We start from the raw sequence: 113,686 nt of genomic DNA, 5'->3' as shown, positions 1-113,686 counted from the left end.
ATTTGAATATTCAACAATCTACTAGATATTTCTACTTGAATGTCTAATACAGGGTTATCTAAAGTATGGCCCCTCAGATCACAGCCAGTCAGGAAATATTTGCTACTAGTCTACTAGTCCAAGAAAAAATTTTACCCATCTGCAAAAAAAGTACAGAAATTAAAAGTACTTAAAAACTTTAGAGCAATTTGATGGAGGAACTACTTATGTTACATACTAACAAAATTGAAGTTTATATTTTAAATGTCTTTATTTCATTTTCTAGCAACTTATGTAGTATGGAAGTATCAGCTTGTGAGAGAAATGGAAACAAAACCAAATTAAGTGGCCTCCCGCAGTCTGAGAAGCACTGAGTAGACATCTCAAACACACGTTCAAAACCAACTCCTGATTCTCCCCACCGATGTGCTGGTCCTGCAGTCGGCTTCACCGCCACTGATGGCAATTCCATCTTTATGGCTGCTCGGGGCAAAAACCTACGAGTCATCCCTGACTCCTTTGCTTTCACCTTTCACTCTTTTGAGACATATTTTGAACACTGCAGCCAGAGGGATACACTTTTAAAACATCAGACAAATCATGCCAGTCTTCTGCTTAAAACCCTCCAATGGCTCCCACTCTACGTGAAAGCCAACGTGCACACAATGGCCTACGATTGTGGTCCAGCATACCCTGGCCCCTGCTACTAGCCTCATTTCCCCCCATTCCTCCCTGCGGCTCCCACAGCTGCAGACACACTGGCCGTCTTGGGGTTGCTCAAACAGACCAGGCACACATCTGCTCTACATGGGCTGTTCCCTCTGCTGGAACACTTAAAGCAGATAGCTTTCAAGTTTTTGCTAAAATGTTAACTTCTCAATGAGGTCTATCTCCACTTTATTTAAAGTGGCATCTTCTCGGGACGCCTGGGTAGCGCAGTCATTAAAGCGTCTGCCTTCGGCTCAGGGCGTGATCCCGGCGTACCAGGATCGAGTCCCACATCGGGCTCCTCCACTATGAGCCTGCTTCTTCCTCTCCCACTCCCCCTGCTGTGTTCCCTCTCTCGCTGGCTGTCTCTCTGTCACATAAATAAATAAAATCTTTAAAAAAAATAAAAATAAAAAAAAATAAAGTGGCATCTTCTCAACAGTCCTCATTCTCCTTTCTCTGATTTGTTCTTGTTTATTTTTAAGATTTTATTTATTTATTTATTTATTTATTTATTTATTTATTTATTTATTTCAGAGAAAGAGTGTGCAAGTGAGGGAAGGGGCAGAGGAAGAGGGAGAGAATCTCAAGCAGACTCCTGCACTGAGCGTGGAGCCCATGGTGGTGGGTAGGGATGCAATATCTCATGACCCTGAGATTAGGACCTGAGCTGAAACCAAGAGCTGGGGGCTTAACGGATTGAGCCACCCAGGTGCTCCTCTCTGAGTTATTTTTAATCCCATAGCATTGACCGCCTTCTAACACAATTTTTTTTTCTATATTTTACTTACTATGGTCATTGACTGTTTTTGTCTGCTAAAAGGTAAACTTCGCAAGGGCAGAAATTTTTGTCTTTTTTACTGCTGCATCCCCAGTGCCCGAATCTCTGCCTGGCATATAGATGATACACCATATCATAGTCAGTAAATGATCTGGAACAACTGCTTTGGAGAGTAATTTGGGAGTACCTATTAAAACTGAAAATGCACATATCCTATAATCTAGCAATTCTACTCCAGGCTAGTTACCTTAGAGGGACTCCTACATGTGTACACGAGGGAACGCTTCATAGACGTTGACTGCGGAATTTCTTTGTAATGGAAAAGATAAAAAAAAACCTGAACGTCCCTCAGTAGGAAAATGGATAGTGTTTTGCTTTAGTCAATAAATTACCATAAAGCTGCCAAAATGAACAAACTTGCATAGATACAGCTCAGAACCAGAATGGTGAGACATTGAAGACGATGTACAGAGCAATGCCGTCGTTGGGAACAAAAGCATGCGCGAGTTATCTCTACTTATTATGGGCACCTGTGTGCGAGAACATACACAGATGAACTACTGTGATGATTTATACCAATTCACGGCAGAAGGTTACTTTTGGGGAGGGGGTAACTTTACAATGTTTTATTTTTTTGTAAAATAAAAAGACGAAATAAATCAAGTGATGTGTAAAATTTGTTGAAGTTGGGGACTGTATTTTTGTGATTTTTTTTTGGTGCTTTTTGGTATTCAAAATTTTCTTAAAATTAAAAAAAATTGCCTTCTAGACTGTAAGATCTTTAAAGGCAGAAGCTATGTTTTATTCATATTTCTATCCATAGGACCTAATATTCTTATTAGAATATAAAAGATTGTTGAATATGTATGTGTTGATAAGTAAACATTTTAAAGATTAATTTATTTATTTTAGAGAAAGCACAAGCCAGAGGGGCAAAGGAAAAGGGCAGAGGGACAAGGAGAGAGAATCCCAAACAGACTCCGCGCTGAGCACAGAGCCCAACACGGGGCTTGATCTCACAACCCTGAGATCATGACCTGAGCTGAAACCAACAGTCAGATGCTCAACCAACTGAGCCACCCAGGCACCCCATAAGTAAACATTTTAATTTAAAAAAGAGAGAAGGAATTAAGGGGGGAAAAAGATGAGTGGTATAGATAGAAAGGTAAAAAATTTGGGGGGTTGACATATGTGTGACTTAGCACTCATGCTACCTGAGACTTTCAACTCTGGCTACGTCACTCTGAAACAGGATTTTTAAGAGACTAAAAAGATGAAGATGTGAAAAAGCTCTCTATTATCCTTCAGATACAAAGAATGCTATGGGGATTCATTGGTTATTGTGGTTATGTTTCCCAATTCCCAACAGATATTAACCTTTGCGATTCAGGAACAACAACAAAAAAGAAATTCCTGAAATCATGTTACTTTGTACTTTTTATAACACTTTGTTTATATGTTTTTGAAATATAATGAGTAACCATTATAATGAACAATTAATTATTTTCCTGCACAGGGTTATACTAAAAGTTCCAGAGCTTTTTTTCTGTTTAAAAAAAGATATTAATAAAAGTATGGGTTCTTATCATTATGAACCATTATATTGGACAAGATTATGTATTTCAGTTACATATAACAATGATCACTACTGAATATAGACATTTCATAAAAGAAGTCATTAAAAGAAGGAAGCATTAATACAAAATAAATTCTAAATAAAAATCATTTAAAAAAATAAAAACAATCTAATACTGAAAAAGTTATTCTTCAAGTGATAATTTAAAACACATAAGACATTAATTGTCTTATCCAATGGATTTGGTCTTTGTTTTGTGACACATATTCCAGATAAGGAAAAATTTCTCTCATTCCGTGTTTGATATTGGTTTAGTTGTTAGCGCTTCCAAAGTGTTACCAGATTGGGCATTAGGGCACATATAAGCTCATTTACTTTTTTAGCAATGAAAATATTTTGTCTATTTTACAAAGAACTATATCTTTTAGTAAATAGTCAAACACTGGAAATTGCAGAAACATGATTAGATAATATTCAAATAATGTAACATTTGGATTTTCTAGCAAGATCAACAGTGTTACATAGAAATATGTTGACATTGCCAAGTTAGGGAGTTATTTTTCTTGAAAAACTTGTTATCTTTTGAAATACCATACCATCCATTGGATTAGCACAATGTATTCTATGTATATAAACATATTAATGTTTGTTTTATTTGCAGGAAGTACTCACCAGTAAGGCTAGGTACACACCCTTGTAACATGACAACAATAACAAGCAAGACTGAATAGATCTTAACTGGTGCTCTCTAATGTGCTCCTGTCATGCTTTCCAGAAATATTGACCTTAATCTTTGACTCTGCATGTCAGCATTTCCTGTCTTCCTTTTGACTTGATGTTAGTATATTCCTTTGAGCCAATAATATTACTATGTTGATTGTTAAGGTTTAATTTTCTCCCCTACATTGTTTTGGCATCTTTGTCAAAAATCAATTGACTGTACACCAAGATAAAAAAATAAAAGTACAGCATCAGGAAAATAGTCAATATTATTGTAATAACATTGTATGTTGACAGATGGTGACTACACTTATTGTGGTGAGCACTGAATAATGTATAGAATTGTAGAATCATTATGTCGTACACCTGGAACTAATATAACATTGTGTGTCAACTGTACCTCAATAAAAAAGGGAGACATAACCAAATATCAAATTAGTGAAATATTAATTTCATATTAAAAAAGCAAAAAAGAAGAAGAAAAAAAATAAATTGACCATATATATGTGTGGATCTATTTCTGGATTCTCTAGTCTGTTCTATTTTCTATGTATATTTTATAAGTCTCTTTTCATGAATACCAAACTGTCTTCCTTATATACCTTTATAATAAGTCTTGAAATCAGGTAAGGTGAATTCTCCAATTTTGTCCTTATTTTTAAAAATTGCTTTGGGACACTGGGTGGCTCAGTCAGTTAAGCACCTGCCTTAGGCTCTGGTCATAATCTCAGGGTCCTGGGATCCAGCCCCGCATCAGGCTCCCTGCTCAGTGGGTAGTCTGGTTCTCCCTTCCATCTTCCCCAAGCTCCCCACCTGGCTTATGCTCTCTCTTGCTCTCTCTCTCAGTCAAATAAATGAATAAAATCTTAAAAAATTAAATAAAAATTGTTTTGTTTATTCTTGGCTCTTTGCATTTACATATTAATTTTAGAAACAGCTTATTAATTTCTACAAAAGAGCTTTCTGGAATTTTGATTGAGATTGGTTTGAAACTGTAAATGAATTTGGGGAGAATTGATATGTTAACAATATTGAGTCTTGCAATCTATGAACATAGTTGATCTTGTCATTAATTTAAATTAATTTTAACTTAAATAAAAAAATCAGTATTTACAAGCACATAAAATATGCCAGGCACAGTATTGGGTGCTTTACATGTATACTATTAATTAAAATTTGTCATTCCTTTCATTAGACAGATTAAACACAGAAGAAAATAGGGAGGTGGAGAGGCTCAGTAATTCTGCACAGTCAGTAAATGGAATTAAAGGGGATATGGGCCCCATTTGTCAGACTCAATTTTCTATTCTTCAGTTTACTTAACTCGGCTCCAATGAGGGTTAAGTGTGGGCCATCCTTTATGCCTGTGAACCTCTCCAAAGTTTAGATTGTTCCTGAACAATCAAGCATTTCAAACTCCCACTGTTGTGAGAACTTCACTGTTATGGTAAGGAAATAGTGTTAAATCACATGGAGGCATACAGGCATTAGAGATTAAATTATATTTTCCAAATTACACTTGAGAATCAAGTGTGCCAGTTGCATGCTTTTTAATATCTACCATGTTCACAGCACCTGGGATTCAGGTTTACTAACAGCATGAAATTCCTGTACCCCATTGCAAGAAAATATATTTCTATTTATAAATTATCCATGCAAACTGGTTTAGGATTTTTTAAAAGGTTTTATAAAAGATCTGACAGTTCTGATATAACTTGGGAGAATTACCTGTTTGGGATATTCAGTGACCTTTACAAACTTATCTGCAGCCCCCAAAATAATTTAAAAAAATCAATTAAAACAAAGCTGAAGTGGTTGTAATTTAAATTAATCAGAGTTCCTGATCTATTCCTAATAAGAAGTGAGCTTAGGTTTAATATTTTAAAAGAATTCATGAAGATAAAGTTTATAATTGAAGATCTGCTGTTAAGGAAAAAGAGAGTGGATGACACTTGATTAAGATGGTAAGGCAGACTTTATTTAGGACCATCCAGATAGTTATAGGGAGCCCTGCAATGGGATTTTACCGTGGGAGAGAGATGAGGCTCAGCTCGTAACACAGCAAGGGCAAGTGGAAATTGATAGCCCAGGAGCAGGGTAGGGGTCAGTGAATGGAAAATCACTAAGAGAAAACAACAAGATTGTTTTGGCTAAACCCACCGAACAGGATTCTTGCTGAAAACAGCCTTGGGTGACCAGACTTCACGGGGGGGTGGGGGTGGGGGGGTGGATAGGGAACCTAATTACATATTGAGGATGATCAGATATTGAGAGGTGTATGTGGGGGGAGTGTTTTGGTCAAACTGCTTAGCAGGGTTCTTGCTAAAACTGGATTTTACAAGAAAATGCAAAGATGAACCTAGGAGGTTTAGCAGCCTGGCTAATGTTTAGTCAAGCAAAGAATCTTTGTCACTGCCTCAAGTATGTCCAGTCACATTTCTTCTAAGAGCTCTCCAGGGCTTTCTGACCCAGCACCCGGTCTAGAGGAGTCTAGTTGACAGTCTACAAGCAATTCTGCGAAGCCTGGAGGCCTCGAGGAGGTACAACGCTCAGGCTCGAAAAGTCTCACACTTGACGATTTCCCCTGCACGCAGACGTCAGAACCGACGTCTGCTGGAGAGGCCCGCGCGCTCCCCGCAGCCAGGCTCCTTCCACCCATCCTCGTGTCTACCGGGCACAAGCAAGCGAGAGGCAGGGGCCGGGAGCGGTGGCCCCTTTGCGGTCGCAAGCGCACAGCCCACGCACAGCCCACGCGTCGCCGCTGAGCACCGGAGAAAGCCGAGTAGGGCTTTGCGGGTTGTTTATGGGAACAGGAGCGGCGTGAAGGGGCGCCCAGAGACGCGGAAGGCGCCGGGCTCTATCGGAGGCCTCCCCCGCCCCACCTGGCCGCCGAAAGACTACCCAGAAAGGGCGTGGAAAGGAGAGGGAGCAAAGGGGAAGAGGGTCACGAGTCAAAGCGGCCGAAGTGCGGAGGATGCCGCCGGCGGCAACTGGCGGTCGCCGGGTTCTCGCGTCCGACAGAGTTGAGCGGAGTCTCAGAGGCTTCCGGAGCTGCACGCCGAGCTACCGCGCCCCCTGCAGCTGAGAAGACCTGACGCTCACCCCACCCCCACCCGCCCGCCCCGCGGACGCTGCCCGCGAGCCGCAGGTGAGTCGAGCCCGGCGCCGCCCGGAGCATCAGGTGTCGTGGGAGCAGCGCCCGCTGCGTGCAGGGAGGGACCGCGATGGGGCGAGCCGTGGGTGACACAAAGCGGGAGGGTCAGGCCCCCGGCCGTCGGCGCCATGGAAGGGACCTCGGTGGGAGCGGGGTGCGAGCTGCAGCGGTTCGGCACGGCGCCGGCTCCGCCGCCCGCGCAAGGTCAGTGGCGGCTCTTGGCGGCCGGGGGTCGGGCGGGGGCCCCGCACCTTTGCGGCTCAACCCCGTCCGGCCCGTCGCTCACCGGGAAGCCCGATACAGGGACCCCGAGAGCAGGAAGCCACCTGCAGCGGAGTCTCGCCCGGGAAGACCTGGGCGGAGGGCGGGGGGGCGGCCGAGATGGTCCAGAAGTTGCGCAGCCAGCCTCTCTGGACTCGAGTGGCCTTTATTAGAAGCGGGGGGTGGGGGGGCGGATGGAAATGGGGGCCCAAGCCGGTGTCCCTGGACTGGGCGACGGCGGCCTCCAGCCAGGCCCGGCGGTCGAAGTCGCTCGCGGCGCGGAGGCCGGGGAAGGGGCGCGCTGCGGCCCGCGGCGCCCTCGGGAGAGCAGCTGCACCGCCTCCCCGCGCCGGACCGCAGCGCCGGGCAGTCGGTCCCCACGCCGGTGAAAGAGAGGGGGGAAGGAAGGGAGGGAAGGAAAGAAAGGAGTTTCGTGTCTGGTGACGTGAGAAAGCGCTTATGAAGAAATGAGGTGGTGTTACTTTATCAGCTGTGAGGTTTTTCTATGTACACATATTCCCTGGTTTTCTCTAACCTTCCGCAGCTCAGTCCAATTAAGCCCCTAGTCGCCGTGAATAACAAACCTCTGTGTGTCGGTTTGTCGATTCTAAGAGCGCGCCTCCTACCTCGGAGAGACTCCGGACCCGCGTCTCCGCCTCCGTGCGTCCGGCGCCGCGCTCCCGGCGTGTGTGAAGGGTGCTCGGCGCGCCGTCAGTGCCTGGGGGTCTGGACACCGAAGGGCTTCTGAGACTTGGCAACGCTAACGTTTGCCGCAAGTGTAGGGCTCAGTCCTTGTGAATGAAATGCCTTGCTTCTGGGATAATTTGATGCCAAGTGCTGAGTAAATTAATTGTGTTTGGCGCATTTTCTCTTTGTTCCTGTGAGTTACTGTCGCAGGGCGTGTGTCTTGTTTGTTTAAAGTTTACTTTTCCCTTTACTGGAATAGAAAGGGCTTAATGGGTCCTCAAATCTGTAATTCACCAACATGCTCTATTATTACCAGCTTCATTACTATTGTTGGTATTCATGTGCGAGTTTTGATTAACATAAAATCATCTTCCTTTTACATCCCATAGGTCATGTCTCTTCAGATGCTGGTTTTTGAAGAAGGAAATAAAATGTTCTTGAATGAAAATCCTAAGGGACTAATAGCTTTTCCCCCTCCCTTATGTCTTTATCTAAGAGTTTCTGTACTCATACTTTGACAGGCATTTTAAGACGTAAGAACCATACTTGAATGAGTTCCATCATAATTATTTCTTTTTGAAGATACTGCACATGCTATTTTTATTCCATTGTAAATATGTTTCATGCTTTACTGACTCAGCACTATCCTTGTTAATATTTTCATTAATCAATATTGTAAAAGCTTTTCCCATAGCTAGTTTTTATAGCCAATTTCTATTACTTGGAGATGCTGGGTTTGCTAAGAATGTTTGAACCAGAACCAAATGTGGGATCCTATACATGGAAAGCGGGGTGATACCTAAACAGTGACTTGTTAAATGTTCTATTACTATAGTTTGATTCCCTCCTACCCCCACCTTGACTTCTGAGTAGAAGTCACTGTAAAGATATCGCAGAGAACCAGCCTTTCTATTCTACATGGAAGAACTCTACTCTCCCAGCTGGTCTGGGGTATTTTATTTTGAACAGGTTTCCATAATATTAATTAATCTGAGTGAAAATCCAAGATAAGTCCCCACTTCAGGAGCGACATCTTTGTCATTTTGGAAAAGCTGACTACAAAGACAATAAAACTAGCCCCATCCTTTTCAAAGAGACAAAAGAAATAATAGATATGATATACTTTGAAAAGCAAAATGTGCTACATAAATATAAGGACTCCAATAAAAATCAAATACAAGTGATGTGGCTGATTGGGGTTTGGACTTAAATTGAGCTTCTGCGTTCCCCTTTGTAGAACAGTTAAGTTTCCTGAACCTCCACTGCCGCTTAAGAATCTTGTCACCTGTTAAGGAAGCTGCCCTGCTGTTGGGGCTGTAGGGAGTGAGGCTGCTTGCTCAGTGTTGGACCCTATGCAGGGGCTTTATTTGCATCTTTAATCAGAATCATTTGAAGATACGTATTGTTATTACCATTTTGTAGATGAAAAAACTGAGGCTGAGAGGCTGAGTGACTTGCCTAGGGTTGCAGAGGTGTCACGTTGTAGAACCAGGATTAGACACCTAACCCGGCCTTACTTCTCTACGCTACATCTTGCTACCTTTAACTCAGAGGTTTTAAACTTATTTCAATAATCTGATGAAACTTTAAGTATTACCACAGGGAACAATGCCCATATCTTCATATATACAAAATTTTCCATAGAATTTTGAGGTCCACCTACCTTGTAAAACCCTTCCATAAGCTTTCAGGTCACCCTGCTCTCACTCTGTTATTGAATGAGGTGGAGAGTGTATACAGTACTGTATCCACAGACATGTAATCCTTTACTAATAGAAACAGCCCATGAATTCAGTATCCTTCAACTGGGTGAAAACTTATTTAGTAGCTGAAACAAAAAGAAACATGACATGTTACATTCTAATTGATTCTGTAAACATCTAAAGCGCAGTTTAGAACAATGGTGTTTATTTGAAACCAGATCTTGTATTTGGGCTTCCTCAACTATCCTGCTATAACAAAGAATATAGAGATTTGTGCCTTTAGTTATGGAATGGAAACCGTCTTTTTTTCCCTCTCCCCAGAGATGGCAAACCCTGTGGTTGTTATAAGCAGCTGCAGCTCTCACGAAGAAGAAAATAGCTGCACATTTAACCAGCATACATCGCCCTCTGAGGAGCTCCTGTTAGAAGACCAGATGAGGCGAAAACTCAAATTTTTTTTCATGAATCCTTGTGAGAAGTTCTGGGCTCGAGGCAGAAAACCATGGAAGCTCGCCATACAAATTCTAAAAATTGCAATGGTGACGATACAGGTAAGCATCTCAAATCATGAGTTTGATGAAGGCCTCTTTTAGTAACAGGAGTAAGGACAGTGGTTTTTTCTAACTTTGAACTGTATGTGTAATGGAGAACAATAAATAAGGAAACATACAATCTTAAACCCCTCTCTCTTCAATATTTGTTTCCCTTCCTTTTTTTCCTTCTCATCTTTTATTAAATTACAGTTTTAGTCACATAATGGAATCAGTTTTTAGGAGAAGAAAACTTTAATATTTGGTTTGTAATAGAGAAGCTGAAGGTTTCTAAATCAGCCGTGAAAACTGGGTATTGCCCAACCAGAGGCTTCTTTTTCTTCCTAGTTTCCTGGGAATATCTCTTTCTTCAGAAACTTCCAAGGTTTTCTGTTAAGGCAAGTGCTTGGATTCTCACAGCCCTGCAGTGGAAAAATGTGGGGTTAACTAAAAAGGAGTGGCATAGGTAGTGAAATATGAGACTTCATTTTAGGAGAGTTTGAATCTCATTTCCTTGACTTCTGTTGACATTTTTTGGGGAAACCGTATTTTGCAATTCTTTATATATACTGATTGTGATTTACTCCTGTGAAAATATATTTTCCTACTGATGAGAGTAATTATCCCCATTTCACAGATGAGAATATTGGGGCTTAGTGAGGCAAAATAATCTGTCATAGTCAAGAAACTAGAAGAGTGGGAGCTGAGATTTAACTCAGATTGTATTCTAAGACCTGTGTTCTTAATTACTTCTAAATTTTTTAGAGGGCTTGTTTAACCATCCTCTGTTTCCTAAGGTGGTCAAGAGGCAAAGTGACCAATGGTTTAAGATGTTAAGCCTGTTAGAGGGGCGCCTGGGTGGCACAGCGATTGGGCGTCTGCCTTCGGCTCAGGGCGTGATCCCGGCGTTCTGGGATCGAGCCCCACATCAGGCTCCTCCGCTATGAGCCTGCTTCTTCCTCTCCCACTCCCCCTGCTTGTGTTCCCTCTCTCGCTGGCTGTCTCTATCTCTGTCAAATAAATAAATAAAATCTTAAAAAAAAAAGATGTTAAGCCTGTTAGTAATAAGCATATAAAAGGCATTTAGGTACATTCTTAAAAGGAACTGAAGGTTTTTCTTTTTCTTTTTTAAGATTTTATTTTTAAGTAATCTTTACACCCAACATGGGACTTGAACTTACAACCTTGAGATCAAGAGTCGTATGTTCTCTGACTGAACCAGCCAGGTACCCCATCTGAGGACTTTTCTTTTCTCCTCCTCCTTCTCCTCCCCCTCCGCCGCCGCCTCCTCCTCCTCCTTTCTTCCTTCCTCATCTTTTTTGTTTTTAGATTTATTTATTAGAGAGAGAGAGAAAGAGAGAGAGTGTGTGGGGAGAGGGGCAGAGACAGAGACAGAATCTCAAGTAGACTCACCGCCAAGCATGGAGTCTGATAGACCGCTCGATCCCACAACCTTGAGATCATGACATGAGGTGAAATTAAGTCTGTCACTCAACCGAATGAACCACTCAGGTGCCCCGGAGGGTTTTTCTTAATTGTGATGTTTTCTTAATCTGTATTAGAGCAACCAAGCAAATATTACATAAAGACTTTATAACTGAGCAAAAAAGGGTGACTGGGTGACAGACTCATTCTTCTCAGGGGAAAGAGGGTGGACTTTCTGTTCATTTGGAGATTTTTGTATCTGTAGCAGCAAAAAAAAAGAAAAAAAGATGTCTATGATGATAGGCACCCTACCAAATGTTGCCTTTCTCCACGGCCTGGCACAGTCTCTGAGTTACAGGGGTTTTCTCTCTGCCATGGGTACACCCTTAAGGGCAGGGACCGTTGTTTCTGCATTGCATCCTTGGAACCCAGCTCAGTGCTGGCATGTGGGGTGTACTCATTGGGAATTGGTCTTTAGGAATTCTCTGGAAGCTTTTCAGTCATCAGCTTCATTAGATGTAAAATTCCTGGAATATCAAGCTGTCATTTTCTTGGGTTTTAAAGAGGACACTTGGCTTACTCTTGGCTTAGAGAAGCTCTTCAGAAATAGAAGTCCAGTTAGATGGAGAGCACTGGTGTGTGTGGGGTGCAGGGCATACATCACAAGGAGAGGTGAGAAGAGATTTGTGTGCTCTATTTTTTCCCAATCAGACCCTGGACTACTTTGTGTAGCATAATAGGGTGGCTAGAACTTGGATTTAGTCTGTTAGACTTGGGTTCAGATTTTGACCATACACTTGAGTGATGTGACTTGAAAAAATTATTTAACTTCTCTGGGCCTTTATGTGCCCATCTATAAAATGGGTATGTTAAGAACTGTACTGTGGGATTAGTATGAAGGAAGTTCCTAGTATGGCACATAGGTGCTCAGTGCTATTTCCCTTTTCTATATAAAATACACCATGCTTCAGTCTGAGATCCAAGTCAGAGTGTACGTTCTAAACTTACAGCATGCGTGCGCACGTGTGTGTGTATGAGAGAGAGTGAGAGGAAGAGAGAGTGTGTGCCTGTGAGAGAGAGGGAGGGAGCAAGAGATTGAGATGGTTTCAGAGGGAAGAGAAGGTGGAAGGCACACTTGGAGTAAAGTTTCAGGTATGATTGAAAGATCTTATGTTAATATGACAGCAGTGCAGTTAAATAACTTTTTTGTGCATGAATAACTAGTTTCAAGTAAAACTCTGGGGTCACTCCTGCATGAATATAAGGATATATTATGTTAATATTTTTTAATTTAGAGATCTGTTGGAAGGATGTTTTTATTTTTGGTCTTACTGTCGCAGTTTTGGTAATTAAACTGACGTTAACTAGAGTGGTTTGATCGGAGGCTTAGACTTATTTGAGGCACTTCTTATATTGCGTTGTGCACCTTCTTGGTGTCTTGCACAATTCATTTATAAATCTTCTACTTGCCGTTTAAGCCCCTGCACCATCTGCCTCCAGTTTTTCTGCTGACTTTTTTTGCTTGCTGCTCCTTCAACTGGATTGTGCTGGGATCCTCAGCGTCCCCACAAAGTGCTAAGTTCCACTCTACCTTCTTAGCCTTTTTCCTGTGCTCCTCAAATGTCCCCACCCAAGTTATGCACATGCTTCAGGGGTCTTCTATCATTATGTCTTTCTTAAGGAAACCTTCCCATTTCTTTAGCCAGAGTGACCTTGCTTCTCTAAACTCCTAAAGGAGGACTTCTCTGAGCTAAAGTTTTTGGTGGTGGGGGCAACAACATAAGATCATACGTGGAAATGTGCAAAGCCACTTTCTTTCATTTTAAAGCTAGAAGCCCACTTTATCTTTAAGGACAAATTAATTTACAGCTACCAAAAGTTTAATTTCTATTGAATGTATTCAGGAATAATTAGACTTGAATAGATAAATTGATCGTTATATGGAGACCTTTTATTTCATTGCTTTTTCAATCCTTTTCCTTTTTTTCTTTTAAGCTGGTCTTTTTTGGGCTAAGTAACCAGATGGTTGTAGCTTTCAAGGAAGAGAACACTATAGCATTCAAACACCTCTTCTTAAAAGGATATATGGACCGAATGGATGATACGTACGCAGTGTATACACAAAGGGATGTGTACAATCAGATCGTCTTTGCAGTGAACCAGGTAAACCAAGTATGTGTGTTCTTAATGGGGAGAAGGAACAGACTGAGAAATTGTTAGCAATGTACATGATAGAAATTGACATTCCACTGTAGAAAGGTGAACATTGCTGTGATGATATGTATAAAACCATTTTAAAATTATTTTTTAAAAAACATCACCATCAAACTTCCATGAAACTAGAAATCGAGAAAAGCTTTTGTTTAATAACAGAGAGACAGAAACTTTAAAGACTTCATTAAAAGAATCAGAGCTAGGGGTTGGCATGAGTGCCTCAAAGATTTAAAATTATTAACCGTGGCCCTGGTTATAAGTAGTCATTAAGTCTTCAGAGTTTGTACATTCAGGGGCCCTTAACAAATAATGAGAATATTAACTTTGCAGAGCATAGACAGCAACTAAGACCTGAAAGTTCATTTAAAAAATAAATAAGGCCTTTGTGTCATACACGACAATGCTTTTATTGTAACATTGACTAACTGCCCCCAAAAAGTAAAAAGTATTATAGTGCAGTTACGGTTCTTCATTATCTGGAGACAGCCTGTGCACAGTGAGATCGTAGACTGCTAGGATGACATAGGTATCTACGGTGCCAAGACTTTCTGCTAAAACTTGGATTGTGTACATTGGTCAGAAATCTACGGTGATGGAAGTAAGCTGCGTAAGTTACTAGACAGAATTATGGATCTTTGTGGAAAATTCCTCTGTCAAGGCATGTCTTCACAGGTTACCTGCTGCCCTGAGCCTTGGGTCTTCTATGTTTCAAGATCTTACAAAGTTCAAGACACACAAGTTTCTGTGACCAGGAGGCTCAGATCCTTAGGTAATCCCTGGAGGACTGCTTCACAAATAGTGGGCCCTCAGAAGGGCTACAGGACCCCATACTTGTATGACTCTATGTCATGATCCCTGCCTGTTTTTCCAGCTTTACTTCCCATCACACACCATTGCAGGCATACTAGTCTACTTGGGACTTCACCACACTCAAGATCTTTTACCTTCTTTTTCATTTAATGGACTGTTTACCTCTTGCACCCTCCCACCTCCAATATAAAACTACCAGTTTGGCTCACAGTAGCTTTAGTGGGGCTTAATACTCTTATTTCCTTGAATAGAGAACAAAACCTTAAAACGGAGTATCTCCACTCTTATACTATTTGTCCCCTACACGTAGGACATAATGCTACTTAACTTATGCAGCTTCCTTTTATTACCGTAGATTTCTGGCCTCCTTCCCCAATCCCAGTGCTAAGAGAGAGAACTTAGTCCTGTAATTACATTTCCTGTCCTAGCAGTTTGCCATCTCACGTGAATAGATTAACTCTAGTAATGAAGAGCAACTACTGCCTTTTGATAATTTTTTTACCTTATCATAAATTTGACCAATATTTTATTACCTACTCTATGCCTACTACTGTTTTAAGTGCTGGGGTTAGAGCAGTGGCCTTGATAAATTCCTTGCCCAGTGGAGTTTACATTCTAATTGGAGGAGATGGATTTTAACAAGTTTAACCAAAATCATTTGGTTTCAGATAGTGATGAGTGCTACGAAGTAAAATTAAGTAGCATAAGGGCATTAACAGTTGCCTCAGCGTGGTCAGGAAAGGCCTCTCTGAGGACTTGAGGTCTAGGGAACAATATCCCAGGCTGAAGGAGTAGCAAAGGCTCTCAAAGCCAGAAAACATTTCATGTGTTTGAGGAAGTACGAAGGAGGTGAATATGGCTGGGCTAGGTCTGGTCTCTCAGGCCTCTCTAGACCCTGGAAAGAAGCTTTGAAATTTATTCTGAGAGAGACTGGAAGCCATGGAAGGGCTTTCAGTAGGGGAGAGACTGTAATACACAGAAGCAAAGCCTAATATTTATTCCCTCAAATAGTTAGCATCTGTTGTGTATCTGAAACTGTTTTTAAAAAATATTTATTTATTTGAGAGAGAGAAGGAGAGAAAGTGTGAGTGGGGGGAGGGGCAGAGGGAGAGGGAGACAAGCAGACTCCACACTGAGCAGGGAGCCCAACGACGCAGGGCTCAATCCCAAGACCCCTAGATCATGACCTGAGCCGAAATTAAGAGTCAGATACTCAACCAACTGAGTCACACAGGTGCCCCTCAGATATTGTTTTCGGTGCATGCATACTATAGTGAACAAATGGACTAAGTCAAGGAAGTCATGTTCTAAATGGGAGAGATAAACAATAAAGATATCATGTTAGTTGGTTATAAGTATACATAAGTATACAAAGTACACACACACACACACACACACACACACGCACACACAAAGAAGCAACAAGCAAAGTGAATGAATGGAATGAATGGAGGTGGTCAGGAGAGGCCTCTCTGATAAATGGCAGGTGGGCAGGGCAGACCAGAGTGTGGGGAGGCAGCCTGTGGCCGTCTCAGCGAGGAGCCCTCCATGGAGAAAGGATAGCATGAACAGAGCATAGAACACATTTGTGTTTTGGGTATTGCTGTCCTAAGGACATTACATGCATTAATTCACTTATTCCTGTAACAGTCCCGTGAGTTCTACATGGAGACTGGACTGTGGTGAGAGGCAGATGGCCAGCAGGAAGACCACTGAAGAGATTCAGTTTGTCGGGAGGGAGATGAGGTGGTGTGTACAAGGGTGAGAGCAGTGAAGGCGATGAGAGGCAGTCAGATTTGGGATATAATTTGAAAGTAATGCATGACTTTCTGATGGAATGGAAGCGGAGTATGAGAGAAAGAGGCTAAAGGATCATTTCCAAGTTATGGCCTGCAAAGCTGAGTGGCTTATAGAGTCAGTGATTGAGAAGGGCATTTTCATGGAAGGAGTTGGTTTTTCTGTTTGCACAGTTATGTTTGAGATACCTCTTTGACACCAGAGGTGTCATGCGGGCAGATTGTGACCTATGTATAGAATTCGGTGGAAAGGTCAGGAGATGTAAATTTGGAAGTCCTCAGCATGCATATAGAGTTTCAGCCTGGGACTGGTTGAGATCACTTACAGGGAGAATGAGGCTGAAGAAGTCGAGGACTGAATCCAAGGGTACTCTGAGACGTAGAGGTTGGCAAGAGCAGGATCCGGCAAAGGAGACTGAGGTGGAGAGCCTGTGTGTCAGAAGTCAAGTGAAGAAGGTATCTTGTGAAAGGGAAAGCACTCGGCTGCGTCAAACACCATGGGCAGGCTACGTTAAATGAGAGCTGAGAACCATGCATCAGATCTGGTAAAATGCTGCTCTTCGTAGCCTGGATGAGGCCCAGCTCAGCGTCCATCCCATAGGCTCACATTATAAATGATTTATTTCATTTAATTTAGCATGTTTCATATGCATTGTTTAGAATTATTTATCTCTCTGTCCATCCCACTAAATTGTTAATTCCAATTGATGGATACCGTATCACTATCTTTTATTGCTACTTGTGCCAAACAGCATTGTTCAGAGTAAGCTCTGAAGCACTTTTTTTTTCCTTCTACAGAAATCCATTCAGAGTTTAAGTTGATGATTATTCCAAAGTACCATAAGATCCTCATTTGTAAGATTACATTTTATTTTATTTATAGGACTCCCTAGGATGAGGGAATATTGCTGTGAAAGTGACTAACTGCATTCTTACAACAATAAAGATGAAACAGTTTTTTTTTTAAAGTTTTGCAAGTTAGCTTGGAGCAATTGTATCCTCCTTCCTATATCACAGCAGCAAAGCAGAACTCTGACCTTATAAGAAATGGTTCAGAGATAAAGTTAGTATTTACACTGAATGCAAAAGTCCATTCCTGAACATAGCTCTTTAAAGAAGGAAAGATCACAGAGTTGATGTGGTGTAAGCCTTTCATTTTTTAGACAAGGAACCAGAAGCTCAGAAAATTTGTGTCTTGCCCACGCTCACAGAAATGAGACTGGGGCCCAGAACCCTAATTTGGGAGTGCTTCCTGTGGGCTGCTGTCCTGGCGCACAGTACCGTGTCCTGTGCTCTGCGTATCAACGTGAATGTGAATGTCTCCACCCAGAAAGCAGGTTGGAACCTGCCCATTTCATAGGCAGGGTGGGTAGGCAATCATGGCTTCATTTCTGTCTGGCTGGTGTTCCCATTTTCTGTTTCTCTTTTTGGTTGAAGTACTTGCAGCTACGCAATACCTCGGTTGGGAACCATGCTTACGAGAACAAGGGTGTGGAGCAGTCTGCTATGGCAATCTGTCAGCACTTCTACAGGCAAGGAAACATCTGTCCTGGAAATGATACCTTTGACATTGATCCAGAAATTGAAACTGGTGAGGTTCTTTAAAAAACTAGAGCCTCCATTTTTTTTTAACTCCTTGATTTATCCTTAAAATCAGTAATTTCATCTCTGAAAACGTTCATCGCCTGTGCTATTAGGTCGTAGTGAAAAACAATGTAGGAGTTATCATGTGTCAGGTACTGTCCCAAGCCCTTTACTGTAACTCATGATTTTTAAAAACAACAAGAACAAACCAATAAGGCAAGATATCTTATTATCCTCAATCTAGAGAAGACTGAAGTGTGGCTCAGAGAGTCAAGTGATATGGTCCAGGTGGAGCTGGTAAGAGGCAGTGCTGAAATTTCACCCAGACTGTCTGTGCTCTGAGCCACCACATTCTTAGCCTCTACATTCCAATTCCTCTTGCACTGGATAAGCCCGTTAAACAAACTTACAGTGTCCTTACAAAATGTTGTATTTGCAAATTCATCATGTATATAAAATTCCCTCCCCTCAACTGCACTTTTCTACTTAGTATCTTTGATGGTCAGTTAGGGAGGAACCAGAACCAGGACTCAGAATAGAATGGCTTATTATTATTATTTTTTTTAAGTAGGCTCCGTGCCCAGAGTGGAGCCCAATGCAGGGCTTGAACTCACAACCCTGAGATCAAGATCTGAGCCGAAGTCAAGAGTCGGTCACTTAACCAACTAAACCACCCAGCTGCCCTTGAGTGGCTTATTCTTATTAGCAAAGTTCTATTTACCGTGTGTACGTAAAACATTAACTTAAGTCTTTGAGTTAAAAATTAAATATCCAGATGCTTTTAGCAATAGTCACTGAAATGTTTTTTGGAGAGGGATAGTAAAGGATTATAGTACAGATTAGTGAAATCTTCTAAAATGCTGTCTTCCTTTTTTTAAATTATTATTTTAAAATAAAAAAGTATTTTTAAAAATCCTTTAAATTTAGAAAATTTTATCTTAGGTATGGCAAGTGCTTCACACGTATGCTTAGGAAACAAAAAAGGGAGAAGGGACTCAAAGTTTAGGCTCACAAAGGCAGGAAGGAAGATTGCATTCTATAGAAGACTAATGAGACAGAGTTCAGGTCTCCTACCCTTCACCCATTCCAGAAATGTAGCCACTTGGGTCTTAAAAACAAATGGACATTTAGCTTTTAAATCTTAATTCAGAAGAACAGTAGAATCTGAATATCTATTCTTAAATGTATTATTCTTTCAAGATGCAATTCACTTATTTATTTTAGGCAATATGCATTATGTTTTGTTCCTTTCTATGGCAGAATGTTTCTTTGTAGAGCCAGACGAACCTTTTCGCATTGGAACACTGGAAGAAAATAAACTCAACCTGACGCTGGACTTTCATAGGTGAGGCAAGCAGATGGGAGTGTAAGCTGTGTCTGTGCGTGTGTGTTTTCACTGCACTAAAGCCTCCTCTGTTTCCTAGGCTCCTAACAGTGGAGCTGCAGTTTAAACTGAAGGCCATTAATCTGCAGACCATTCGTCATCACGAGCTCCCTGACTGTTATGACTTTACTCTGACTGTAAGTGTGGGCTGGGCTGAATCGGGTCCTGGGCTGAGGAAGAACGGTTTGATTTAGTTACATGTTCCATCTCCCCGTATTAAAGCACGATCAGGTGTATAGGATGTTTCCACTTGAATGTGCCTGGGGGAAGCATTGCATGGCTGGCTCTATTTGGTTATGGTAACTTGTTCACTTGTTAATTCTCTCTCCTCTGTACAATAGTGTAAGGTCTGTGAGGGCAGGGACCATGCCTTGTTCAGAACAGTGCCTGGCACAGGGGAGGTGTTCAGTATGGAAGTAGCAGAGGCTCGTAGGTCCTGTATGGTTGGCTCTCACCAGGCTGCGGCTCTCTGCCTACGGTCATTGCCAAGGGTTCTTGCTTTCTGAGGCCCCTCACCGTAGATGTGTGCAGCCTTTGGGTTATTGCACCTAGGGCCTTCCTTGGGCTGCCTCTGGATGTGCTGGTTCCTCCCCCTTCAGCCCAGCCTGCCACATTCCTGTTCTCTGTATTCCAGTTGCAAACAGAGCGCATAGAGCTCTCTAGAGAGCCTGCGGTGCCTCCCATGTGCACTCATCACCCCATGAGGCTCGGGCTCTGGAGTCCAGTGCATGGGGGGCGTATGTGGAACGGCATTGGCTGCAACTTGCCTTCGTACAGTCCGCGTTGCTGTTACTTCAGCAGTAGTTTGTACCGGAGCTGTGCCCAGGATATACAACTAATTGCCTATGAGCAATCAAGTTTTCAGAAATTGAGGTTAAAAATATTTTTCAGAATATAGCATAATTAATAATTATGTATATTATTTAACAGGAAAAAGCAATAATACTATTAAGACTATTTTGTATTGGGCTACAAATTGTGATCCTAATATTAATTGGGAGGTTATTACTTGATTTTTTAAAAATTGAGCTATTATCCACAGTCTTGTCTCTTCTCCTTTCTCTCCCTTACCACTCACTGCGCCGCTGTCAAACTGAGAAATGGCACTGTTCACAAGTTTTATAGTCCTCAAGGCTCAGCTCAACTGACGCCTTCTTCCTGGACCCTCTTCATGATGCATCGGTTAGGAACACATTCTGTGCTCTGAACTCCAGGGTTTTATTTTTGGTTTTGTTTTCTTATTTTGTATGGGCTCACCCTCCTTCTCTTTTAAGGTTTTCTAGGCTTTTATCATCAACTCTGTTCGATTGAGAGCTCCTCGAAGGCAGGGATCATTTTATTAATTGTTGCATCCCTCAAAGAACATAGTAGGTGACTCAAATATTTGTGAATGAACAAATAAATGAAACATTTGTAAAATGTAGACCCTTTCCCAGGACTCAGTACAGTGGTGAGAGCAACCTGGCCTGTTGGCCACACGTGGATATTCTGTTTCTCCTGTTGTTTTTTTTTTTTTTTGGTTTTTTTTTTTTTTTGTGAAAAATATGTTCTTATTTTTTTTTTATAATGATTTTTTATTATATTATGTTAGTCACCATACAATACATCCCCGGTTTCCGATTGTTTCTCCTGTTGTTGCAGATTCGACCCAAGCTATGCCTGTGCCTTGTGGATTTCACGGTGTGTCTCACAGAACTTCAGTGGAACTGAGGCCCTATAGGGTAGTCTAATAGTAAACGCAATTAGTGCAACTAATGGTTATAAGTAAACATGAACTGGGGCCGTATATGCCTGATTTAAAAGGCAGGGGTTTTGGAATCAGGCAAGCCTAGATTTTAATTCCAGCTCACCAGTTAGTAGCTTGTAACTTTAGGTAAATTACTTAATTGGTTTGAATTCCAGTTTTCTCATTTGTAAAACAGAATTAATGCCCACCTACCTAACAAAGTTGCTGTCAAGACATCTGTCTCTCTCTCTCTCTGTCATACTTCATATATATGAGATATATAAAGGATCTCCCTAAGTATCTTGTATATAGCAAATATTTGATTAATGCAACAGTTGTTTATGAAACCTTCCTGTGTGTGTCTATCATATGGGTTTATAATGTAAAAGTAGTTCATTAACATTCATTCATAGCAGTTTAATATATTCTTGCATCCTGTATTTTGAAGCTCTTTACTAGGTGTACAAACATCTAGGATTCTTGTGTTCACTTGAGGAACTGACTCTTACATCATTATGAAATGGTACTTTTTACCCCAATAATATTCTTTGCTCTAAAATCTACTTGGTTTGACATTAACATAACCATTCCCGCTTTCTTTTAATTAGTGTTAGTATGGTATATCTTTTTCCATCCTTTTGATAGTAACCTATTTGTATCTCATGTTTAAAGTGGGTTTCTTATTAGGCAGCATGGAGTTAAGTCTTGCTTTTTTACCCAACCTCATAATCTGTACCTTTTAATTGGGGTGCTTAGACCATTTAAATGACATGTGATTATTAATACAGTTTCTCTCTTTTTCTGCCTGGATTGAGTAATTTTTAGATACAATTTTAGCTCATTTGTTAGCTTATTAGCTATCACTTCTTGTATTATTTTAGGGTTTACAGTACACATATTTAAATTATTATCCTCTCCTTTTTTTTTTTTTTTTAAAGATTTTATGTATTTATTTGACAGAGATAGAGACAGCCAGCGAGAGAGGGAACACAAGCAGGGGGAGTGGGAGAGGAAGAAGCAGGCTCATAGTGGAGGAGCCTGATGTGGGGCTCGATCCCACAACGCCGGGATCACGCCCTGAGCCGAAGGCAGACGCTTAACCGCTGTGCCACCCAGGCGCCCCTATCCTCTGCCTTTAAGTGGTATTATACCACTGCATGTCGAGCACAGGAATCTTATAACAATCTATTTCTGTGTCTCCTGTCTTGGCTTTTATGTCGTCGTTGTCACACAGTTTACTTCCAGATATGTTACAAGCTATACAATGCACTGTTAGTAGTTTTTATTTAAACAATTATCTTTTAAAGCAGTTTAAATAAGAAAAAAAGTATATTGGCCCATGAAGTAACCATTTCCAGCGCACTTCATTCTTTCCTGTAGCTCCAGGCTTCTATCTGGGATCATCTTCCCTCTGAAGGGCTTCCTTTGACATGTTTTGCAGTGCAGGTCTGCTGAAAGACTTTCATATGCCTAAAAAAGTATTTATTCCATCTTCATTTTTATTTTTTTTTTAAAGATTTTATATATTCATTTGAGAGAGAGAGCACAAGCAAGGGGAGCAGCAGGCAGAGGGAGAGGGAGAAGCAGGCTCCCTGCCGAGCAAGGAGCCTGGTGCAGGGCTCGTTCCCAGGATCCTGGGATCAGGACCTGAGCCGAAGGCAGATGCCCAACCTACTGAGCCACCCAGGTGCCCCTCCATCTTCATTTTTAAAGATGGTTTCAGTTCAAAATGGTATAGCATTCTTGGCTGACTGTTCCCCCCGGTGCTTCAAAGATGGTGTTGCTCTTCTAGCCTGCATTGCTCTGATGAGACACGCGCCGTGGTCTTCATCTCCGTTCCTCTGCTGGGGATGTGTTCCCTCCTCCCCCTTGCTGCTTTTCAATTGTTCTCTTTCTCTCTTTGATTGTGATGTGCCTTAGTGTGTTTGAGGTTTATTAAGCGTTGGTTCTGTGGGTTTATAGTTTCCATTATATTTGACGTTTATTAAACATCACTTGTTCAAATACTTTTTGTCTCTTCTCCTTCCTCCTCCTTCAGAGAATCTAATTCCATGTCTATTTGGTCACTTGAAGTTGTCTCACAGCTCAGTAATGTTTTGTGTTTTTGTTTTAGTTTCCAATCTTTTTTCTCTGCGTTTCATTTTGGAAGTTTCTATTGCTCTACCTTCAAATTCACTAATCTTTTTTCTGTGCTATCGAATCTGTTCTTTATCCTATCCATTGTTTTTTCTTCTTTGTTTAAAGAATTCAACTTCTTCGGAGCCGGACTGAGATGTGATTGACATTGAGCCAAAGTATATTTACTCAGCAGATATTTAGTGAGAACCTACTACTTATAATGCCCAGAGACTGTCTGTGTGGGAAAAGCATGGTTTCTCCTCAGCAAAGATTTCTGACTCATTCAAATAATGTGAAGCATCTTTCCTCTGTGAGGCCATGGGCTGGGTCCTCCAGTGGATGCGGAGATGTGCAGACACTGACAACACTTTTAGTTGCTTGTCAAGGAAAGAAGCTTATGGTCCAACCTGAGAAACAGAGTGATCAGACTCACTAAACTTATTTGAAATCTTGTATCTTCAGGGATGTCTGGTTACCCCACATGAAGAAGCTTCAATAAAACTCATTTAAATAGCAGACTTTTTCTTAGAGAGAGAGAGCAAGCACAAGCAGGGGGAGCAGCTGAGGGAGAGGGAGAAACAGGATCCCTGCTGCTGACCAGGGAGCCAGATGCAGAGCTTGATCCCAGGACCCTGAGCTGAAAGCAGGTGCTTAACTGACAGAGCCACCCAGGCACCCCTAAATAGCAGACTTTTGCAAGAATTTTTTTTTTTTTAAGGACTTGAGAGAGGAGACACTAAAAACAAACAAAACCACAACTGATTTCCTTGCTTTCCCTGTCCCTGCATGGAGGAAGTGGGGAGAGCAAGAAGGGAAAGACAGTAGGACTATGAAAGGTGTTCTGGGGTGGCTTTGTCCTGCTCGGTGCCTGCTGTCCTGAATGGTGATCCTTGAACCAAAACATGGCTGTCGACTCCCTGTCACCACATCCTTTTTTATACATATGGTACTAGAGTCACTAAGAAATCTAGGCCCAGGATGAAAATCAGAAAAGCTCCACCTGCAATGTTTCAAGCCTGAGATAATGAACCTCTGTTTTAGTAAGAATTGCAGCAACACTAACAAACTGTCCCCAGGTGAGTCCTGGGGGGGGGTGGACAGTTGTACCAGCTCTTGCTCATATCAGGAGGGCATCTAGGGACACTTAGAGTGGGAAGGGGGAGCTCTCCTGTTTTATGAGTTGTCCAGGGCTGTAATACTGTCCTAGAAATATAGGGTTCTAGAGACTAAAAGGTCTTGACAGACGATCTTATTCAACTTTCTCATTTCACAGAGAAATAAAGGGCACTTCCCAAAGTTGAACAGTTAGCCTCAACTCGGGGATGAGAGTCTGGGATGAGAATCTGGGTGGATATCCTGTTACCTTGAAAGATTTGTTTCCTAATTAATGCATAGAGACATCTTGGCTTCAAGAGCTGTAGGTATGTTTTTGACCCTTTTCCTGTTCTTCACAGATAACATTTGACAATAAGGCCCATAGTGGAAGAATTAAGATAAGTTTAGATAATGACATTTCCATCAGAGAATGCAAAGACTGGCATGTATCCGGATCAAGTAAGTGGTAAATTTTACTAGTTTTCATAATGGTTATTAAATTAAATAAAATAAAAAGGTTATTGAATTACTGGGGTATGTGCAGCATCGAATAAAAGAACTGGAGCATTCCCAAGTTCCTGACTCTCCATAAATAGATCAACTCACTGTGGGCGTCCGGCGCTCCAGGCAATGCAGAAGTTATTAGTAATTGGAATGACTTTTGCTGACTTTTATGTGTACTCTCACTGGCCCAGTTCCTACCAAAAAATGCACATGACCCCCCAGGAAAAAAATCACATTTGCCCAAACTCATATTTATTGAGTGTTTACTGCATAAGGACTTCCACCTAAATTTTAATAGTTTTAAAATATCCTTGAGATAGGCAACACCCCTAGTTACACAAATGAAGAAACTAAGGCTTAGAAGTGAATCTCGGTGCCTGTGGTCATACAGCCAGGGAGAGGTCGGGTAGAATTGGACCCTGAAGCATCCCACACATTACATGTATATTTAGGAATGAGGAAGGGGTACGTTCTTGAAAATACGGACATAAATTCAGGTAGAGACTAAGTACCATTGAGAATTTGGGGGCTGAACAAGAGAAAATCGACTGGAAGAGAATTGATCTGTCTCATTTTTTAGCCCCTTTGGTATGTTGTGCTGGATTAGGTCAGGGGTTCTTGGAGTCCAGCGAGCAGAGGACTCTCCCCAGGTCCCTGCTTAGATACACGTCCCCAGGTTCCTGCAAGGCAGTCCATCGGTCCGGGGCGGGGCCTAGAAAGGTCCAGGCCACCCTTAGTCATGCCATACTTGGAAATTCATTGCTTTAGGGCTTCCTACTGGTTGATCCACACAGTTCAGAAGTGGTAATAAGATATTAACGGTAAATGAAATTAAATTTTTTTTTAGTATTCTTTTCATTATGAGGTAACTTCACATATATGAGGCTCGTGAATCACAAATTTTATTTCAACTACAAAATTGTTTATTTGAAACACATGCCTGTTTTGTCATCTATAAACATTGCAATACTTCTCCACAAACTTTGGAATAGAGAAAATGAGAGCATATGAGAGCATATGAAAGTACCTGGCATGCAGGCTTTCTCTCAAATGTTTCTTAGTTTTAAAATTTTTCTAAAGTAGATGCAGCTATTTTGATAACAATTAGATGCCCCTTGGCCAATATTACTAGAATGCTTCATTATAGAATTTTGAACTATCGTCTTCAGTGCTTGTCTTTTTATCAGGAGGGAGCAGTCTACCTTGTCAAATGAAACAGGCTCCGTAGCGCAGCGTATGACAGCTGAGACCTCTGCTCACCTCTCTTCACCTGGCCCCCCTCATGCTGGCCTTGACTTAGTGCTTGCAGTTTTCCAGCATCTCTGCGTAGGCAGCTCTGTCCTATCGCTGGTCTCACCTGAGACCTGCTGCCCCTTACTGTGCCATATAAACGAGCCTCTTCTCCCCACTCCTCTCATTTAGAGTAGTGGTTCTCGAAACACAGTGTCATCTGAGAAAGCTTGTGAAAATTCAGTGTCTGATTCAGTGGGTCTAGGGTAGGGCTAGAAAGTGTGCATTTCTAACAGTTCCCGAGGGATGCCAAGAACCACTAATACAGAGTGACAGATGCTGGAGACAGACTGCAAAGGTTTGAATCCTGACTCTGCCATGTACTGGCTACGTAACCTTGGGCAAGCTTCTGTGACCTCTTCGTGCTTCATTTTCTCACCTGCCCAAGTGGGGACAATCACTCCCCCCTGTTTGGGGTTGCTGTGAGGATCCAATGAGTTATAATACATATAAAGTGCTTAGGACTGTGTGTGGCATAGCAATACCTGTTAGCTGTTATGCTTTATTTTCTTCATAATCACTCACTCCTATCTGAAAGCATTCTGTTCATTTACGTTTTACTTCCCTGCATGTCACACTGCAGTAGAATAGAAATTCCACAAGTTGGGGGCCCATCTTGATCACCACTCGTATCTAGAAAAACACCTGGCACATAGCGGGTTCTTAATAAGTGTTTTACACCCAGATAGTATATTTTATTAGGATGTACAGGAAGGCTAACTGTATTAAGAACAAAAGACCACAGACTGATAATTAAAGATCTGTTATTGTTGGTTGTAGTAATTTTTAAAAGAAAGATTTTTAACGTTCTTTAAATGGTCATGTGGAGAACACTTACCAGGGACTTTTCTCTCTGTCGTCTTTGCAGAAAGAATGTCTGAATACTCTAAATTATTCTAAAAGGCAGTGTAAAGGGTTCAGATAAAACTTGAAAATGCTTCTGAAGGATGCAGAAAGACCTGAGTCAGAAGAAAGGCACATCATATTTTTTAGACAAGAGAATCTACATTATGTATGTGGCAATTCTCCCTAAATTAATATATAAATTTAACATGATTCCCCCCAAAATTACCAGTAGGATTTTTATTGGAATTTAACAGTCTGATTCTACAGAATATATGGAAAAAACAACAAGCAAGAATAGCCAACAGAAATTCCAGAAAAGAGTAAAGAGAGGCGTTTGTCTTAGGCATTAAAACACACAAAAACATCAGAAGGGTCAGAGATGGTACTTGTATATATACAGTAATTCGACAGCTAATAAAGATGGTGTTTCAAATCACTGGGAATAAGATTTGCTCTTTTAATTGGCAAAGATGAAAGATTTTTAATTTCCAATGGTGGAGAAGATGTGGAGGTGTGTGTAGGTATGTAAACTGGTGTGAGCTTTTTGGAGGGCTATTTCTTAGGATTTCTTTTTAGAACTATGTGCATGACTTACCCCAACAATTCCATCTCTAGATAGTCATTCGCCTAAAGAATCACTTGCACTTGTGCACAGAGAGGACAGATTACAGTTGGAGTGTCCTTATAAATCTTATACATCTATCCCGTGGTATGCAATGCAGCAGTTAAAGTAAATGAGGCTAAAAATGAAATGAAAAAAGAAAGTAGAGGTCACCATACTAACATCCGACTGCATAAACAAGTAATGCTCTTCCTTCCAGTTCAGAAGAACACTCACTACATGATGATCTTTGATGCCTTTGTTATTCTGACATGCTTGGCCTCCCTAGTCCTGTGCCTTCGATCTGTGATTAGAGGACTTCAGCTTCAGCAGGTAGGGCTTGCTGCTTTCCAGAAATGCTACGGACACTGTGATTGACAGAGAAATTCACGGTGCCTCCCCTCTTTTCCCTACAGGAATTTGTCAATTTTTTCCTCCTCCATTATAAGAAGGAAGTTTCTGTGTCTGATCAAATGGAATTCGTCAACGGATGGTACATTATGATTATTATTAGTGACATATTGACAATTACTGGATCAATTCTGAAAATGGAAATTCAAGCTAAGGTAAATTTTTTTCCTATTTATGCCATCATTAGTATCAGATTTGTACTAATATTTTTCCAGAATGTGAACATTTGCAGAGTAAATGATTTCTTTCAAACATCGTATGGAGGAAACTTAAAATCGGTAGCAATAAGTTTCTTACATCTCGAAAGGATATCTCCTAGGCAGAGCTCTCCAAAGCTGATACACAAGTGTCTGTGTCAGAATCACCTGGGGACCTCATCTTGACCTAACAGCAGATTTTAGCACTGTGAGCACCCGCTCTTGTTGGAGCACTTCTTCACTGCGCCATCACTTGCCTGGTTTCCATCCTAAATCACAGGCTGGTCTTCTGACTTTCTTTGCTGGATCCTTCTCCTCTCTCTTACCGACTGATGTGACAGTGCCTGAATGGGCAGTGCTCGGACATACGCTCTTTTCTGCCACTGTCTTGGTGATCTCATCCTGTCCCGTGGCTTTAAATAGTAGCTCTCCACCAATGATTTCCAAATCTCTATCTCCAGCTTGGAATTCTTCTCTGAACTCTAGTTTCAAATATCCAAACTGTCGATTTCCCATTTTCATTTGGATGTCTACTTGGCCTCTCAAATGTAACATACCTAAAACTGAACTCCCTAAATCTCCACCTCCACGGTCCAAACCTGCTTCTCCTTTCTGACTTCAGTCGAAGGCAACTCTTCTCAGTTGCTCAAGACCAAAGCCATAGATGCATCCTTGACTCTTCTCTTTCACTAATCCCCTCTCCCCTCCATCTAATCCAAGAGGAAATCCTATCCATCTGCCTTCAAAAACCACCTCATCGCCTCCACCGTGACCAGCCTGGTCCCAGCCCCCATCAGCTCTCACCCATAATTATTGCACTAGACTTCTCACTCTTCTGACAATCTGCTCTTAACCACAGCAGCCCAAATGGGATCATATCACTCCTGTTCAGACCTTTCAAATCTCCCCAGCCTTTCAGACTAAAATGCAAAGCTGTTAAATTACTCAGAAGGCCCTAAACTACCTACCCCCTTACCTCTATGATTCCGTACTCTCCCCCATTGCTCACTCCGCCTGACTCCTATCTTGCCAGGCACCCTCCTGCTGTGGGGGCATTTGCACGTGCTAGTCTCTGTGCCTGGAACACTCCTCTCCTAGATTTTTGCTTGGTTTGCTCCCTCACTGCCTTGAGGTCTTTGTTCAAATGCCACCTTTTTAGTGAGGACTTCCTGATCACCCCATTTAAAATGCAACCCGGATGGCCCTTCTTTCTCCCCTGCCCCGAATTTTCTCCTCATCACTTACCCTCAGCTAATGTACTGAGAGTTTTGTTCATTTATTTCTGTTATCTCTCCCCGCCACACACTAGAATGCAAGCTTCATGAGGGAAGGAAATTTTGTCTCTCTGTTCACTTCTTTGTTCTTAGCACCTAGAACAGTGCCTGATTCCTATCAACGCCAAAAATATTTTTTTGCCCAAATGAATTTCTGCTAAATAATCTGTTCCCCCCCCCCATGCTGTTTTAGAGTCTAACAAGTTATGATGTCTGTAGCATACTACTTGGGACTTCCACCATGCTCGTGTGGCTTGGATTCATTCGATACCTCGGCTTCTTTCAGAAGTACAATGTAAGGATTCCACGGGTCTCCATGCTGCTGGTATTTCTATCTCCCTGTGGAAGTGCATGGCTTTGGCTGAGGGGCAAGTGGATTCTAATGGCCTCTCTTCCTTTCCCAGCTCCTTATTCTCACCCTGCAGGCAGCGCTGCCCAATGTCATCAGGTTCTGTTGCTGTGCCGCTATGATTTACTTAGGCTATTGCTTCTGTGGATGGATTGTGCTGGGGCCGTACCACGATAAGGTACCAACAAACAACCTCTTCCTGTTACTATTAAGCTCCTAAAATAGTGCCAGTGGCTCGTTATCCTTTTAAAATGTGTTCCTTCCATTTTGTGACTCAGCCTGAAAATGCTGAAGGTAGAGCACATCTAGCGCCGCGTTTATAAACTGGTACGGTGTGACCGACCTGAGAGAATACTGGATTCGCTCAGCGACTTCGCCTCCTTTTGTGGCATATATCAGATAATTATGTCTTTTTTTTTTTTTGACCACCTATGAGGTCAAGATTTGTCCATTTGATTCATCAGTATATATTAGAGAAGGCTATTTAGGCAAGACTTTTGGAAGTGTGACTATTAAAAAGGTAGTGTAGGGAAAAACTTGAAGACATAATTTGAAAATTTTGTTACCAGAGTTATAGTCTCGATTATAATGCCATGACCCTAAATGGAATGACCCTAAATGGAATGAGCTTGAAAATGAGAAGTAGGAGTACGCATGGTTAGCACTTGGGTATCTCTACAGAAGTGTTTCTAGGATCTCTTTCTATGTAGGTAAAGGGGACAGTAAGACTCGACTCAGAAAAGCACTGAGAGTGCAGACCAGCCCCTTCTGCTTCAGTCCAGGGTGTCCCATTAAGGGGAGCATCCAGAAGGAGCTGCTTGTTCCCGGAAAAATAGTAGGTGTTATACAGGTTGTGTATATCACACAGCAAATGCCTGTAGTTTCGTCAGATTAACTATATAGTTTGCAGGGGTAACTTGGGATATCTGGTCCCATTATTTTTAATATGATGTCATGAACAAAAGTTCCACTGGGAAGGAACATGGAATAAAGTGGAATTTTCTCTTTTCTTTTTCCAGTTCCGTTCTCTGAACATGGTCTCTGAGTGCCTTTTCTCTCTGATAAATGGAGATGATATGTTTGCCACGTTTGCAAAAATGCAACAAAAAAGTTACTTGGTCTGGCTGTTTAGCAGAATTTACCTCTACTCATTCATCAGCCTCTTTATATATATGATTTTAAGTCTTTTCATTGCACTGATCACTGATACATATGAAACAATTAAGGTAGGTTCATCAAGAGCCATAAGTAGCAACATTTTTCTAGAACTTGTAGAATGGCAGTAAAATATGGTACCTAAGAGGGAGGAAAACTGATAGAATGTCAATTTTTTTCAGGGTAGAAAAGAAAGACTTCAATTTTAGATACTGAGACACAGAATTGAAGAACTAGAATTTTTAGAAGGTTGAAAGTTTTGTCTCTAAGTAAGCTTTTTCAAACAAGCTTTCTAAACTTTTATTAGAATTATAAAGATCAGGGGTGCCTGGCTGACTCAGAAAGCATGTGACTCTTGATCTCAAGGTCATGAGTTCAAGCCCACATTGGGTACAGAGATTACTTAAATAAAAAAATAAATAAATAAAAACCTTGGGGAAAAAAGACTTCTAAAAATCAGTAGGCTTTAAGTGAGCAAAAAATATGGCATTTCAAAATTTTATGGGGAAATTTTAAAATCCAATTTTCCTAAAGAAGAAAGGACCTCTTAGTTTGGAGTGTGCTGTGACTGAACCCATACTCTTTGCAAGGCCCTGCCTGGGACCATCCCAGAGGCCTGGTCTCCAGAAGAATGAAGGGATTGATACATCAAGTACTAACCATGTATGTTTTATACATGTCAGACATATGATTTGAAAAACTGTTATTTATATTGTCACTCACACGGGGTATTTTAAAAGTCAGTTTGAGTCCTTTGAAATATGGAAAGGCAGGGTAAATATCCATATATATTTAAATTTCTAACAACTTTATACTATTAGGTATACCATTGGGGACTTTCTGGGTATGAGAGGGATAATGAACCATGATGTCACACAAATGGTCCCAGGGATAAAGCAAAGATTAGCAGGAGTTGATGGGTTATGAGCTGGTAATTATAAATACCTTGCTAATGAAGCCAGGGCCATGACTTCATTTTTACTGAACCAGATTTCAAGACCTGACTGTCCTCAATACTTGCTTGGCAGGTCTGTGCTTAGGGTCACCAAGGCCACTGGGAAAGAGTCTAGTTGTACCTGCCCAAATCCCTCCCCACTGTGCTCTAAAAATTCACTACCTTTAGCTTTGCATGCAGAGAACTATATGTTATCTAAGGGTGATAACTGAGGTCTCAAAAAGTAGCAATGTGAGTCGACAACTCTTGATGATACAAGTCTGAGACTCACAGTTCAGATGTTTACCTCTTTCCATGAGCTCAGAGCACCCGTCAGGTGCACAAGTGATGGCTGATCCTCTCAGGTCAGGGCATGTTCTAGAGATCTTAGACCCCAAAGTGATGTTAATACAAGGCCCTTAAACAACCCTGTCTGTCTGAAAGGGGGACTCCAAATGGGTGTGCAGGCTAGGTTCTCCCTGGAAAGACAGCTCAGACTCGGATTCAACATGCCCATCTGGGGTTGAACCAGACCCACAAAAGAGCCTACGAGGACACTGTAGAATTCTAGACTGACTTTTCCTTAGCTAGACTTAAGAATGGCTCTAGAGGCTACATCTCCCTCAAAATACTTGGAAGTGACTGAACTGTCCCTCTAGAAAGATCCCCCTCCCTTGCCAAATGATCCATACTGAATTTGGAATAAAGCTGTTTTCAAGGGACTTATTCATGAGAGCTTTTTTTCCCCCTTATTCTTCTGTGTAGCATTACCAACAAGATGGCTTTCCAGAGACTCAACTTCGTACGTTTATATCAGAATGTAAAGATCTACCCAGTTCTGGAAAATACAGATTAGAAGACGACACTCTAGTATCTATATTCTGCTGTTGTAAAAAGTAGCTATCAGGCTAATCTGTGCCCTGGAGGGAAATATAATGTGTAGCTGAGTTGGGAAGCTATATGGATGTTTTAAGATCAAGTGTTATATGTTTAAAGCCTATTACTTTGAGCAAACTGATAGCTATAATTCATCAAGAACTATTTATATTTTTAAAAGCAATATTTAATATCTTTTGCAGCTTTATGTTGGGTTTATTTTTTTAAACTAACTTTGATGAGAGAAGCTATCGAATTCTTGTTGTTTCTTGTTTATTTTGCCATAGCTTTAGAATGTATTCTCCATCCCCCTCTTTAGCTCTTACCCTCTTGCTTCCAGCTCTTCCAGCTTGGTTGATTGTATCATCAGCGGAGAACAATGCTTGGTCTGACTTCACACAACTCACTAACCCAGGTCTTGACCATTCTCTAGGGTTCATCCCTGAGAGAGAGGGCATGTGGTTGTTGTATATCAGTAATCATTGCATTTTAAAATCTTCTCTTAAAGGGCAGAATAAGAAAGAGACAACTGTCACCAGCTAATAGCCTAAAATCTGGCTCTGAAGGACAACTGTTATGTGATGCTTTTTAGTCCTGGAAAAGATCAGGGTTTTTTAAGCATTTATGTATGAGTTATCTCTCCTTCGGTGTTCAGGTATGTAGTTGAAAGAGTATCCTATACGTATAGAAATTAAAGTGCATACCAAGTGCATATTCAGTCCTGCAAGGATTGGTTCAGTGCTTGCATGGCCTTGCGCAAACTCTGTGATGTACTGTGCCCTTCACAGGCACGTTCAGTCTCACAGAAGGAGTGTTTTAGGTTCAGGAACTGCAGTTTCACGGGGAGAGAGGTTCTAAAGCTCACATTAAACATATTTTGAAGAATAATTATGCTCAAAACATAAAAATAACTGGGAAATGTATGCCTTAAAAAGACACAGAAACAAAGTCTCCGCTCCTTGGACACTGCTGATTGGAATTTCAGGGATTTTTACAACATGTATCTTTGTTTTGTGTGCTATTTATTCAAATAGAAATGAATTCAATGATGTGCAATAAAGCTTTTCTTACAGCAACTCTTTTTTGGGGGGGAAGGAAACTGATTTGTTAATTTGTAATTTTGTTTTAAGGGTTAAATGAATATAGCCTTGAGACACTGAAGTCTTACTATTAAACATAATGACAGTCATAATAATGACTCCAGGTGTTGAAATGTGAGGTTTTACAACGACTATAAGCTATTCTTGTAGAACTTATGGCTTTTAAAAAATGGAAAATCTAAGTCTCTGAATCCCCTGGTATTTCATTTGCACGCTGAAATTTGAGAGACTTGGAGTTCCCCATTGCAACTTTTTCTCCCTCTACAGTGTTTGATAAGAATTTACTGTTTATTTTAAAAATAATACCTTCATAAAAATTAAAAACAATGCCTTTATACCTATCAATAATGTATGTATCACCAATTACAGCTATTTATGTACATGTATCTTTTCTCCACTTTGTGAAACTAAGGAAACTTCTCCAGATCAGGAAAGCGATTCAAGGGCAGTAACTGTTAATCATGTCTCTGTGAGTGTAGCCGTGTGGTGAGAATAAAGGCTTTAGAAACTCAAAGACCTGAATAGAAATCTTGGATCTACTACAAATTGTGTGGGTGACCTCAGGGCGGTAACTTAAACCTGTCTGAACTCATTTTCCTCATTTCAAAAGGAGAGGACAGTACACGGAGTGCTGAGTGTTCAATGAGATAACATGAGCAGGCACTCTGGGTTACTCCTGGCCCCTTGAAGCACACAGCCCTTGCAAATGGTAAACGTTCTTAATAAATGCACTGTTCGCAATGAATTTTCTTTTTAACTACCCACTCATAAGTTATTCAGTAGAAATCCTGAAGTTTTAGAAAACACCTATAATGAGTAGTTGGCTGATATAAAAAGAAGTTATCCCAGTTTACAGTCCCCTTCTAAAGGGATTGTTGTCCCTAGTGGAGTCCTAACATTTTGAGGTTAATAGTGTAGTTCTTCATGGGCTTTTCTTTGAATTAAAAAGGCTTGAGAATTCCTTAGCATAAAAACTGTGTGTATACATATACTATATGTGATATATAATATATGTGCACGTATTTGCACAATACATATATATATACACATATATATACATATATATATACACATATACATATATATGTGTATATGTGTGTGTATATATATATACACACACACACACACATAGTATGTCTTACTTTCCATATACTTCCTCTAACATTTTCCAATCAAGCCACAGTCTGTCTTTTTCACGGAGTCCACATCCTCCCCACAAGAACAGCACTGGACAGTTTCCTCTCTTCTAAAAAGGAACCTAACCAAACCACCCTTGTACCCACCTGTGGGGACTGTACTATGCAAACGGGATCTTCCAAGCCTGTCCGCACCCAGTGGGCACCTCTGATGAAAGGGACTCCAAAATAAGGCAATTTTGCCTTCAAGTGACTTTCAAAAGGGCAATTATGTATATATATTTACATCATTCGGTCCAATTACGTCTACCTGCAGACGCATATGAAAATAAGTACCTGGCAGAATATTTTTGCCTAGCTAACCCCAGAAATCTTTAAACACTTGCTGATCCAATCGCCTGGAACTCAGGACTTTCCTGCTGCTGCTGCTGCTGCTGCTGCCGCCGCCACCACCACGGAAAAAGGAATAGGACTCCTTGGAAAAGGGGAGGTCCGCCGGGTCCGAACTACCGAGTAAGCATCACCCGCAGCTGAACAGGACATTTGGGCATGTGCCCGAGACCATGCCTGGTTTCCAGCAGGCGGGTTTCCCTTCCTTAGTGTTCTGGGAGGGAAGAGCAGCGGCGGCAGCAGGCGGGAGCTCGGACTTACCCAGTCCCACCGCTCGGGTCTTGCAAGTCGGCGCGATCCCTCTGTCCCGCCCAGGGCCACGCGGACACGCCCTCCCTGCGTCGGCGGTCCGCTCCAGCTTCCCCACGCGAGCGAAAGGCGATTCGTTTCTCTTTTCCTCGTGCGTCCATAGCTCTTAACATCTCTGAAACATGCCCCTTGTCGCAGAGTTTTGTGATCATACACTTCAGAATACAAACAAGGTCTAATGAAAACTTATCCGAGTGAACTTGCCAGTTATGTGAAGTCCTAGAGGAGAGGACCATCTCTATCTTATCCCGGTGTCCACAGTACCTAGCACTCGGCTTGGCACTGTGTCCCCAACGTATCAAAATAGAAATGACTACAGAAGTGCGCAGAATGGTGTAGAAAACCGGAGCAAAGAAAGGCAGGAGTCTCAGAGGGCAGGGAGTGCGCGCCCCCGCCGCCCGGGGGCAGTGTGGAGGGCGCGCGGGCCGCAGCAGCGCTCCACCGCCGGGTTCCCTTCAGACGGCGCTTCTCCCCAGCCCGGCCTCTCCGCAGACGCTCAGGACGCGGGACCCGCCGGCCACAGCTTCCGGCACCGCCGGAGGCCACAGGGCAGGGGCCTCGGGCGAGCACCTCGTGGCCGAGGCAGGTGTAGCCGTCCCACCCTCGGCCTCCTCCTCTTGACCCGCGGGGGCCGCACCATGCCTCCCGGCGTGGAGGCTCTGGACCTGCCGGCGTGGAACGGAGCCTCAGGCGGGTCCTGGGGGCCCCGCGGCAGGTCAGTACCCCCGAGGCGCTCGGCTCCGCCCCGCTGGGCGCTCCATAGCCTCCCCCCTCCCCCGCATTCCACGGTCCCTCCCCGGGGGCCGCGCCGCAGCCCCCTCCCCGGGCCGCTTTCCTCCTGGGGTCTTCTGGCGGCCGCACCTCCGCTCCACCTCACGCAGCCCCCGCCGGCCTCCGCTTCGCTGCCTCCCGCCCCCGGGGATCGGAGAGGCCCGCCGGCTTACACATGGAAAAAGTCCCCCAGGGCCCGAGTTGAGAAGCTCTCCGCCAGCTCCCCAGTCAGCCCTGCCTGGCGGGAGGCGACGCGGCGGAGGTGGTAGCTCCGGGGCGGGGCGGAAACGCCCGGCCACGCGCCCCTGGACTCCCGGCGCGCACTTCAGCGCTGCGGTCCAGCCGCCACCCCCTGCGCCCCGCCGTCCCCACCCCGGGCCCCGGTCTGCGCGCCCCGGGCGGCTGCAGGAAGGGTAAGAGAAGGGAGCCCGCCTGGAAGGGCTCCGACTTTAGGGGAGGCGTGCCCGGAGGGCAGAGATGCGTGTGCACGGAGCGGTTTTTCGTGCTCGGAATCCCGGACGAAAGCTGTGGAAAGTTTTGAAGGCGGGGGCAGGGCCCCGCTGCCTTATCGGTTTGCCCCGGCCGGGGAAGCCGGAGAGAGGATCAGGTGTTTTCAGGCTAACCGTCGGGTGAGGCGCCTGAGCTGTGTCTTTCGGGATGTCAGATTCTGGAGGAGCTCTCATCAAGTGGATGGCTTTACTGTTCTGGCTAGAGCTTCCTCGCTGCCTTGGGAGAGCTTCTATGAACTGCTTGCAGTTGGTTAAGGAAGGCTGGGCTTTGCCTTCCAGAACAAACAAGACTTTTCCTCAGGTGGGAGGGTGATAGTGTGGTTAAGCCCCACTCCTCTGCCTTTATGAAAAGGCGCACAGTTCAGCCGGATGATGCTGCCAAGGGGCCCCACCTCCGTGGTCAGAGCTGCAGCCGCCCAGCTGCGCAGCCGGGGGGGGGGGGGGGGGGGGTGACAAACAGGCCTGGGCTCCCCCTCTGCCCGAAACAAACATAGGGGTGGGCCGTTAAATTTTCTTAAAATAGTGTAGAGACTCTCCTTTTCCTGCGTGGCATGCTCAGTATTATAAATGGACTTAATGCTAGCAAGGAAAGCCAGAATTCAGGGGGAGAGTTTACTTGATCTCTCGTGGCCAGATAAGTATTTAGCTAGTTCCAAGCAAGCGCGGCATGTACTTTTTTATAGACTTTTGAAAGGACAGTTTTGAATTAGGAGACATAACTTTGGTACAACTTTTTTTGACAACTGTGTGCTTGTGAATGTTACACCAAAGGACCATCTCTGTTAATGCTAGATGTCTATTTTTAATGGGGCAGATGGGCAGAAATTATACAATTCTTCCACCGGCCTTAGCTGTAAAAGCCCTGTCCCCAATCATGGAGAGCAAATGGACTCTGGCTTTATTTATTGTGTTCTGCTTGGACTGATAAACAGGCTTGTGCTTATGATGGGTGTGGCATATAATCTTTCTCTTTTTAAAATCTTTACTCCAGTATTTTTCCTAGCCTATTTCCTTCAGGACTTAACCATTTGTATCCTCTCCAGTGAGCATCTCCAGGGGCTCCCTTTCTTACAGTACGGGACACATCCTCGGCTGTGCACTAATAGCTTTTGAAGGGATTCAGATTTGAAATATATACGCGTGTGTGTCTGGTTGTGCAGTGCCCAGTGGGAAAAAGGATTGTATCGTTGTAAACCGAAAATGGAAGAAGGAGTCATTAAGAGAGATGGGAGAAGTTGTCTAGACATCAGGATAGGAATTCTGATGTTTTCTGTTGAAGGGACCAGCTACCTCATTCTCCGCAGAGGTGGGATGCGGGCTTCATGCTTTCAGGAACTGCTCACCACCTCTGTGATGTGTCATCTTTCTCTTCATACTTTGAGTCAAACTCCCATGACCGTAAACTTGGCCTTCTCCTGTAGCAAACCTTCCCTAAACCAGGTTCTGTGGCCTGGACCCCTCAGAAACACACATGTCCCACTCTTCGCCTGACTGCTGCCATGCAGAGGTCAACCCAACAATGCCAGTTTTATTTAACTTCCTGCACTTCAAAATCAGTAAATCCTGACGAACTGTTTGAAGAGGCCATGTTCTTTTCTCACAAAGAAGAGCGTATCAGGAGCGGTGTTTTTAACAATAGAATAATAAATACAAAATCTCTTAATGAGGCAAGGAGGAAGAGTAGGGAGACAGATTTCAAACAGAATGGCAGAGAATAGCGAACTGAAAGTCAGGAATGAGCCTATTCACAAGCTGGGCCCTTCAGGCTCAGTCTCTAACAGCGAAGTGAAACCCAGGATAAGACCATCCTCAAAACTCAGTGGGAAAGCAGGTGGCTTCTTGTGGCTACAATTTTCAAAGTAAAATCGGTGGCCAAAAGAAACCCTTTTGGCCAGGAAAGTTAGAAGTGGGATCTTCCCTGAAGCTCGGCTGTTCTTAGCAGAGGCCCGGAGTGTGGGTTCGGTGTGTCAGTTCTGAAGAATGAGATCACCCTTCAGGGAGCATTAACATCACGTGTTGTGGGCTTCATAGAGAAAAGAAATTTTATTTCCAGACTTCATTCTTTTTTTACTCAGACTGCAATATTCTTTTCAGGGACAAATGTCTAAAGCCAGGTTTTGGTTGGTTGGTTGGTTGCTTTGCTTTGGCAATCATCTGGGAGGGGGTGCTTCCCCCTTTTTTTAGCCTACCCCTAGCTGAGCTTTCTGCTCTGTTTTGATCTTGGGTCTCTGCTTCCCCCGCCCCCCGTGTGACAAGACAGCATTGGTGAGGAGGGGGGTGCAGTATTCCTGTCCCCTCAGTTGGGAGATGGCTTCCTTTCTTCTCCTTTGAAGGTTGTCTTTTGTGATCTCCCCTCGAATACATCTAGTGTTTCAGCCTAAAATATCTGTCAGGCAATAATTGGTGACTAGTGAAGCTAAAGCTTCCAAAATATTGTCCTTGCTCTAATTCCAGGAGACCCATAATTTAAGCAGTGGGCTTAAAAAAATCATGTTACCTATAGCTACTAGAGGGAATTGTTAGACATAGGGTGAATCTAGGTATTCCCCAACTGACACTGAGATGGGCTTGTCTGAAAATAAGGTAAACTCATTCAATGGTTTGAGGAGAAAATGATCAATTATGGCTTTATGGCTTTTAATTTTACTTTTCTTTAGGGATAGGCATCAGCATGACTGTTAAATTGGGCACTTATTGATATGTTAGAGAAAGCAAAATGTAAGGAATGCCATAATGCCAGTCATCTTCTCAAGCTTTTTTTTTTTTTGAGAGGGAGAGATTGAGAGAGATGATGGGCAGAGCAAGAGGGAGAATCTTAAGCAGGCTCCATGCCCAGTGTGAAGCCTGATGTGGGGCTCGAACTCATAATCCTGAGATCATGACCTGAGCCAAAAATCAAGAGTCAGAGGCTTAACTGACTGAACCACCCAGGTACCCCATCTTCTCCAGCTTTAAGTGCTTTTGGAATCCTGTATTGCTGAGAAATGGAGTTTGGCTTTACTTATCTCTGACCTAGAGAGCTGATTGGTCAGGATGTGCTTTCGAAGGGGTTGTGACTTGTTCAGAAGAAGCACTTTTTTTTTTTTTATAATTTTTATTTTGTTATATTAGTCACCATACAGTACATCCCCAGTTTTTGATGTAGTGTTCCATGATTCATTATTTGTGTATAACACCCAGTGCACCATGCAATACGTGCCCTCCTTAATACCCATCATCGGCCTATCTCAATCCCCCACCCCCCTCCCCTCTAAAGCCCTCAGTTTGTTTCCCAGAGTCCACAGTTTCTCATGGTTCATTCCCCCTTCTGTTTACCCCCTTCATTCTTCCCTTCCTTCTCCTACCGATCTTCCTATTTCTTATGTTCCATAAATGAGTGAAACCATATGATAATTGTCTTTCTCTGCTTGACTTATTTCGCTTAGCATAATCTCCTCCAGTCCCGTCCATGTTGCTGCAAATATTGTGTAATCGTTCTTTCTGATGGCTGAGTAATATTCCATTGTATATATGGACCACAACTTGACCACTCTCTCACACCATAAACAAAGATAAACTCCAAATGGATGAAAGACCTCGATGTCAGACAGGAATCCATCAAAATCCTAGAGGAGAACATAGGCTGCAACCTCTTTGACATCGGCCACAGCAACTTTTTTCATGACACATCTCCAAAGGCAAGAGAAACAAAAGAAAAAATGAACTTGTGGGACTTCATCAAGATAAAAAGCTTCTGCACAGCCAAGGAAACAGTCAAAAAAACTAAGAGGCAGCCCACGGAATGGGAGAAGATATTTGCAAATGACGCTACAGATAAAAGACTAGTATCCAAGATCTACAAAGAACTTCTCAAACTCAGTACATGAGAACAAGCACTTTTAAAATGTGCAGTCCTAGTTCTGCTTTTCTGCAAATCCAGAGGCAGCAAAGTGGTGATGGGAGATGATTTTATAGGAACTTGATGGCAAGGCTGGTCATCTGTAGGGAAATTCCTGAAAGTTGTAGCATGCACATTTTTTATGAGTGGCTCTAGTGGAAAATGAGAAGCTCTACAGTCTTTCTTCCCAGTGCTTCTCAGGATTAGAATGAGCACATGATTTATGTTCTAAGAGCTAGGCTTAGAAGGTAACCAAGGTTTCTCTGACTTTCTTTTCCTTTTTTTTTTCTCCTTGACTTACTTTAATTGGGGCCTAACTACCCCAGAGCCTCAGGTGTCTGAACTTCTCTCTCTCTCTTTCTCTCTCTCTCTCTTCGTCTCTCTCGCTTCCTCTCTCCCTCCCTCCCACCCTCCCCCTCCCTGTCTTCCCCTTTCTCTCTCAGCAATTCAGCAAATCAGTTCATTGTAAGAATTGAAGTAAAAGAAAAAACCCCAGTGTGGTTTGTTGGGAGTGTTCTAAAGTTTTCCATCTGCCAGATTGCCCTGTGACACCCCCCCCCCCCCATAGAAGCACTGAAGTTCAGTCTCTGCATGAATTCCCCACTTTCTCCCTCCTACACAAATGTTGGGCAGGGAAATCCTGGATTACCTGGTATGTATTATTAGATCCTTTTTTTTTTTTTTTAAAGATTTTATTTATTTATTCGACAGAGATAGAGACAGCCAGTGAGAGAGGGAACACAGCAGGGGGAGTGGGAGAGGAAGAAGCAGGCTCATAGCGGAGGAGCCTGATGTGGGGCTGGATCCCACAACACCGGGATCATGCCCTGAGCCGAAGGCAGACGCTTAACCGCTGTGCCACCCAGGCGCCCCTATTAGATCCTTTTTGACATAGCTTATTTTAACTCATATGATAACTCAAGAATCTGTATGTCAGTCACCAAAAATCAAGGAAATGTGGAAAATTTAAAGAAGAAAATTGAGATTACATATAACACGACTTCAAGAGATTACCAAATTTTGGTTTTCTTTTTTCTGGTTTATGCACTTCCAGACCTTTAAGATGTCTACATACAGATATAAATGTCAACATTATTGGAAAGATGGAACCTCAAATTATTTATTTTGTAACTTTAAAAAAAAATTAACAATATGCGTAGACATCTTTAGGCCAATACAAAGTTGCCAGTAGGGTTACAATGAACATTTTTGTAGCCATCCTTCTGACTGGTGCTTGTTCTGAAAAACTCACACCCCCTTTGAAAACACATCTTGAGGTTCACAAAGTTTTAAACATTTGTGGCATAAATCCATAGAAGGTTGATTCCTAGATCACAGTTACTCTCCTAGATACTGAGTCCAAGTGCCCTTGAGAAATTTACATTTCCATCAATAGAGTTTTAGTCTCACTATTGATAAATAAAACTTAAGATAGATTTTCACCAGTCTAGCTGTTAGTACATTTTTTGTTGTTAAATGTTCGCTGTCCTGTTCAGATCCTTGGCCTGTTAATATTCTGGGTTGTCTTTTTCATACTAATAACTCAGAGCTCTCTACAGATAATAGGTGGTAGACTTTTCTAACTATTTAAATATATCACAGACCTTTTCCCCATTCTGTCTTTTAACTTCTCGAATTGTAGATGTTTGTATTAAGATCTGTGTATCTTGTGCATAAGGTCTTTTTCACTGGCTTCTAAATTTCATCATCCTTAGAAAGGCATGTCAAATCGTATTTTAAAAAGTTCTATTTTATGCTTCAACCAATTTTATTTTTTTTTTAGATGTATCTAAATTTTACTTTTGTGTTTGGTTTCAAGGAGGACACTCATTTTCTCTCTCCCCAGTGGATTGTGGAATTTTCATGATAACAATTCATGGAGTCATTCATTCTTTGGAAAGACTTTAGGAATATTAATTAAAACAAAAATAGGGTTTCTATCAGCAAACCAAGCAACTAAATTACCTAAAACTCTCTAATGTATCTTGGCCAAGCAAGCCTTTTCAGTATATTTTTAATTCAAATTTTCCTACCCGTGTTTTAGACTTTGCATTCTTGTTGTTGTATTGTTTTTATTATATTTGTTGCTGTTGCTGGCATCATTATTAGTTCATCTTATCAAGTACCGGCCAAGGAAATGTTCATGTTGTCAGGGTTGTTGTCTCCTTCATTGACCCATTTCTTCCCCCCAAAATATTCACTGAACACCTATTACATGTTAGGAGCTCTGCTGTATGCTGGGGGATGTAGTGATGAGCAAGACCGGGCCTCCATGAAGTTCACTTGTAGGGAAGACCAATAAAGAATGTGATCTCAGTTATAAAGGAAATTAAGTGATGGGAGAGGCGGTGGGGAAAGACGAGTTGGAGCCAGACATGAAGAGAGCTGGGGGCATAGCAGAAGGACAGGTGAAACAGCAAATGCCAATGTCCAGATCAGGGACTGTTCCAGGAAGGAGGCCGGCCATGGGGTAGTGAGGAAGGGGAAGGGTAGGGTATGGGAAGGAGTGGGCAGGAGATTTTTTTTTTTTAAGATTTTATTTATTTATTGAACAGAGATAGAGACAGCCAGCGAGAGAGGGAACACAAGCAGGGGGAGTGGGAGAGGAAGAAGCAGGCTCATAGCAGAGGAGCCTGATGTGGGGCTCGGTCCCATAACGCTGGGATCACGCCCTGAGCAGAAGGCAGACGCTTAATGGCTGTGCCACCCAGGTGCCCCAGGAGATTTTTAAGCAATGTTAGGGGAGTTGGATTTTAGTCTGAGAGCTAGGGAAAGCAACTATGGAATTTTAAGCAGGGAAATGATATCTGACTTGGGCTTTTAACATTACCCCTCTGGCTACCATGTGGGAAAGAGGGAGGCTGTTGAAGTTGTCAAGTGAGAGGTGACAGGGCTTGGACCAGGGAGGCTGCGGCAGTTAGAGGGAGAGATGGGGACCAATCCATGACATGCTTTGAAGGAAGACTTGATCAGTTGGGTGTGAGGATTGAGGAAAAGGCGGAGTCAAAGTAGGGCTCTGGAGCACAAGTTCCTTCACTTTCCTGCCCATTAGAATCACCTGAAAAGCTTATCAAAAATCCTGATGCTCAGCTCATAACTGGGCCCCAATTAAATCAGAATGTGTAGGACTGGAAGCCAGGCACTGAAACCTTTTCAAAGTCCCCAGGTGCTTCTACTGTGTAGCCAAAGGGAGAACCACTGATAGGGGAAGTGATTACAGCTGCAACATCTGGGTAAGCGTGTGCGATCACGGCATTGAGCAGATGGGTGGAGAAAGGGGTGGGGAGTTGGTTGAGAAATCTAGACATGTGGGTAGAGTTTCAAGGAAGAGGTCGGATAAGGGAGTCTGTTCAAGAGAGAGATTCATGTGGGTAGTATTTAAAGCCACGGGACTGGGCAAAGTCTTCTAGAAGGGAGGACGGAGGATGGAAGAGTGCTGGGCTGTGTCGTGAGGCACTCTGGCAGCTGAAATCAGATGGAAGAAGAGCCTGCGAAGGAGACTGGGAAATGCCCAGTGAGGTAGGTGGAAAACCAGGGGAGTGGGGTGTCCTAGAAGCAGAGAACAGAGGCTGTCCCAGGGATGCTGTGGTCAGCTGTAGCAAATGTTGCCAAGCCCCTAAGCCTGAGAAGTGACAGCTGGAATCCGCAGCAGGAGAGGGTTCACCACTGGGGTAGAACAAATGGAAACCAGGGGTTTGCTCTAGAGAATCTGAAGCCCAGAGAGACCCTGAGCAAAGTAAATGTTGAATTTGTTCCATCAGATGGCTTTACTTGTTTTTTCCTTCTCATTTTGATAACATGACCATTTAGAAGTCTCCTGAATTTTGGACTAGGATGCTATTGTCTGCTAAATATCACACATTTCTAAAAAAGAGAAATTATATCTGAAATACTAGTTGATTTGAACATAATGCTTTTTTTTTCTTCATTCCTATCTTACAGACCATGACTCCTTAAGAAATATTTAATTCCGGGAATACTGGAGGGAGTCAGTAAATTGGATTCTTTGGGGGCAGGTTGCAACTTAGGGTCCCTTAGTTGCCTCATTCATAAAATAAGGAGAGGGAACGGGTAATCTCTAAGGTAGAGGATTTCAAACCTGGGGAGCTTTTTGAAAGCCCCGATGCCCAGGCTGCACCCACATCAATTAGGCCAGAATCTCTGTGGGTGGTAGCTGGGCTTCAGTGATTTTCAAGTGCCCCAGGTGACTCTGTGTGCGGCCAAGTTGGCAAACAGTGGCCCTGTGTCTTTGTCTAGCTCTTATATTGAATTATTCTATTCTTGGGTATTAATATATTTCTTATCCTCAACAAAATCAGGTGGAAGGGAGGAATGGATACTGGGTAGGCAGTTAGCAGTGTCTATCAAGGGAGGTCTCAAAATTTACCTTCCAGGCTTCCTTTCTCAGGAAGGGATTGACAGATACTCTCCATAAAAATGAGGGAACAAAGGAAGTCCAGGAAATGGGGAATCCAATTTGGGAAGGAGGTGAAGGGAATTCCTAAATTGATGGCCCTGAATCAGAATTAGGAAGCAAGCCTTGTACATTGGAGCAGGAGGATGAGGGTCTGGGAATAATGAGAAGAAACAAATTGACAAGTTGCCCAACTTGTTTGACTGAATTGAAGGAAGCTGGCAGATTCAGCCAGTTTGGTGGCAGAGTCCTTGTTGGTATGTTGAAAACTAAGCAAATGCAGAAAAAGGCAATTAACCAACACCTGCTTTTTACAAGAAAGAATAAAAAATGGTGGGGAGGGGCACCTGGCTGGCTCAGTGAGTAGAGCATGCAACTCTTATTCTCAGGGTTGTTAGTCCAAACCCCATGCTGGGCATGGAGCCTACTTAGAAACAAACAAGCAATATAAAAATCACAGTGCACTAGGGATTCAACAACGAAAAGTATTTGCACATTCACTTTATAAATTCTAAATATTAATGTATTCAAAAGTTTTATTAAAATTTTATGGGGACAGTGAATGGGGAGGCAAAATATGTATGTTTTCTTGTGGGAAGCAGATATAAGAGCTAAAGTCATCTTTACCATGGGAGGATAAAAATTGATAATATCTGAAAGAGGAACAAATAGTGGGATAACATTATTGAGAGATATTAAAGTAAATAACTGAAGAGAAACATGAGAGAAGTTGTCTCTAAAGAGCAAAAATCCAGGGTGGGTTTGTTACAGTTCCTTTAAAATTATGTACACTATTAAGTTGGGGGAGAAAAGGTGACATTTTTGGGGGGGTAGGTGGGACCAGATGATGCAGAGCTACCCAGATGTGGGTTCCTGGAAGGCTGGTGGTACTCATTGGTCCCTGTGCTAAGGGTACAGGAAGGGTGGATTTGGGACGTGGTTCCCCTGCTGCCGCTGTGTCATCCTCGGGGACTAGCAAGAGAGTTGTGAATTAGGAAACCCGTTCGGTTCTAGCAGCACTGCACCAATACAAGATACCGAAGCAGGGATGTCTGTCAGGAGCTAGGGGCACAAACACCAGTTTCTCCCAAGCTAAGGAGTTTCTAATATCAGCAGGGATAACAAAAGAACCACCACATCCAAGGTGTGGTTGGAGCTCTGAAACACTAGACAAGTGGTCCCAAATATTTTAGATAACTTAGCCCATCAATTAAAAGAACGTCCACTCTCTCTGAATGTATGTTTGTATATTGTATGTAGAATCATATATACTATAAAACAGGTAAAATAAGCATTTTTAAGAGAGGGGAGGGGCAGCGGGAGAGAGAGAATCTTAAGCCCAGGGTGGAGGCTGATGTGGGGCTTGATTTCATAACCCCGAGATCATGACCTGAGCCAAAGGCAGACGCTTAACTGACTGAGACACCCAGGCGCCCTTAAAGAGTTTTCTTGATAAATCTGTTTTGTTTTTGTTTTTTTTACAGCTTCTTTTCAGATCAGATCTGCTTTTCATCTTTTTAAAACTCATGGCAAACAAAGCTTGCACTAAGAGGGTATTCGTGTTTCCATTTTCTTGATGTTAACTTAGGCTCTCATTAGTTTTCCAGTTCAGTCTCGTTTTTTTGCCAGAATCTTTATGTCATTGCCCACCTTGTGAGGGTGGGCTAAACTGGATGGTATACTCCAAACATGCTTAAATGGGCCCACATAAGCCTTTAGTGGTAGACAGTGCTGAAAATCAGGGAGGCCACCACCATCAAGCCCTTACTTTGGGAACTCGCTTTCTTCCCCCAGGATGCATTGCATACCTACGTGAGTCCCACGCATCTGTCCTTCTGACCAAGTGAGGACAGCTTCGGCATGACAGATAATAATCCCTGTATTACACCCTGTAAACCTTCACTTCTGTCTTTGCTAGCTTAGTCCAGTTTAGGAGCCCCAACCCTTTCTTCCCACATACAAGTGAATGGTCTTAATTCCCCCTTGCGCGTATGCACCCCTCTTTGGAGGCCACTATGGTAGAAAACAGTCTTTCCTACCTCTTTTTGAGTAGGGTAAGGGTCATGCAAGCTGAACAGCTAACAGCCTGGGCTGGTTAGCTTATTTGCTGAGCCAGTTGTGCTAATAGGAACAAGGTACCATCATTGAAATTGGTATGTGCATTTTTCTGAGGCAAAGGTCAAAAGCTTTCACCAGTTCTCATAGGGGGTTATGGCCCCATGAGATTAAGAATTGCTGGTAACTCATTTTCTTTTGCATTTTTTAAAACTTCAAGCTTCCATAGACTTTCTTAGTCATTGATATGTTAGAGCTGGAATTGCTCTTGGTCACACGATAGCCTTAAAATTAGCTGACATTACACAGCCCTGATTATCTGAGGAAAGAGTAATAACAGTAGCTTTGATGTGCTTCCTCTCTGACTTCTCCCCATAGTACGAAGGCTCGGGCTTCTTTCTTTCCCAAGTCCTGTTTACTTGGCCATTCTAGCATCACTAGCTTTTATTTAGCCCATCGCGTGGGTGAATTTCCATTCTATTCCAGATCTTGTTTTTGTGCTCACCAGTACTGTGCTTTTTCCCTCTGATACTTTGGTCTTTAACAGTGCTGTTTATTAAGCTTATATAATCCAGATCATGCATTTCCTATAGTTTAGTGAAACATAAATAATTCATGAGTCATGATTGTTCTTATTTATTTCGAGCAATTTCAGTTTCAGGACTCTGCTGCCGTTGATGGGTCTGATTTAGACCGTCGTTGATTTCTCTTCCCTAACTGTTTTTATGGTGCAGTTTCTCTTCCCCCGAATTGTGTTATGAGTTCACCGCTCTCTGTCCTTTTCTGAACCTGTTGGGGATTTTCACCATGGGTAGCAGAACTTGCAGTGCTTCTCCCGCTGTCTTCATTCTTGCGTGTAAAGTTGTGACGGAAGCTTCAAGCCTCCTACACCAAACACCCAGCCTGGTGCTCAGCATGGGAGGGTGTTGGATGCATACGTGTCAAATGCAGCGATGTTTTAGTCATGTTATCACACGACACATGTCTTGCCTCTGGTTTTTTCAGTTTTCCATCTTTTTCACGTTACACCATTTGTTTGTTTTGTACTGTTGTGTTTTTATTATAAGATGTCTAGTTATCGGGGCGCCTGGGTAGCGCAGTCGTTAAGTGTCTGCCTTTGGCTCAGGGCGTGATCCCGGCGTTCCCAGCGTTCTGGGATCGAGTCCCACATCCGGCTCCCCCGCTGGGAGCCTGCTTCTTCCTCTCCCACTCCCCCTGCTGTGTTCCCTCTCTCGCTGGCTGTCTGTCACATAAATAAATAAAATCTTTAAAAAAAAAAAAAGATGTCTAGTTATATGTGAGTGTTTACTACCCTTCACCGACCAGGGAGATAGGGCAGATCTACAAACTGGGAAGAAGAGGGCAAGAAAGAGCCCTCATGAAATAAAGTTTAGAAAACTCAAGCATTTACGTTATCCTTGAGATTCCAGAATTCTTGAACCAAAAATATCATTACCTTTTCTTCCAAACTTTAGATGTTATTTTTTCGGTAAAGATTTATTTATTTATTTTAGGGGGGAGGGGCAGAGGGAGAGTGAGAGAGAGAGAAAATCCCAGGCAGACTCCCCGCTGAACACAGAGCCCAACACGACACAGGGCTCCATCTCACAACCCTGAGATCATGACTGGAGCCGAAATCAAGAGTCGTAACGCTCAACCGACTGAGCCACCCAGGTGCCCCCAGATGTTATTTCCAAACTGAAGCTGGACTTACTAAAAAGAGCCATCTTATCACAAACCTTTATTATTCACATTAATTTTTTCTGTATTTCTACATTTGACTAGTACTACCCTTTATTTCACCAGATGGCTCCTGTATGCTTGAGGGGAGAGTTTTTCGTGCTGGCTTTTCCATTTTTCTGTTTATCCTTCACCATGCTAGAAGTATTACAGCTGCTCTATAAGTGAAAAACTTCTGGGTGGATAGAGTTCTGTAAATAATTTAATGCAATAAGTGACCCTGATGTTTGTTATCTCTTACTTTGTGTGTGTGTGTGTGTGTGTGTGTGTGTGTGTCCGCGCCCGTGCGTGAATTATCTTTTTTTTTTTTTAAGATTTTATTTATTTATTAGAGAGACAGCACAAGCAGGGCGAGCAGCAGGCAGAGGGAGAAGCAGACTTCCCCACGGAGCAAGGAGCCCAATGTGGGACTTGATCCCAGGACCCTGAAATCATGACCTGAGCTGATGGCAGACGCTTAACCAACTAAGCCACCCAGGTGTCCCTGTGAATTATCTTCTTAATAAGGTTTCTTAGAGTAATGTTAACATCAGTTGCCATTTTTTGAACATTTAGTGGTCAAGTAGCCAAAGAAACTAGCACCTGAAAGAATTATTTGAAGCCATCTGAAGCAGCTGGGGCAGTGTCCTCTCTGTTCCTGGGGTGCTCAATGCATATTTCAGTTATAGCGTGGAAAACATTTTATTTTACTCTCATGTGTTCATATCTCTCCTCTCCGCTGCACTGAGCTGGAAGACAGGAAAGTGCCTCTGGCAGAGCTGGGCTCACAAGGTGTTCACTAAGTATTTGGCCTAATGCCCCGTGTTTCACACCACTGTTTTCGAGAACACCCTCTCTTCTTTCTTCATTATGGTGTTTCTCACACTAGAAACCAAGGCAGGAGTTTCCATGCCATGTTCTGAGGGTTCTATCACAACTTTTCAGATGTCTTTTTCCTTTTATTAAAGGGATAAAGTACCGTGAATCATCAGGATGATTCCATTATCAACAGGGATCCGCTAAAGTGATGGTGGTCAACTCTAAATTTAGTACTGCTCAAACATGCCCATGAAGATTTCTTCTGGCATGTTCTCAGGGGTCTGAAGTCTCATGTCGGTGGATGTTGCTCTCAGGCACAGTTAAGACACCACGTTCTTCTGGGAAATGCCTCCCTTGGTGCTCCTTGTCAGGGGCCCTCAGGACACGCACCCCCTGTGTGTTATGATGGGATTTCCCCTCTGTCAGAGGGGCCTGTTTCCACAGTGTTTTTCACACTAGGTCCGGCATTCACGGAGCTAGGTGGTAACATGGGACTGTGCATGCACAAGTCTCTCTCCTACCAGATGCCGAACATCTGCTGTTCAGGGGCGCTCTCCAGCTCAGAGTCCCAAGCGCCCATCTCGGCCTCAGCACAGTGCACGGTACGGCAGTCCAATCCAATCCAGAGCTGACCGGCCTGGATGCAGGCAAACACATTTGAAAGGTCTCCACATTCTTTTGAGATGAGACTCATGTGGTCATTGATTTTTCATTTCTAAAAGTATTTTTTGTTTTTACCAAATTGGTCTTATAGATATTTTTACCTGTTCTTGTCTTTTACTATGCTGACCATGATCGTCTTCCAACCCGTGTCGGATTCTTGTAGACTTGGCCCTGTTTCTGCTCCCTGTTTCTAAGTAGACTGTTCATGTTACTTGGTTTCCTCAGGCGCTTGGTTTTATCTTGAGACCATCTGGTCAATGTGTTTTTCAAGTTATTCGTTAGAGTGGCCAAGTCCATGGATGAACCTCTGGAGAGGTCTGTGTGAGTTTGCTAGAAGACAGGGCAGTCTCAGTCTGGAGCCCCCAGAACCAAGCAAGTTCATGGTCTGATGTTCTCTGGCTCATCCAGGTGCGAGGCTCAAAGGGCTGTGTCATGAGCATTATTTCTAAGGATGAGCCTATTTTTTAAATTGCCTTTTTTCTTTTCTTTGATTTGAAACTACTCTGGGCTTCTCTGTAGTCCTCTAAGTTTGGGGACAGGCTGTTTTGATGCTAGGTACTTTTCTGAGAGGGTGGCTCTTTGGGACCCCCATCTAAATTGAAGAGGATCTCCTGTCAGATCTTGGATGGGCTTTGGGCCTTGAGTCCTGGCCCCCTCATTCCCCTTTCCCAGGGCTGCACACTGAAGCCTAAGTGGGCCTGAATGGCAGTGGGCCCCCACTCCTCCAGGATCCCCCTAAGACTAGGCTGGGAGTTCCTTGCTCTTAAATTTTTAAGTGTTCTTAGAAACATCTTTATTATTTTTTTTAATTGAAATATATTTGATGTATAACATTATACAAATTTAGGGTGTACAATGTGTTGATTTGATACATTTATATATTGTAATGTGATGGCCACTGTAGCAATAGTTAGCTCCTCTGTCACCTCATAGAATTGTCACTTCTTTTTTGCGGGTGGGAATAATTAAGATCTAGTCTCTTAGCAAGCTTGATGTTTATAATATAACATATTGTCTATATTCACTATATTGTGCATTAGATCTCTAGGACTTATTGGTCTGTGTTTAACCCCTCAGTCCTTACAAGTACTTCCTCTACCTGCCCCCAGAAACAAATATGCATTTTATCCAGCATCTGTCTTTTTTCTTTTTCTTTTCCTTTCTTCCCTTTCTTTCTAACCTTCCTCTTCCTCCCCTTTCTCTCCCTTCCTTCCTTCCTTCCTTCCTTCCTTCCTTCCTTCCTTCCTTCCTTCCTTCCTTCCTTCCTTCCACCCAGCAGGAAAATTCTAAATAACCTAGCCTACTAATTCTGGGAATAGGAAATCTAAAAATCAATTTAAAGATAAAAAATTATTAACTGAGTATAAGTCTTAAATAGTCTTAAAATAAGCCTTAAGATGCTCTTTCCCTTTTAGTCTGTCTTTTTCTTTCTTTCTTTCTTTCTTTCTTTCTTTCTTTCTTTCTTTCTTTCTTTCTTTCTTTCTTTCTTTCTTTCTGTCATATGTGTGTATGTATGTATGTACGTATGTATATGGGCTCCACATCCAACATGGGGCTTGAACTCATGACTCTGAGATCAAGTGTCACATGCTCTTCTGAAGAGCCAGCCAGGCACCCCCTCTCTAGTCTTCTTTAAAACTTGTTAGTTGAGGTAGATAATGTAGATCTGAAGTCAATACAAAAATAGGTCATTTCAATATTTCAGGTGAAAAGATGCCCCCAAATGACCCCCAATTATAAAAACTTCCCTAGAAATGGGTACCTTGAATGATTGGCTGAACTTAGTAAAATTTAATCCTTAAATTTACCACTAAGACACTTACTGTTGTAAGAAGCACAAGACTAACTCAAACTAGCATAAGCTCCGAAGAGTTTTATTAGCTTACATTGCAGGTCTTGAGATGAGTGGCTTCAGGCACAGCTGGATCCAGGAAGTGATGGTGGTATTTTCATTAGGCTTAGTGTCTATCTTTTGTTTGTTCTGTGTTAGCTCCCCTCTCTGGCATGCTCTTGTGTGATGGCAAGGTGACTTCTACAAACTCCAGACTCACAGCCTTTGCTTTAAGTCTATGATCTCCAAACTTTGTTGATTATGTATCCAATGATAAAAGCTAAGCACATGTTCTCAATGTGTATATATTTGCTTGTAAATTATATGCGATTATATACCACTGTTATTCTATATGTTATATTAGTTATTAGAAGAGTTCAGGTTTCTTTTGTTTTTAAGATAAAGAATAAAATAGGAGCACCTGGCTGGCTCAGTCAGTAGATAGATCATGTGACCCTTGATCTTGGGGTAGTGAGTTCCAGCCCCCAGTTGGGCATAGAGTTTACTTAAAAAATTAAAGTATAAAATTAATTTCTAAAAAAGATAAAATAGAGGTAGTAATACTTTCTATACTGCCAGTGGATTGTTTTGCACACCCCAATTTTGTGACAGCTTAGTGGACATCTTTCCCATCAGATATAATCACAGTCTTAGAACCACAACTCATTGGTTCTTTTTGGGCTAGCTTGAGTCACAGGCCCGTTCCTGAGTCCAGAGCCGTCAAAATAGTAAAAACAAACTTTACTAATGTAAAGTGACATAAATATCTGACTAGGCATAAATAAATACAATTTTAACTTTTCAAAGGTATTTAAATTTTTGAACCTTATTGTCATTGTTATATTTTCCAAAAAGGGGCATAATCATTCTGTACCACATTATAGAACAAAGATTCTCTATTTTCATAGCAATTTAATTCCATTAGTCCATACTCAATTTCTGTGATTTCATACCTGGTGTATCATGAAAGTATCCCATCTAGTTTTTGTTAATATTCCAGTGACAGGTGAATATTATATGTTAAAATGTAGGAATTGGTGAGTCTTGCAAATAAAATCCTATTCTTAGAAATTTTGACAATGGCCATTTTGAACAGGATGGATAACTGTGTGGAAAGGCAAGTGATAGAGGGTCCTGAATAATTTTCGTTTTTCTAAAGAGAAGAGGAGGTCACTGGTTGAAGGGAGAATTTTGCTTGTAAGAATAGGTAAAGAACGTGAATAGAAAGTATTATTCAGAAACTTTCTTTTTTTAAAAAATATTTTATTTATTTGAGAGAGAGAGAGAGAATGAGCGGGGGTGGGGGGGCGGGCGGGCAGAGGGGCGGAGGGGAGAGAGAGAATCTCAAGCAGACTCCATGCTGAGCATGCAGCCCAACACAGGGCTCAATCTCATGACCCTGAGATCATGACCTGAGCTGAAACCAAGAGTCAGATACTTAGGGATTGAGGTGCCCAGGCGCCCCTCAGAAACTTTCTGATGAACAAGATGTTCTGTTTATTTAAAAATTGGTCTTCTGTGGCAGAAATGCAATGGCTCATCTTGATTCTGAGGTGAAAGAACAATGTCTGAGGGAAGACTTGAAGTTTTACTTCATGAACCCTTGTGAAAAATACCGAGCCAGACACCAGATTCCGTGGAAGCTGGGGTTGCAGATTTTGAAGATCGTCATGGTCACCACACAGGTAATTCGTATTTTCAGGTTTTTTTTTTTCCTTATCCTAAGATGAAACTGTTTTCATGCGTTTCGCCCTTGACTTTTGTTCCGAAAAGTCCACACTCAAGTTCATAAAACTGTAAAATTATGTTGACTCTGGATGGCAGATGGTAGGTTGAAGTTCAGTTTCCATAATGACCTTGCTTTAGTAAGGGATTCTGAGGTCATCTTCCCACAGGTTCTGTAAACAGAGATAAACAGTAGGTCTATATAATAGTATATCAGTATGTGGGGGGTGGGGTGGAGTTCTGCATCTGAATGAAGCAGAGACTGGCCAAAGCTGCTCAATGCAAAGTGAGTGTGTGCTTAAAATTTCTCATCTGCTTTCAAACACACTTTTGAAATTGCAGTTTTGACTGCTCTGACTTGAGACTAGACAGAATTCTGTTTGCCTTCCATCAGGAGCTCAGTCGGTGAGTAAATACTTACCCTTGGGCCTGTCAGGGGCATACAAGGGCTACATTGGGATTTTTGTTGAATTTCGTATTATTGAGACTATCCCCAGGATCACAATAGCCCTCAGAGTTGTCATCTAGTTTTTGAAACTATGGTTTGGAACTCATTTCAGGGAGGCTCGGTAACTACACTTGAAATGCATGCCCTTTTAAAAACACTACCAGTTTGGGGGATTTGGCTCCTTTGGCAAATAATCATCCTGTTATCAATGTAAAGATGTTCGTAAAGAGGTTAATTCTGGTACACAAAATAAAATACCTTTCTAAAAATACCTTCGTATCGTTTTAGGAATGAGAGGAGCGTTCTGTCGTAAATGAAGTTGCATCTCTATTCTGTGATCCTAAAGAGGTCGTTTCATTGTATGACATGCTCTCCACTGTACCAAGTTTTAGGGTAACCAGGCTGCTCTAAAAGAAACAACAAAGTTGAAAAGAACCTGACAAAGCTAAGATACAGGGACCCCGTTAAGTGCGTATGCCTGGCTTTTTCCATTTAAAAATCTTCTCATTTTAATTCTTGGTTTTGAAGTTTTAATTTTGGCATCCTATAAAGTAGGTACGTTATTAGTATTACTTGGAAGGAAGAGAAGTCATGTCCCCCTTTTCATTTGGTTAATTTTCATTGTTTCCCAGTTTCTTCTATGGCCGAAACAGCTTTCAGTTCAGCTTCTTCATCTATTAATGTTACTAAAACTCTGCCTTATCTGGGCATAGAACATCCCGATGTTTGACTTACCTTCTTTGTCCTGATGTCTACTAAATCTCATGGATTCTTCCTTCAAAACCGTGTCTCCTTTGGGGCACCTGGGTGGCCCAGTCACTTAAGCGTCTGCCTTCAGCTCAGGTCGTGATCCCAGGGCCCTGGAATCGAGTCCCACATCAGGCTCCCTGCTCAGTGGGGAGTCTGCTTCTCCCTCTGCCTTCAGCTCCCCCTTGCTTGTTCGTTCTCTCTCGCTCGCTCTCTCTCTCTGACAAATAAATAAATAAAAATCTTAAAAAAAACCCTGTGTCTACTTATGCTTTGCCATACACGCTGTCTCCTCTCTCTGGCACAGACTCTTATCTCCTTAATTTAAAATATATATGAAGCACCTCCTGGGCTGTGTGTCCTGCTGGGAATACTCCCTGCTGACGAGGTGGAACCTAACACATGGCGGAGCTTTCTGCGTGTTCATTCATTTCATCCTTATGGCAACCCTGTGAGGCAGGGTCAGTTATTGCGCCCTTCTTGTGGATGAGGAGATGGGGCCCAAGAGAATAAGTAATGTGCTTATGGCCGTTCAGTTGGTAAGTGGTAGCGTCGGATTCGAGAGTTTGTGTTCTTATTCTCAGATTGGTTTTATTCCAGACATGGGTCCTGTCCTCAGTTTGCGGTCTAAGAATACAGCCAAGTTAACGAGCCTGCTTCCAGACTTTGTCTTCTGCCTACCTTCCGTGTCCACACCCACCCCAGTGCATTAAATGCTAACGTAAAACGAAATTTTTTTAGAATGCCTTCATTGGGTCACTCTCTTGCTCAGAATCTTGTGTGGTACCCATTTTCCCACAGAAGAAAATCTTGACTGTGTAGCTTGAAGTTCAGATTTCCACAATTTCCTTCGATTTGCCTTTCCAATGGGTTTTCATCTGTTTCCTCCCCAACTCCAGCCAGCTGGATGCACGCAGGGATTCTCTTCTTGCCCTGTCCCATCAAGTCCAGAGTGATTCTTTTTCTCTGTCATCTTGCAGGTGCCCTTGGAAGTCCCCCACCAGTCTTGCCTGACCAGTCACCACGTGGTTTTCCTGGAGACACTTATACCTGCTGTTATTTATCTCACTGCTTTTGCTTTTAATAGACTATTTCTGGGAAACGATCATTTACCTTTTGTGTGGGTATACCCTGTCTCCCCTAACAAAGTTGGGGAGAGATTCAACTCTTGTCCTGCTAGAGGACCATTCTAGTTAAATTTTGCTACGTGGGTGATATCTAATTGGAGCAGATTTCTTGAATACCTTTCCTTCCTTCAGATCCCATTTGTCCCTCCTTCTCTTTTTCTGTCTCTTAGCACTCCCTCTTCAAGTCTAATGGGATGGGTGGCATTTTATCAAGGTTGATGAGGAGGAAACTTTAAAAAAAAAAAGACATTCCTACCCTGCGTTCTGCAGTAATTTATAATCTTGAGAGAGGTGTCCACATTCCTTTGCCAGTTCCACTCATTCCTTCCCATAGTCTTTGTCCATTATTAGAGCAGTGTCTTGTTTTTACCTGGTACAGAATATTTTCTCCTACACTGATTTCATAATTAGGTCTTACCTCCACAATCTTTGCCAGGCTGCACTTAGTGTGTAACTATTTTTCTGTCTTATATCATAGTCTTGGCAAATCTTAAGATCTAGTTAGTGGGGCAAGAGTGCATTTTTCCGTCAACCATTTGACCCCCATCATCTTACTCTTGCTCCACAGGGAACGTTTGATTCTGCCATAGCAGGAAGGGGACTTACGATCTCCTCCCGAGGGTTTCTCTTCTCTACTAACAGATGCTTTGAAAATCCCACCCTGACCTGATGCTGGGCCATATAGGTGGATCTTAGCTTGCTCTAGGAATAATGGAACGGAGGAAATTTCTTGTTCCTGACGCCAGATGGGGGTGGTTCCAAGCAGAGATCACACTTTCATGTTCTCTCATTCCCAAAGTTGAGTTGATGAGCTTTGAGTTTCAATAAGGTGCTGGCTTAAAATATCAGCAAATAGTATGCTACTTTCTCTGTCAAGTTATACATTCCCCATTCAGATTTTTTCTTCTTTGGTGTTTTTTTGTTTTGGTTTGTTTTGGTTCTTTTAGCTCAAGTCTGAGTGTGGGAGGGATGGGTTGAATATCCTTGCTTCTAGAGTTAAGTTGCAGCATCTGTTTGAGAGGTAGTGTGGCCAGGTGGTCAAGAGAAGGGATCTGTAAGCCTAACGGACCTCATTTTGACACTTTCTAGCTGTTCCAACCTGAATATGTTCCCTGACTTCAGTTGCACATGTATGAAATGGGATTATATTCATCAGCGGGTTCAGTATTTGACTCCGGCACTGTGCTGGGCACTGTTCCAGTTCCTGAGTAGGGGGGAGAAATCCTGTCCTTGTGGAGCCCAGTGTCATATCCCCCTCATAGGGTGTTGGAGAATTAAATTTTTTAAAAAATTGTAAATTTTAGGCACGGTCCTTGGTACTCTTGCCCACGTCATATCCCAGCTCAGGACAGAATAAGCACTCAGCAGACTTTGATTGAAGAACTTAATTCATGTGCATGTATACCAGTTTTTTTTTTTTTTCATTTGTGTGTCAGTATTTAATAAAACCTTGAAACAATCATGTGTGTATTGGTTCCCTGGTTTACTTTTGGCTTCCAAAAGGCTACATGACCTTTTCTGGCATCTCCTACAGCTACCACTGACAGATGTTATGTGCTTGGAAGAACCTTTAGCTTCCAGTTGCTTGATTTCTAGCACAGGTTGGATGCTGTGGGGTTTCTTATCTGATAAGCTGGGTTTTAACAATTGCTCAATCCTTTGACTTGGTATTTGAGGAATGTGACCTGGTGAGGCACAGATGCTGAAGAGTGTCAGTTTAAGTACGTCCTCAAACAGTAGTTGCAATTCTCAAAAGCTAGCACCTAAATTCTTTTCTATAAGAAGAGTCCCAAAGACAGAGGGAAATTGTATAATACCATAGAGTGACTTTGGAGTTAGACCTGACTTTCATTCTAGTTACGTGATTTACGGCAATTTAATGGGGCTATATCTCAGTTACCACATGTGTAAGTAGGGATTAACCATAGTGACGTCACCTTTGAGTTGTGTTAGTAACGGAGATCGTGCTTATAATGCAGTTCAGTAAGCACCTGGAGTATAATAGTTGCTGAAAAATGGTAGCCATTATTTTTAATTATTCAGCCTTTTCAAGATGTCAGACAAAACTTAAAAGCTAAAAAATATAAATCACTAAAAAATAGTATATACATTTGCATATGCAGATTACCATGTGTTTCATCTGAAAGGTTCATTAGTTGATGTCTGATTCAGTGCTGTGCAGCCTCATATCCAACCGTGGAGTGACAGCACATAGCAGAAATGCCACAGTCATCTAGTCGGACTTGCTGATTTCACACATGAAGAAACAGAGTCCCAAATTGCTTTGGAGACTTAGTGGGATGAAGATTTAGGGCACAATTTTTGGACTTTTACTGTCTTATAAAGCAGATGAGGAGGTGAAGTGGGTAGATGGGGAAGGGTGTGTGGGACAGGGCTCATAAAGGTTTGACTTGCCTTCTGTCATTGCATGTGCATGAGAGAGAGAGAGAGATTGTTGCTGTGTGTATAATTTCCTGGTTTTTTTGGGTACACATTTAGTGCCTGCTAATTTCCCCCACTTATTGGGTTCCAAGATGGGCAGGAAGAATACATTCCCTCCTGGTAAAGAGAGCCCTTAGTGCCTAACCTTGGGCTAGGATACAGTGTAAGGGAGAATAAATAGGAACTTTATCACAAGAAAGGGGGAGCTTGCTGACAGTGGATGGGTTTGAATTCAGAGGGGTAAAGCAAGCCCTGTTATTCTTCCTGGTGCTTTGGTGCTATAGATCTCGGAGCGGGAACTCCTGGGTGTAGATCTTATATAAGAGTTCTTGCGGAGCTGGGATCACTGAATTCCTTTGACAACTCCTACATCTTAGCTGGAGTAAGTATTATGTAGTCCACTTTTCTAAAACATTCTTAAAAGCTATATATAAACATAGCTGTGATTTTTAAAAATAATTACAATTTCTAAATGTTAAATCAACAAAAAATGACATTACTTTATTGAGTACATCAATTTGTAAAACAATTAATTTGAAACCCACGTATACAAAAAATGGATTCTGACTTCACTGATTTGGATTTCTCCTTTTTCTCCTTCATTTAAGACCAGCGAAGTTGGTAGTCACTGGGAGTGGTAATGTCCTGTAATTTTACTGTTTTGACTTGCTGATGTAGTTTGATGAGGGTATTCTTTTTTGATGCTTGTATTTTGACATTAATGTGGTTAGTAAACACTTGCTGACGTTTGGGGGGGGGTTGATGATAATAAGAATGCATTTGCCCGCCCTGGTAAATGGAAAATTCACACCTTCTTATTTGATTTTCTTTTCTAGCTTGTTCGTTTTGGTTTAAGTAACCAGATGGTGGTTGCTTTCAAAGAAGAGAACTCTGTTGCTTTTAAGCACTTGTTTTTAAAAGGCTATCCTGGCACGGATGAAGATGACTATAGTTGCAGTGTCTATACTCAGGAGGATGCCTATGAGAGCATCTTTTTTGCTATCAGTCAGGCAAGTGTTTTGTTGTGAATGACCTACATTTTAAGAATATGTCGATACTTTGTTGTTTTAGCAAAAAAAAAAAAAAATATATATATATATATATGCATGTATTAAACTATTCTAATTTAAATTTTGCACAGTGTGCCAAAAAATGTTCATTGCTCTTTCTCTAGCTACATTTCCACATGAAAGATTTTGCCTATTTAAGTTTTTTTCTTGAAGATTTGTATTTTTTTTTTATTTATCCCTTTACACCTGCTACTTTTGGGATATTACTTTACCCAAATTCAAATAGCCAAGAGTGGATTTATAAATAATCTCAGAAGTTTTGATGAATGAGATACCAAATCTAAGATTCCAGAGTCTCAATTTTGATGTCTTAGCCTGAAAAAGCCTAGCTGAATCTTAAGAATATGGAGTAGGATATGCAGTTGTATCTAAGCAGTTATTGAGAAACCAGATTGATAGGCCTGAAGAAAGCGCTTAGGGGAGAGAAATTGTTATTCTTATTTTTTCTTTTCTCATTCATTCAATAAATATTTGGGTGCCTATGATATACAAGTTACTGTTCTAGACACCGGGAATGCATCATGAATAAAATGGACAAAAGCCCCATTCTTATAGAACTTCACTGTAGAGAAGAGAACCAGACAAATGAAAAGAAGTGAAATATATAGCACTGAATGCTAGCTCCCTGAAAACACCACCAAGAAAACATGTTGATAAGCAAAACTGAGCTTATTGCTTACAGAGGTAAGGGAGATGCTCCCTTGATAATTCTCATTAGTGCCTTGGGTGAAGAGGGCAAAGTCCAAATACAGATTTTCAAGTCTGATGTAGGGTGGGTCTTTCAGTGTGAGGGGAGCTCAGTTAGAATTGGGTAAAGATATGATGTAATAGCTTTGGATTGGTGGACACAAGAAGGTGAGGGTTTGTGGGGAGAGGGGCATGGTTTCAAAGAGTTTTGGATTTATTAGGCTAAATCTTCAAATTATCTGTCTAATTGAGTTGTTCTGGAAGTTCCTGAAATGAACAATAGAGTTATTTGTAACTTACGTTACTGGGCAAAACTTTTCTGGAATAGGAACGCCTGGGTGGCTCAGTTGGTTAAGTGTCCAACCCTTGATTTCTGCTCAGGTCATGATCTCATCTTAGGATCCTGAGATCCAGCCCCAGTTGGGCTCCATGATGGGTCTGATTTCACCAGCCTCCCCACCCTCTCTCTCTGAAAGAAAGAAAGAAAGAAAGAAAGAAAGAAAGAAAGAAAGAAAGAAAGAAAGAAAGAAAGAAAGAAAAGAAAAGTTTTCTGGAATAATAAAGTCATATTCATGAAGGTGGGAGCTAGTGAAGCCCTCTTAACCCTCTTAGTGCAGATAGGCGAACGGTAAAGTCATGTTAATGAGAGCTACTGTAAGTTCATGTAAGCTAAGGCCGGTTATGTTAAAGTGAGATGTGGGGTGTGGATGGCTTGGGTCTTCAGTGGGGTGTCAGAAGGTGAAAGCTGCTGTGACATAAAGCAGGGGAGGAGATTGGCAGTGCCTGCTGGAGCCTGTGTGCTGGGGATGGGTGTTTGCAACTTGCACTGGATGGTAAGGGAAGGTCTCACTAAGTGGTAATATTTGACTCAAGATCTGAAGGAGTGAACCTAGCAGACGGATAACACGGGGTTCCAGGCAGGGGGAACAGCATGGAATGTGCCTGGCAAGCGCCAGGAACTGCCTGGAGGCCAGTGTGGCTTGGGAAGGTGGGGCTTGGAGCAGGGGACAGTAGTCTGCTGTGAGGTCAGAGCACCTCTGCTTTGGCGGTCAGGGAGGTGGGAGTGTCTGTCAGCAGCATGTTTACTTTAGCTCTGAGCTCCGTGAGGCAGTGTGTTTCCTGCCCAACCATGAGAAAATTACCTTGTGGTATTTTACACAGGGGAGTTCTATTGAAGGATCTGATATAAACTATTTAAAATAGCTAAAAGTGTATTCCATATGCTGTAACTTCTGATGAAACTCTTAAAAGCTAATATTATTTTTATTTAACTATGTTTAACAGTATCATCATCTAAAGAACATATCCCTGGGGACCCTCGGTTATGGAGAAAATGAAGACAATAGAATTGGCTTAAAAGTCTGTAAGCAGCATTACAAGAAAGGGACCATGTTTCCTTCTAATGAGACACTGAATATTGACAGCGACATTGAAATAGGTAACGCACTGATAATTTCATTAATAGCCTTTATCATCTTCTGTGGTAAGAACAGACATCCCCTCGTGTGCTGACAACCCAAATGGAGCGAGGTTGCTTTTGTGACAGCTGACTTAGTTGAGGCTTGAATATACCAGGGAACTGAGATAGGACTCACTGCGATAGGACTGGGGAGCATTTGTGGAACTTCTTGGTACAACTCAAGATTGGTGGGGGAGGGGGGTTGAGGTACATGTACAGGTGTTTCCTGTTTGTTGAGGTTTTTCCCTCCATGAGGAGGCATTTAGGCTTTTGAAAAAAAAAAAAAGAGTCTAAATGAAATAATGTATGTTAAAATGCTTGGTGCTCTTGGCAATTATATGTTAACGACATTAATGCTCTTCAAAGACAAATTGTGGTTAGCAACTCATTTTCTCTTTGAGGAGGTTGCTTAGCAAAAAGTTAATATCTAATCAGGTAGAATTATTTTGTGCCACTCTGTTAAGAATTTAAAAACTCGTTATATGTAGGTGCAACGTGGTTGACCTAAGGCTCCCGGAGTTTTGCCATTCATTCAACACATCTCTGGAGTAGAAGCTATCGTGCCCAAAGCACTTCCTGTTTTATGTACTGGGGTCATGTACTACCAAGATTAATCAGTCATGACTCCTCAAGAAGCTAACAGTTCAGGAGTGAGGGGGGGTCCTAGGAGCAGTTTAAAGGTAGAATGGTTTTATTTAGAAGAGAGCATCCCGGAGTTCATTCGACCATACTTCCTATAATCCCATCTTAAGACGCTTTGGTAGAAGAATCAAAGAACACATCTGTAAAACAGAGGTTCTGAGTCTGTTTCCGCAGGCTGCCGTTGAGCATCTCTTCATGAATAAATGTGCCCCATGCTCTTGACTCTGGGAGAAGGAGCCCATAAACCAGCACCACAAGGAGCCCCAGGCTGCTTTCAGAGATCACCCAGCTGGCAGCAGCTTGGTTCTGTGGCCAACAGCCTTGAAATGCCCCTTGTCCTCTTAATTAGATGCATCTTACAACTATTTTCCAGTGATTCTTCTGTTGGTCTCCTCAATTGATTTTTCTTGGAAAATAGTTTAAAGAAATGTGGCCAAAGTCAGCGTCAGTGGCTAGGTAGGATAGGCAATGCCAGAGAACAGGATTTATTAGCTGACTCCTGGGCAGTGGTGTCCTTGTTCGTTTTCCTTCTACCAGAATGTAGAATAGTTTTTACCAAATTGAGAGAAGTTGGTTATTAATTTGACTTTATTTTAAGAGAGACTGTTTTAGCAAGTTAATTGTATTTTTGCCTTATGAAATAGAGTTCGTCAAAGGGAACCTTTTGGCATATCTATTCAAAAGATGTAAAGAATATTCTTAGAATACTTGATACTGGATCTTAGACTTTCTTTTCTCAGGTATGTTGGAGGAAGCCTGCACATGATAGGAATGAGAATTAGTAAGGCATTATAGTTGATGTACGTGAACTAGCAGAAGCTGTTCTAGATTACCTATTTGTGAATTTTGCATCATCTTTATTACTAAGAGAGTCCTCTTTTGGTGTGTTAAATGCAGAGGTCACCCTCCATGCCCACTTCCTCGGTGGGTCTCTGTTTGGTTGCCCGACCGATTGTGTAGTTCAGGCTAAAGGTTTCCCGTGAATCATGCTGTGGGCTCTCCTGCCTCTAGACCTATGTAGCTTTACAGTGTAGCCTCACCGGGGGGACTGTTATAAATACTGTTTTAAAAAATGTTTTTATAACATTTAGATGGCTATCGTTCTCCTACAGTAGTACTTGATTTTCTGTGACAGATTTTGAATTCTGTTCTCCTTTCCACATGTTCTCAGCATGAGACATTACGAGCGTTTCGTGTGTTTTAAGAACATGTGAACTCTACCTTCCTTTTATCTGTAAGAGCTTTGTTATTTCATTTGCTGGAGTATTCTGCCCTATAAATGAGATTCTTTGGGTGACGAGGCTGCTACTCTAATACCAGGTTGTTCTATTTGAGGTTTGGTGTTTTACTTAAGACTCCTGCCATCCTTAAAAAACACCAGAACTCGGTTCTTAGGTTTTATTGCCACTGGGTGTTTGGTGGCCTCATTAGCAATGACTGTAACATAAGGTCGGCCAGACTTCAGAGAGTCCTGAATGTGTATTTAGAGAAAGTGTAACTCCGTACTTACAGTAACAAAACTTGAATAACCAAATAGACTTTTTATAAGGCGGATTTTACATAAAGTATAAAATTAACCAATGCTGTTGTATTTCTCTGAATCTAAGATGCCGTCAATATTGTTTAAAACTCATCTGTTTTAGAGATATTTAAAAGTGAAAAAAAGAAATAGAGAGAGTGAAATACAGGAGAAGGAGACCCAGGACAGTACGTGGCACATAGATTTTGAATATGTGCCCTCTCTTCTCAGAATTTAGCCACTTGTTCAAATCAATTTAAATGTTTTCTTTTACTTTGTCTTCAAATAAGAATGTGGGGGTGGAAGGACCTTAAATATCATCAGTTTGGCTTTTACTTTACAGCTGAGGACACTGGTGTTCAGTCAGGCGAGGTGGCTGAGCCAGGGTCATGTACTGTTTAGTGATGGGAGGTGATTGCTACTCCAGGCCCAGTGGGAGACGGTGCTTAAAGAATCGGGCCCTCAAGTCTGCCAAGATTCTCGAGCACCTCCTGGGCAGTAGGCTCTGCCTTAGCCCTGACTTTTCCATTTCAAAGGCAGCAGGACGGGACAGCCACAGCCTGGGCAAGAGTCAGCCAGGCTGGCTTCCCCCCTGTTCTGTGTCAGGGTTCTGTGACCTTGAGAGGCATTCACCGTTTCTAGACCTCCTTGCTCTCCTGCCAAGGTGTTGAGCTGCACAGTGATGAGACTATTTTCATGTGAGGCTTTTAGAATTATTCTTTTATAGTTTACAGCTCATCATTTGTTTTTACTTGAATAAAACCTACATTTCTTTCTTTTCTCTTTATTTAATTTTTTTTTTGTTTTGAAAGAGCATCAGACTTAACAGAAAAGTTGCAAAATAGCACCAAGATTTCCTTGTGTACCCTTCATCTAGATTTCCAAAAGGCTAACATTTTACCACATTTGTTTTATCGTTCTTCCAATGTATAAATATTTCTCCTGAATGTATGAGAATAAGATGCAGACCCGATGTCTCTTTACCTCTAAATACTTCAATGTGCATTTCCCCCAAATAAGAACATTCTCCTATATAACCACCATACAGTGCTCAAAAGCACAAAGGAACATGGATACAGTACTGTAATCTATAAACCCTATTCACATTTCACCCATTGTCCTGTTCTTTATAGAGAAAGAAAACTGCCTCCCCATACCCCCCCCCCCGGCACCCCCCCCCCCCCCGCCCGGGTCGTGGATCACATAATGCATTTAGTTGTCAGGTCAGTTTAATCTCCTTTAATCTGGAGCAAAATAAAATTCCTTAGCCTTTTTTTTTTTTCCATTGACCTTGACATTTTAAAAGAGTAGAATGTGCCTCATTTGGGTTTTTTGGTTTCTTTATGACTTGATCGAGGTTATACATTTGGGGCAGGAATACCACACAAATGGTACATTATTTCAGGAGGTAAATGACGTCTCTTTTTCCCATTACTGGTGATGTTAGCTGTGATTATGTGGTTAGGGTGATATCTCCAAGTTCTTGCCTGTCAAGTTACAGGTCTTGTTACAATGAATATGGATTTTGTGGGAAGATATTTGGAACTTTCAAGTGTCCTGCTGCTCAGCACACCTTGTCCCACTACTTTTAGCATTTGATTGTTGCCTGAAACAATCCTTCTTGTTGTTTCATTGCCCCAGATTGTGTTCACTTAGACCTCTCCAAGTCCCCTGAGGAGTGGAAGAACTTGTCATTCTTCAGACTGGAATTTTATCGGTAAGTAAGTTTTTAAGTCTCATTTCCCAGGAGACAGGGAGGGGGAAAGCAGAGTAGGATAGTAAGACTATGACAATTTATACCTTGTAATATTTTTTATTCAGGCTCTTACAAGTTGAAATTTCCTTTCACCTCAAAGGCATTGACCTACAGACGATTCATTCCCGAGAGTTACCGGACTGTTACGTCTTTCAGAACACGGCAAGTGTCTTGTCACACTAATGCTGGTTTTTATCATTTTTCCCTACTCCTGTTGCAGAAGCAAGTGTAAAACACACTGGCCTATAGAGATGTGTTAGACGCCGTTGTATTTAAAGCAGCTTAATGACACTTTCTAGCATTGTTGATCCAGAGACCATTACTTCAGAAAATGAAGCAAGCCCTTTACAACTTTTTCAAACCAGATTTCTGGGCTGGAAAGAGGAATTTTCAAAATTGGTTTTGACCTCTTACTCCCCTAATACATTAGGGAAAAAAGTTGATGACAAGTGTTTTAAGTGTCTATGATGTTTTTCCTACTTTCAAAGGAAGGTCTTTGCAACTATTGTAGCAAATGTGTTCAAACCTCCAGGCAGAAACTGCTCCCCCTTGATCCCAGGGCCAGTCAGCAAAGGATTAGTTGTTGCTTCTTTTATTTTGGGAGGATGCATGTGCAGTAGAGGAGAATGTTCACTTCTGAGGGCAGAGTAACTGGCTTTCTTGTTCCGTGGACTTCCACACTTTCCCTCTCGCCCTCCCTCCCTTCCCCATGTTTATGGAGGGGCAAAACCAAATGCTGAGCTGACAGTCGTCTGTGACCGCCTTTTAGTACCTCAGAGGAGTGCTTCATTCAACAGCAGTCAGTCAGCACGTCCTGAGTCCCTCCTACGCACCAGCATGGCCATACTGTCCAGGTACAGTGGCCCTCAGGAAGCTGGCGGCCTAGTGGGAAAGCTCGACCGGAAAACAAGTACACAAAGAAATAAAAGTAATTATAAGTCTTGACACGTGGTGATTCAGAAGAATGTCTCTGGCGCAGAATAGCATGATTAACCTCCCAGGGGTGACCTACATATTACAAAACACATTATGAAATCCCCCCAAATTCACGGGCAAAGAGCTTGCAGAGCGGCATGTGTCGGTGATCTGTAATTAAGTCCACAAGGGCCCGGGCAGCTCCACACACAAGCCACACTCTGGGAGCCAAGACTAGCCCTCTGACCAAACCAGAGGCTGGAGAATTAAACCTCCAGGCCCCGTTTCAGTGCCTCTGAGCTGCGAGGACACCTCTGCGAACCCTGGCACACTCAAGGCCTCTTCTCCCCTAGGAAAGCCCCCAAAATACTTTTCTCAAGCCTTGAGATACTCAGCCTAGTTCACCTATAAACAGCATGACTGAATCCTGATGTGGAAGATTGAGGCTGTTTGGAAATCTTAAATTCAGCCTGCAGCCTGGGAGCAATCTTTGGCACTTCTGAAAGCATTATATGTAGCATTTGAAGCAAACAGAAAAATGAGTTCCAGCCTAGTAGAGACCTAGAATTTCATACGCAAAGGGCTAAGTGGAAGCAAATGCTTTTACGTTCCATTCAGTAAAATACGTGAGATCATGTGTTCTCTTGTCAAAGATCGGTGAATCTTGCTTTTGTTCTTGGGACTGGTGAGTTGTTAGGCTCTAAGATTTCTCAGCACCCGAGTGTGATTCAGTAGAACTTCACGTAGTCACCTTTTGAATCATAGTTTTTCATTCATCATAGAAACCTGTGAAAGAATCATGGGATGAGGCCATTTCCGTCAGTATAATTATTTTTGTGTCAGCCTGCTGTTCGGTGCCAGTGCTGTTCGAGGCCGAGTTGGTCTAGCGTGCCGAACTTCCGGCTGGGCGGTAACCTTCCCATACCTTTGTGTCCCCAGATTACCCTCGACAATAAAGCGCACAGTGGCAAGATCAAGATCTATTTTGACAGTGACGCTAAAATTGAAGAATGTAAAGACTTGAACATATCTGGACCTAGTAAGTATGTGACCTGCTTGCCCGTTAGGGGTTATGGGTGATTTTTAATGCCTTATTTTGGGATTTGGGGTGCTAAAATGGTGATGGGAAGAAAGAGCTCCAGAAAACTGAGTGTTCAGTTCTGTGCAGCACATCCTAGAGCTTTGCCTTTTCGCTCAGTTTCAGCAGGTGTTGATCCCACACTTCCTGGGAGAGCCGGTGTTCCCAGTCCTTGGGAGCACTGTTTCTGGAGCCACTGCCTGGGTTTGGGTCTTGGTTCTGTTCACTGTGCCTGTGATCTTGGACAAATTACTTAACCTCTCTATTTCTCAGTACCTTTCTCTATAAAATGAGGGTGACAATAGCACCTAGTTTCAGGATGTTGAGTATTAAATGAATCAGTGTGTCAAGGATAACTCTGAAAATGAGAGTTGGCACGTAGTAATTGCTAGGCACTACGGAAAAGGAGAGAAAATGCCTCAGTGAGAGGGATTGATGTGCCGTGAAGTCTAAGTGGTGGAGGTGGAAAGGGATGAGGATAAAGAAAGCAAAGGTTAACTCTGGGGCAGAGTGAGAAATAAAATGGTTTGGAGAAGGTATGCTTTGAGCCGAGCCTTTGGCAGTGGACAGAGATCAAGGCCTCGGAGGTCAGAGAGCAGCCTGTACAAACATTAGGTGGTTTACTCAGTTGTTACTCAGAAAACACCTCTTCATCCACAGTTTAAAATGGGCTATGCAGAGCTTCTCACCGAGGGGGTCATGATGGTGTTAATAACGGATTGTCAGTATTTTTTTTAATTAAATCCAATTAATTAAGATATATCATTAGTTTCAGAAGTCAGGTTTTTTTTAAAGATTTATTTATGTATTTGAAAGAGAGGGAGAAAGCATGAGCGAGTGGAGGGAGGGGCAGAGGGGGAGGGAGAGAGAGAGAGTCTCAGGCAGACTCCCCACCGACCACAGAGGAGGGCTCAATCCCATGACCTGAGCAGAAATCAAGAGCCGGACATCTACCTGACAGAGCCAAACAGGCAACTCAGGTTGTCAGTATCTTTAAAATTAAAAACAAAATTTTTTTTTTTTTTAAATCAGAGAGTAAGAGACAGAGACAGTGAGCACAAGCAGGGGGAGTGGCAGGCAGAGGGAGAAGCAGACTCCCCACTGAGCAAGGAGCCCACCCCCAGACTTGATCCCAGGACCTTGGGAACATGACCTGAGCCGAAGGCAGTCACTTAATGGGCTGAGCCACCCAGGTGTCCTTTGTCAGTATTTTTTAATTTATAAGTTTTGTTGAAGTGAATTTGCCTTTGACTGGATTATCAGAACAAAATAAAATATAAAATACCTGTGGTTTTTAACTGTTTTAGATTTGTTTTCATCTAGGTTTGTGTGTGGTCCGTGGCTGTTCAGTTATATAATATATCCTAATAATTCTGAAGGTTTGGTTTCAGTATTTCCATTAACTGACTCAAGGCTCTGATCAGCACAGACAGTTTTAGGTTTTAGTTTCTTTCTGTTTGAAAGTGGTTCCTATTTCCCAGCAGACACACTGCCCCCACAGAAACACACACAGATCGCATGCGTATTTGCCAAGTCCAAGTATAGGTTCAGCTACCTAATGTGAGAAAAGCTAACCTTTGTCGCAGGTGAAATGTGGTTTGGAACAGTCATTCTGACCAAATGAGTTAGTGGGTCAAACGTGTTGCCAGAACCTGGTTTCCTCTCTCCCCACGGGGCTGCTAGGAGGGTGGGGAGTTTTCTTTACCTGTTCTCAGAAGAGAAGAGCTCTGGCTCCCTCCTGTGGCCAGTGAGGAGAAACGCAAACCTCACAGACCGCTGAGTAGAAACACTAACATTTATGTTTTTCCCAGAGCTGTGTCCTAAGAAACCAGATTCTGTTATTAGGGGAATATGAATTTTAAATGATGTGACGTGAAACCCTTAAAAAGCTGACGTTTGGAAAGCAGCTTAGGAAGTGGACAGCTTAGGAAGCTGTGTGGTAGATTGATTGCTCTGGCTTTGGGGGAAGTGGGAAAAAGGCAAGGGTGACATCTGGTGGGATCTTTGTGCTATATCTAGAAAGTTCTGAGGCTCCTTCATGTCTATACACTTACCCTGAGGTTTTTCTCTTCCTCTTGTTACCTCTGTTATCTCAGGAAAAATGATGAGGGATTGTCCATTTTCACATACAAACCTCACATTGCCTTTTATGACTTCTAATACCTTTCCCCAAGTGTGCCACTTATCTTCACTTTAACTGGATTTTATAAACATTGCAAATTGGGCATGAGGGGCTGAAGGAAGTAGGTATTGGTGGGCAAGATTCCCCACCGATGGGTGCTTTTCCAAGTGCCACAGGGAAAGGGGGTTTAGCAAGCAGGAGAAGCCCAGGGTTAGAGTCGGTCAGGTGGGCGGTGGCAGTACATGCAGGACTTCTCAGGACGTTTGGGAAGAGGAGTGGTGTGTAGGACTTCCCTAACCAGGTTGGTAGGGGCATCTCTCTGGATTAGTGTGTTATAACCAAAGTTTAAGAAATGTTCCTGTGGGGGCGCCTGGGTGGCACAGCGGTTGGGCGTCTGCCTTCGGCTCAGGGCGTGATCCTGGCGTTATGGGATCGAGCCCCACATCAGGCTCCTCCACTATGAGCCTGCTTCTTCCTCTACCACTCCCCCTGTTTGTGTTCCCTCTCTCGCTGGCTGTCTCTAACTCTGTCGAATAAATAAATAAAATCTTAAAAAAAAAAAAAAAAAGAAATGTTCCTGTGAGGGTAGTATAGATTCAATGGAGTAAGAAAGCAATTGCAGTGTTCATAAAATACTTTTTGTAGCACACACCAACTAGTCTTCTCAATAGACCAAATTAAAACAGAATATGAGAGCGACAAACCAAGAAACTGACTCTCTCTCTCTCTCTCTTTTTAAGATGTACTTGATTTGAGAGAGAGAGAGCAGGGGGAGGGGGCAGAGCAAGAAGGAGAGAGAGACCTAAGCAGACTCCACGCTGAGCATGGAGCCCAACATGGAGCTGGATCTCACAACCCTAAGATCACAACCTAAGTTGAAACCAAGAATTGGACAAACCAGGAGTCAGACACTTAACTGACGGTGCCACCCAGGCACCCCAAAAACCAGACTCTTAAGTATAGAGAACACACTGATGGTTACCAGAGGGAAGATCATGGGGGATGGGTGAAATAGGTGATGGGGATTAAGGAGTGCCCTTGCTGTGATGAGCACAGAGTGATATATGGAAGCGTTGAATCACTATATTGCACACCTGAAACTAATAGAACACTGTATGTTGACTAACTGGAATTAAGATAAAAAAATAAAATAAAAAGGTGTCAGAAGCTTATATGATGACGACGACAGCAACAAAACCAGAATATGATACTGGTTTCTCTGTTAGGAGAGATGGTCTATCCTTCTAGATTATAGGCCTCCATTTCTCCATTTTTAAAGGGACCCAATACAAGTAGTTATAGAGATTTTGTTCTGGTTGTATGTCAGAAAGGATGTTCTCCTGGATGTTATCCTTGCATTTCACAAGGTTTCATAAAGTTTTCAGTCCCATCTTCACAACTGTACCTATTCCCTCTGTCCCATTCGATGGCTCCCACAGATACATACATACGTACATAGTCAGTCAGTCAGTCTTGGGTTCTGGTTAAGTTGTTTTCTTACCTACCCATCAGATGATATCTCAAGATAACTTCAGTTTCATAATTATAAAATGGCTATCAGTAAATGTAAGTGCTAGGTGCTAGGCACCGTTCTAACAAACACTCAACGTGGATGATTTCACCTGATTTCCTGACAGCCCATGAAGCAGGCACAGTGGCCCTGTTTGGCATTTAAAGCTTTGCAAGACTAAATAATCCTTGCAGTGAATTACAATTACTAGCTGGCTGTGCTCATACCCTCAGGATGAGCTGCTTTGCCCTCAGACCACCGGCCACAGTCGCTCACGCCCTTGCATCATTAAATCATGGACACTTGGTCTTTTTGTTAAAGGCCTTTTTTGCAGAGGTATCACTGTGGAGTGCTCCCCTTTATAATCCTCCCTGAACGCCCCACTGAAGGTCACCTGTCCTCTGGCCCTTTCTCTTCTCCCATGGCCCTTCTCAATCTACTTCCTGAGCTCAGCTCCTCCCATAATGCCCCACATTGCTGCCCCTCCCCCAGTCCTTCCTAGTCCGTGTTTCCCTCTGTGGTCTCTCTCAGTGGCCGTGTCCTCACCCATGGCTCTAATAGCTACCAAGTCATCCTCTCTTGTCACGAATGTCCAGACTGAGCTCAGTTCACCCAGGACAGAAAACTGGTAGTCGTTCTTGGATGGTCCTTCTCTCTTATTGCTTAGGTCCCTCTGGAGACCACGTTGACTTTTGGTCTCTCACAGCTCTATGCTTTCTCTCCCTCTGCCTGTAACTGAGCTCAGACCTTCACGGGTTCTAGCTTGGATTATTCAGTAGTCTTCTCATGTTCTGCTGGAGGCTCTGTGTTCATCTGTAAGCACACCGACGCATCACGAAGGCACAGACAGTGTAGTGTCAAACAAGCACATACAGTCCCTGCTTCCTACGGTCAGTCATTTCGTGGGCAAGATAGACCTCAAGTGATATCCAGTAGGAAGCCCTGGAAATGCTCTTTTTTCTCTGGGGCTGTTCCAGGTGCTCTCATATATGAGCTTGTTTAATCCTCACAACAGCCCTATGATGGAGGGTTGGGTTTTTTTCTACCCTTTTTTTTTTTCAATGAGGAATCTGAGGCAACTTCCCCAAGACTGCACAGCTCCTGAGTGCAGAGCTGAGATTCAGACCCAGCTCCTGAGGCTCCCGAGACTGTCTTTCCTGTTCTGCACTGTCTCTGTGCCCCTCGCCGTGCCATCTTAGAAGATGTAGTCACAGGGCCGGTGGCCATCGAGCAGAGAGGGATAAACAGAGCTATGCGTGTGTATACTTACAGAGAGTGCTATGAAGGAGCATAGGAAGGGCTGATACAGATGGAGGGATCAGCCCTTGCAAAGCCCCTGAGGCAAGAGAGCAAGCAAACCTGGTAGGAGCAGGGATGGAGGAAGAACAGTGTGGCCTCAAGGTAGAGAAGGTGGAGAGAGAGGCGTGGCAGGTGGTGAAGCTGCTGGAGTGGGCAGGGGGCCAGGCGATGGGAATGCTGCCATCAGGTCTCAGAGACCCTGCGGTTCTGGGTGCATCTTCCTCCAGCACATTCCCCCGTGCTGCTGTGTATTCCATGACAAAAATGTCATTACTGCTGTTCCTACTTCCATTCTAAGAGGCTCTTGGCTCCATGTGCAGAAGCAGCTAATTGGATTGGCCCTGTTTGCTGGTCAAGTACACAGTAAGGTTGAGAAGCAGAAGTGGGGATTCTGAGGAGTGGTGTTTTAAATTGTTCCCTCATTAATGGAGAACTTGGAGTTTGTGCTTTTATGAAAAAGAACTCAAGAGTATGTCAGTTTTGCCTCTTTTGAACAGAGCCCAAGTACACCCCCTTCTGTTGAGCTCTATTCGATAGAAAATATTTTGAGTACATTTAGCAGAGAGTTTATATGTTTTTAAACGTACAGCTCTTACCATCAGAGAATGTTTTACCTTAAAGACTTCTGAATGAATGCAGTGTGATTTGTTTCTGATGCTTAAGCATTTATCGTTTGAACTTCTTTTCAGACTACCATTCTGTTTGGAAATTATTCCCAAGTAATGTGAATTTAACATCTGAACTCTATTTTTGTTTCTCAGTTCAGAAAAATACTCAGTATGTCCTGGTGTTTGATGCGCTTGTCATTGTGATTTGCTTGGCGTCTCTTATTCTGTGCACAAGATCCATTGTTCTAGCGCTCAGGTTACGCAAGGTAAGTGTGTGTTCAAATATTTCCCCTCCCTACTTGGCCTCTGTCCTGTTCCTCCAGACGGGGGAGCCTTGAGGTTGGGTCATCCTGCCCTTTCTGGAGCTGACTAGATTAGATTCCTTTGAATGATTGCCCCCCTACAAGGCATTGGTCAACCTGAGGTGTTGAGCATGAGTAAAGGCTCCTGGCATGTGAGGTGGGATCAGATAATTATCCTGCTTAAAACTGAGCCACTAGGCACAAGTGCACAGTGGTGGACTCTCAAGCTTTTGAATGTTTGCGGAATAAACGAGACCCTTTTAAATTTAGGAGTGATCTTAAGAACAGGGTAATAGCATGTGTGGGTTTCATCTTTTGTCTTCAAATCAGAGTTCATTTCGATAGGGAGGCATGGTAAATGGGTTATAATGAAGCATAAAATACTTTATTCTATTTTTAAAAATAGTTTAAAAATTCTCTCCTGAGTTTCATTTTACCTTTTTACCCTCAGAGTTCTTGTGAATATATACTTCAGCTTCCCACAAATCTTACTCTGGTTTGTGGCATGTGAGTAAATGCAGACTCAGGACAGGGGAAATAGGAAGTCATCTGTGGTGGATACCAATTGTGGAACAAGAAAATAGTCTACTTTCTAGTTTTCTTATTCTTGACCTTTGTTGACTGATTTTGTAAATATCCACTTCTCTTATCTGTCCCCCCAAGCCTCTTGATATTCTGAATCCAAGGTCAGGGTCCTGGGTCTGCCAGAGTTAGGGACACCATCAGGAGTCACCACTGACTCCCACCATTGGGAGCCCACATTCTGGAGCCAGGCTGCCGAGACCCAAATCATGGCCTAGCCTCTCTATGCCTCCGTTCCCTCTTCTGGAGATAGGCCTGATTCATAGGGTTGTCAGATCGAATGAGTTGATGAGAAGTAAAATATTGGCGATGTACTGAGAGTTAGCTATTATGACTAGAGTCTCTGGGCATTAGAGCATAAGCCTTTGATGTGTGAGTTAACTCAGCAGGAACTGGAATGCTTACTTACAGCTGCAGTAGATTATGGGAGAACGTGGCAGCCATAATCCCCACCCTCGAGGTGGGTCTATCCAGTTGGGAAAGCTAGCGCCATATCATTTTACAGGCAAGAGCACTGTTTCGCGCTTGTCTTCTCCTTCCAGAGGGCAGTGTGGTTTGTAAGAAATGCTTTTTAAAATGTTTGCCGCAGAGATTTCTGAATTTCTTCTTGGAGAAGTACAATCGACGTGTGTGTAACGCCGACCAGTGGGAGTTCATCAATGGATGGTATGTCCTGGTGATTATCAGCGACCTAATGACAATAATTGGATCCATATTAAAAATGGAAATTAAAGCAAAGGTGAGGGGCAACCCATTTTAATCTTCTGTTGTTTCTATTCTTCTGGGTGACCCCAGGCACTTTGAGATATAACAATCCTCGTGGAGACTATCTTGAGTCTCACGTTTTCTCTTTTCTCACACCCATGTCACTGAAGATTCCTCTGACTTCATTCTTCGTCAAGGGAACATAGGAAAGCCATTGTTCTGTGGAAGACGATATTCCTATGAGTATCCCCCAGGAGACCCAGTAACATCTTCAGAATAGGAACTGAAGTTTGGGAAGATTGGCTGTTTGGGTGGGCTTCATTTTTTTTTTTTTTTAAGTTGCAGAAGCAGCAGCTGACCCACGAACCAATCCTGTCAAGAGCCAGTAGTGACCCTCCGGGACTGATGGGTGCTCTTGGAGGGGAGTGAGGACAGGAGTATTGAGTGACCTCCAAGCACCTGATGCTCTCTTGCTGTTATTAGTTGATTTAATCTCATGACTACATCTTGCTTCCTCCTTCATCTGGCTGTTTCCCCTCTGTGCTGTCAGCCAGCAGGTCTCACCACCTTCACCTCCTGACCACCTACCGTGCCTCCCTCCTCCCCACTCTGACTACTCTGGCTCCCTTCAGGCCATCTTCCTCTCTGGCCTGGGTGCTACAACTGTCTCCTCATTGGCTTTCCTGCCTTCCACCTTGTCTGCCTCAGATCCATCCACACCACTGTCAGACTCATTTTTCTCGAAGTATCGAAATCCTCTCTGCCTCACAGGGCCCCCACTGGGATGAAGTGGCCTCCCTTCAGTGTGGCCTCTGGGGTCCTCATCCTCTTGCCCTAGCTCTCCCGAACCCATCAGTACTCCTCTCTAGGACATCCTGCCCACCCTGGGCCTTGGGCCTTTGTTCAGCCTTTGTTGACCTGCAGTGCCCCCTCCCACCCTGTCCTCCAGGCCCAGCTCCGTTCTGGTCACACAGTGGAAAGCACTATGTGACAAGCCAGGTGTCGTGGTTCTTACTGCACTTAGCATATTAAGTTAGAACTCTGCTTGTGTGTCTGTCTCCTCAGTGAGACCTAGAAGTCCGCAAGAGCAGGAACGGGCTTAGCAAATCATGTTTGGACCTTTCTTTCAAAAGTAGCTGAGTGGTATTGTTTGATATTTACCAAGCACCATTACTTGATATTCTTCACTGCTAGGTCAGTACAACGCAATTTCTCTTTCAGGATATTGTTTGAACAGAAACTCAGTTCAACCAATTCAAATACTAAGAGGAAATGAGAAACACATTTGGAATTGGGCTCTTTTCTTCTTCAGTTTACAGCTCTTGGTGTCACCTAGAGAGAGGCAGGCAGTCCATTCTTTCCCAAGTCCATTCTTTTCAATTTAAAGGGAGGTGAACAAGCTGAGTGGAGTGGAATGTTTTACTCACATCTATTTTTCATTCCTTAGAACCTCACAAATTACGATCTGTGCAGCATTTTGCTCGGAACGTCTACGCTCTTGGTCTGGGTTGGTGTCATCCGATACCTGGGGTACTTCCAAGCATATAATGTAAGGACGTGGCATGGGGTGGGGCACGAGGACTGAGACTAGTTTCATCTTTGGGTCCTAGCAAGCCACTTTTTAATTTCCCTCATTCTGTTGATTTTTATTTCAGGTGCTCATCTTAACGATGCAAGCCTCACTGCCCAAAGTTCTTCGCTTCTGCGCTTGTGCTGGTATGATCTATCTGGGCTACACGTTCTGTGGCTGGATTGTCTTAGGACCATATCATGACAAGGTGTGTAGCACTAGTTCTTCCTTCTGCAAATTAGGCACCCGGGACCCTTCCAAGGGGAGGCCCCCCCCCGCACTGCCCTGCTTCCTACTTTGCTCTAGCATGTACCCTCGAAGTCAGTAAGACGTAGCTTTGCACTGGTTTTCTTTACCTTTTCGGGGTATTGACGTGACTTCAGGATATTAAAACAAGAACTGTAGAACTGTAGCTAGAGGATACATTTCCTAGCTGTCTGGGACCGGCTTCTGGGGGTGCAGACTAACCCAGCCGATCACCGGATGAGAACTGTTTGGACACGAGATTGCTATAATAAAAATGAAAACTGAATGAGGAAAATTATTATAATATCCTTCTAATTTAAAGGATTAGGGTTTTCATCCACATTAATCGAGGAGAATGATGGTGGACAAGGACTGCCCAGGAGGACCACCTGAGGTCTATGATTTCAGTGGTAACCATGCTGTCTTTGCAGGTGGTTTTGATTACAGGGTCATCTTAGTGCCTTATTGAAGATCAGTATCTGAATTCTGGACTACCGACTGGGCTGGGGTCAGCAGCAACATCTCAGGGACATCAAAGTTACGTTCAGATGTTCTTGTTTTAAAACGAGAAGTTTGATTGATAGATGCCTCAGGAAATGAAATTCCTGTTTTCCAACCAAAAAAAGTGAAAGGAATTATTCCGTCTTTTCGTTTTTCTTCCGTGGGCCTCTGGCAGTTGGGACAACAGGAACAGCACAACGAACAATAGTAACAGCTCTTACTTGATTCTAGTATGTTAGGTACCATGCTAAGCATGGCTGTCTTCTCTTATTTAATCTCTACAGCCCAGGGGACTGTTAAATTGGCTTAGGTTCTCTGCAAGGAGAAAAGAGGTAGGAATGCGAAGGATTGTGTCGAAGCTTGTGTTGTGTAAACTCAGCCTTACGTTTTGACCTTGATGGTCGTGTTGAACTAAACATATGATCACCTTTGGTTTGCAAACTACTCCCAGAAAGTAAGCAGTCCACAAAACTCCAACTTTCTGTGTTCTCAAACTAAAATTAATCCTAGTAACTTGACATATAGGCAGGTTTTCTCCTCTGTAAGTGTTACATTTAATAAGTCCAAAGAGAACTACTGTTTTCCTATTTGAGCAACTGTATAATTAACATAGTGACAATCCCTGGGTTAATAGTAAATCTTGATAATCTTATTGCTCTTCCAATTCCTTGCCACTGCTTTAAAGGTGACTCATGAGTAAAAATTGTTCTTTGATATAATCTCTCTGATCTGGAGAACTTACTGTCTTAGTACCCAGGAAAATTTACATGTTTCTTCCTTGCTTGCCTCCTGCTCTGACTGCTTCTCCACATTTTTGTCACTAGAGGGCAGTGTTGCACTGTGTGGGATAAATACTGAGCCTAAGAATGTCTGCTTCAATTCACTGTCTCCCAGGCCTCAGGATGAGTGCTTCTATCTCCTTTGCCCTCCATCTCCCCTACCCCATCATTATTCTGGAAGATGCTCAGATAATGTTGCTTGAATTTTATTAAGATAGCTACCATTCTCGAGCATTATATGCTAATAGATACAGTGCCTAAGTTCTCTACCTCTGGCTATGTCAACCTTCCCAGCAACCCTGTGGGGAAATACGATATTTCTTTTATCAAAAATAGGATTTTTAATATTTCAGATAGTTTTCCCAAGGTTACACAGCTAGTAAATGGCAGAGATAGGATTTACACCCAGATTTGTCTGACCCCCATACACATCTTTTGATCAATACCCTGCAGGGGTTTTCTTGGTATTATACAAAACAGATCATTGCAAAAGAGCATTTAGTTTGATCTATGAATAGATCAACTGTGAGAGGAGAGCTGTGTGATCAGTCTTATTTCCCTCAATGTGTCAACCTTGAAGAAAAGGATGTTATTTGTTTTGTGGGTCCAAGTGTGTTTTCATATGTTGGTTTTGTCCTTTTAAGAATCCAGGTGAGATCAGGATGCTGTGGACAGCACTGCCCAATAAAAATATGAGAGCCACAAATGAGAGCCACATGGGTCCTTTTACATTTTCTAGTAGCCACATTAAGAAAAGAAACAGATGAAGAGATTTAAATTATATATTTATTTAATCCAATGTGTCTAAAATATTAATATATTATTTTAGCATGTGCTCAATATAAAACATTGAGATATTCTACTTTTTTTTTTTTTTTTTTTGGTACTTTGAAATCTGGTGTGTATTTTGTCCTGATGGCGCCGCTCAGTTTGGACTAGCCCCTATATAGCAGGTGGTCAGTAGCCACATGTAGCTAGTGGCTACCATATTGTACATTGCACCTCTTGACTCGTATCTCCCACTTCATGCCAGCCTTCCATTTCTCCCCCAGAGGAGCAGAGGGATAAGGGCTGTCTCTAGGGTTGCATGGCAGGCCAGTTTATGGCATCTGTCTTTCATCTCTAGCCAGACTGATTCATTGGGGAAATGCATAGTCGAATTAGTCCGGTGAACACATTAGTCAGTGGAGGGAGAAAACCTTCAGTCTGGTTCTGGACGTTTGTGCTTTTCTTCTCTATTCTGCTGCTTCTTCTTTGAGTCTGAAGTTTAAAATGTTGACTGCCCCCTGCACCCTTTCCCCTGCAAATTAATCCAAACTGTCAGAATTTTTAGATTCTGTCAGCATCTGTTGAATCAGAAGAACTTTAGAATTACCGAAGCCTTGGAAAGGCAGGCACCATGGCAAGCATTTTCTAGGATTTCTAAAGTACAGCAACCTTGGGTGTGGAAGCGAAATCTTCCTTTAAACAAACAAATAAAACACTCTAAGAGGAGGTATTGGGAAAACTAGATTCTCGCTGCAGTTCGATTGGCAGCAGACTCCCATATTTCAGCTTCCTGTTTTCCTGTCAGACATTAGATTTCAGTGGTTCAGCTGAAAGGGAGTAAAGGTGCAAGTGTCCTGCCAACGTTGACCCCAGCACTAATGGACTTTGGCACGGTGCCCTTTCAAAATGTCTGGGCACAGAGGACTAGAGACTGTTGATGTTTAATAATTCAAGATGAGGTTTGGAGGAATATTATTCTACTGTGGCTCTTCCATTTCCAAAGGACTTTTTCACTGTGAAGAATAAATCAGCCTTACCTTGTCCTCATTTTACAAATGACAAGACCAAGCCTTTGAAAAATTGTTGGACTTTGCTGAGGCCCCAGGTAGAAGTTCGACAGAACTACATGACCTCTTCATGCTTTCAAGGCTTCTCGTTGGAGCCAAACTCCTCTCTTATTCAAAACAACTGTTAGCCAGTTAAAATATTTCACCTGAGTGTTGCATGAGGCTCTCAGTACCAGCCCTCGAAGCAAATTTTTATGTCTTTCTCTGTAATAAGCCACTGTCGTTATGTGTTCATTCAAATGAAAGTTCTTTGTGGCTCAATGACAAAGTGATTGTTTGTGGAACAAATGCTTGAGTTCTCACTCTAGTCCCATGGAACCTAGGGGGACTCTTGATGGAAATAACCATCTAATATTTACTAAGCGTACACCAAATCTTGTCAGGTTCTTCTAGATTGAGCTCTTCAAGGGCAGTGACTGGCTCCTTGCTCTTTGCATTGCCCACGTCCAGCGTGGTGTGTGGAGCATGGCAGGGGCTCAGCAAGTTTTTTAATGAACAAAAAACAGAGAGACAGTAGCACCTGCCTTTTAGGGGCTTAAAACCTCCTAAGAACCATAGCAATTCCCTATGAATGTAGCCCTTCTAGACCCGAAGCCCATGAGGACCCTCTTCTCCTTACCTTGGGTATTATTAAAGTTCACTTCTACTATGGATTTTGGCCACCAAACTGTGTGGTTCACAGCCACTTCTTGAGGTACAAAATGGCAGGCTGTGTACCACATATTTTTTTGAGTCTCTTAAATTTTTGGTGGGTTATATAAATCTCGTGCATAGAGGAGAGGGAGGTATAATGGTTGTGAATAACATTAACATTGAGACAGGCATTACAGCCAGGATGATACCAAGTAACTGCACAAGAGACGAAGGAATGAATTTGATATGTACTCACCAACTGGCTGTTTGCACTTTTGGAACCCAAGGCACAGACTGTTACGGGTTTTTGAAACTAAAGAAAGGACTTGACCAGATTCCAAAAGAATTATTAATGGTGCCGGCCGAGTTGTAGTTCATGTCCATAGAAACCAGCTTCGATTTCATTGTCTTAAGGCTGGGAGGGATGGAAAATATTTACTCTGAGAACTGCCTGTCTTACTGTTAAATAATCTGCATATTGTTAAGTGATTTGCTCAAGTGAATGTTCCCTTCAGATCTCTGTGGAGACCAACTTTGGAGTTCTTCAGAGTTGCCGCTGATGCGCTAAAGGCATGGGCATATATCTCTGTTTGGGCCACATTGTGTACTTTCGCTGGGTTACAGGCTTTACCCTGTGGATTCAGTCATGGGGCGTTAGGACACGGTGCGTTATCTAGCTGGGGTATGGAGAAGTGTATCAAACCAGTTAGAAGACAAGCAGTGGTTTCCTTGGTGGTTCTTACGGATGCAGAGAACAGGGAAGGGACTAGAGCTGCCAGGCAGTCTGGCTTGAAGTAGACTTTGAAGTAACCCTTCAACATGGCTTAGTGGGGCACAGGGAAGGGAGGAAGAGGAGGAGGGGAGGACATCCCATCAGGTGAAGAGAACCCATCCATGGGGGAAAGAGAAAGAAGTGGGCCTGGTGTGTGGGCGCAGACAGGCACGGGATGCTGATATTGACAATGCAGAGAGGGAAAGAAGCCACATAAAGAGGAAACTTAGGTTGGGATTTTCAGTTTACATCCTAACTTTGTATATTCTTTTTTTTTTTTTTTTAAGATTTTATTTATTTATTTGACAGAGAGAGACAGCGGGAGAGGGAACACAAGCAAGGGGAGTATGAGAGGGAGAAGCAGGCTTCCCGTTGAGCAGGGACCCTGATGCGGGGTTCGATCCCAGGACCCTGGGATCATGACCTGAGCCAAAGGCAGACGCTTAACCGACTGAGCCACCCAGGCGCCCCCTAACTTTGTATATTCTTAAGCAAGAGAAATGACCTGAAGGCTATATTCTATGAAGTTTAGATTTTCCTGAAGTTTGGACTGCAGGATGAAGAGGTTGCTTGGAGGTTTCCATAATAATCCGGGTGTAAGTGCTGACATCGGAGTGGATCAGAAAAACATCCTAGGAGCAGACAGACCTTAGAAGATTGAAGACAGGGAAAGACGAATCAATTCGACACATAGTTTTAAGTACTTGATTATTTTGGAGTAACTGTTTCTGTGATAAGGGACTGAAGTCACTGACGGAAATAGGGAATTTAGAGGCAAAGGCCAGTTTCCGGGTCAGGGGGTGAGAGGTTTTCCCTTGTGACATGTGAAATAGTACCACAACCCCTGAGCCCTGAGATATCCATCAGGGATGGGGCTATCCCCAGAGCCACAGGGACTCCGTGGACATGTGCTCCTCGTGCTCTGGACAGAATCAGGTTCAAAACTCTACACTAACGCGTTCCATCTGTGTTTGAAAACTGCATAGTCTTTTGCCTCTTAGGTTGTTATTGTTCCTTAGACAGAAGCTTTTACATTCCACTGATGTTTAACCCTCTGGCCCTGGAGACATCCCTTTATCAAGTACCTGCTGTTTGTTGCTAGTTGCCCTGACAACAGTTTGTCAACCACTTAAAGCCAGGATGGTTGCCTGTGGGGTTCCAGTGGGATTCCACACTGCACAGGCTCAGCTCCTGAACCTCCCGTTAACTGCCTCATAGCATTTCTCCCTGGCCCCTCAGACTTGCCTAGGAGTCCCCTAGGTGTCTGTCCCTTCCCAGACTTATCTTCATCTCCGCTTCCTCCTCCTCCCAGTCTCTCTGGGATTCCTTGCAACCCTGGGGCTCCTGCAGTCCCCTCTCCCTGGCCTCCCTGCCCCTAGGCTTTGTCGCATTCTAGGAGATCCTCCAGTGCCGTGATTACCTTTTTTTTTTTTTTTAAGATTTTGTTTATTTATTTGACAGAAAGAGAGGGAAGAGAGAGCACATGAGGAGGGGGAGAGGGAGAGGGAGAGGCAGGCTCCCCAGGGAATAGAGAGCCTGATGTGGGACTCGATCCTAGGACCCCAGGATCATGACCTGAGCCGAAGGCAGATGCCCAACCCCCTGAGGCACCCAGGTGCCCCCATGGTTACCTTTAACATAAAACAGATCAGATCATGTCACTGCTGCATGAAGTGTCTTACTGGCTTCAGGTGATGGCCTGCCTTAGTCTGAAGTGTGTAGAAGGCCACAGAGGCCCTTCGGCATGGCATAGAACGCCTCTCCAGCCGCTTCCCAGGCTGAACACTGAACTCCTCCTGTGTTCACTGAGTAAATCCTCCCCTTTCTCTTCTCACTGGGGAATGGCTCAGCCGTCAGGCCCTCGTTCTGAGGCTTGCTTTCCTTGCACGGCGCACCCTAGTTCTAACACAGGGCGTTACGTGTCTAGGTTATGGCCTGTCCACTGCTAACATGGGAGCCCCTCGAAGGCACGAGCCATGATCCTTCATCTTTTGACACTTTCACACCCTTGGTCATCTTTAGTTTTTAGTGTGCTAAAATTACCCGGACCAGTGGTTCGAAAGGCTAAGGTAAAACCCTCCATGTAGCAAAACTTCCCTGAGCCGGTGCTATGGCCCAGCCACTTCCCTCTCTACTGGTTGTAGAACAGAGCAGCTCCTGTCCTTTTAGAAAGTGTTTTGGCAGATCAGACCCCGTAACAGGAAAAAACATTGTGCTGAGAAATGTTTATTACTTTGTCCTTTATTATAGCAAACGTTATCAGGATGTCTGGTCAGAGAGAAATAGTTAAATTTGACATCCAAGGAATGGTCTGTTATATTAAAAAAAGGCTTTCTAAGTGTGCCACCCAGGTGCCCTTATTCTAGATGTCTTAAAAGGAACGGTAGGGGCTCCTGGGTGGTTCCGTCGGTTAAGCGTGTCTTCGGCTCAGGTCACAATCTCAGGGTCCTGGGATCGAGCCCCGCATTGGGCTCCCGGCCCATTGGGGAGTCTACTTGCCCCTCTGTCCTTTCTCCTGCTCGTGCTCTCTCTCTCTCAAATGAATCAATAAAATCTGTAAAAAATAAATAAAAAGAATGCTAATAATAGTGACAACAACAAAATAAGCTAACTAGCTACTTCTCTGCTTTTTTGGATCATACCTCTTAACAACTAATTTTGGTTCCCCCTACAGTTTGAAGATCTGAACACAGTTGCTGAGTGTCTGTTTTCTCTGGTCAACGGCGATGACATGTTCGCGACCTTTGCTCAGATCCAGCAGAAGAGCGCCCTGGTGTGGCTGTTCAGCCGTCTGTACTTGTACTCCTTCATCAGTCTTTTTATATACATGATCCTCAGCCTGTTCATTGCGCTGATTACAGACTCCTATGACACCATTAAGGCAAGTCATATTTCCTGCCAAAAAACGACGACAAGTTCTGTGTGGATTGGAACATAGGAAAATATTGCACTTTTTACTTAAGATAGTACAATTTTACTTTGAGTTTGAGGTTTTTTAGAAAAGAAACTTTTTAGGTGCTTGCAGTGAATTTTAAGTATGCATTCAGGGCATTGTCCCTGCCACCTGGACGGGGGTGGACTGGTTTGGAAGTGGGCGGGAAAAGAGAAAGGACGCGGGTTCGGATGGGCTGAGTGTGGTCAGTCCAGTCGCGGGGCTGTCTGTCTCCGCAGTGGCAGCTGTGCCTGCCCGTCCTGGAACTTAAGCTTTGAATTCTAAGCTTCCGTGATGGGGTGACTCTGCTGCCCTGACAGCCCGTGCAGATACGGGCACGCCTCCACGCTGGACGACGTAGCCGTTTGCGTGGTGCAAGTTTCCTTGAAATTAGGAAAGTTAAGGCTTTTGTGGCCGCTTCACACCTGCCCTGGGGGTTCCTGTCTTTGACAAGGCAGTGGCCCTGGGAGTGGGCCAAGCCTCGGTGACCTCAGCAGGCATGGGGTGAGAGGGGGCTCAGGGTCTTTGTGTCTATCAGGAAGAACCTGTGCCCTCTGCCCCACTAAGTGACCAACTTCTGTAAAAGTAGAGGAATGGGGCTTACTTCTCTGCAGACTCTACATTGGCAGTGAGGGAAAGGGGAGGTCTTATCTGCTCTTATAATTAGCAGTAAAATTTTAGATTTTTGACTCTTTCCTTCATGCCCCTGATTAACACACCCCTCCCCTGCCCAGCCATGACTTTCTTTCTGGGATTTTTGGATTGTTTCTGTTCCCATGGTGGCCTTGGCTTGGCTTTCTGGAACTGACAGATTGATGCATCACTGTGAATATCAGCTCTTGGATCTGAGCTAGCAACGTGGGAGAGTTTTATTTTAGCAAAGGTGGGTTTGATGTGTTGACAAAGGGAGCAGTTTCTCATGCCCTATAAATAAGGTAACAACATTGTATACTTTTCACAGAAATACCAACAGAATGGGTTTCCTGAAACAGATCTTCAGGAATTCCTGAAGGAATGTGGTAGCAAAGAGAAGTATCAGAAAGAGCCTTCAGCCTTCTTGTCGTGCATCTGCTGCCTGCGGAGGTCAGTATTGTGTTTAAACAGGTCTCCACGCTCCTAAGGTGAGCTTCTCCGTGGCCTTAACGGAGAGTGCTTCCAAGGTTTACTCTACACTCAGAAATCAGCTTATTGTGGGAAATAATGTGTCCTTCATTTTCTTTCCTCCCACTGAAACTGGCTTCAGAAATGAATTGTTTCTTCTAAAACAGGGTAGAAAGCTCCATGACATGGTTGAAATCTCTTGGGAATATGATGAGACTCTAATGGGAAGGCATGAGTCATGTCCCTAAAGTCAAGAAGGTGAACTCTGAGGTGGCCAAGTAAGAGGGCAAAACCCTTATTTTTAGAGGTGGAGCTCTGGGAATGTCAAAGGCCTTTCCCCTTGCTGCAATATTTGGTACAAATAACCTCTCTTGGGCAGAGCAGGAGACTGCTTGAGAGAAGGCTGTGCAGAGCCTTGGCTGGGAACACACACCATCACTCATTCTACCTTGACCAACAGCACTTTGCTCGTGTTCAGCATGACATCTAAGCAAATGGTCTACACTTCAGCGGCAAAGCATCTACATGGTGTTTTGGGGACTAGAATGGAGGTCAGATAAGGATAGTTATCTTAATTATACCCTTAGTTGTTTTCATGTGAAGTCAGAGGTGAGGTTGTTAACTAAAAATATCCCCTACCCATGTTTTTCGAGAAAAAGTCTCAAAATCAAATTCCTGAAGGAAGATGGAAGAACATAATTGCTACTTAAAACCACGGGATGTATTTTCTGTTAATCAATTCATACCACATCTTGGGATTTTGAAATGATATGATCGAGCATTTCCAAAGAATGTCTGGTAAATATGAAATGAGGTCTTCTGAGAAAAGTGAAGTTCCAAAAATCACATTTCTTCCTCTCAGAGCATTAAATTGTTGCCATAGAAGCTGGGATAAAGGGAAATTAATTTTCCTAATAAGCAGCTGCTTCCTAAGAGGCACCTTGTATAAGGAAAGTCTCGAAAAGTTGCTTTTTCTGACGTGTATTTAACTGTAAAGAAAAAATATTCATCAGAGAATGTAACTGTGAATTCTGAAAAGTAACCGGTCAATCTTTGGTGGTTGGTTTTTGGCCCTTAGTGTGCATCACAAAAAGCCACAGGAGGTGGTTAAATGTTTTCTCATGCAGCCAGATGGAATGAGTAGAAGGTTTAAGGGGCGGACAAGAAAAGTTCTTGATCAGATCGGGTCTGAGAGCTGAGAAGAAGTAGCCTCAGCAGACAGTCGGCTGTGTGGTGTGCTAGGGGCCGTCGAGAAGATGCTGGTTCAGAGGAGGGTCTGCTCCTCATGAATAATGAAAGAATTAAATGGAATGAGAGAGTCTACCACGGGAGTCACCGGAAGAACTAAAATGTTGAAAGTTTTGAACAAAGGGACATCAAAAATAAAAAGAGTAGTGGCTGCTACCAAAGAGGGTCCTGGGTGGAATCAGCTGGAGCAGTTTGAGGTGAATCATCAGAACACGGCCTGGATCCCGGCAGATTGGGATGGACCCTGCGGAGAGTAAATGAAGGTCAAGGGACAGACGCAGGAAATGGATTGTACTGAGAATAAGTGATGGCTTTAACGCCATCAGAGGCTCAGGACACCTGCATGTGTTTAAAGGCTACGGATCTGAGAATGGTTTAATTGAGGAAGGCCATAAATGGAGAGTAAATATTGGAGGAGGACCTCGCAGAGGGAACCTGAGGAGGGAGGGCATCACAAATGTTGGTGTCTGGGCCGCCTGGCTGGTGCCAATGACTGACAGCCCCAACGAGCACCTCTGCCTCCTGCAGGGCACAGATGGGGGTCACTCTTCTTTAATCGAGCAGTCCAGCCACCACCACAGACTGATTCCCCTTCAAATTATTGCCAGAGCCTCCAGCCTGATCATCAGAACACCTGGGTTTCCGTTTTGGACCCTACCAGTTACTGAATGTATTCCCTGACCTCTCCTTAACCTCCTGGTCTTTCCAGTGCCACCAGGCTGCGACATATGATCCCTGAAACCTCTTCCAGCTCTAACGTGATGTGATTCTTTGGAAAGATCTACTTGGTTGGACAGATGTAGAATTAACCTTTCCCCTTCTCCACTGCTGCGAAGGGGAAAATCTGTTATAGCCATCGAGTGAGGCTTTGTCAATATAGGGAGATGCAGGGTCCCAGGACAGGGACAGCTCCTCAGAATTGCCAAAAGCATCCACTCAGACCAAAAATAATGTGCATTGTCCTTCTTAATTTTTCTTCCTCTTCTCTGTGGCACTCAGCAGGTCTAGAACCTATGCATGCCTAGAACGTGGAGCAGCCCTATTCCATCTCCAAGATTTTGAAATCATTGTTTTTTCTTTCTTCCTCTCCCTTTCTGATACAGGAAAGGAAGTGATGACCCCTTGATACTTGTCAACTAAAGTCCTTCTGCTAAAGATAATCAAGTTTCAGGCCTCTTTACCCAATGACAATGCAGAGGGAGCCCAAACAGCTTGGACCCGCACTCCCCAAAATACTGACTTATTTATTTGTGGAGCAGGCAAGAGGACCGTCAGCTGGTTGAACACAACTGAGCTTCCAAAATTCCTTTTATAAACTTGGATGATGAAGCATAGACCACAGTCAACTCCTGGGCATGGGTGCAATAGAGCAGCGATAATGACATTTGGCAGTGGACTTTAATTTATGACCTCACAGTGTTGGGATGGAAAAAAATATCACGTTTCAGAGTGTGCAAAAACAGTGGCACTTAAAGCCATGCATTGAAAGATGCGTGTTTATCATCCAATAAGGGTTTGTTTTTGGAAGTGATTCTTGGATTAGAAGACATTTGTTAATTCATGGTGTGCACAGCAATGAAGTTGGTTGCAATACTAAATTAAAAATTTCAAGCTGGAGAACCATTAAGCCTTTTAAAGAACACACTGAAGTCAACAAAAAGACCTCTTGTAGTGGACCTTTCTGGGCCTATTTGTGTGTGCGTGTGTGTGTCAGCATGACAGGAAGCAAAAATGTTGGCATGGTCAGTGGGATAAATTGGAAACAGAGTCATTTGGACACCTTGTCACTTGTGCTAATTGTTGATTGTACGCATGACATGTGGAGGTGAACTGTGACAGTGCTCACATATTTTAACAGTTGAACTCTACTATGGAGGTGATTTGTGCTTGTCAAGCAAAGAAAGATGGTATTTTTTTCCCAAATAAATTTATTTTTATCACAACAGATGCTGCTACTACTTTTTTTTTTAAATGTAGTATTTCTTAATATCTACCTAGTGCAAATTCAGATCTCACATCTCTTTTAACTATCTGGTCTCCAAAAAGGATTTCTCACTTTCTTAAAGGCAGTGAAAGAGGGGTTAGTGTATACAAGTTATTCAATAAATATTTAAGATAATGACTTGAGATTAAGATCGTTTCTCGCATGGATTTATCTCATGCTTGAGCTATCTTTTAGGGGTCAATCATTTAAAATTTATTAGAGAAGAACAGAATTTGAATTAAGCAGGACCCTCTTTCCAAGGCTCTCCCTCTTTTTTCCCCGCCCCTCCCTTCCAAGCCCCTATCAGATTTCCTGTCTCATACTTCTCCCTTTGCCCCCCCACTTTCACCAAATCTAGGCCAGGAAAATCATTCACTTAATGCCATTAAAATTAATAAGTGAGTGACTCATGTCTACACACAGAATACTTTGCTAAAACGATCATTTTAGTTAACTTCTTTTTAAAAAAAAGATTTTATTTATTTGAGAGAGAGAGAGAGCATGAGCCGGGGTGGGGGGGCAGAAGGAGGGGGAGAAGCAAACTCCATGCTGAGCAGGGAGCCTAACTTGGGGCTCGATCTTAGGACCCCGAGACCACAACTCGAGCCGAAGGCAGATGCTTAACCAACTGAGCCACCCGGGCGCCCAATTTTAGTTTTTACCAAAAAATGTCAAGAGTTATATTCAACTTTTAAACTAATGCCCATTTAACTGGTGGTTCTAGGGTCATTCCCAAGACCCTAGAATCAGGTACACAATTAGATCACTTCTCACGTCTGAGTACAGCCCCAGTATTTAGTTTGTCCCTGAATAGAAGTGCTATTAAAGCCTTGCTGTAATCTGCAGCTGTGACTGCCATTTGAATAGAAAATGAATGATGGTCTTCCATGCTCATGTTTTTCTTTTATTGGCTTTCATGTTTCCTTTTATTTCTTTTCCCTCCAGCCGAACAAAACCCTTTCAGGAAGAAAAATCTTTCTCAAGGTTATCCTCTATCCGTGGAAGCCTTGTTTTCTTTCTTTATAATAATTTTAAACAATTGTCATTTTACCAATGGTATTATCTGTTTGGGTCTCATTGAACAATGTTGCTCTCATGGCTCTGCTAATAGACACATCTGGGACAAACCATTTTCTCTCCCACCTAGGCCTCCACCTGGAGAGTTCACCATGGAAAGTAGGAGATGTATTCTTTCTGGTTCTGCTGGCTTCATCCTGGGATCTCCAACTCTTGAGGGTGTACCTCTTCGGCTTGCAGGGACACCCTCACGGCCAGACGCAACCCCCTTGAGCTTGTTGACGTGGGGCAGGAGGAAAGAGCATGGGCGTGGGAGCCATCTGGACTGACTCAAGTGAAAGTCCCAGCTTCCCCTGGAGCTCTGTGGCCCTGGGCACATTACTCTGTGCTTCTAAATGATGATGATAAACCGCAACGGACTGTGGGATTCACATGTGAGTCAGAGAACTCCGGCAAACCCAGCATTGAAATCGAAACCTGAGCCATTCTCCCCATTTGATTTTTCTGCCATGTTTGAAAGTAGGTTCCACGGGACCAGGGAATAGTGAAGATGTTAAGATGTTTAGTCTGCATCCCTTCTTCCTGGGCTCCTGTCCTCCTCGTACTGAATCTTCCTGGACAGATCCTATAGGGCCTCAGTTTCCTCATCTGTACAATGGAGATCGTGAGGATTAAATGAGTCAAACGTGAGATGCCTAGAGCTGGGCGTGACTCCTGAGTGCATGGTGACTGTTACATCTTCGAGATGCTTTTCTAGCATAGTCTACAAATGTGCAGATCTATTCACCTCAGCTGACTGAGAAGATCTTTATTTTGTCATGAGCTCACCACACACTTTTGGTGGCCTCTGTTCCAGTTAGGACTTTGAGCGTGCAAATACCCCACATCCAGTCCTGTGCTGGAGCCAATGATCAGTTCAGCTGTCAGAAACTCATACTTACTGTGCAGAAGTGGAATGGACGAGCAGGTAATGCCCTTCCATTAGGTGCAAAGCTGTCAGTCCTGTTGGGACGGTTAAGGTCACTGAGGTGCATAAGGCATCACAAACCCCAGTCCTTCACTGCATGCTCTGCTAGGAGCCCACTGCCCTAACCGGATTTTTCAGAAGGCGTGAAGTAGGGGGCAGCTTGCTTCTACGCCACTGCGGACATGGGGTGGCGAAAGCAAAAGGGTGAGAGAAGGTATTTAGGAGAAGCTCTTCAGGAAATTCCAGTCACTGCCCCCAGCCCCTGCTGAGGGCCCAAATGGTAGCAATGGTGGAAGGGCCTCCTGGCTCAGGGGAGGCCCAGGCTCAGCATCTCGGGTTTAGGGAAAGCACAGCAGCCCAGCCTTTCACTCTAGGGACACATAGCCAGTCACCCTGCAGTGCTTGAGGGCCTCCCTGCACAAGGGGCCCAGTGCTCTCACCAACGGGCAGGGACCCTGGAGTCCCCGGGCGAGCATGTTTGGTGAACTGCTGCTGTGCTCTTGACCGTGGATCGCTCCTGCCACTGCAAAGATCCATGGTGCGTAAAGATAACGATTCCCGTCACCTGAAGAATTCCCCTGTAACCGCCACTTATTTCGGTAACTTTGGATGACTAGATTGCGTTTTACTATTAACCATTTTCACCTTTGTTTTCATGTAACTCGAGCAAATTTTATTTTGCTGCTCCTCATTCCAGGTGTGAACAGCTCAACCATAACGTTAGCTGAGTCTCTACCAAATCCAGAAGTTCACACTACTTGTAAGACAGGAAGCAGCTCTTGGGGGACAGAGGTTCTGCGGACCTCCCAGATGAATCCCTGAGCCTGGTGTTCAGATCTCAGGCACCTGAGGAAGGACCGCGAGCTCTAGGCACGAGGAGGAAATGTGACGCGCCGAGTTGGGGCCAGTGCGGAACATGTCTGCTTTCCCGTCCCTTCCACTGGAAATGCTTGATACTGGTGTTCCGCAGCTTCGTGGCTGTGTGACTTATGCGGCCTTAAAGGACCCCACACAGGTTTAATGCTTTGCTCTCACAGCCTTGCAATTCTTAATATTTTTTGAACAGGGGGCCCCACAAGTCATGTAGCAAATTCTCACGCTAGGACAGTGTACACAGTGATGGTCTCAGTGATTAAAGCATGGCCCTTTAGCACAAGGCTAGGAAGCCAGCATCGTACTTTGTCTTTAAACCAACTGAAATTTAACAAAAGGAAAGAGTGAACCTGAGTTCATTGGCAGGCTGGATGCTGGGCTGCTCACCTGTCCCCCCATGCCTCATTTTCTTACTTTGTATTCCATGTTTTTCGCTTGACAGAGAGGTAGCTGAAGGCAGTTCATGCTCTGAACTCAAGCATGTCCGCCCAGGTACCATATGACCTCCGACCTGTCTCAGCCAAGTCTTGTGGGACCTGCTCCACGGGACAGTCGGCTGCTCTCTCCAAGCTCTTTGCAGCCATTTGCTGTTAGGATGAAGGGCCTGTCTTGAATGGGAAGCCATACAATTGTTACACATGCTGCGTGTTGGAGAAAATAACATGAGCCCTGGGACGACATCACGATGAACCAAATCTCAGAATGGACATTCAAGTTGTTAGGGAAAACAATGCAACTCATGGCTGTCCTACCATGGGCTCATTTACAGCAAATGCTGCTGCAAGCCAGTGGGTGAAAATGGTGGCAAATGTCTCTCCTGCCATCTGTCTCTGCCAGAGAACCAGGGAGTGAATGCGAAGCTAAATGAGTCACATACTACATTTCCACACCATCTTGTATAACAAGGACAGCAAAACTCTGACTCCTTAAAGACCCCTGGGAGCTATTGGCTGTGGTGAATGGGAGAGACAATTTATTAGGGTGATGTATGTTTCTTAGTTTCTAATGATACATAAATTATCCCATGAGCCATGATACATATGGTTTAAAGAGAATTGTAAATGAAAGCAATTTTTTTTCTAGCAACACTAATTGCCTAGCAGCAGTAAATTACTCATCCCCCACTGCCTGTGGGCTGTGGTCATTATTCTCTCCTCGAGGTTGAGCAGATGTCCCCCAAGAGGAATGTTTGCTTTGACAAAGTGAATTTACATCCTCACTTGTGAGCCTGCCATGCTGGGTCTACCGGAGGCGAGAGTATTAATAGCACCATTTGGACCTAGCTCCGTGGGTTGTGCCAGCCTGCATGTGTTATCCGTGATAGCCGGACGATGAGTTGGTCTTAGGTCTTGGTTGCCTTTGGGGGAAAATCAGGGAGCTGTTATCAATATTTAATTTTCTCCAGTGGGTGGGGGGCGGTTTGAGAGGTAGACTTGGCTAATAAGCATGGAAGTTTCCTAGATGACAAGTTAGGCAAGGGATAACCACCACTAATTTGGGAAAACACTAGGTAATATGATGTGGAGGTAGAAGATGGAGATGCTATTAAAGACCATTAATTCAACACTTGTTTGTTGATTTCCGATGCTGTGCTAGGTACTAAGGATGCAAGGAATGGATGCCATGATCTCTGGCGCCAAGAAGTTTGGAGTCTAGTGGGAAAGACAACAATGTACAAAGCAAGGATAAGACAGGATCACCGCAAGTGCTGTATGAGAGAATGACCATCGCTCCTGCCTGTCTGAAGTAGAAATTAAGGCCTCTTAAGGAGAACTAGACAGTGTTGGAACTGAGACTTGAATAATGCGTTGTGCTTGACCAGATGGCCGTGGTGTAAGGTCGGGGTAGGGCTTTCTAGAGAAAAGCAGTGGCAGGCCAAACGCATGGACATCTGAGAGAGAACCCAGCTGGTTACAAAAGCCATTTTGGGGTGGTTGAATGTAGGTTATGTATTGAGGAAAGTAATAGAAGACAAGACCAGAGAAGTGACAAGCAAGGGACTGTGAGCACCAAGGGAGCTAAATGACCAGAAAAGGCAGAGCCGTGAAGGACGGATTGGGGTTGGGTGAGATGAATGCAGAAATTAGTTACCAAGCTGCTGCCATCATCCCGATTAAAACAACAAAACAATGATGCCATTTCCCTATAATTAAACACAACAACAAACACGAGAGAAATTTGCCTGAAAACTGTCTCTAAGGAATATACCAGATCTTCTGTATATGTTTTATCTATCTGTATACATATTTTTTCTTTTTCAAAAGACTTTTCTGCTAAATACCCTGTCATTTTCTTGGGAGTTCATGCTTTTAGACTGTGTATTTATTGGGGAGGGTCTGTTTTCATAACTCCTGTTATGGAGAAATACACTTATTAGGATGAATGGCTTGAATGCATATTTCTATCACATGGGCATTTCTCCTTCCCACATTATTTAAAAGAAGCTTCTCTAAGATTTTCTGTTTCTGTGTCATCTGGCCCCACCTACCCTACACACACACACACACACACACACACACACACGTACATGCACTCTGAAGTACTATGACCTTAAGGCCAGCCACACTTTGTGTCTATAAAGGTGGCAATACGAGTGGGTGTAACCACCAACAAAGCCAGCCTGACATCTACAGTCTGAAGTTTACAGATTGCACAGAGCCTGTATGAAGATTCCATCCTCTTTATCCTTTCTTATCCCCTCCCCAAGACCACCATCAAGATTTGGATGTGGGATCACAAAGGCTCAGAACTAAGTGGGGCTCCCTGAGAAAGTTCCAGGTAAGTGCTGGGAGGTGCTTTGCCTTAATGCCTCCCTTAAGCAGGGGCAGTGTGTGGAGAGATTGAGAATTAGGGGTTGGGGAGGTGAACTGACTGAGGGACTCAGAGGATTGTGTTGTGCTCACCCCCACTGCCTCGATTTGGGGGGTGTAATGAAGGAGGTCATGACACTGGTGGTGGGGGAGGGGGCAGGGCAAAGAGGATGGCATGGCCCCCACCTCACAAATGAAGAAAACATGGAGTTGTCCAAATGCCCGAGTGCACGTGGAGCTGATCTGCCTATTTCCTTCCAGAGCCCTGCAGGGAAGGGCAGCAGTTTGTGCCATGACCAACCCCAGTGGCACCTCCTTGCAAGCTCTACCTGACTCCAGTAGAGCAACTCCGTGAGTATTGTGGGTGGCAAACTCTTAACCCTTCCTTAACATGAGGGATGCATGGGGCAGCAGGGTGGGAGGAAACCCCATTATGAGCCTCTATACCTCCCAAAGCAGGAGGTCAGAGGAGCCCAGTTGGGCATCGGTGGTGAGACAGAACTCTCAAAGCTGACTCTGCAGGCTGACCATGGAGCAGGGAACCTGTATGTGCCCTGAGGGGCGCTGTGGGCGCCTGGCATGGGCTGCACGCTCAGAGGACCAAACCATGGCCTTAAGGGGACCCACACCACCACTGTGACCCTGGCCGACCAGTAGGACACTCTGTGGGGAAACTTCCATGTCCACACTCACTCTTGGACAATGAGGTCACCCAGCCCAAGTCTGATCTCTGGGGAAGGTACATTTGAGCTGCCAGCCAGACTAACATGGAGATTGCTTCTCATATCCTTTCTTGAGGAGGTCATGTTCCTGGAACAGCTTTTAAGGAACCAAAGTAAAAGAAGGGGTATATGGATCAGTGATGCTTCTACTAGAATTTTCTTTCCCCGGCATAAATGATTCCATAGTCCACCTGGAAGAGATGACCATAAGATGACAGGCAGATATGGGAAGCTGCAGTGTGCGTGTCTGTGGCTAAAACGGTGATGACATGACTACCTCTGTCACACTTTTCTCTAGGCTTAGCATGCCTCTGACCTTTAACCCTTATATACAATATTCTGTTCAAGTTTCCACATTTATATGATTGAGACAGCAGAACTGGCATTTATTGTTTGCCCAAAAAATAAAGCAACTAAATGGGATAAAACCCATCGTTATACATTTTTCCCCATTGACCTTTGCAAAGAGTGGCAATTCACATTCACGGCAGGTGGCTCAGAGGGGAAGTTATTGAGACAGAAATGGGTACACACCAAATGAGCTACCAGCATCATCAGCCAGTATTATCAGGAGTGTGTCTTAAAGAGATGACTCTTCAGCATCTTACCACCATGTAGCCAAACAAATTCCAAGTAGATTAAAGATCTAAATGTGAAGAACAGTCTGTAAAATAACTAGAAACATATATAGATGACCATTGATCGGGTACAAGAAGTAGAGAAGGGCTTTCTGGGTTTAAGGCTATCAGTAAAACATAAAAGAAAAATCATTTAGATTTCCTCCCTAAAAATGAAAAACACCAGAGAATTAAGAATCTGAACAAAAGGGGCATCTGGGTGGCTCAGCCAGTTGAGTCTGACTCCTGGTTTCGGCTCAGGTCATGATGTCAGGGTCGGATAGAGCCTGCCTCGGCTCCGCGCTCAGCAAGGAGTCTGCTTGCACATCCTTCCCTCTGCCCCTGCCCCACCCCTCTCTAAAAATACATAAATGAATCTTAAACAAGGAAGAATGTAAACAAAACTTAAAAAGCATACTCGGAAGAAAACAACTGCAGCATATACAACTGGTTTAGTGTCCTTGCTAGACGAGGAGGCATTGCAAGTTCTGGAGGGTGAGCCCCTGATGGCAGGGATTACATTTTCTGGGTCTCCATGTTTCGTGTGCATAGCAGGGTTCCTGGCGAGCAGCAAGCACTCAAAACATGGTATATATTTAAAAAGCTATTTTGGTTGAATGCCTACTATGTGCATGTCCTATTGCTACTCATCCCAGCAAATGTTCAGCTTATGTACCCGAATTTCCATTTTACCAAAGAGAAAACTGAGCACAGAGCAGGTGGCAGAGCCTGGCTTCAAATCTGAAGCTTCTGACCCCAAAACCCTTTGCCATCTCCCCCTGCTGCCTGCCTTCTAAACATTGCTTGCTGAGTAGAATTGAACAGCAGAAAATTAAGTGTCACCTGCTTAATGAGAAAGTGACTTTTAGTTTTGAACAACGCCTTATGAAGGAAACATTCCTTGAACTCACGCAATGCTGCTGCTAATGGAAGATAAATCTGTCTCTTTGTAGGGAGTTGAAAGCACCACGGACATTCCCAGCTCTAACACTGAATTGCCGAGTGGCTTAGACAGCTTGCTTAGCTGCTCCAGGCCTCAGCATCTTAATAAAATCAAGAACACAGGGAGGTAAAGTAACTTGTCCAATGTCACACGACAGTAGACACCAGAGCTGGGACACAGGCCAAGGCAGCACGTCTTAGAGCTGGATCGTTCACAAGGCAGATGTCACATCTAGGAGGTGATGGACGCAAGCCGCTTTGAAAAGGGTAAACTGGACACATTGGTGAAAGGAGGTAAAACAAGGTTTAAGCCTGTGTGTGTGTGTGTGTGTGTGAGAGAGAGAGAGAGAGAGAGAGAGAGAGAGAGAGAGAATTGTGAAAACCAAAGCTTGATAGGGACATCGCAGATGTCTGGGTATGTCCTTCTTGACCTATTATGTGTCTCAACTGACAGCTGCAGATGTCTACTGACAGACTGGCCATCCCCTCCCTCGCACCCCCTTCACGTAAACCAGCGTAGTAATACTGACTAATGGATCAAAGTCAATATGCCCACGTTTAGAATCTTATCTAACAGTCTCCTTTAAAAAAAAAAAAAAGAAAATGAAAATAAAACAGACAATTGCAGACAGTGGGGTGGAGTTTCTGGCAAGTGCAATAATGAATTGCCGCAGAGTTGTGATTGACTAACGAAAGCCGCCCCATAAAACTTCAGCTCAGCATGTCTTTCCTCTCCCGGGCCAGAGGCCAGGAGAGCCGGTGTTAATAACGTGTTTAATATCGCTCGTGTACTTTTCATGTCTCAGTGCAGTCTTTGACCATTGATGAAGTCAGCAGTCGTACGTACAACTCAATCCGTGTACCTTTCAGAAAATGTCCTTCATATTCTCTGTATCTCTAATTTATATAATTTATTTTTCTGAGCCATTTGAGAGAAGGTTGCATATATTACGCCTCTTTATATCTTAACACATCTATCAAGAATAGCTCCTTGTAGAATCACAGTACAATGATCGAACTCAGGAAATTTAACATGGATACAGGCTTTTATCAAATCTTGCAGTGCACAGTTCAATGGCATCAATCGTCCCAATAGTGTTTCTGCTGCCATTCCTTCCCCTCTGGTCCAGGATCCTATCCAGGGTCACTACTGAGTTTGCCGTCACACCTCCTTAGTTTCCTTTCATCTGGAAAACCTCCTCAGCCTTTCTTTGTCCTTCATGGCACTGAGATTTTTGAAAACTACTGGTCATCATTCGCATGTAGCCCTTAATGTGGATTTGTTGATGCTTCCTCGTGATTAGATTCAGGCTATGCATGTTTGGCGGACTTACCATGCAAGCATTGCGGTGTCCTTCTCCAGGGATCCTATCCAGAGGTATGTGATATTGGTCCGCCCCTCATGGGTGATACTCATTTTGATCACCTAGTGCCGTGTTCTCAGGTCTCCCTATCATTGTGGTGGCCACGAAAATGCATGGCCTGGCTCTCCTGCTGTGAGGAGCCTACTGGCGGCTGCCTCTGCTGCTGGGCTCTGCTCAGAATCTGTCTGCACCTGCCTGGAGGTGAGCTTTCCGTGGACTGCTTGGCCAGTGAGGGGATGGAACAGTGGTCCTAAAGGAGGCTCGTTTCTGCTACACGGGACCCTCTGGTGGACTCCCCATCAGTTTGGCTGAATCCCTCTCAGAACTGGGCTGCTTCTAAGACTCTCCTACCTGGCAGTCCCCCTTTTCCTCTCTCCTTCACGGGGTCAGACCTGCGTTGCTGCCTCACAGCCCTCCCGGACTCCACTGGCTCACTCCCCTTTTTCCCTTACAGGAGCTGCCCCACAAATTCCCTTGTACTTCTAGTCCTGTCTTGGCAATCTGCCTCTTGGAGGGTCTGAAGTAACACTTATTGGTACTGAAAAAGATGGTTGAAGTGACGTGGTAAGATGGGGATTTGGGCCTAGTTTACTCACCCTTAAGTGAAGAGGATGAAGAGGATACTGTCCTGAGTGGTAGGTGGGGCACAGAGAGTCCCTGATACAAGGCAGTGGCCCAATTGCCAAGGCTTTCCCTGGTGGTGACCTGGGAAAGTGTCTTGGTGGTGGGGACTGCCATTGCAGCTACGGTGACCCGGGATGATTTTTAGAAGACCTGGTGAAAGTGATGTTTACAGATAGTAGAGTGGTCTCATCACTTCTAAGTTGACTGACACCTGCAGAGAGATGAGAAACTGTGGGCTGAGATCAAGTAGTAAAGGCCAAGTGGGAGAGTGGAGGTCTTGGTGGAAGCCTACATAGAGGCCCTGATCCCCTGTGGTATAAGAGCACACAAGCTGGGCAGCAGACCGAGCACCCTGTTTAGTAGACTTCCTCACCCCTACTTTATATGTCAGTAGACTTCCTCACCCCTACTTTATGTCAGTACACTTCCTCACCCCTACTTCATATGTTGGTAGACTTCCTCACCCCTACTTTATGTCAGTACACTTCCTCACCCCTATTTTGTGTCGGTAGACTTCCTCACCCCTACTTTATATGTCGGTAGACTTCCTCACCCCCTACTTTATGTCAGTAGACTGCCTCACCCCTATTTTATGTTGGCAGACTTCCTCACCCCTACTTCATATGTCAGTAGACTTCCTTGCCCCTATTTTAAGATGGAGGCTTGAAGAAATGACGTAACTTACCTTTCTTCACCCGGATTTCTGACAGGTCTGCCTGTCTCCACAGCACTTACTACTTCAGCAGATGCCTTTGTGTGGATCCACAGATTTGCCAGAAGGAGAAGAAGGCCATGGCCTTTGGAGGGAACGCTGCTCTCTCATATCTACGGTCTATTCTGCCTCATCCCCTCTTCACTACAATTTTGATTGCAATTTTTTTTCATACCAGACTCCCGTTATTTACCTCAAGAATTCAGTGTTACCCACATAAGAGTAATGAGTCAAACGTAAGAAGGCGTAGTAAGATATTCCAGCCCTGCTTACGAGAGCTACAGAACCCATTATTAAGAAAAAACATTTCTTCACACTAAATACTGAAGCAAGTTCTTCTTGTCTTCGGGTGTCCAGGTAGCTGTGAGGCGTGTGTGTTCAGCAAGAGAAAGGTGGGCAGCTGTTTCACTGGGCCATGGTTTGCTAATATTTGTGTAAATATATAAATGGGAGTAGCTTTAGTCGTAAAGATTAGACAAAACCCCATAACAGAAAACTGAGATTTTTTACAAGAAAGGGTAGGTAAGGCATTTTAATATTCACACTCCATCCCAGGACCATGGATTCCTAATGATCTCTTACATTGCATAATATAAAAGGTTTGCAAAGGGCTTTCCCATGTATTATTTAGTTTTATCTTCACAGTAACCCTGTACCCGGTAGAGCAAGTTTTATTATCCCTAGTTTGTATATGGGGAAATTGTATTCTTTCTCAAACAGAAAATTAATTGATATGCCCATGCATTATGGGAAATGTATCTGAAACCTGGCATAAGAGGAACTCAGATTTTGAAACTACCCACTGTTTTGCCTAGAAACTTTCATTTCTTTTATAATATTTAATATTTAATATAATTGCTAATACACTGGAGTCAGTGTTTCCAACCTGCAGAGAACCCTCATGTAAATCTATAATTCTTTTTGCTGCTCTTTGCAATAAGGATTTAATAAATAAAATAATAGGAGCGCTCAATATGAATCCTTTTCTTTTGACATTGCTGAAAAATTTAAGTGGCTTTAAACCTTGTAGATTGCCATGGGGTTAATTAAAAAGGAGAGAGAAAAGAACCAAACTCAGTCATTTAGGTCTAATTTATTAGGGAGGTTAGACAGGAAGGTGTTATTATTTTTTCCCAGTAGGAATACTTCTATAAAAGTTGCAATGGAAGTGGCCAGAACACAGTTTTACAGGCAAAACTTTGCTTTTTAGCAAAGTAGCTCCTTGGAGAATTATTTCTTTTATATAGGTGTTGATTCTCTTTATCCCAAATAACACTTTTTGCCTTAAGGTCTCTTTTGTTTGACAGTAATAGTTACACAGGCTTTCTTTTAGTTAGTATTTGCTAACTCTGTATTTCCTGTCATTACGACTTAGACGGATCTCATTCGCACAGCATGTAGTTGGGTTTGTCGGGTCCATTACAATCTCTCTATGTCAATTGAGTTGTTAGTTTTGCTTACATTGTTATGATAACGGATATATTTGGACTTATTTCTATAATCCTAATTTGTGTTTTCCATAAATTATACTCTTTTTTTTTCTTATTTGTCCCTCCCCCCACCGCCAATCTTTCCTTCTGTTGGATTAATGGAGCTTTCCTGGATTTACTTCCACTTCTTTTCTTTTAGTATGTACTCTTAACTTGTCAACTTCTTACCTGACTTAGAAAACTCTAAAGCTAATCAAAATATCTCTGCTATTCTTCAGTAATGTAAGAACCTTTGATCTTTTCCCCCAGATCACCTTGATTCTGTTTACTCTGTCTTACATGTTTTTCTTGTTTAGTATGTTAGTTCCTTTTCCCATTTTCCGCCTCGTTCATTGTTATTTTTAATTACTGTCTGGTACAGACAATGTTTCCTCAGATTCACTCATGTTTTTACCACTTACCGTCGTAAAAATGCTTTCTGCAGACCACTTCTTCTTTCTGAGTCTAATTTCCTTCTTTCTTTAGTAGGTTTTTTTTGTTGTTGTTGTTGTTTTTTTTAACTGAGGCTCAGTCTTCATCTAAAAAGCATTTTTATTTCACCGTTGGTTTCAATAGTTCTTTAGCTGGACATTAGATCCTAGGTTGCCCCTCTTTTCTTTCAACACTTTGGTAATGGAATTCCATTTTCTCCTGGTCTTTATTGTTGTAGAAAAGTGTTATCAGTCTGAGTAATCTGACCTTTCTCATGGATTACTTTTAAGATTCATTCATCTTTAATACTTTATTGTGAGTGTGTGTGTGTGCGTGTGTGTTTTAAAATTTAATCGTTTCAGGCAGTTGTGGTTTTTTAATAAAAATAATTCATGTCTTTCCTCAATTCTGAAAACTACTGAGGCATTAGTTTTTTGTTTCATTTTTAAAATATTGTTTCCGTCTCCCCATTCCCTCTTGCCGTGCTTTCTGACGCTCTGATTAGAAACAAGTTGAGGGGCACCTGGCTGGTTCAGTCGGTGGAGCATACAACTCTTGATCTCGGGGTTGTAAGTTTGAGCCCCATGTTGAGTGTACAGATGACTTTAAAAAATACAATCTTTAAAAAAAAAGAAAGAAAGAAACATGTTGAACCTCCTCATTCTTTCCTTCTCATTCCTTCATCTCTTAATCTCTCTTTCATATTTTCAATCCCCTTTCTCTTTCTGCTGTAGTCTAATGAGTTTCTTTAAATTTATCTTTCAGTTCATTAATTCTCTCTTTAGCTGCTTTTAAGCTTTTGTTTAATTGGCTCATTGAGGGTTATTTGTTTTGTTTTGTTTTTGGCATATAAGCAACACAAATTTATTTCTCATAATTCTGGAGGCTGGGAAGTCCAAGATCAAGGTGCTGGCAGGTTCAGTGTCTGGCGAGGGTACACTTCCCGGTTCATAGACAGCCATCTTCTTGTTATAACCTTACTTGATGAAAGAGTCAAGGGAGTCCTCTGGGGCCTCTTTTTATAAGGGCTCCACCCTCATGACCTAATCACCACTTAAAAGCTCCACCTCCAAATATCATCACATTGGAAATTAGGTTTCAATATATGAATTTGGGAGGTGGGGGGGACACAAACTTTCAGTTTATTGTACTCCCCATTATCTGCTTCCCTTTCCCCATCAGCCCTATAGACAACCACTTTACTTTCTATCTTTATAGATTTGCCTATCATGGACATTTAATTCATTGAGGTTTTTTAAAAATTATTATTATTACAATGACTCAGTTTTTCATTTCTAGTAGTTCCTTTTGGTTTTCTTTTCTTTTTCTTTTTTTAAGATTTATTTATTTGAGAGGAGAAAGAGAGAGAGAGAGAGCATGAACAAGGGGGAAGAGCAGAGGGAGAGCGAGAAGCAGACTTCCCACTGAGCAGGGAGCCCAATGTGGGGCTTGATCCCAGGACCCTGGGATCATGACCTGAGCTGAAGGCAGATGCTTAACCGACTGAGCCACCCAGGTGCCCCCATATTTTCAAGTTCTTATGTGAGCTGGACTCAGTAAGATATGAACAGAATATAAATGTAATCTTTCCCCAACTACCCAACTACCCATTTAAACCTAATATATAATCTGGCCTTTTTCTTGCCTTTTGGGTGAAATCTTAGGGAAGTCTCACAGATGTTCTAGTTATTATTAGATAATCAGGCATCTTGTAATTACTTTTAGAAACAAGAACAGCCTTATTTCAGTAACTGAAATGTCCTACTTGATATAATAATTAAATTTCTGAATTTCATTGAAAGTTAAAATTTCTCTCCTAAGTCTTGTGTTTTTCCAGCAGGAAAACCTGAAGCAGGAGAAGGAAACCTGGTTGTCTTTGGTTTTCTTTTTCCTTTCTGTGCCCTTCTACTCAATCGTCTTAGTTTCTAACCTCTCAGGGTCTAGCCAGGAGGAACATAAGTAAGGGGACATTCTGATATGGCTGGTGCTATCTTGTGGCTTTGGGACTATCTGGATAGTAAATATTCAGTAGTTGTTTCTTTCTCTCACAGGACTTTTCTGCGTTTCTCAGAGATGACTCTCTTCCCCAAACCCCCTGCCTGCTAAAACCTCTAGGAAAAGATAGCTGCGATTTCCATGAGCGGGCAAAGCCTTACTTGTAGCCAACAGCTTACTTTCCCAGTCTTGGCCCCAGAGCCCTCTTAGTGCACCCCCATGGACTACGTTGCTCTCGAGCAAAATCCCCTTCGAACAGCCTCAGACTGACCGCACGTTGTGTGGATCTTGTTTGATGCACGGAAACACTAACAACTCTGTGCTGCTGTGGGTGAAATTACACTGGACTCCCAGTGTGGCCCTCTTTCCTCCTCTGTGCTACCCGCAGGGTGACTTGGACACCGTTCCTCATTCCACCAGGTGCTCACCCAAATTCTGGGGTAGTGTCTCTCAACCTCTAATGCACATACCAGTGCCCTGAGGAATACTGTTAAAATGCAGATTCTAGTTCAGTGAGTCTGGGCTGGGGTTGAGACTCTGCATTTCTCACAAGCTCCCAGGTGATGTCCATGCTGCTGATCTGTGGACCACAGTTAAGGGTCTAGGGCATGTATGTCAAGTTCACTGAATGGTGTTCTCATTCGCTTGAGATGAGGAGGAAGCACCTTGGTCCTTTACCTGAGGTCAAGGGAGAGAAGACATCTCAGTAACAGTTCCAAAGAAATCCCCTTGCTTGACCTCTTCCACTTTCGCCCCTTTGGGGGCTGGAGGGACAGACTGGCCATGTTTTACAGTCACTTATATGTTGTACAGCTGCAGTCTAGCGGGTCATCTTAGACTACAAGGTCCTGGGATCTATTTTGTTCTGGGCATTTGGGGCTTCAGTCAAATCCGAAAAGGAGAGGAAGCCATTAAAACAACTTACTAGAATCATTTTATTTTTATTAACTTAAAATTTATGTTATGGAAATTTAAAAATACATCTAAATGTAGAGAGAATCATAATTTAATATAGATTTTCAGTGTGAAGATCACTGATTTTTGAGAAATCAGGATATAGAATATTTTACCCCCACAAGTTCTCTTGGGCTCCTTTCCAGTGAATCCTATGACTCTGATTGCTATCACTATACCTTGGTTTTGTTTGTTTTAGAGTTTCATATAATTAGAATCATATACCATGTCTGGAATCTTTCATGCAGCCTAAGGCTTTTGATATCCTTCTCAGTTGTTGCTATGTCAATAGTTAATTATTTTTTTTTACTGTCAAGTAGTATTCTACTGTGTACTTATACAAAAATGTATTCATTCATCTGTTGATAGACATTTATATTATTTCTAGTTTTTAGCTATTACAAATAAAACTACTTTGAGTGCTACTATACAAGTCTTTTTGTTGACATAGGTTCTTATTTCTCTTGAGTAAATAATTACAATTAGAATTTCTGAGTCATACAGCAGGTATATGTTTAAACATATAAGAAACAGCCAAACAGGTTTTCAAAACAGTCATACCATTTTATACTCCTATTGGCAATATACAAGACTCCCAGTTGGTTCACTTTTTGCCAATATTTGGTATTTTTAATCTTTTTACATTAGTCATTGTGTGTGTGCAGTGCTGTCTCATGGCAGTTTTAATTTGTGTTTTGCTGATGACTTTTGATTATCTTTTCATGTGCTTCTTAGCCGTTTCATTTATATTCTTCTGCGAAGTATCTGTTCTAATAGTGTGCCCATTTTTAAGTTGGGTGTTTTTTTTTATTATTGATTTGTAGGAGATCTTTGTGTATTTCAGATGCCAGTCCTTTGTCAAATTCTTGTAGGACAAAATTTTTCTCCCAGTCTATGGATTATATTTTCATTTTCTTAATGATGCCTTTTGAGGAGAAGTTATAATTTTTAAGTCCAATTTGTTATTTTTTTCTTTTCTGTTAGTGCTCTTTGTTTCCTGGCTAATAAATGTTTACCTATATCAGTGTCATCTCCTATAGTTTCTTCTAGAAGCTTTATAATTTTAGGTTTTATGGATAGGTCTATGATTCATTTTGAAGTAATTTTTGGCATTAGATTGAGGTTGAGGTTCATTTTCTTTCCACCTAGATACCTAGTTGTTCTGATGCCGTTTGTTCAGACTCTGCTTTCTCCACTGAATTACCTTGGCTTTTGTTGAACATCAGTTCACCATGTGTTGGTGACCTGCGTCTGGACTCTATTCTGTCCCACTGACCTACTTATCGAACCCTGCATCAGTACCACGCTATCTTGATTATTGTAATTTTATACTCCTGAAATCAAATAGTGTATGTCCTCCAACTTTGATCTTTTTAAAAATTGTTTTGGCCATATTAACTCCTTTGCTTTCTCATATAAATTAAGAATCAGCTTTTCAATGTCTACCAAAAAAGCCTAGTAGGATTTTAAATGGGATAGCTTTGATTATAGAGATTTAATTGGGGAAAATTAAAATCTTAACCCATCAACATGGTATAGTGCTCCATGTATTTCCAATCTGGATGACCTTTTATTTTGCTTAATTACCTTTTTGCACAACTAGAATTTACTGTAGAATTTTGAATAGAAGTGGTAAAAATGAACTTTTTTACTTTGTTCTCAATCTAAGGGTCGAAGTGTTCATCATTTTGCCATTACGTATGTCAGCAGTGGGTTTTTCATAGATGTCCTTTATTAGAGTGGGAAAAATTTAGAAATTTTATTTCTAGTTTGCTAAGAGTATTTTTTTAATCAAAAATGGTTGTTAAATTTTGTCAAGCGCATTTTCTGCATTAATTGAAATGATCATTTTTTTTCTACCTATTCTGTTAAGATGGGGAATTACTTTGATTTTTCAAATGCTGAATCAGCCTTACATTCATGAGATAAATTTCACTTGGTCATACTGTATTATCTGTATATATTGCTAGATTTGATTTGCTAATTATTTTTGAGGATTACTTTTATATATTCATAAATGATACTGGTCCTTCACTTTTCTTGTAGTCTTCTTGTCAGGTTTTGCTGTTAAAGCTATTCAGGCTTTACAAAATAGGTAAGGAAGTTTTCTTTCCTCCTCTATTTTCTCCAAAAGTTTCTATAAAATCAATACTATTTTCTTCTTAAATATTTGATAAAATTATCCAGTGAAACTCTCTGAACCTGCAGTTTTGTTTGTGAGAAGGTTTTAAATTACATATTCAATTTCTTTGTTAGGCATAATGCTACCAATTTTCTATGGCCTTTTCTGTCAGTTCGTTAAGTCATGTTTCCTAAGAAATTTGTCCTTTTTATCATAAGTTGTCGAATTTGTCAGTATAAAGTTGCTCTTATATTATTTTATTATCTTTTTGTTATGTGTACAATTGATGGTGATGTCCCTCTTTCATTCCTGATATTGTTAATTTTTGGATTTCTTCTTCTTTCCATAGACCAATCTAGTATAGGCTTAGCAGTTATATTAATCTTTTCAACTGCTCAAGAAAATCAATTCCTTGATTTTCTGTTTTTGTTTTCTATGTCATTGTTTCCATTTTTTAAAATTATTTCCTTTCTCTACTTTAGGTTGAATTTGCTGTTCTTTTTCTAGCTTCTTAGGGTAGAAGTTTAGATTGTTAATTTTTTAATTCCGTTTCTTTCTAATAGCAGCATTAAAAGCTACAAACATCCCTCTAGGTACTGCTTTGGCCAGAAGCCCCTTAATTTTTGATATGTAATGTTTTCATTATCATTCAGTTCAAAATATTTTCTAAATTCTCTTGTGACTTCTTTAACTCATAGGTTATTTGTAGGTATGTTGCTTAGTTTTCAGATATTTAGGGATTTTCTAGACATCTTTTTGTTTTTGGCTTCTAATTTATTACCCTTTTGGCCAGAGAATAATTTCAGTCCTCTTAGATTTACTGAAACTTGTTTTATGATTCAGAATACGGCCTATCTTCTGACAGTTACATGTGTACTTAAAAACATATGTATTTGTATGCTATTTTATAGCATTATACCCATAATTCTTCATAAATGCCAATTAAGTCAGGGTCAAGTTGGTTGATAGTGTTATTGAAATCATCTATAGCCTAATTTTTTATCTGCTTATTTTATAAATACTAAGAAACAGTACAGTATATAGTCTCCAACTATGACTGTGAATTTGTCTATTCCTCCTTTTAGTGATGTTAATTTTTTATTTCATATATTTTGAAGGTCTGTAATGTGATGTCTTGATTCTTTTATCATCATGAAGTAACCCTGTTCTTTTCTAATAATAAACTCATCTTAAAAATTGCTCCAGTATACTATTTCATTTTGATTCTCACTACATTTGGAGGTAGGTAACTTTGTTCCCTTTATAGCTGTAGAGACTGAGTGAAACTGGTCAAGATTGTGTAACTAATAAATACGTTGGAGCATGCTAAAGTTTTTGAACTTGACAGCGAGTCTTAGAAGTTATAGTACTTTAATTAATACAATCTCCTGTGACAAAGTCCTATAACATGTCTTATTTTTATCTTTTTGGTTTCTAGTACTTTTTAATTTTTTAAAGATTTTCTTTATTTATTTGAAAGAGAGAGAGCGTGCATGGGTGGGGAGGGTCAGAGGCAGAAGCGGGCTCCCTGCTGATGCAGGACTCAATCCTGGGACTCCAGGATCATGACCTAAGCCGAAGGCAGTCGCTTAACCAACTGAGCCGCCCAGGCGCCCCAGTTTTTAACACTTTTTAATTGATGTTTATTCCTATATACATGAGTCATTATTCTCCTTACTAATATTCATGCTTCCCTCTCATTGTTATTTGCCTCCACTATATTCAGTCCTACCACAATACAATATAATGAAAGTAAATCATAGCCCAGTAATAAAAAAGTTAAGATTTAAGCCTCCTAGAAAATCTTCTATTATAGCAAAATAATTTATCATGACATTTTCTTGTTTGTAAGTAAAATATTTATTAATGATTGAAAAGCCAAGTATAAAATGACATTATACAATTATTATAAAGTGCTTCTTTCATAAAATTGCAAAATCCCATTTTATTTTATACTATAGCTTATATTGTATTCTATATTATATTTCTAGTTTCAAACTTTATTACATTAAAAAGAAGACTCAAAACTTCTTAGCTGTTGATCTTCCATTTTAAATGAATCAATCCTCTATTTCAAATGGACTAAAGGTTAACAGCTCAGATTGTTTTTATAGTGCATTCATGTCTTAGTCAACTGTGTTATCATTCAAATTATACAAGAACATTAAATATTAATCTGGCTGGTATTTATCAAATCCAACTGAAAAAAATCAATCCCAGATATGAGAATGTTAATGTCATATTACAGCTTTCTTTTGCAAAACAAGGAAAAAAGTTTAGTGCATAGAATGCAGAAAATTCTAACAAAATTTATTTACAACTATTTCCTTTTTCTTTATCAGGTTTACCAGAATAAATATTTGTGCAGCTGAAAGTGTTGCTATTAGCAAGTTCTTGGTGCCTGCCTCAGGCAAGGCAAGTGTCTAGTCATAGCTTGAGTACCAGGTTTGGGAGAAGTTAGCCTACTACACAAGGCGTTATCATTGTCCTCACAGGGCTTCAGCCTTGTCTGACTGGACCCTCAGCACCCCACATTGTTGAATATATGCAGCCTCCACGATACCCTCTTAAAGTATCCCTGTGTAGTGTATACACATTTCTCAGGCTGCAAACTTTGCAGGAAAACATATAATTATTTTTCTAAAAGTGAATCTAAATTCTATCTTGACCCTCATATTTCTATCACTGACAGAACTGAATCATGTTACTTTCCAGGTAAACTCAGGCCAATTCAGTGGCTTTGGTCATTTGAAATTTGTACGTAGGCTTCTGTCCCTCTCATTTCTTTCCCTGTTGTGGGATCTAAGTTCCGAATGGACTTTGCAGTGTTCAGGTGTTGGGATGGAGCGGGTGGGTAATGAGAACCTGCTTCACTACATCTTTTGAGAAGTGATCCCCCCTCCTGATCATACTGACGTCTGTCCCTGCTGCATCCGCTGCCAGTATTTCCCTTTAGGTACTTTTCTGCAAGGAACTGACTTCAGTGCTGGTCTGCATCAAACTGGGGGCCCCGGAAAACTCAGAGAGAGTGGATTCAGTTCCTCCCGTGTTTAGCTATGCCATGTCACCACTCCAGTATCGCTGTTCCCCTCTCACAGTGGCATGGAGCGCGTGTGTAGGAATGGTTCCTATCCAAGTCTCAGATGGACGCAGGGCAGGGCGTAGTACTCTGTATTTGTGTCGGTCAGGATAGGCTTGTTATGCTGCGGTGACGAATACCCCCTCCATCCCCAAACCTCAGCAGCTTAGAAAGACTAAGGTCTACTTCTTCCTTGGGTGTCATTCAGGTCAGCCATGGTACTGCTCCATGCCCTCTTTCCTCCGGGATCCAGAGAGATGGAGCTGCGTCTCCCTGGGACACTGCTGATGCCAGGGCAGGGGAAGAGAGAACACAGAGAACTTTCTGCTGGCTAGTACAGCTCACACTTTATTGGCCAAAGCAAGTCAAATGGATAAGTAGAGGTATAATTATAATTCTCCCCCAGGGAGGGGCAGCTTATATGTTTAATTAATACAATCTGCCACATTACCCCTGGGTTGCTAACTTAAGGGGGGATCTATTTTGCTATAACAACGTAGCCTGAGGAGGGGTGAGGGGTCAGAAACAGGGCTATCAGTATTGCTTCTCCTCCAGCTCAAATTCTTCTCCCCAGTCAGGATATCTTATCTTGTCTTCAGGGAGGGTGGTCTGGTTCTCCCATCTGTTTTCTTCTAGTTGATTGTTTCTGGGGGGGGGGGAGTTTATGTTAACCTTCTTTCAGCATGTAGCTCTTTGAAACTCAAGAGAACCCATCTTTTACAAATCACAAACCTTGGTGTTTATTTTTTCTGCTGTGAGTTTAAGGAAATCTACTCAGGAACCGAGGAGCTAAGAACTGATTTCTTTTATTCTTTCCGGTTTTTCTCTGAAAAACATGTTGTTTTGTGTTCTCCTTTATTAAATGCTCTGAGGAACAATGAGTGCTCAGGGGTCAGAGGGGCAATAAGGAAAAGTAGTCAAAGAAGACCTCCATTATTATCTCCAAATGCAATTTCATCATAACTGTAAAGAGAGTGAAGGGGTCGCTAAAATGAAGGCTGCTTGTGGGAGGAGAGATTTAGGGCGTGGTTATCTTGAGTGAATAAAGCGTGCTTTTCCCTGGTGGTAGTAGATGACCATTTTCCATCCCTTGGTCTCCAAGGCTCATTGTAAAGGATTTTGGTAAAGGACTTCCAATTACAATGCTAGCTTCCTAGCTTTTGCTTGGGACCTTTCCTTTGAGAAGTGCGGTGTTTGCCTGTGGTAGCTCACTAGCCAAGCTCAGAGGTGTGAGCAATCAGCATTCCAGGGAATCCCCACAAAAATGAGTCAAGCTGAAAATGAGTAAAACAAGAAGCTAATCCTTTACCCTTAGATTCTGGTTTCTTGGACTATATAAAATTGAACAAACCCTCACATCTCAATTTGGCGATATGCTTTTCTTATTTATAGTTATTTATGTTTGAAAAAGCATACGTTCCACATGACTATTTATTTATAAGAATTTACCACTTCAAATATTATTTTTAGGAAATTTGAGTTACAAATATTATACATGTTCATGGCAGAAAATTTTGAAAATATAGCAAAGTATATAAAAAATAAAAATGGGCATAATCTGGCCTGCCCATAATATCTACAGTTAACATATAAGGGTATTTATTTGTGGTAGTTTTTCTTCTATGTAGGCAAACACGTTTTCAAAAGAAAGAACAGATTTAGTTAAATAGTTTTATATTCTACTTTTTATAAAAATTTAATATGAAATACAATGCGTATGGGGTTTCCTTTTGGGCTGACAGGCATGTTTGGGGACGTAGAAGCATTGTGAATGTCCTAAATGACACTGTATTATTTATTCACTTTAAAATGCTTCATTTCATGTTATGCGAATTTTGCTTAAATAAAACAAAAATAAGAAAATTCAAATAAAAGAGACACACTGAAAAAATTTAATATGAAATGATAAGTGTCTTCCTATGCCATTATATATTCTTTGAGAATATCATTATTAAGGCTGGAGACCATTCAGTCCTATGGATGTATGATAATTTATTTGATCAATTTCCTATTGGGCTTTCAGGTTAGACTTCTAGGTGGTTTTTAACATTTCAGTTGTATAAATACATAAATGTTTATATTTGTATTAACATTTTTACACGCCTCCAATGGTGTCATTAGGATAACTTTCTGGATATGAATTTGCTGGGTCAAATGGTATGAACAAATGGTATATCACAGTTCACCATACCCAAGGTTTCATAAATTGTAATGTGCACCATTATTTTATGTGATACCAAAAAGGAAAATGATGCCAATTAAACACAATGCTTTCTTATCCCTATAGCTTTTACTTGATAATTATTGAGTTTTCTGTACTTATTTCAAAAGACAATTAGCTTATATTTTATTCTTATGTATCCAGAAAGAAGAAGCAAAAACCCTGGCTAGGTATTCATTCCTGAACTTCCTCATTCTTTGGAGTCACTTTTTGACTCTGTGTGGTCCTCGGCCTGAATGCATCAGAAGCATTTGGGTGCAGCATATATTAAAAATGTGCTCACTCTTTGCTCTGGGATTTCTTCCAACAGCTGACATCCAGTCTTTAAAATCTGGTGCATATAGGCAGCCAGGGACAGTCAAATCCTAAGTGCTGCCTGGCGGACAGTGATCGTAAAACACATCTCAATTTAGAGGTGTTAAAATGTGAGAAAACTGTATTCCTGAGAATGAATGGAATATAGTCTATTGCAAATTGTCCCCCAGAAAAGTTTTCCCAATTTGTATCCCCACCCATACCACACAAAGTTAACCCATTCCCCTTACACCTTAGTTCATATTGGGAATCTTTTTAATCAAAAACCTTTGCCATTGGATAGGTAACAAGTTGTCTCCCATTTTCATTTATACTTGTTTTACTATTAGATCAGTTGAAATTTATCTTCATATATTTTTGGTCATTTGCATTTCTTCTTTTCCAGTTGCCCATATACTTGCCTTATTTTTGTTTGGATGTTAATCTTTTAGTTTTCTACATGCTTCTCAATAGCTGATGTAGGAAGGATGTTAATCTTTCATCTATCATATGTTGCAAATGGTTTTTCCCCTAGTTTTTAGTGTGATTTTTAAATTTAAATTTATGGGACTATTTTTACTATGTGTGGGAGTATCTAATTTACATGCAGTCAGTTTAGTTAATAACTTCTTCTGTGACTTCTTCCCTTGCTCTTATGTTTCAAAAAGTTCATCTCAGACTTCATTTTTATTTTTTACAAACTTTAAATCAAATAAATATTAATCTTTATTTGCTTCTGATTGTTTTAGGGTTCTTTCTCCTTTTTAACAAACTAACTCTTTCATGCATATGAGAATTGTTTTGATAACTGTCTAACCTTATTTCTCCTCAAAGGTTAATGAATTGTAGCAGGGCAACTGACTGAATAGGCCTTCCCTTTCCTACTGATGTAGGAAGTCAGATTTTCTTCAAATATAAACATTTTTTATACTTACTGTGATTTGTATATGGGATAGCTATTCTAGTCTAATGTTTCGTCTTTCTAGTTTTGTATTAGTGTCATATTGTTTTAATTATTAATTAAATTCACCATATAATCTAATCAACCGAACTAGGCTGCTTTTGCAAGTGAATTATGCCTGGATGACAGGCTCAAATCTGAGTCCAGGGGCACCCTAGTTGCAATGCTTTTATAATGTATTTTCATTTTTGTTACAACAAGATTCTCATCATGACTTTTGTTTTCAAAATTGGTTACTCTTTTCTAAAGCATAAAAATACACAGAAATTAATTAGTGATAGGAAGAGTATCTAAGAAGTATTTTTGAATGATTCACATACATCATATGAGGTGGTTTGCCCAGTTTAAATGAGCTTGAGTTTGATTTTTTGGTATTTGTTGACTATTTCTGTGACTTTCTGTTGCTTTCCACTTCAAGTTACACGCAATTGAGAGGTACTCTATGGGGCTATCACCTTGCTTATGCCATCTCTCTTTTCCTTTGGGTTCTGCACAGTTAACCTTTTGCTCAGTCTTCCCTCAGAACCTTCTAGCTAACTGTTATTTCAGGTACCACTTCCATCCCTCATGCCCTTCCACTTTCGCACACTATTCATCTGCTGTAGGCATCTTCATTGCTAATTAGTACAGAGGAGCAAAAATTTAACAGAGATTCAGCTCAGACTTCCCAAAGTTGAGAACAAGAAGTCTATGAATTTCTGCTCATGTAAGCAGAGGTCCAAACCAAGTAGGGGACAGAGGAACATGAGCCTCTTTCCATAAATCCTGAGAGGAAGAGAAGTCTTGCCTGAGTTCTATGTTGCTTCTCACTGTAGTAGGTGACAAGCTGGGTTTTAGTTTTATTTGTTTATGTATTTATTTTGCAGCCTTTATTCCCCGCCAAGTA

General features: G+C 42.4%; 2 protein-coding genes across 14 annotated transcripts; both read left to right on the top strand.

Moving 5' to 3' along the window:
- Positions 1–6,183: 6,183 nt before the first annotated feature.
- Positions 6,184–34,302, top strand: MCOLN3 (mucolipin TRP cation channel 3). 6 transcript variants are annotated; one of them, XM_045801882.2, is made up of 13 exons: positions 6,184–6,912; positions 9,891–10,120; positions 13,520–13,687; positions 17,782–17,935; positions 19,189–19,273; positions 19,353–19,449; positions 24,611–24,710; positions 27,713–27,825; positions 27,909–28,058; positions 29,568–29,669; positions 29,779–29,901; positions 30,743–30,949; positions 32,578–34,302. In XM_045801882.2, exons 2-13 carry the CDS (start codon positions 9,893–9,895, stop codon positions 32,710–32,712), a joined length of 1,662 nt encoding a protein of 553 aa, XP_045657838.2. In that variant the 5' UTR covers positions 6,184–6,912; positions 9,891–9,892; the 3' UTR covers positions 32,713–34,302. The 6 variants fall into 6 exon arrangements, with proteins under 6 accessions (XP_045657838.2, XP_045657836.2, XP_087722192.1 ...); XM_045801880.2 differs by lacking the exon at positions 6,184–6,912 and adding an exon at positions 6,937–7,122 and having other exon boundaries at positions 19,204–19,273; XM_045801881.2 differs by lacking the exon at positions 6,184–6,912 and adding an exon at positions 6,938–7,122 and having other exon boundaries at positions 29,800–29,901.
- Positions 34,303–35,492: 1,190 nt separating this feature from the next.
- MCOLN2 (mucolipin TRP cation channel 2) lies at positions 35,493–98,852 on the top strand. 8 transcript variants are annotated; one of them, XR_015726281.1, is made up of 17 exons: positions 35,493–36,338; positions 53,807–53,966; positions 59,607–59,780; positions 61,812–61,965; positions 65,789–65,864; positions 65,969–66,065; positions 67,758–67,857; positions 73,589–73,701; positions 74,909–75,058; positions 76,472–76,573; positions 76,680–76,802; positions 84,035–84,241; positions 85,254–85,375; positions 89,773–90,609; positions 91,925–94,260; positions 94,554–94,643; positions 96,585–98,852. XR_015726281.1 is itself a non-coding variant. In XM_045801892.2 (14 exons), the coding sequence occupies exons 1-14, from the start codon at positions 36,262–36,264 to the stop codon at positions 87,779–87,781; spliced, it is 1,692 nt and encodes a 563-aa protein (XP_045657848.2). In that variant the 5' UTR covers positions 35,493–36,261; the 3' UTR covers positions 87,782–88,586. The 8 variants fall into 8 exon arrangements, 1 of the variants encoding a protein (XP_045657848.2); XR_015726279.1 differs by having other exon boundaries at positions 91,307–94,260; XR_015726282.1 differs by having other exon boundaries at positions 89,773–92,468; positions 94,190–94,260.
- Positions 98,853–113,686: the final 14,834 nt, after the last annotated feature.

Source organism: Ursus americanus, chromosome 12 (assembly GCF_024610735.1).
Source record: "Ursus americanus isolate L20-20 chromosome 12, mUrsAme1.1.p, whole genome shotgun sequence".
NCBI lineage: Eukaryota > Metazoa > Chordata > Mammalia > Carnivora > Ursidae > Ursus > Ursus americanus.
This window is presented reverse-complemented; position numbering and strand designations above follow the sequence as displayed.

Bases quoted from the DNA above. Each gene is read 5' to 3' on its own strand.
- MCOLN3 (XM_045801879.2), top strand. From the start codon at position 7,047: ATGGAAGGGACCTCGGTGGGAGCGGGGTGCGAGCTGCAGCGGTTCGGC. The intron at 27,826-27,908 runs GTAGGGCTTGCT...TTTTCCCTACAG, and splicing joins GAGGACTTCAGCTTCAGCAG to GAATTTGTCAATTTTTTCCT. The intron at 30,950-32,577 runs GTAGGTTCATCA...TCTTCTGTGTAG, and splicing joins ATACATATGAAACAATTAAG to CATTACCAACAAGATGGCTT.
- MCOLN2 (XM_045801892.2), top strand. From the start codon at position 36,262: ATGCCTCCCGGCGTGGAGGCTCTGGACCTGCCGGCGTGGAACGGAGCC. The intron at 61,966-65,788 runs GTAACGCACTGA...TCATTGCCCCAG, and splicing joins TGACAGCGACATTGAAATAG to ATTGTGTTCACTTAGACCTC. The intron at 73,702-74,908 runs GTAAGTGTGTGT...TGTTTGCCGCAG, and splicing joins TAGCGCTCAGGTTACGCAAG to AGATTTCTGAATTTCTTCTT.